Below are 143,275 nucleotides of genomic sequence, written 5' to 3' on the forward strand. Positions count from 1 at the left end.
GCGAGTGGCGAAGTCTACTACTACCAGAATGTATTTCTTCCCCGACTAGGTCGCCTTGCTGAGAGGTCCCACTATGTCCATGGCCACCTTCTGGAAAGGTTCTTCTATAATGGGTAAAGGCCTCAAAGCTGCTTTCCCCTTGACTCGGGCCTTCCCCACCCGCTGGCAGGGTCACAGGATCGGCAGTACTGTCGAACATGGGTAAAGACCCCAGGCCAGTAAAAGTTCTGTAGCAGCCTCTGCCTGGTGCGTCGGATTCCCTGGTGCCCTGCAAGAGGGATGTCATGGGCCAGGTACAGCAGCTTGTGGCGAAACTTCTGGGGAACCACCAGCTGCCTCCTGATCCCCCGTGACTCCACCTCCCCGGGGGGAGCCCATTCTCGGTACAGGAACCCCTTCTCCCACAGGAACCTCTCCTTGCAACCTCTCCTCATGGTCTGTACCGCACTGAGGTTAGCCTGTTCCCTGGGCTTCCGCAAGGAGGGATCCTTCTGCAACTCGGCCTGGAACTCAGCAGCTGGGACTGGGATGGGGACCTGTTCTCTCTCGCTGGCTGGGTCTGAGGCCGCAGCCCCTCTGAGCCGTGTCCCTGGTCGGTCCCTCCCCTCGGGCAGAGTACCTTCCCTGTTGTCAGGGTGCAGTGCCCTGCGCCGACTCTGACTACGGGTCACGACCAGGGCACCCCGGGCATTGCTGGGCCAGACCTCCAGGTCCCCCACCATTAACACCTCCGTGGGCAAATATGGGTGTACCCCCACGTCCTTGGGGCCCTCCTTGGCCCCCCACTTCAGGTGTACCCTCGCCATGGGCACTTTGAATGGGGTCCCGCCCATGCCCATCAGGGTCAGGTAGGTGTAAGGCAACATCCGATCTGAGGCCACCACCTCGGGTCGGGCCAGCGTCACCTCTGCGCCCGTGTCCCAGTACTCAGTGACCTTTCTCCCATTTACCTCCAGGGAAACAAGGCACTCGCTCCGCAGGGGCAGCCTCGCCCCCACCCTGTAAACCAAAAACTCGGAGCCTGGAGCATCCAGCCTCCCAGAGGAGCTGACCTGGGGCCCTCCTCCCTCTTTCAACGGTGGTACGCGGCCAGCCTTCCTTTCCTGGGAACACTGCCCCTCGTCCAGCTGGGTCTCTACCAAGTTAATCTGGTGTGAGGTCGGTCTGCTCAGTCTGTCCTTGAGCCTGGGGCACTGGGATCGTATGTGGCCCCTCTGGCCACATTGATAGCAGCTCATGTCCCCTTGGTCCCCTCGAACTGGTCGGTTGTCCCTGACGCTAGGCATTCCCCTTGGGAGGGGGTTCTCCCGATTCCCCCTTTGGGTGGTCCCAGGATGACTCTCTCTCTGCATCGCAGCGGGCCTGTTCCTTTGGGGCTCCTCCCTGCCACCCCCCGACCGGCTCTTCACAAAGTCATCGGCCAGCCGCCCTGCATGTTGCGGGTTCTCCGGCTTTTGGTCCCTCAACCACAGCCTCAGGTCGGATGGGCACCGCTCATACAGTTGCTCCAGTAGCAGCAGTTTAATCACGTCCCCCTTCGTCTGGGCCCCATCTGCCCACTTGCTGACGTATCCCTCCATGCGGACGGCTCGTTGCAGATAGGAGACCTCAGGGGTTTTATACTGACTCCGGAACCTCTCCCAGTACATCTCAGGAGTCAGCCCAAACTCGCGCAGCAGGGCCTGCTTGAATAGTTCGTAGTTCCCTTTCTCCGCCTCTTCCAGCTGGCCGTACAATGCCAAGGCCTTGGGGTCCGGTAAGGGGGTGAGAACTCGGAGCCTGTCCACAGGATCTAGCTGGTGCAGCTTGTAGGCCATCTCAAAGGCATCCAGGAAGTCATCCATGTCCTTCCCCTCCTTACGCTGGGGCAGGATGCACTTATCAAAGCTCTGCGCAGTCCTGGGCCCCCCCTCACTCACCGCAGCCGGGGGCTCACTGCTCCTCACCCTCACCAGTTCCAGCTCATGATGATGCTGTCTCTCTTTCTCCTCCCGGTCATGGTCTCTCTGTCGCTCCTCATGGTCTCTCTGTCTCTCTTTCTCCTCCCGGTCATGTTCTCTCTGTTTCTCACGATCCTCCAGCTCTCTCAGTTTTAGCTCCTTCTCCCATTCCAGCCGCTTCCGCTCCACGGATGCCGAGCGTCGCCGGGACGATCCCCTGCTGAGGGGTGAGCTTCGCTGGGAGGATCCCCTGCTGGCCGGAGGGGTCACAGTGCCCTCGGTATTCACTGGGCTCCTCCCCGCCCTTCCCCTAGGCATAGGGATGGGGGGTCTCGGGAAGCCCTCAGCTGCCGGCTGACCACTCCCAGCTGGGACAGACACTGGGGCCTGCGCTGCATCTGCCAGGCTGCTTCCCTCAGACACAGGGATCAGTTCATTCAAGCGGTCTCCCTCCTCCAGCTGGGCAATCAGCTGGTCCTTGGTGAGCCTCCCTCTGCGCAGCCCCCTCTGCTTGCACAGCTCCACCAGGTCGCACTTACGCCGCTTGGCATACATCTTCCTGCTGGCCACTCACAGGCTGGGGTGCTCACCGCTCCCCACGATTTCCAGGGAGACCCCTAGTGCACCAGCCCTTCTTGAGGTCACCACCTCTCTGCCAGGGTCGAGCCGCAGACTCCTCCGCCCCTGGGACCGCTCGCTGCAATCCCCCGGGGGACCCTGTTACTGCAAATTTTCTCTCTCTGGTCACACACTCCCAGGGGTTAATTACCCCTAAAATTGTCCCTTTCTTTTACTGCTCCCCAGTCACTTACTGCAGGAAGCGCCGTCCATGGGGGTGCAGTAAATCCCACCGCTACCACCAGTTGTCACGGAGTGTGGGAGAGTCTGGTCCTGCACCCCTCTTCCTAGGACTCACAGTGACTCTCAGCCAGCCAGTAAAACAGGTTTATTGGGCAACAGGAATGCAGGTTACAGCAGAGCTTGGAGGCACAGCCAGCACCCCTCAGTCAAGCCCCTCTGGGGTCCAGGAAGCTTAATCCCCTAAATTCCAACCACCCAGCCCAAAACCAAAACTAAACTCCCCTCCCTCCAGCCGGCCCCTTCCTTTGTCCACCTTCCCGGGCAAAGGCGTTGACACCGCTCCCTGGCTCAGGTTACAGGCTGAGCACTTGTCTCTCACCTAAAGTAATCCCTGGCTCTCCCATCCCCCACACAGACAGCCCCTACTCCATCACACCTTCTCACACTGCTTTGCTGGACATTCAGCCAGCCTCTTCAGGCCCTGTTATCACCCAACACGACAGCAGGTGGCGCCATACACCCAACTAAGCTACCTGAGTGCTTTACCTGAGCCACTCAAGGAGAGACAGACGACAACAGCCAATTTCCCAGTGATAAGTGTTAGCAAACAGATCAAAGCAGATGACTTAGCAAATAACCAAAAACTCAAAAAAGCCTAACATACTATCTGGATAGAATTTGAATTAGCAATTTCTCATCCTGACTGATGATAGAAGCAGTCCCCCAAGTTTCCATACACAAGCTAGAAATCCCTTTACCCTGGGACCAGCACATCCCCCAGTTCAGTCTTTGTTCCTCAGGTGTTTCCAGGAGTTCTTTTGTGTGCGGAATGAGGCCAAGAGATGCCATCACACCCCACCTTATGTAGCTTTTCCATATGGCGGGACCCCTTTGTTCCAAACTCAGTTCCCAGTCCAGTTTGTGGAAAAATACAGGTACCAAAATGGAGTTTAGTGTCAAATGGTCTGGTCACATGCTCTAGCATGTCCTGCTGAGTCATAGTAGCCATGACTCATAGGCTGGCTGAAACATTCACAGGAAGGCTAAGCTCTTCCATGGTCCATTGTCTTTGTTGATGAGCCATGAACACTGTCTGGCTTCTTTGTTGTACCTGAAAGGCTCGTTGTGGCTGTTACCCAGAGTAAGCACATTTGAAATACAGATACAGAGTCAATATCCATAACTTCAGATACAAACATGATACATGCACACAAATAGGATAATCATATTCAGCAAATCATAACTTTTCCAATGACACTGAACATGACGCATCTTGCTCAAAATGCCTCATAATTATGTCCTAATCATTTGATAATCATACCACTAGGCTGCATGTGGGGTGTAGTGTCAGGGCCTAATTTCAAGGCACAGGTGTTGGGAATGGAACTTCCCCTCTTTGTGGAACAGGAAATAACCCTCTAGCCATGGCTGTGAAAACTACCCAGACTCCCAGTGATGAAGCCTGAACCTACTGACACTTCATTAGTTACCACCAACCCCGATCTTTGTGGCAACTGCAAACGTTATCAGTGATGATTTTATATTCTCTTCCAGGTCATTGATAAGAATGTTAAATAACACAGGGCCAAGAACCAATCCCTGTGGGAACCCCCTAGAAAGAAATCTACTCAAGCATGGTTCCCCATTTACAATCATAGTTTTTAATCTATTTAATGTATGTTGTGTTTATTTTGTATCTTTCTAGTTTTCTAGTCAAAATGTTGTGCTGAACCAAGTCATATGTCTTACAGAAATTTAGGTATATTACATCAATACTATTAGTTGCAACCAAACTTTTTGATCTCATCCAATAAGGATATCCCGTTAGTTTGATTGGATCTGTTGTCTCTGAACCTTTGTTAATTGGTACTAATTATATTACCCTCCTTTCATTCTTTATTAATTAAATCCATATTCGCTGCTCCATTATCTTGCCCAGTATCAGACTAACACTCTCATAATTAGCTGGGTCATCTCTTTTACACTTTTAAAATATTGGCACAGCATTAGCTTTAGTCCAGTCTTCTGGAATTTCCCCAGTGTTCCAAGTCCTAATTATAATCACCATTAAAAGTCCACCACACTCCTCCACCAGGTCTTTCAAAACTCTTGGGATACAAGTTATCTGGACCTGCTTATTTAAACATGTCTAACTGTAATAGCTGCTGTTCAACATCCTCGTGAGTTATTGTTGGAATGGAAAGACTGTCGTCGTCAACGTCTTATATGACTTACATCATCCGTTTTTCTCCAAATCCAGGAGAGAAATATTTATTGAACACTTTTACCTCTTCTACATTATTTTTGATAATTCTGCCATTTCCATCTAGTAATTTGCCACTTCCATTGTTAGGATTAATTTTGTACTTAATATACTTTTTAAAAACTTCCTTCTTATTTTCACTAATTGGTCATTGATTTCTGATAGCTTCCCTTGCCAACTTTCTACAATTCTGACCTTCCATTCTTTACTATTGACTTCCCCTTTCTTCTATATATTTTATTTGGAGAGTGGTGGGATTCCTACCAGGGAGCCACCAGCAGGGTCCAGAGACAGCCCCATCTCCTATATTAAGCTCTGGCTAGTAGGTATGTGATAAACGTGAAGATCCTGCCTCCGTCTGTCAGCTGGGAGACACAGAGGTTCTCTCTTTCCACCCTCTGATGCCTCCTGGCTGCTCTAAGCAAGGTGGGGTGGGACTCTGTTAACATGTGCCTCCCGGAGCTTCCATTTCCCTGGTGCTGCTGTTCCGTGAATAGTGGGGTTGTGAGTGGGGCAGCAGGTACTGAGTGTTGGACTCTTGCTCTTTCAGGGGCCGGTGACCTTCGAGGAGGTGGCTGTGTATTTCACCAGGGAAGAGGGGGCTCTGCTGGACCCCACTCAGAGAGCCCTCTACAGGGGTGTCATGCAGGAGAACTATGAGAATGTGACCTCGCTGGGTAAGGAGTCCTGTCCCCTGGCTTATTAGAAGCTGTGGGGTCTCTGAAGAACCTGAGTAGTAATAACTTTATACCTTTATTTGTCATACAAGTTTCCTTGCTCCCCCTTTTTTTGCCTTATCTCCCACCCACTAGTATCATTTTTGGACATGTGCCTTTTTGGTGCCGTCAGTCATTTTAAAATTGCATTTAATGTATCCTTATTGGATACATTAATAACTGTAGCTTTCATGCCTATTCCTCATTTTAAGAGGAAAATATACCTCCTATAGAATTCTAAATTGAGTAAATAGGTGTATGACTCATGCATGGCTTGTGTGACAGTCAGATGAGCTCCTATTTTGATAGGAGAGCGTATAATGTTGCCATTCAGGACCCCACGGATGAAGGGAGAACAGAGCTGTGGGAAGGGAGGAGAAGAGGGGAGTAGATAATTCTGGGGTGTCAGGACATGGGGAGGGTGTGTGCAGGGTTAGAGCTAAGAAGCAGCAGGGAGGGATGAGGTTGTGAGAGACGAGGATGGAACACAAGAATCTCCCAAGGTGCCAGCAGGTGGTGCTGGCTGAGAGTAATGGGAAGAAGTGGAGAGGAGTGTGCAGGAAGGGCACCGAGGAAGTGGCTCAGTCTCAGGTGCTGAAGCTAAGTGGCCTGTCCTTGTGGAAGAGTGGGAGCCCTTGGGGGTCTAGTGCACTCAAGGGGCACTTCCCAAGGACTGTTTAAAAGCCAGGGCATTGCACAGATCCTATGGATCCATGACAGTGCCAGAGGTTCAGCCTTATGGGAAAAATATATAAAACAAGAAAAGGATCTAAATGCGTGTTTACCATCGCTCCCTCTCAGTCCTCATGGGAATCCCTGATCTGTTCCAAAGTGTATTAAAACCTTCCTTAAAGGCTTACCTCTTGGTTATCAGGTCATGTCCATTTGTTAGAGGGTTTTCCCTTCACCCTCCCACTTCCCTGGTTCTTGTCACGCAGACAGCAAGCAGCAAATGACCAGAAGTCTGAAGCACAGATAATGCGATATTTATTGGGGTTATTTCCAAGCAAGCATATTCCACTGCCCTAATGAACTTACACCTAGAAAAAATAATTATGCAGCAGACAGAAACAATTAGAGAACCAGACTGATTAACAAGGTTAAAGTGGTGGCCATAAAGATAAAACAGTACAGAAATGAGGGTTTCACAACCATTGATAAGTGATTTCTTGCCAGACAGGCTGCTATCAAACTAAGTTTTCTTTATCCATCTTAAGATCTGTATCTTTATCTGGTGGCGATGGGCACTATCAGGACAGGATCATCTTCCTAACAGCCCAATAGCACCTTATTTCCGTGTGACTGGTTAGGGATGTGAGGATGTGACCCTTCGCTTCCCAGCTTATGGCTGCCCCTGCTGCTTAACCAAAGGCCTTAGCCTAAGAACAAGGCCTCAGCCTATCCTAGTGAGAGAAGGCCCTTACACAGGCAGACTGAGATTTTGATAATTAGCTAGTTATAGGGGTATAAAGACAAAGTGATAAAAATACACCTACATTCTTAAAGTCTAGGCTTTACAGGCAGGCCTGAATATCTCTATTCTAACAGTGAGTTCTAGCCCTTCCCCCATTCTGTGTCTGTCCTGTCTATTTAGATCGGGGTCGGCAACCTTTCAGCAGAGCTGTGCTGAGTCTTCATTTATTCACTCTAATTTAAGGTTCCGTGTGCCAGTAACACATTTTAATGTTTTTAGACTGTCTCTTTCTATAAGTCTATAATATAGAACTAAACTCTTGTTGTATGTAAAGTAAATAAGGTTTTTAAAATATTTAAGAAGCTTAATTTAAAATGCAGAGCCCCCCCGACCAGGGGCCAGGACCCAGGCAGCGTGAGTGCCACTGAAAATCAGCTCACTGCCGCAGGTTGCCTACCCCTGATTTAGATGGTAAATTCTTCAGGGCATGGGCCATCTACTATTCTTTGTTTGCACTTTGCCTAGCACAATGGGGACCCACTGTTAGTTGGTCCTTAGGCACTAAGGTAATGAATATGATTTCTTATAATAGTAACTCTCCTGCCCCTTTGAGCCAAGGAAGATGGCCTTGGGATGCGTAGCCTTATTTGGGGTGTGTTAGTAATGTTGATTTTATTTATCAACTTAATTTAATTTGTATTGTAATTATTTTAATTAATTAATAATACTTAATCATTTATATTAATTAATATGGGTTTAGGCTTGCCAATTTGTTTGATCAGAAGATAAAAGTTCGTGTTTCGAATCGGGTTCCACAGAATTGATAAAGGGACCTTCGGGGGTATGACAGGGAGACAGATTTAGTCATAACGACTTTATTAAACTCAATGAAATAGTAAGTAAATTGTAAAACAGGTAGAATTACAGAGTTACAATTGTATTACTGTTATTCAGGAGATACATATGATGATACAATATTATGTGCTGCAAGCTTTGGTTAATATTCACACCCTGTTTTGATAAACTGCTGTTGGCCTCGCCTCTGGCGGTTCTGGTTTCACAGCTCTTGCAAGGGAAACTAATGCAAAGAGCTGTCAAATCTACTTTGGAATTTACTTTTTAGGTCAACTAAATAATCTAATACACAAATTAAAATAAAGTTTAGAGAGACCAAGCTTAGCCGAGTCCCTTTTGAACTTAAGGTTTGAAAAGAAAATAAGTGCAGCGTATTACTGGTTAATAGCTGTCGTAGATGGATAGCATGAATACGTAGTTGAAGATGGTGAAGTGTAGAGAAGAAGGAGGAGGTCGAGGTGGGGGTGGGGATACCATAGTGAGGTAGGTTACCTCTTTTTATAGAAATAAATGCCGGAAATCCTTCCTCTTATGCCCAACTTTCAGTCTTCCCCCATAGAAATGTTAGGGTACGCTTACTCCATAGGCTAGTATGTATGTGCGTATGGATGACAGGTATCTGCGCACTTGTGGGGTACTTGTTCAGTCTGTGAGTGCAACTTTGAAAAATCCCCTTTGCTATTCTTCATTGTCTGTTGGTCTAGGTAAAGGGTCTTAGACCTAAGCGTAGGCACTTTATTTGGGTATAGGAAAAACAGTTCCTTTTCTGGGTAAAAGGGCACAGGATGTAGCTATGCTAACTTTGCTTTAGCTTAAAATGCAGGTTTTTGGCCTGTAGGTTTCTTGCATTACAGCCAAATATATTTTTAATAGGAATTAATAAACCTATCACAATACTGTACTTATAAGAAAAAAGATATTGATGCAGGCAAGCAGATGAATCCTGAGAGCTACAGATGTTACTGTCTAAAAATGAGATGGGGTTAAAACTATGGACTATTCCTTGTGACAAGTATCCCACAAATTCCACTGACCTCCCTTGTTTTCTTTGCCTGCAGTAGGGTTTCCAGTTTCCAAACCTGATGTGATCTCGCAGCTGGAACGAGGGGAAGAGCCGTGGGTCCCGGACCTCCAGGGCTCTGAGAAAGAAGTGCTCCCGAGAGCTGCCTTCGCAGGTGAGGAATTGGTTCAACAACTCAACAACTGCTTAGGAATGCAGGAAACATTTGGGATGCCCTACAAAGACCCTGTGAGCTCTTCAAGTTCAGGATTGTTCCCTGCAGATGTGGAATCATTATGGCAGATGTCACTCATGCCTTCCCTCCTATTCTGACTGACAACTGGCAGCAGGTCCCTCCCTGATCTCACTTTCCCCGAGAGTTATGGTGCAATGAGGACCCAGAACTGATCCCTTCCTCTCTTCTCTGTGGAAGGGTTTGGGGAAAATCAGCACCTGATAGGTTTGATCTCTCCCAGATATATTTTGGTTTCCATTCCTCTCTCTGACATTTCCTTTTTCTCAGGCACAGGGAGTGACCTATGTCTGGATTCTCTCTGTCTCCCATCCGGCGATGGGCTGGTGAGTGAGAATGAGGAGGAGAAACCCCAGCAGGAAGACACTGTGCAAGTAGATCCACATTGGATGTTATCAGGAAGATCCAAAGGGAATGTTTCCAGGAGTTGTGCACTCCTAGAAAACACAAAAGCCTATGAGACTCAGCAGAGGCCAGAGGAAAACTACAGTAGCCACTCAGCCCTTATTCCACGCAACAGAATCAACTTGGAAGAGAGACGCTACATGTGCCACGAGTGCGGGAAAAGCTTCAATCAGCGCTCACACCTTATCACACATCAGAGAATCCACACTGGGGAGACGCCATTCACGTGCTCTGAGTGCGGGAAAAGCTTCGGGCAGAGCTCTCACCTTATCGCACATCAGAGAAGCCACACTGGGGAGACGCCCTACACGTGCTCTGAGTGCGGGAAAAGCTTCGGGCGGAGCTCTCACCTTATCGTACATCAGAGAAACCACACAGGGGAGAAGCCCTACACGTGCTCTGAGTGCGGGAAAAGCTTCGGGCGGAGCTCTCACCTTATCAGACATGAGAGAATCCACACAGGGGAGATACCCTACACGTGCTCTGAGTGCGGGAAAAGCTTCGGGGAGAGCGCTCACCTTATCAGACATGAGAGAATCCACACAGGGGAGACGCCCTACACGTGCTCTGAGTGCGGGAAAAGCTTCAATCGACGCTCAAACCTTATTACACATCAGAGAATCCACACAGGGGAGACATCCTACACGTGCTCTGAGTGCGGGAAAAGCTTCGGGGAGAGCGCTCACCTTATCAGACATGAGAGAATCCACACAGGGGAGACGCCCTACACGTGCTCTGAGTGCGGGAAAAGCTTCAGGGAGAGCTCTATCCTTATCAGACATCAGAGAATCCACACTGGGGAGACGCCCTACACGTGCTCTGAGTGCGGGAAAAGCTTCGGGCGGAGCTCTCACCTTATCGTACATCAGAGAAACCACACAGGGGAGAAGCCCTACACGTGCCCTGAGTGTGGGAAAAGCTTCAAACAGAGCTCACACGTTATTACACATCAGAAAATCCACGTGAGAGAGAACTGTTATAAATCCCTTGACTAGGGCTGGAGAAAGTTTTTTGTTTTTGTTTTTTAAATCACATTTGCTAATTCCCACACAGTGATTTTTGTACCATCTTCACCGTGGTGTCTCAGCTCCACCACATCAGTTGCCTGCTTCTGCCTTTTGCAGCTCATCCTTCTTTGGGGTCAGTCCTGTGATCTTTTCTATCAACTCCTTTCCTTTGAGTCAAATGAGTGTGTTTCCCTCCTGCCAGGAATGTTCGTCAGCTCCAGGTGGGAGAGAGGTTTGATCCCAACAAGCTACACTGAGGCTAAAGCTACCTGTGCCTGACATCCACTAGGACTGTATATGGTGTTGGCTGCTCACGTAACAAGACAATTATAGTTGTTGTGCAGATGCAGCCCAGGTGCAGGGGTTGCCATTAGCTTCCCCCTTGACCTGACCTAAACTCCATCACTTTCCCTAGTCTAAACAAACCCTGAGCATCACGGTTATACTGTTCCCCCATTTCAAAGCCATTGTTAGTCATCGAGTTCACTCTTGGGGAAGAAGTTGTTTCACTCCCAGTTGCTCTGATGTTGGTTCAGGTTGTGCTGCAGAGCAGATATTTTTACTACCATTTTTCTCACTTAAAATATATTGAACTATAACAAAGAGCAGGAACAGGGCAGGGATAGGGGAAAATGTCATTTCACCCTCTGGAACAACAGAAGAAGATGGGGTAAATAAGAGGGATTCCCTTATTCCCCATCACCATCCCAATCCCCCCCTGTTGTGCAGTTGCTTAGGTCAGTATTTTTTCTAAATGGCTGGGAAGAGGATTCCCTCGTAAATAACTTATAACTAAACAAAGTGCCCATGCATTGGGCTCCCAAAGCCGTTGTGGCCCAGGCCCTGCAGGAAGTGGCTCCTGAAGAGATCTCCTTCCTCATTAGCTGCATGTTGCCTATTATTTGGGAAATACAATCCCTATCTAGGCAGAGATGGAAAAAATGGAAGTGACTTTTCTCTTCAGCTCACCCCTGGGAGATGCTGCAAATGTGTAGAAAATGAAATCCGTGTTGAATGTGCTATAGCTGCAGAAAGATTCCTCTTTTTAATAGAGACATGACATTTGTTGTCTTACAGGGATTCTAAGTCGCACCTGAATTTAGTCCCTAATTTTAATCTGTGCCACCAGATTAAATAAATAAAAGGGCATATTTGGGGGAGTTGTACCTCACTGTCGCTACTGATCTGTTGTGCGGTTGGTGAAGAATTCTACGCCAGAGAAGTGTCAAATTAATCCAAGGAAAGTCAAAGATTTGACAAGAGCTCAGGTAGAAATTGCAGGTACTAGTGGTTGATTTTCACCCCTGAGATGGAAGCTATGGTGACCTGTGGCCCAGGTAAACTATTTTTAGAACTTGCTCCCTAGTTAAGTGGCATTGATCACACTCCTAAAGGACGCCATGATTAAATTGGGCACAACTGTCTTTTACCATTTGGATCCAAAGCACAGAGAGAAACTGCTGATTCCTTCAGAGCCATTCCGTGCTTACGGGTCCCAATCTGGCTGCCTTGTTGCACAAGAAGCACTTCCCTGCTGGCCAAACAATGGCAGCCAATGAGGGAATGTATCAGATGCAAAGTTCAGACTGCAGGATACTTGAATGCTGAGTCCAGAGTCTCTGGTTTAATCTAGGCCTGCACAACTCGTAAAGCGGCGAGGGCCATATTACTCCAAAGAAAACAGCTGAGGGATGAAACCCCCCCGGCCTCACTGAACACCACCCCCCAGCGCTGCCGAGCCCCTCCCCGAAAAAATCCCCCCCAAGGGCCACCCGCCCCATGGAAACAAACCCTCCTTCCCTAGCACCGTCCTGCCAAAACGGTGGCATTGAACCTTGGTAATATGTTATAGCGGGCCTCTAAGGTAGTATAATTAAGGTAAAAGGAAAATGTCTTTTTGCTAGAAGTAGAATAAGATCTTCCCCCCACTTTGTAATCAGTTGCTCTGTGGAGTGACTGAGGTGGGACTGAGGAAGGCAGCACCTCCAGACAGCTGCAACCCTTGGAGAGGGGCTGGGAGCCAGACCAGATCAGCAGAACAGGTCAGCCACCGACTCATAGCTCGTCTCCTCAGTCCCCTGCTGCCGGCTCACCAGCCCCTCCCACTCGCCTCCTCATCCCCCCCCCCTTCATGCTGCCGGCTCACCCACCCCTTTGCCACTGCCCGCCCACTCGCCCGGCTCACCCACCCCCTTGCCACTGCGCGCCACTCGCCTCCTCAGACCCCCTCCCTCACCTGCTGTTGTGTCATACAGGAGGCCTGTGATACGCAGGGGGTCAGATTAGATGGTCTAATGGTTTCTTCTGGCCGTAAAGTTGACTAATTTCTGAAAAACTGAGTGTACCATTGGGAGCAGCGTCTGATGTTTCCCTGTCTAGCCGGCTTGCTGCCTAGAACGAACGCTCCTTGAGTGGGGTGATCCCCAGGGAGTAGCTCAAACCTCCAAAGTGCCTGGCCAGGGGCAGGACATTGGCACAGCAAGGGAGGGGTGTGGCAGTGACATCACAAAGGCCTTTGGCAGGACCTCAGCCTATTGGTCCAAGGTGGTGGGGAGGTGGTGACCTCACAGAGAGATGCTGACATCAGCCAGGCAGGACAGGGGCGAGGGGCCAGGGAAACCTCAGAGACCCCTGTGGCTTTGCTTCAGCAAGTCTCCTTCTCCAGGTCTCTCTTTGAGGTCTGAGAGAGTATTCGGGTTCACGGACGTGAGTGCCAGGAGGAACCTCTTTTCAGTTTTCTCCTTCCCTTGTAGTGATTTTACTAGAAAGCAGCCGTCCCTGTTTAGAAGGTAAGAGCCTCCTGGAGGTTTGAAACCTGTTTAGTCTGATCCATCTGGTGACAGGTGAATTCTAGGCATGGAAAACACGAGCTTAAGGAGGCAGAGGTTTATTGCGCACCTGAGATTTTGTCCCTTAGAATCACTGGGGACATTAGGATTTGTTGTTTTTGTTTCATCTTTTCCTCCATCCATCCCTCCCTCCTTTCTCTTTGTCTTTTGCTTCTTTTGTCCTTTCTCCTGTTCTCCTCCCAACATTAGGAGAGGTGTGTGTGTGTGTGTGTGTGTTGCGGGGGAGTGCTCTGCAGTTCCCACTGTGGGAGGTCCATCCAAAAATGTGGGGCTGAAATAGTGCTCGGGCAGTGATCCCCACCAGTGACCTGGGCCATCCTTTGGGCTCTCTGGTGAGAACCCTCAGCCTCCCGTCCTCGGTCTCTACCCTGATTGGCTGAGCAGGGGGTTATTGGCAGGGAGGAGACTCAGGTCCTTGTTGTTCTCTTTTAAGACCAAGGAAATAAGTCAGAACCAGTTACATGTTTGATGAATTTTGCTGCTTCTCTGCATTAATGGTCTCTGAGCAGTTCATGATTCTCTCTAACATTGCAGTTCTCCTCAAATACTTGCTGAATAATTCCTATGCACTGTTGTTGGTCTGGAGTTCATCTGAGAGCACTTTATTCAGGTCATTCAATGTCTGAAATTCAAGATCTGATGGTTAGTTTGAAAATCAGGGCTCTTGGGTCCTATTCCCAACTCTGCCACTGACTGGCTGTGTGACCTAAGAGAAGTCAATTCTCCTTTCTCAGCCTCAGCTTCTCCCTCTTTCAAGTAGGGATAATAATGATCCGCTCCTACCTACTTCACAGTGCGTGGAGGCAGGGTCGGCTCTAGGTTTTTTGCCGTCCCAAGCAAAAGAAAATTTTGGCTGCCCCCTCCCCAGCCCTGGGCTCCCCCCTGCACCTCCCTGCCACCCCAGACCCGGGCTCTGCCCCCTCCACCCACAGCCCCTGCCACCCCAGCCCTGGGCTCTCCCCACACACACACACACACACACACACCCCTGCACCCTCCTTCTGCCCCAGCCCTGGGTCACTGGTAACTTGCTCCCAGGGTGGGTCATTCAGCAGGGATTTTGGATGTGCACAGAACACAGACAGGACTGGTTCCCGTAGAGTTACGGAACTGCAGTAAAGTGGAACAATTTTCAGCTTGTGTGATTGGAGGAGATCTGGATGCATATTATAAGACTGTCCTCCATAAATGAGGAAAAGTTGAGGTGCCTTTATTATTCTTTTGTTCCACTCCTCCTTTCTCTGGGGAATTTGCCAATGCAAATATAACTGTCTTCCTTTTAAACAAATAAAACAAAAACAAACAAAAAGGCAAATGGCTGTTGAAAATTGCAATTCCAGTCCTAATAACCCCTGGGAAGCATTTCTTGCTCAATTTTATCCTCCTTTTTCTACAGCAAATGACAATGGATCAGCATATTTGATATGGGAGAAATGAAGTAACAGCTGCCCAAACTGAGCTGGAGAGCACTCCTGAATGTTGAGGTGTTCCAATCTGGAAGGCAGGCGCTAGATTCCCTTTCTGAACATTAACTAAATCTGGAAAGGAAAAGTCAATTTCTGCTTCCATGGCTCAGGAGTGGAAATCCTGCTACGTGCCTGGTGCTGTATCTAGAGCTGTCCAGGTCCCGTAGAGCCTCCCCTCCCTCACTTTTCATTTTAAATTCTAGTGGGATCCATGTACCTCCCTTGCCAGGCTTCAGCTAGAGAGGGGCCCTGTCCACTTAGTCCCCCCAGTTCCTTCTTTGGGGGCTGCCAGGTGAGGTCACACCAGTATCCCTCAGCCCGTCTGGGGGTGTCTTCTGAAGGGAATGTCTGGGGCAAAGCTTTCTAGTCCAAAACGTCGGTGGCTGGAGGGGGGGCGCCATTTTCAGTAGTTTAATGTTTGGTACTGCAGTGATTGACTGCTCGGTGCAGTAATATAGTGACCCCTGGGTCTCTGAATGAGGCTTTATACTGGGGGGGGGGGGGGGGGAGTGAGGAGGTCAGCAGCGAGTCGGTGGGTGGAGAGGGGCAAATCTCCCAGATTCAAAATCTGGGACTGTGTCTGTTGGTCCTTTTTGCTGCTTTTCTCTGGGCTGGGGGTTGTCCCAGTGCTGCACAGAGGGGTCCCCACAGGAAGGTGCTTGCTCCTAACCCCCGAGGCCGTCAGTGTGTCGGCTCTTCTCTAGCCAGCCCACTTGCCAAGTCTGACTGGCCTTGGTCGGGCTCCCAGCCCCTCTCCAAGGGTTGCAGCTGTCTGGAGGTGCTGCCTTCCTCAGTCCCACCTCATTCACTCCACAGGGCGACTCGTTACCAAGTGGGGGGAAGATCTTATTCTACTTCTAGCAAAAAGACATTTTTCTGTTACCTTAATTACACTACCTTAGGGGCCCCCTATAACATATTACCAAGGTTCAATACAAAGTCATAGACAAGTTATATAAAAATGCGTAATGCAGAGATTTATCTACAACTGCAGTGAGTGACTGCTGGGTGCAGTGATATAGTGACCCCTGGGTCTGTGAATGAGGCTTTACACTTGGGGGGGGTGAGGGGCAAGTGGGGAGCAGGTGGGTGAGCGGGTAGACAAGTGGCAGGTGGGCACAGAGGTGAGCAGTGAGCCAGCAGGGGCTCTAGGGGCGGGCACGGGGGTTTCTGGCAGGGGAGGGAGGAGGTGAAAGGAGGTGAGTGGTGGGTGGGGGACTGACTAGCAGGAGATGCAGCAGGCCAGCGGGGGGCTAGGGGGTGAAGAGGGGTGTGATGGTGAGATCTGGTCACCCTATGGGGGCCGTTTCTTCTCCCTCCCCCAAACCTTCCTTTTCGGCCCACAGCTGTTTCGGGGGGGGCGGCGCTGGGGAAGGAGGGTTTGTTTCTGCGGGGTGGGCGGCGCTGGGGGGGGGTTGTTTCCACAGGGATGGGTGGCGCTGGGGGGGTGTTTCAAGGGGGCTGGATGGCACAGCGGGGGGGGCGCAATTTTGTATTCTTGGCTTGGGTGTAAAAATAGCTAGTTACGGCTCTGGGACCCCATATTGCGCTAGGTGCTGTACGATCCCTGGCTAACACTGGGACACCCAGGGGGTTCCCCTCAATTTCCCTGAGCCTCTGCTGCACAACTGCTTCTGACTCCATCTGGATCACCCCCCGCCCCCGCAAAAAAACCACCTTTCCAAACAGTCCTTCTTTTCCTGTCCCCTGGTTCTGCTTTCACACCCTGGGCCCATCTCCTCTCTTCATCCCTCCCCTCCCCCCAGGTGAGCAAAGATGGAGGCAACTTCAGCCACTGGAGCCAGCCCCAGCCACTGGAGCCAGCCCCAGCGAGCGCTGCAGCCCGTCCGGGGGGTGTTTGCAGACACAGGAAGGGAGCAGCTGGGAGCGGGGGGTGCTGGGAAGTAGGAGGCAGGAGCTGGAAGAAGAAAACCCAGAGATCAGGGGAGGGGCAGCTCCTGGGGGTGGGGCTCTGGCACAGCCCGGGGCGGGGCAGCTCCTGGGGGCAGGGATCTGGCACAGCCTGGGGGCGGGGCAGCTCCGGGGGGTGGGGATCTGGCACAGCCCGGAGGCGGGGCAGCTCCTGGGGGCGGGGCTCTGGCACAGCCTGGGGGCGGGGCAGCTCCTGGGGGCGGGGCTCTGGCACAGCCCGGGGGCGGGGCAGCTCCTGGGGGCGGGGCTCTGGCACAACCCGGGGGCGGGGCAGCTCCTGGGGGCGGGGCTCTGGCACAGCCCGGGGGCGGGGCAGCTCCTGGGGGCGGGGCTCTGGAACAGCCCGGGGGCGGGGTAGCTCCTGGGGGCGGGGCTCTGGCACAGCCCGGGGGCGGGGCAGCTCCTGGGGCGGGGCTCTGGCACAGCCCGGGGGCGGGGCAGCTCCTGGGGGCGGGGCTCAGGCTGGGGGCGGGGCTCTGGCACAGGCCGGGGGCGGGGCAGCTCCTGGGGGCGAGGCTCTGGCACATTGTGACGCAGGAGCCCGGGCTCAGCAGCTGCTCCCTGGTGGCCACCTGCTGCCAGCAGCGCTGGAGCCGCCCGGGCCGGAGCGGAGCCGCTGTTCTCAGCTGCAGCAGGAGCTGCCCCCGGCCCCGCTGGGCTCCAGGTGGGGACAGAGCCTGGGGCCCGGGGTTCCCCTGGGTGCGGCTGGTGGGGCGGGAGGGGAGAGGTCGGAGCTGCAGGCGGGGAAGGGCGGGGGGGCAGGCGGGGGGTTGATCGGTCTCTGGGCACCAGGGGAGCCCCGGGGCAGAGTGTGTGTGTGAGTGTCCCGGGCCCAGGCGTGCGCAGGGGGGGAGCCCCGGCACCCCAATGCCCTGAGCCCCGGCTGGGGAGGCTGCTCCCCCCCTCCCGTGGGGGCTCCGGGGGGGGGAGGCTGCGGCGGCTGCAGGCGGGTGCTCGGCCCCCCCAGGAATGTCCCGCTGCCGGGAGCTTGTGGCGCCTCCTCCGCGGAACTTTTCCCCGGGGGCGGCCTGGGCGCAGCTGCGATCAGCTGTTTGCTGGGCAGGCTCCGCTCCGCTGCTCCCCCCCCCCGCTCCTGGGGGGCTGAGTGAGCCCCCCCCAAACAGCCCCAGGGGTTGGTGGGGGGCGGGGCCAGCAGCAGCAGAGCCCCCCCCCCGCTCCCCTGGGGCTGCCCCGTCCCGCTCGGGCTGGGGGCTCTGCCAGGGCCCCCGCGTGAATCGCTGCTCCCTGCCCGCCAGGCTCGGCTCCGGCCACAGCAGCGGCGGGAGCCCCGGGGAGCCCGGCTGGGCTGGGGGAGGTTGGGGGGAGGAGAAGCTCCAGATACCGGTGGGGGGGGAGAGGAGCTGAGCTGGGGGAGGGAGGAGAAGCCCCGGGCCCCTGCAGGAGCTGAGCTGGGGGGATGGAGGGGGCGAGGAGCCACCCTGGGGCTGGGAGGAGAACCCCGGACCCTGGCAGAAGATGTGGGGCTGAAGTCCCCGGCTCGGGAGCCCCAGCCAACTTAGTGGCAGAAGTTGCAGGGCTGAAGCCCTGACCCCCCTCTGTGTGGAGCTGGCCTGAGCCCCTCTCGCTCCCATCCCCCCTGTGGAGCTGGCTCTCACTCTCCGGCTGTGGAGAAATTCAGCCCAAATCTCCCCATGTGAGTATCTCCATTCCCCTCCCCCCCATCACCCAGCCGTGGATGGATTTAGCCCAGGAGGCAGGGTCAGTGTTGGCCCCATTGGGCAGGTGGGATCTAGGGCACAACGAGGTGAAGTGACTTTCCCCAGGCTAAGCAGGGAGGCTGTGGCAGAGCAGAGACTCAAACCCAGAACACCTGAGCCTGAGTCCTGTGCCTTAACCACTAGGCCACCTTCCCACCGAAGGAGAGGGAACCTCCTCCGCCACTTTGAGTGGGTGGGTGGGAGCAGCCACTAGACAGAGCTGCCAGGAGGTGGGGAGGGGGGTTGGATAGTTGGGGGGGTGATTAGACGGTGGGGGGGTCTCTGGAGGGGGCGGTCAGGGGACAAGGAGCAGGAGGGTTGGATGGGTTGAGGGTTCGGGGCGTGCCTAGTGGGGGGTGGAGTGAGGTCGGGGCAGGCAGGGAGCAGAGGGAGTTGGATGGGTCGGGATTTCTGGGGGGCTGTTGGGGTGGGGAGTGGTTGGATGGGGCGTGGGAATCCCGGGGGTCTGTCTGGGGACAGGGGTGTGGATAATGGTTAGGGGGACACGTACGAGGTAGGGTCCTAGGGAGGCAGTTACAGTGGGGGAGGGTCTCAGGAGGGGACAGTCAGGGGACAAGGAGCAGGGAGGGTTGGGGGTTTTGAGGGGGGCAGCCAGGGGGCAGGAAGAGGGAGGCAGTGGATGGGGTGGGGCTAGGTCAGGGCTCCCTGGGTGCGCACCCTAATGAAATGTGCTGCGCACGCCTATGGTCACGGGGGTGAGCTACTCGCATCCTTTCCCTGTTTGTGCCATTTCTTTCCGTCTCAAAACCTGAGAACAATTCTCTCTGGTTCTTCCCCTTCTCTCTCCCCTCCCCACATGTGGCTAGAAAATCCAAGGAGTTTCCCTCGTTTTCCCTAAAATTATTGACTCTCTCATCTCTTATTTTCCCTATTTTCTCTGTAATTCTTAAATTCTCCTCAGCTTTGGGATGTGAACCCAGCCCGTTTATCTGCAGCAATTTGTCCTTGGGTAGGTGGAATTTGCTGTCCTGTGTCACTCCCCCAGCGTGGGTGGGGGTTAGTAGGTGCTGGCTGGGGGAGCCCGCAGACGTGGCTGCCTCTGGGGGGGAGATGGGGGGGCCGATATCTGCCAGCGACAGGACATGGCCGCACAGGAGGGGAAGGGAGGAGCCAGTGTCCCTATGGAGCCGGCCCAGCCCCTTTGGTTCTGCTCCTTTCCATCATTTTGTTCAGAGACTTTATTACTGGGGAGGCTGAAAAATCTCCCTGTGGGCTTAGCCTGGCAGGAGGGGCCAGGTCTCCCCTGCAATAAAGAGCTGGAGCATGTTCCCAGCATGGCAGAACCTAGGCTGTGTCCCTGCAGGGGAAGATCCTGGGGGAATCGTGATGTGACATGAACTAAAGCCTGTTCTGAAACCTCCGCAACTGCCCTTCTCGCCCTGCCAGGCTGCAGGATGACGTCCGTGTTTCGCTCCAGCTCATCCCATCCTCCCATGGGACAGGGAAGGGAAATGGCTGCAGTGGAGCCAGTTCAGGTAGGGGTTATTGGGGGGAGGTCCTGGTGGGTTCCTGCTGGAGAGAGAGGGACAGCAAATACAGAGGAGGTGGGAGGTTTGAGCAGTCTGATTTGGAGGTTGGAGCGGGGCAGGAAATTCCCAGGGTGGAGAATGGGAGGAGGCCAGGGTGCAGCAAACTTGTTTGGACTTGTTAAATTTGAGGCTTCCATTCTAGGAACAGAGGGTGGAAATGCTCTAATTTGTGGGACAGGAAACAACCCTCCTAGGTGGGGCTAGGAAAATGGGCCAGACTCCCAGGGCTGGAGCCCAACCTGATTAACCAGCGGCTGCTGTGAGATGTGCGAGGGCACCCACCAGGGAGGCTTAGGGGGGATTCTTAACCTTTTTTTTCCTAAGGACCCCAACGTGCTATAAAAACTCCACTGCCCTGCATGTGCCTGGTTCTCTGCATATAAAAGCCAGGGCTGGTGTTAGGGGGCAGCAACCAGGGCAATTGCCTGGGGCCCATGTGACAGGCCCCCCCTCAAAGCTAATTGCTCAAGCTTTGGCTTCAGCCCCTGCCACCAGGGGCTGATGGCCCCAGGCAGTGAGGTTTGGGCTTTCTGCCCTGGACCCCCTGAAACCTGCTCGCAGCCCCCCAGAGGCCCAGGGACCCCTAGTTGAGAACCATGGCCTTAGGGGATGTGCCCCTCCCCCATACCCAGCTCCAGGGCTGGCCTTAGAGAAAATGGTGCCTTGGGTGAACTTGTATTTTGGTGCCCCCCATCTCCCCTGGCCCCCATGGGTTCCTTGGGCTCCCCACCATCACTTCCAGGCTCTGGTGCCTCCCTCTAGTGCTTAATTTTATTGGAAGAGATGCCAGAGCTCAGCCGTGGCACAAATTCAGCACTGGCAGGGCGGCCTCACAGCAGCGGCTGCCGGCTGAGAGCCCAGCTCTGAAGGCCATGCCACCGCCAGCAGCAGCGCAGAAGTGAGGGTGGCCTGGTGTGTGGTGTATTGTGCAGCCTTTTATTTTATTTAAAGTGCAGTTTGTAATGTGGCATTACACCAATGTGGGGTTGGCTCTGGTGGAACACACAAAGACCAAGGGTAGTGACCACACAGACATTCACAAGCACAAGGTCTAGTCAGTTTTACAAGTTTTATTAAAGTTACAGTTAGGTTATGACGACCCAAGTGCACAGAAATTCTATAAAGACCTGTGCAAAAGTTACAACTCTAGTTCTACTCACATCCTGAACAATAGTAATAAGGTAATAATTGGAGATATACCAATCTCTTAGAACTGGAAGGGATGTTGAAAGGTCATCGAGTCCAGCCCCCTGCCTTCACTAGCAGGACCGATTTTTGTCCCAGAGTCCCTAAGTGGACCCCTCAAGGATTGAACTCACAACCCTGAGTTTAATAGGCCAATGCTCAAACCACTGAGCTATCCCTCCCCTATAGGGTCTGATGTGTCTCTCATTGATTGATCATCAGTAGAGGGATGGTTCCTGCAGGACTTTCCCACAAGGAGCTCAATTTTCCCACTCAGGGCACCCCCTTTTTATAATGTGATTCTGATTATACCTCATTAGCATTGACACACCACCTGTATCGTGTGGTTAAGGCACATTTGGAAACAGAGGTGCCTTTCCAGAATTTTTTTTATTTAAAATTAATCTTCTGGCTAATTTTTCACCCTGTTAGCCCTTGGTACCTCTTTTCCCATAATCTTAGGGCATCGGGTTATTCCTCGGCCATTTACTTCTGTCAGCATTTCCTAGCTCCAAGGCCTAAAATAGCGAAGCTAAAATTGTCCTATTTACTTAGATACCTAATACATGATTATTCTCGCTACAGACCAACCAATCAATTCTCTATTTAGCATACAGTGATTCTATGTGACATAACGTGTTAGTTATTTATAACACCACACAATAAATGAACAGTAAACTAAAATCACTGGCTGCCGTTCCCACCCTTACTCCTACATTGCTGCTGTGGCCTGTGGTGCCCGGCGCTCTGCCTGCAGCTCAAGCTGGGCTTTGCGCTCTCACACGGGGGCTGCATCTTGCTGGAGCCCCAGATACCCTGCAGCCCTGTGGCCGCTCCTGGCTCACCAGGGGCCATTTCAGATTTTGGGGCGGGGGCAACTTTAACTGTGATCCCAGGGGCTACTGAGGCACCTGAAAACTGGAGAGTTTTTTGCAGAAAATAACTTAGAAATTCGCTGACGAGCTCTGTATCTAATTGTTATATAAAAAAAGATAAATATATACTGACTCCAATTACAGCCACGTATTAAATTTAAATGTAAATTTAGAACAATCAGGAGATAATACAGCAAGATATTCCCTATCCCAAGCCTTGAGGTATCAGTTCTGGAGCTTTGATGCAGGTATCAGAAACACAAGTTGGATACTTTGCACCCTATTTTATTTAACAGACACACTCTGTGTTACTGCCATTATCTCCTTTATTTTAGTCAATTGTTTTTCACTCCACTGAAAACATATTTAATTAATTTACATACATGATTAAGGTTTTTTTCTCATTTTTATGAACGGGAATTTATTTCTCGTTATTTTGGCATTTATGTTTACTGATCACAATCATGTATGTGACTCACTAACGTTTGACTCCATCAGTGCTATTAGTATCATACTTGGAACTGCATTTATTTTCATAGAAATTTTAAGTCACTGGAAAAAAAACCCTCCAGCCGTCTCCTCCAGCCACACACCCCGGCTCCTCCTCCAGCCTTTGTCCAGTTTCCCGGGGTAGAAGGTGTCACCTGGCCTCATCCCTCTTCTGGGCTCAGGTTACATGCTCAGCTATCATCCCTCAAGTGAAGTCACACCCTGATATCCCATCCCAGACAGTCCCAGTAAAACTCCCCCGCAACATCCCCAGCTCAATCCTCCCCACTCCCTGCTTCGTCACAGACTAAAAATACAATCTGAAGATAAGCGACCTTCATCTGCACAGTGTCTGAAGTTTTGAGTTTAGCTAATTATTTTTTTAAACGAGCCCTGCTAAGGTAAGTGCATGCAAAATGTACATTCTATTATTCGATGCAAAATGTACAGTCTGTTATTTGCTAGTACCATTTTAAATAATGAATGACAAAGCACAATACGGCAATAACAGTAATAATGATAATTACTCCAGCCAGGCCAGGTGAGGTATTTTAGAGCTCGTTACTCAAAGAACTGAATTTAAGCATAACAGAAATAAAATGATGAAATGCACAGACCAGTTAAAAAGCTAAACTAACAGCACTGTCATCCTGACCGAATGTGAGAGAATAAAATTACAGAGACTACATGTACTTTGTGCATTTTGACAGGAAGTAAAAGGAAGTAACAACAGTAACTGAAGTGTCTGTGGTGGGGTGTGTGTGTGTGGGGGGGAGTGTGAGACACACCCGCTGTCACTTCCAGCCCTGCGGCACTCACTAGTCCGAAGGCTCGTTCCCACGGCAGCAGGGGCCAGCAGCTCCCACTCCTGACCCAGAGGCAGCAGCACAGAATCTTGTCCCCCCAACCTCAGCTCAGCAGAGACTGGGCACAGAGGCAGGAGGGTGGGGCCACCCCGACATCAGCAACCCCCCCCGCACAGCACAGGCATGCCTGCGGGAGGTCCAGCCGAGCCGCAGAACCAGCGAACCGTCCGCACTCATGCCTGCGGGAGGGCCACTGGAGCCGCGGGACGAGCGCCCCCTCCGCAGTCATGCCTGCGGCAGGTCCGGTCATCCCGGGGCTCCGGTGGACCTCCCGCAGGCATGACTGCGGCAGGTCCGCCGGCCCAGCCTGCCACCCCCCAGGAAAGGGCCGCCCCACGCGCGTGCTTGCCGCGCTGGGGTCTAGAGCCAGCTCTGTCCTGGGAGCAGCTTGGCCGGGGGCAACTCCAAGTGTGTGGGGGGGGGGCAGGGCTGCAGGAAGAGCTGCAGGGGCAGACAGCTGAAGAGAAGTGGGGGGAGGAGAGACAGGACACCCCTGCTGGAGGAACCCCCTCAGCAAGGCCCCCCTGGACCGTCATGTCATCTGCCCCCACTAAGTCTGGCCCCGTCCAGCTCTTCACCATGAGAACAGCGCTGGGCTCCCTGCCAGCGAGCTCTCCCTGCACCTGCCAGGGCCTCCATCTCCTGTGTGCGTCTGTGGCTAGTAGGGGGGGATGGATCTGCTGGGAGAGACAAGGGGCTCTCGCTTCGTCCCCTCACCCTGGCGTTTCCTGGATGCTCTGAGCGGGGTGGGGGTGGGGCTCTGCCTGTGAGCCACCCAGAGCTCCCATTTGATTGGCTCCTCTGCCCCATGAGTGTGGGGCTGTGAGTGGGGCAGCAGGTCCTGAGTGTTGGACTCTCGCTCTTTCAGGGGCCGGTGACCTTCGAGGAGGTGGCTGTGTATTTCACCAGGGAAGAGTGGGCTCTGCTGGACCCCACTCAGAGAGACCTCTGCAGAGATGTCATGCAGGAGAACTATGAGACGGTGACCTCGCTGGGTAAGGGTTCCTGTCCCCTGGGTTATTAGAAGCTGTGGGGTCTCTAAAGAACCTGAGTAGTAATAACTTTATACCTTTATTTGTCATAAAAGTTTTGACAAGTTTCCTTGCCCCCTGTTTTTTGCCTCATCTCCCACCCACTAGAATAATTTTTAGACATTTGTCATCAGTCATTTTAAAATTGCATTTAATGTGTCCTTATTGGCTACATTAATAACTGTAGGTTTCATGCCTTTTCCTCATTTTAAGAGGACAATATGCCTCCTCTAGAATTCTAAATTGAGTAAATAGGTGTGTGACCAATGCATGGCTTGTGTAACAGTCAGATGAGCTCCTCTTTTGATAGAAGAGAGTATAATGTTGTCATTCAGGAGCCCAAAGGTGAAAGGAGAACAGAGCCGTGTGAGAGGAGGAGAAGGGGGGAGTAGATAATTCTGTGGTGCCTGGACATTGGGAAGGTGTGTGCAGGGTTAGAGGTAAGATGGAGAAAGGAGGGATGAGGTTGTGAGAGATGAGGAGGGAACAGAAGATGCTCCCAAGGTGCCGGGAGGTGGTGCCAGCTGAGAGTAAAGGGAAGAAGGGGAGGGGAGTGTGGAGGAAGGGCACTCAGGAAGTGGGTTGGGTGGGTCAGTGGGAGAGAGGAGAGGTTTGGGGATCCAGAGCTGTGGGGGATCCCAGACCTTTAACCACAAATCCCTACCCAAACCTTGTTCTAGAGCCTCCACTCCAGTTTTCTTTCTGTTCAGTTTCACTTATATACATGTTTTCCCCAAATATTATTTTAACTCTTGACCTCCCTCTCCCACTCATTACGCCCTCCCCATCTCTATGCACAGAGACCCCGGCCACCGATCCTGAGTCCTTGCTGCATCCTCCCTCCCATAGCAGGGCTCCTACCCAGGCAGGGTAGGAGCCCTGCTATGGGATGATGTCACAGGGTGGTGATGATGTCACAGGGTGGTGGTGTAGCCTGTGCAATTTTTACACCTATAAGATGACGTGTTGGGGGCACAACTTGCCCTTATACATGGCTACTCACAGTTAATTGAGAAGATGAAATTTGGTGAAACACACAGAAACTTGATTTAATGGAGACAGTTATAATTGAAATCATAGGCAATGTCGGAGAAAAACTCAGTTCTCGCTTTTTCTTTGGGTGCAGCAAAATCAAATACTTTATTATTTCTCCAGTAATTACAATGGAGGGAGAGAGTGCCATAGGACATAGGGTCGCTCCAGCCCCGGACAGGTCTCTCAACTGGTAAACAATTACAGCAAGCCTTTATACTTTTGTTACAGACAATAACTAGCAATCAGAAAGACAATATAGAGCAACAACTGCATTTTGTTTATACATAAGCCATTCTGCTATCTTATTTGTCTCACCCCTAGAAGACACCAGCCTGCATATTTGGTTATCTATTGCAAGGTCGTAATAACTTTTCACACAGTTCGTTCTCTGCCTCACACTATCTTCGCTTCTACAAATCTCACGTCATTAGGGTCACAGCTAGCCTAACTCTTGCTAACTGACCGACATGCATTAAAATTCCCTTCAAATCCTTGTTAATTCTTTCCCTGCTTCCACAGCAAGGATCAATCTACATAATGTACCAATTGCCGCCGAATCCACGGGACCGGCGGACCTCCCGCAGGCAAGCCGCCGAAGGCAGCCTGACTGCCGCCCTCACAGGGACCTCCAGAGCGGCCCCCGCGGCTTGCCATCCCGGGCACGTGCATGGATAGGGACTCTCATGTTTCTCCTTTTTCACCAGGGTTTGAGGATTGCAGCTTGTCCTCCACTGTGTTCGCTGGACTAACGTCCAGTTCCTGTGCGTTGCTTTCTCTCCAGGGGCTGTGAGCAGTGTGTGTGTGTGTGTATGTGAGAGAGAGAGAGAGGTGGGAATTTTGGTGATGCTTGTATGATGCCAATACGCACCTCAGTTTCCCTCTGTGGTTGGTATTGCTGTGATTAGAACGAGCAGGAGACATGAGGTGTTTTGTCACGTAGCTGTCATTGGGTGATCTGAATGGGTCATTAAGGACTGGCTGGGACCAACCTACATCAGTGGAATACCCAACAGAGACAAGGGAATAATTGTCACCTGTCCATGGGAGGATCTCCGCTTGGCTGAGTGAAGCACACATGGACTCGTTACATTTTTGGGAGCAGGAAGAACTGGGCTCGCAGATGCAGGGAGCTCTACCAGAGCAAAGACAAATGGACAGGTGCAGTTAAAGGAAACCAAAGCGTTTTCTACAGCAGCCTGGCTCAAGGGCATTGGCCAGTATGGACTATATTGTCTTCTTTGCTTCCCTGTGCTAATCTAAGGACTTTCCAGTGCTGAGTTTCGGTTCACTAATGAACCCTGCTATGTTTTAACAGTCTGCCCAGTGCCACAGCAAAAACTTGCTCTGTGCATTGACTGAGGAACAGTCTCTGAAGAGGAGTGTCGTTCAGCTGGACCTGCTGGCAGAGCTCACAGGTTGAAGTAGGAGTGTTGAAGCCCGAGGCTTCCCAAGCACTGTTTAAAAGCCCAGGCATTGCACAGATCCCATGGATCCATGACAGTGTGCCTAATGGGGAAAGGATATAAAACAAGACAAGGATCTAAATGCATATTTTGCATGGTCCCCTCATCAGTGCTCGTGGGAATCCCTGATCATTTCCAACGTGTATTAAAATCTTCCTTAAAAGCTCACCTCTTAGTTATCAGGTCATGTCAGTTATGTTAGAGGCCTCCCGCTTCCCTGGTTCTTGTTACGCAGACAGCAAGCAGCAAAAGACCAGAAGTCCGAAGTGCAGACAATGCCACGTTTATTGGGGTTAGTTTCTAAGCAAGCATATTCCGAAGCCCTTCACACCAGTCGGGCTTATCTCTATACGCCCATAGAGTCTGTTCCCCAGTGTTTCCTTCCCAGCTCTGATGCCGCAGAGCCTTGCCTGTGTTCCTGTTCCACGTTCCCCCTGTTACCAAACATGATTCCAATTTCTCTTCCCCATCCTGTTTATATAGTAATATTCTCAGCTATACGTTAACCAATCATTGTACTGAAATTTAATGAACCAATTCTAACAGATTGAAACATAATTCTCTAACCAATTATATCCCACTACCCTAATTAACTTACACCTAGCAAAATTAATTATACAGCAGACAGAAACAATTAGAGAACCAGACAGATTAACAATGGAAAATTGTGAGACGTAAATATAAAGCAATACAGAAATGAGTTTCACAACCATTGATAAGTGATTTCTTGCCAGACCAGCTGCTGTCAAACTAAGTTTTCTTTAACCATCTTAAGATCTGTTTATCTGGTGGTGATGGGCACTATCAGGACAGGATCATCTTCCTAACAGCCCAATAGCACCTTATTTCAGTGTGACTGGTTTGGGATGTGAGGATGTGACCCTTCGCTTCCCAGCTTATGGCTGCCCCTGCTGCTTAGCCAAAGGCCTTAGCCTAAGAACAAGGCCTCGGACTGTCACAGTAAGAGAAGGCCCTTACAAATACAGACAGTGATTTTGATTCTTTGTTTTTATACCCCTGTAAGTAGCTAAGTGATAAAAATACACCTAAGTTCTTAAACTATAGGCTTTACAGGTAGGCCTGAATATCTCTCTTCTAATAGTGGGTTCTACCCCTTCCCCCGTTCTGTGTCTGTCTTGTCTATTTAGATTGTAAATTCTTCAGGGCATGGGCCATCTACTGTTCTCTGTTGCACTTTGCCGAGCACAATGGGGACCCACTGTTAGTTCGTTCTTAGGCACGAAGGTAATGCATATGATTAACAACTCTCCTGCCATTTTGAGCCAAGGAAGCTGGCCTTGGGATGTTACTGCTTAAAAATGAGCTGGGGGTAAAACCATGGACTATTCCTTGTGACAAGTATCCCACAAATTCCACTGACCTCCCTTGTTTTCTTTGCCTGCAGTAGGGCTTCCAGATTCCAAACCTGATGTGATCTCGCAGCTGGAACGAGAGGAAGAGCCGTGGGTCCCAGATCTCCAGGGCTCTGAGAAAGAAGTGCTCCCAAGAGCTGCCTTCACAGGTAGGGAATTGGTTAAACCAACTCAAAAACTGTCTCTGAATTCAGGAAACATTTGGGATGCCCTACAAAGACCCTGTGTGAGCTTTCCAAGTTCAGGATTGTTCCCTGCAGATGTGGAATCATTAGGCAGATGTGACTCATGGCTTCCCACCTATACTCTGACAAGTGGCAGCAGGTCCCTGCCCAATGTTGCTTTCCCCAGAGTGTTCTGGTGAGATGCGGACTAAAACTGATCCCTTCCTCTCTCTTCTGCGGAAGGGTTTGGGGAAAACCAGCTCCTGATCGGTTTGATCTCTCCCACACATTTTGGTTTCTTCATCCCTTTTTCCATTCCTCTCTCTGAGATTTCCTTTCTCTCCGGTGCAGGGAGTGACCTATGTCTGGATTCTCTCTGTCTCCCATCAGGTGTTGGGATGGTGAATGAGAATGAGGAGCAGAAACCCCATAAGGAAGATGCTGAACAAGTAGAACCACAGGGGACATTATCAGGAAGATCCAAAGGGAATGTTTCCGGGAGTTGTGCACTCCCAGAAAAAGAAACAGCCTGCGAGACCCAGCAGAGGTCAGAAGAAAACTTAAGTATCCACTCAGACCTTATTCCACACGAGAGAATCAACTTTGAAGAGACACGCTACACATGCCATGAGTGTGGGAAAAGCTTCAATGGGAGCTCAGACCTTGTCACTCATCAGAGAATGCACAGAGGAGAGAGACCCTACATGTGCTCCGAATGCGGGAAAAGCTTCAATCAAAGCTCTGCCCTTATCACACATCAGAGAATCCACACAGGTGAGAAACCTTATGGATGCTCTGAGTGTGGGAAAAGCTTCAGTCAGCACTCCCACCTTATCACACATTGTAGAATCCACACAGGAGAGAAACCCTACACGTGCTCTGAGTGTGGGAAAAGCTTCAGTTGGAGCTCACACCTTATCAGGCATCAGAAAATCCACGTAAGAGAGAACTGTAATAAATGCCTTGACTAGGGCTGAGCAAAGATTTTTTTTTTAAATCACATTTGCTAGTTCCCACATAGTGATCTTTGCACCATCTTCACCGTAGTAGCTCAGCTCCCCCAGATGAGTTGCCTGCTTCTGCCTTTTCCAGCTCACCCTTCTTTGGGGTCAGTCCTATGATCTTTTCTATTGAGTCGTAGGAGTGTATGTCATAGAACCATAGAATATCAGGGTTGGAAGGGACCTCAGGAGGTATCTAGTCCATTCCCCTGCTGAAAGCAGGACCAGCCCCAACTAAATCAACCCAGCCAGGTTTTGTCAAGCCAGGCCTTAAAAATCTCTCAGGATGGATATTCCACCATGTCCATAGGTAACCCATTCCAGTGCTTCACCACCACCTTAGCAAAATTAGTTTCCTAATATCCAACCTAGATGGCTCCCACTGCAACTTGAGACCATTGCTCCTTGTTCTGTCATCTGCTACCACTGAGAACAGCCAAGCTCCATCAGCTCTAGGTGGGAGAGAGGTTTGATTCCCAACAAGCTACACTGAGGCAAAAACTACCTGTGCCTGACATCCACTAGGGCTGTACATGGCGTTGGCTGCTCAAGTTAGTGATCTTGGTGTAAAAAGAGTTGTTGTGCAGATGCAGCCCAGGTGCAGTGGTTGGCATTAGCTTTCCCCTTGACCTGACCTAAACTCCATCACTTTTCCTAGTCTAAACAAACCCTGAGCATCACGGTTATACTGTTCCCCCATTTCAAAGCAATTGTTAGTCATCGGGTTCCCCCTTTGGGAACCAATTGTTTCATTCCCAGTTATTCTGATGTTGCTTCAGGTTGTTCTGCAGAGCAGATATTTTTACTTCCATTTTCCTCACTTAAAATATATTGAACTATAACAAAAAGCAGGGATAGGGGAAAATGTCATTTCACCCTCTGTAACAATAGAAGGAGATAGGGTAAGTCAGAGGGATTCCCTTATTCCCCATCACCATCCCAATCCCCCTGTTGTGCAGTTGGTTAGGTCAATCTGTTTTCTAAAGGGCTGGGAAGATGATACCCTAGTAAATGACTTGGAACTAAGCAAAATACCCATGCATTGAGCTCCCAAAGCCGTTGTGGCCCAGGCCCTGTCGCTCCTGAAGAGATCTCCTTCCTAATCAGGTGCATGTTGCCTATTATTTGGGAAATGCAATCCCTATCTAGGTAGAGATGGGGAAAAATGGAGGTGACATTTCTGTTTAGCTCACCCCTGGGAGATGCTGCAAATGTGTAGAAATTGAAACCCATGTTGAATGTGATATATCTGCAGAAAGATACCTCTTTTTAATAGAGACCTGACATTTGTTGTCTTACAGGGATTCTAAGTCACACCTGAATTTAGTCCCTAATTTAAATCTGTGCCACCAGATTAAAGAAATAAAAGGGCACAGTAGGGGGAGTTGTACCTCACTGTCGCTACTGATCTGTTGTGTGGTCGGTGAAGAATTCTACACCAGAGAAGTGTAAAATTACTCCAAGTAAGGTCAAAGATTTGACAAGAACTCAGGTAGAAACTGCAGGTAGTGGTGGTTATTTTCACCCCAGATATGGAAGCTATGGTGTTTTTAGAATCCTGCTCCCTAGTTAAGTGGCATTGATCACATTCCTAAAGGACGCCATGATTAAACTGGGCACAACTGTCTTTTACCATCTGGCTCCAAAGTTAGATGAAGTACAGAGAGAAACAGCTGATTCCTTCAGAGCCATTCCATGCCTATGGGTCCCAGTCTGGCTGCCTTGTTGGACAAGGAGCACTTCCTTGCTGGCCAAACAATGGTAGCCAATGAGGTATCAGATGCGAAGTTCAGACTGCAGGATACTTGAATGCTGAGTCCAGAGTCTATGGTTTGGTCTCTTAGGGCAGGTCTATGCTACCCACCAGATCAGCGGGTAGCGATCGATCTATTGGGGTGTTGATTTATCGCATCTAGTCTAGACATGATAAATCAATCCCTGAGCGCTCTCCCGTCGACTCTGGTACTCCAGCACCACGAGAGGCACAAGCGGAGTCGACAGGGGAGCAGCAGCAGTCGACTCAGCGCTGTGAAGATGCCGAGGTAAGTCGACCTACATACGTCGACTTCAGCTCTGCTATTCCCATAGCTGACGTTGTGTATCTTAGATCGATCCCCCCTCCTAGTGTAGACCTGTCGTTAGTTTTTCTCTTGAGTCTAATGCATTTGTATCACCTCTCTGCCTCCTGCTTCTTTGAAAAATTAGAAAGTGTGAAAATAGAGCACAGGTGGTTCTAATTCCTCAGCATCTTCCTGCTGGGGTTTCCCCTCCTCATTCTCACTCACTGTCCCATCACCTGATGGGAGACAGAGAGAATGAGACATAGGTCACGCCCTGCACTTGAGAGAGAGGAAATCTATGCCAGTACCTGGTTCCTAAACTGCAGCTACAGTTCCTACTCCGGGCGAATCCAAAGCCCAAGAGGTGCAGAGATCCAACCCCTTATTATCTTAGAAACGTTTTGTTCCCTTTTCTATTTTTTGTCTGTTTCTTTTTATGAAGTTGGAGAACTCCCGGTCTTTCTATTTGATTGGGGTGTAACAGTGTGGCTCGGTGAGGGTGTGAACACCTCTGAAATCTACAACAGGAAGATGCTAGGAAGAATAGTTCCCCAAATCTTAATAGCCTTAAAACCCTGCCCTATGGAATGACTGAACGCATGCGCCTCACCTGTGCAAGCATCGCAAGGAATTGAGTGGTCAGATGTGTATTGTTCAGCGAGAGCTGTCTGAACTTCTTTTACTAATGTGTCTCTTAAGGTCTGTATGTGTTTTGGGGTGAGAGGGTGAGGAGAAGTATTAGCTACAGAATAGTGAAATCTAAGGAGAAAACTGTAATTAGCGTTGAGGTTGTGGGCTAAATGTCAGCAATGATTAGGTTTCAGCATTGAAATATTCAGCTGGGTAAATCTGGGTTGCAAGGCCTGGGTGAAAAATCTCTATGTGCATTGCCTTGGGAGCAGGGGGATCTGGGAGACAGGGGGGGCTATTTACCCAGAGCTCAGGAGCAATCTGCTCAGGGGTGATGCAGCAGAAAAGAGCTGGGTGCTGCTTTCCTCACTTATTTCTCCTTATCCCCTTTCAGTCTCTCCTCTTTCCCTTTCTTCCCCCTCCACCACCCTCTGGCAGGGAGACGTGGTCACTTCCCTGCTCCCAGGGGCGCTCACTCGCCCGTAGCTGGATTGGCCCCTGTGAGCGCTAATAGGAGCGAGAGCCTGGGTGCGGGTCAGTCCCTGCAGCGGCTCTGGGACACACAGGGGCAGGAGGAGGAGCAGAGATGGGGCTAGTTCCCACCTCAGACAGTCCCTGGCCCGGTGAGTGCGGCAGCTGCAGCCTGGGTTGGGCTTGAAGGAGCCAGGAAGGGGCTGGAGCAGTGGGGGGCTGGTAGGAAGGAAGCAGGGAAAACAAGGAAAAGAGCCGTGGGGCAGCTCCTGGTGGCCGGGCTTTGTAAGGTACCAGACGCTGCTGGTGCTGCTGCCTCCAGTGTGCGCTGGGAGCCGGGGCTGAGCTCCGGGCTGCTGCAGCGGTGCCAGAGGGGCTGCTCCAGGGACAGACGTTCACTGAAGCACTTTCTGTGCCCATCCGAGGTGGGGACTTTCTCCAGCTGGACCCAGTCCCAGGCTCTGCTGCCCCCGGCCAGGGGCCGCAGGCACCAGGGGCCAGAGGGACCCCAGGGGCAGCCCTGGGTGGGCAGAAGAGAGACTCCACACACAGGTCCCAGAAGCTGAGGGTCTTGCAGCCCCTGGGGATCTGCTCTTGGGTGGGGTCTGGACAGCGATGGAGCCCCGGCCTCATGCTGCCTCAGGTGCAGTGTGAGAAACTGCTGTGTGTAGGAATTTGCTACTTATGGTGCACTGAGCATGTTCACATAAACTGAGCATGCTCAGTAAATCTGCTGAAGCCACTTCCCTTCACCCTGCCCTTTCTCAGGATCAGATTCTGCAGATTGCTATTTACAGGGTGTCATAAACGTATAGCTACAGATAGCATAACATACCCTGTAAAGGGTTAAAAAGCTCAGATAACCTGGTTGGCACATAACTAAAAGGACCAATAAGGGAAGAAAATACTTTCAAATCCGCGGGGGAAGGTTTTTGTTCTCGTGTTCCTTTGTTCTCTCTGGGTCAGCGAGGAACCAGGGCATGGAAAATACGTCTCCCTAAGCACATGGCATAGAAAAACCTTAGAGTTCTGTCCATAGGCAGGTCCTTGCATAGCTTGCTGAGTCACAAGGTGTATCTGCCTTTTCTCAGTGGGTCAATTGTAGAGCTGATGGTCCGTAATGGGCCACCAAGCAGGCTAGGCAGAACTGACACCAACTTGTCTGGCTGGGGTGTTCCCTGGAAGCAGAGCACAAGTTTGAAATAAGGGCAGCATAGAGCCAATATTCATTACATCAACTACAAAAATGATACACAGTTAGAGATAGCATCATTATAATCAGCCAGTCAGAACCTCTCCATAGACCCCTTACACAACAGCCTTTCTACAATATTGGCAGCGAATATAGAACAGTGGTCGCAATGGTGATCTATACAGTTACAGATTATGTCAGTAATGTCACAGGAGGTGACATGGCATCAATGAAATTGGAGCTGGGGCAGCAAAGAGCCACCAGATGTTCTGAGGGCTGGAGAAAAATGCCTTCTAGTGAGCTACTGTAAGAGCTCAACCTGTTTAGCTTATCAAAAGAAGATTGAAAGGTGACTTCATTGAAGTGCTGAAGTGCCTTAATGGAGAGAAAGGACTGGGTATTAAAGGGCTCTTGAATCGAGCAGAGAAAGGCCTAACAAGACCCAATGGCTGGAAGATGAAAAGAGACAAATTCATATTACAACTAAGGCACAAATAGTCAACAGCGATGATGATTCACCACAGGAACAAGCTACCAAGGAAAATGGTGGATTCTCCATCTCTTGATGTCATTTCATGAAGACTAGATGCCTTTCTGGAATGTGTTTGCCCCAAAAGTAGCTCTTGTGTCCTACAGGAGGCCTGTGATACGCAGGGGGTCAGATTAGATGCTCTAATGGTCTCTTCTGGCCATAAAGTCGACTCATTTCTGAAAAACTGAGTGTAGCACTGGGAGCAGCGTCTGATGTTTCCCTGTCTAGCCGGCTTGCTGCCTAGAATGAACGCTCCTTGAGTGGGGTGATCCACAGGGAGTAGCTCAACCCTCCAAAGTGCCTGGCCAGGGGCAGGACATTGGCACAGCAAGGGAGGGGTGTGGCAGTGACATCACAAAGGCCTTTTGCAGGACCTCAGCCTATTGGTCCAAGGTGGTGGGGAGGTGGTGACCTCACAGAGAGATGCTGACATCAGCCAGGCAGGACAGGGGCGAGGGGCCAGGGAAACCTCAGAGACCCTGTGGCTTTGCTGCAGCAAGTCTCCTTCTCCAGGTCTCTCTCTGAGGACTGAGAGAGTATTCGGGTTCACGGACGTGAGCGCCAGGAGGAACCTCTTTCGAGTTTTCTCCTTCCCTTTCAGTGATTTTACTGGTATTTGCTGGATACGCTGAGCGGGGTGGGGGTGGGACTCTGTTGAGTGGGATCCACCCAGAGCTTCCATTTGATTCGCTCCTCTCTGCCACAAATAGTGGGGCTGTGAGTGGGGAAAGAGGTCCTGAGTGTTGGACTCTTGCTCTTTCAGGGGCCGGTGACCTTCGAGGAGGTGGCTGTGCATTTCACCAGGGAAGAGTGGGCTCTGCTGGACCCCGCTCAGAGAGCCCTCTACTGGGATGTCATGCAGGAGAACTATGAGACTGTGACCTCGCTGGGTAAGGGTTCCTGTCCCCTCAGTTCTTGGAAGGGGAAATGAAGAGATAAGGTTCACGCCAGCCCCACAATGCCACCTCTACTCTGTCCTATTTCAGCATCACCCCAATATGCCAGTGACACACACACACTACCAGAGACCCTCCCCTGCTGCAGAACACTTTGGGAACAGAGCACAGGAGCCGTATAGCAAGAGAAGAAGAGAAAGGAGGGAGGGAGGGATGGATGGAGGAAAAGGTGAAACAAAAAGGACAAACCCTAATGTCCCCAGTGATTCTAAGGGACAAAATCCCAGGTGTGCAATAAAATTCTGCCTCCTTAAGCTCGTGTTTTCCATGCCTAGAATTCAGCTGTCACCAGATGGATCAGACTGAACAGGTTTCAAACCTCCAGGAGGCTCTTACCTTCTAAACAGGGACGGCTGTTTTCTAGTAAAATCACTAAAAGGGAAGGAGAAAACTCGAAAGAGGTTCCTCCTGGCGCTCACATCCGTGAACCCGAATACTCCCTCAGTCCTCAGAGAGAGACCTGGAGAAGGAGACTTGCTGAAGCAAAGCCACAGGGGTCTCTGAGGTTTCCCTGGCCCCTCGCCCCTGTCCTGCCTGGCTGATGACAGCATCTCTCTGTGAGGTCACCACCTCCCCACCACCTTGGACCAATAGGCTGAGGTCCTGCAAAAGGCCTTTGTGATGTCACTGCCACACCCCTCCCTTGCTGTGCCGATGTCCTGCCCCTGGCCAGGCACTTTGCAGGTTTGAGCTACTCCCTGTGGATCACCCCACTCAAGGAGCGTTCGTTCTAGGCAGCAAGCCGGCTAGGGAAACATCAGACGCTGCTCCCAGTGCTACACTCAGTTTTTCAGAAATTAGTCGACTTTATTGCCAGAAGAGACCATTAGAGCATCTAATGTGACCCCCTGCATATCACAGGCCTCCTGTATGAGACAAGAGCTACTTTTGGGGCAAACACATTCCAGAAAGGCATCTTGTCTTCATTAAATGACATCAGGAGATGGAGAATCCACCATTTTCCTTGGTAGCTTGTTCCTGTGGTGAATCATCCTCGCTGTTGAATTTTTGTGCCTTAGTTGTAATATGAATTTGTCTCTTTTCACCTTCCAGCCATTGGGTCTTCTTATGCCTTTCTCTGCTCTATTAAAGAGCCCTTTAATACCCAATCTTTTCTCTCCATTAAGGCACTTCAGCACTTCAATGAAGTCACCTTTCAATCTTTTGATAAGCTAATCAGGTTGAGCTCTTTGAATAGCTCACTAGAAGGCATTTTTCTCCAGCCCTCAGAACATTTGGTGGCTCTTTGCTGCCCCAGCTCCAATTTCACAACATCTTTTTCAAACGAGGACACCAAAACTGGAGGCAGTATTCCAGTATCAGTCTCTCTGATGCTGTGTCACCTCCTTTGACGTTATTGACATAATCTGTAACTGTAGAGATCACCATTGCGACCACTGTTCTATATTTGCAGCCAATATTACAGAGAAGTGGTCGTGTAAGGGGTCTGTGGAGAGGTTCTGATTGGCTGATTATAATGATGCTCTCTCTAGGTGTGTATCATTTTTTGTAGTTGACATTATGAATATTGGCTCTATGCTGCCTGTATTTCAAACTTGTGCTCTGCTTCAGGGAATGATACCTTTGTTTAATTGATGAAAACATAAACTAGACACTTAGAGGACTGGAACTGATTTCAGCTGATGGACAGGTTTGCTAGGTTTTTTTTGCATTTGGACAGCGAAATGTTGAGTGTTCACATTCATTTCAAGCATCCTCGTATGGTGGAGCTCCTGAACATAATGGAGAATGGAAATGAAATTTTTTTTCTTTAAGAGGGCACCTGGGTTTGAACAAAGGACCACTTGATCTGCAATCAAACACTTTACCCCTGAGCTGTACCCCCATTACAACAGGAGTATGGAATCGTGATCTCCAGGACTTTGAAGGACAGACCCTGCTTCATCGAGCTCCTTTGCCATTCCCAGACCACAGGTGGTTTTAAAAATGGGGTTTGATTAAACTTCTTAAATGTGGTCAACACCACAGCTTGCACCCCCACTGCTATAGCTTCTCCCCATGACAGAGCTGCCACCTCCTGGGGAAGTGGATTGACTACACCAACAGGAAAACTCTCCCCCCGCAGCATGGAGCAGTGGTTCTCAAGCTATGGGTCAGGACTGCAAAGTGGGTCGTGACCCTGTTTTAATGGGGTCACCAGGGCTGGCATTAGACTTGTTAAGTCCTGGGGCTGAAGCCAAAAGTCTGAGCCCCCCCACGGAAGAATCCCTCAGGTTTTGGTTTTGCCCTCCCCCCACTGGGGCTCAGTCTTTGGCACTCCCCCCCTCCCTGAGTGGAGGGGCTTGGTCCCTCTTTCCAGGGCTACGTATTAAGTTATTTTGGCAGAAGGAGGTTGCAGTGAAAGGACGTTTGAGAAACCCTGGCACAGAGCATCTCCATTACTGAGCTGCAGCAGCATAGACTCACTGTTTGAAACATTGACCTGGCCTTAGCCTCTGAATATGTCTAGGCTTGGCTCCCTATGGCACTGTTGTGATCGGACCCTGGAAGTGCAGCCATGGAGACACCACACACCAGCCTTGCCTAGCTGGCAAGGATCAAACTTTCACAGAAAGACACCCATGGTTTTCTAGCCCAGCTACCTAAGGCCTCAGCCACAACCAGTTAACAGAGGGGCCTTTCTACACTCTGGTTCTGTTCTCACTGAAGGGTCATTACAAATTGTTTGCTCAGACCAGCTTCCCCAGCACACTCACTGCTGTGCAGCTCTGTACGTGTGGCCATGGCTGAACAGCCAGAGTTCCTGCCCATTTCCCTACTGGCTGGAGCATGATTAGAGTGTGTTTGTGGTTAATGATGTTGCTGTAGATTGTTCATTCCCTGCCTTGGCAATTCAGACAGTCCCTTTTCCCATTGTATCGCCAGCACCTCTGGGAGTCCAATAACAGAGGCAGGTTTTCTCTGGGCACTGAGATTTTTGAGGGCATTGGTGGCTCCTTTCTTTCCTCACCCTGGAGTAAACTCAGCTTTTTATTCCACCCTTGCTGACTCATGGAATAACAACAGCAGCATGAAGAGGAGAGTGAATATCTCACTGCCAGGGGGAAGGTGGACGCATCCCCTCTGTCTGACCATTGCCATTGCAGGAGAGAAGGTTTCATTGGAATCGAATGCCCTGGCTCAGACAATAGACAGAGGGAGGTTTTGCTGTTCATGGATCTGTGCAAAGGAAATTGTGTGTCTGTGTGAAAATGAGGGATATGAAATGCCCACGTGGTGGTGCCTAAGGCAAAAGGGAACCCTAGAGGATTAGAATAGGATAAGTTCTCAAGTAACATGTTTCTTACTTTCACCATCTGTTAGTTTTGATGATTATCGATGGAAAGATTTTGCCATTGGGTTGTGTGTTTACACAAAAATTGTGCTCTCCAGAATGTCAACTTCCCACAGAGCTGGGATCCTTCCCTTGTTTCCCCCCCAGACCACTGCCCCACCCCCACTTCTGGGGTCCCCTTCCAACACTGTCCAACTCCCCTGCTGGCAGGATCCCTTCCCATTCCTTTCATTTCCTGCCTCCCCTCTGAGCAAAAGCTCTGCATTATTCCCACACTGGGAATTGAACCCAGGCCACCTGGGTGAAAACCAGGAATCCAGATCATGAGACCATATGGGACTTGTATAGTCAATAGCACATTTACACATTCACACCCAATAATTCAAAGTAGCCATTCAAAAAAACTTCAAAAACAGACTTCAAAGAGAAATTGCAGAGTTACAATTGATTTGCAAACGTAACACCATTAATTTGAGCTTGAATAAGGACTGGGAGTAGCTGACTCACGACAAAAACAATTTTCCCTCTCTTGGTATTGACACCTCCCCATCAATTATGGGGAGAGGACCACATCCACCCTGACTGAATTAGCCTTCAACACTGGTTCTCCCCTTGTACGGTAACTCCCGTCACTTCATGTTCCAATCTATATTTATGCCTCTATCTGCAATTTTCACTCCATGCATCTGAAGAAGTGGGCTTTTTACCCACGAACGCTTATGCACAAATAAATCTGTTAGTCCTTAAGGTGCCACCGGACTCCTCATTGCTTTTAATTCTAAGCTGATCTTAACCCTTTCAGTACCCTTACAAACTCAGATGCTTCTCACCACAGGCTGGCTGGTGGCTTCTCAGCCAGGCTCTCCCCTTTCATCAGCGCTTCAGGTGCTTGGTGTGGGGGTGTCTGTAGACGCAGGTGGCAGAGAGAGATAAAGCCTGGCGAATGTCTCTCCTTTTATCATGTCCTTTCTTCCCTCATGGCTTTGCCCCCCCTCCCCCCTTCAGAGTCAGGTGAGCATCACTGCGTCTCTCCAAGCAAGTCTGAGCAATTCCCCTGGGGTGTCCTCATGCAGGTGAGTCATTGCATTGTAGCTCCCTTGCTGGGCAATGGCTGTCGATGGGTTGTTTGACACCCTGTCCGGGTGTTGGTTACTTTCCTTGCTGTTGCCACTGGGGAGCTAATATTTGGCTGACTCCACCACCTTACAGCACAGTGACAACCACACTGCACAATTCTCATAACTTCATATGCATGAATGGTCTACATCTATGGGTAGAGAAATGACTTTCAGCAGATCATATCCTTTCCCTGATACCTTACAAGTCATGCTCTCTATGTAAGATCACGAAGACATGAAAATGAGGATTATGGGGGTTACAGCCGCTCCCCCAAAGGTATAGAATGTCACACTGAGATTCTGTGTTCATTTGTTCTGTAACAGCATTACAGAGATCCAATGACTGACCAATGGCATTTCCAAATGCTAAAATAGCAAGCGATGTCGGTCTCTCATTGGCCATCAGCGACTGAAGATGTGGTTTAACGAGCCGGAGCTTCAAGGCGAGGGTGGCTCTGTCCACTGCCTTCCGTTGCGCTGCTGGGCCCCAAGTCCCTGGTGGCCAATATGTGACGCTGGGAGAAGAGAGTGGGGTGGCAAGTGGCGGCAGGACTTTTGCCACCAAGGTCTAGCTGCCCAACTTCCTCCTGGTACTGCTGGCCCCCCGTCGCCTTCAGGTAACCCAGGAACTAAGGCAGGAATAGGGCGAGGAAGCAAGTAAAGCCGAGCAAGGAAGGCAAAAGTGAATCTTGTCTTCATGGGCCACTCGCAATGACGTCCTTTTTCTGTGCCACAGCTGACAACAACATCCCAGACAGAAAAGCAGGAGGTCAAAAAGAAACTGAGCAGCTGCTGAAGTAGTTCAGTTGGGAGCGTGCTAGACTAACAGGCTCTTCTGTCCCTCTGTGTGCACGGGTGGGATGTTTTCTGAAAGTGCAGCAGTTCCTTTAACTGCCACGAGTCCCTCATTTCAGGCTATGCAGCAGGAAAAGACAGCATGGGCTTCTGCACCGAGTTGGCCCACCTGACCTTTCATTCTTCTCTTGCTCTTTGTCAGCAAGGGGAAGAAAAAGAAGCTCTCCCTCAAGCTTGAGTCACAAGGGCGACGTAAGGACGACTTCCTGAGTGCCCGCTCCAGTCCTCTGCTCTGCCAGCTGACCTATTGAAGGGTTGTCACCACTTTCTCCAGGTTTGTCCATCGGTCTGTGCCAGGGTGAGCAACAGCCAAGTAGATGGAGTTTCTGTAGTGTAGTGGTTATCGCATTTGCCTAACACACAAAAGATCCCTGGTGCAGAAACATGCTGGCTTCCTTTTCCCAGATCCCCTTGCTGTTCAGGAAGGCCTCCTCCTTCTCCTGTTGGCCTGTCCCTGGGATAACTCCAACCCCCGCATGACAGAGGGTGCTTGTTGGGAATGGAATGTGAAATGCTGAGATTGTTTAGGCTTCTGGGACGAGCCGATTACGCTGGGAACTGTGTGTAAAGGGCTGGCCTTGAGCGGCCAGCTAATTGTAAATAGGATGATAAGTCAAACAGGTGTTAGGATGATAATTACCCTATGGGGTTACAGCTGCGGCTGTGTTAATTTTGTTAACCAATTAGCAACTGCTTGCTTGCCTGCTTCAAGAGTATAAAGATGTATGCTGGAGAGAAATAAATGACTCTGCTATCCAATCAAACTGACTGAAGAGCTTTGTTCATATACGCCTGCGATGCAACAGGTGCTGACAGCAGCGGAGAAAGCACCTTACATCAGGCTGGAGAACCTAGAGGAGTGCGGCGTGTCACCTTTTGGAGGCTTGTGGCTTGGCCTCCTCTGCTGTTGGAGGTTGGCCGGTGGAGGCCGGCTCTTCCTGCTGGCCTCCTCGGCGTGACTTGCCAAAGGAGGAAGTGAGGCAGGAATGGGGGAAAAGAGGAAAGTCGAGCTGAGGAAGGCAGGGCAGAAGCTAAGCGCCTCAGTGCGGCTAAATGGGGTTAGTAGAGCGTCACCATTCGTTCTGCAAAGCCGAGGGAGGTGCGGTTGGCTGCTGGGAGGCAGAATCCTGTGCCTGCCTGTTGGCTTCCCAGGGGTGGCTACTTGCAGCCCAGGAGAAGAAGGGGGGTTCTGGGTGAAAGGAAAACAAGCAAAGTTGAGTCCAAGTGGAGAATGGCTGCTCGTTTATGGCCAACCTGGGGGCATGACTGATGGTTTTAGAGGTGGAGGCTGGGCTGGCTGTGAGCAACTGGGATCCAGGAAACCCCCCGCCTGCCCTTCTGAGGGCCAAACCCATGGAGGTGCGGTTGGCTGCTGGGAGACAGACCCCTGTGCCTGCCTGTTGGCTTCCCAGGGATGGCTCCTTGCAGCCCAGGAGAAGGGGGGTTCTGGGGGGAAGGAAAAGCAGCAATGGCGAGGCTGAGTGGGCTCCTTTCTGGCCGAGATGGTGGGTCTGGGAGTTGCCTGTAAGCCATAAGTGGACTTGGTGGAGTGAAAACCGCTGCTCCATTCTGGCTGACCTGGGGGAGCCATTAATGACTTGGGAGTGGGGGCAGGGCACTGGCTGTGAGCAAATGGGATCCAGGAAGCCCCAGCCTGCGCCTCCAGGGGCCCAGTCGTCTTCTTCTCTCCTGCCACGGGGAGCCTGGCCTAGAGCCTGCCCAGCATGTGCTGCAGCTTGAGCATTAAGCCTTCCTGTGTGGCCTGTGCTGGAGCTGACCCTGGACCCCTGTGGGGCACTGTTGGGGGAAATCCCGACTGCAAATAATTCTGGCCACAAGATCAACCCATTGGGTCGAATGGGGCAAGCTGGAGGCCTGGTGCCTTAGTCCATGGGGCCAGCAGGTCAAGCCATTTTCCTGCATGTGGTGGGGGAGGCAGCCGCTGTGGTTCGCCCTTCCTGCTCCCTGCGCTGCTGCACCCTAAAATCCCTGTCGGCCGGCAAGATGGGCTGGGAGCCTGGAGAGAGGAGGCAAAGGGGTGGCCCGAGCCCCCTCGGCCACTGCCCCTGCCCCAGGCAGCCCACAGAGACCTGATGCCTCCCCAAGTGACACACGGAGATGTGCCAGCAGCGCTAAGGCGCCTCCCTGCCCACTCTGCCCCCTCCCTCCCTGCCACACTGCTCCTGGAAGTGGCCGGCATATTCCTGCAGCCCTGAGTGCAAACTCCACAGCTGACCCGCCCCCGTATCCCACTGCCTAGGAGCCACTGCCGGAGGGGAGTGTGTGCCAGTCACTTTGGGAGCTGTGCTGCCCGAGGTAAGCACCTCCACCCCCGACCACCTCCTGCACCCCTACCCCTGCCCCAGCACAGAGGCTCTCTGTGTCTTGAACAAGCACTTTCAAGGATTGGCCAAGAACTTCTGCTCTGTTTCTGCGAAACAGACACAAAAAAGGGAGCCCAACGGACAAGTTTAGTTCGCAAGCACAAACTGGCAGGGCCAAGCCTGGATCTCTCAGTTACTCAGAAGGCTCTTCAGCCAGCTCTTCCCAAAGGCCAGTCTCTAGAGGCTTTTGTGACATGATGTACTTCAAAATAGCTCCCTGTAGCTCACATAGTCATCATTCATATATGGCTGTGATATGTCCTACAAACCATTCCATGCAAGTTATCATATGAAAAGTCATGATCTGCTGAAATCGGTTATTCTGTCCAAATATGTATAGCATGAGGGTGTGTGAAGTTATGCATTTTGCTGTATGGTTGTTACTGAAATAGGCTATAATTTTGCTAGTGACCCCTGCCGAGGAGGGTGTTCAACAGCCATGAATCAGCAGAGGAATTGTAATTAAGGGATTTCCAATTCAGTGACAGATGCCCAAACACAACACTGTGGGGACCGCTCAAGTCTATGACTCAGTTGCACAAGACCACACCAGGAGGATTCCCCAACCTAGTGACTCACCCGGACACGTCTGGGCAAGTGTCTTCTAGACTCTTGAACTAAGGATATAAAATAGGAGACTGTGGCATCATGTTTTTGCCTTTCTCCTCCCCCACCTATGCTGGAAGCAGCAGGAATCCTGAGAAAATGAAGGTCATCTGGGGACAGTAATCCAGGTTTTAGGGGGAATTCTATGTATTAAGGAGGGTAACATCCAGTAGGATGAGAAAATTCTTGACCTAACTACTGCCTAGTGTAATAAGGTGTAATGATTAGATTTTGTTGTGGTCATACAGTGCTTAGTGCTCTGCGTTCTGGCCTCAAGAGCCATGGATGCAAGTTGAGTTACGATGACCTTTTCCTTGTCTCCACATTTCTTATGTGCCTCCTTCTGACACTTGTCAGAAAAAACAACTGGTTTCTTTTGCAAGCATTTGCATTGCAAGGCAGAGGCAGTCTTCTCTGTTTCTGCAAAAGATTCACCAAAAGGTGGGAAGAGCAGACACATTTGTTAAGGCACTACTGGGAGCTGCATCCCTAACTCCACTTTACCTGGCAGGTGAGTCACCCAGCTTAGCCACGGTGCGACTCTCTGGGACTTTTCTCCCAACCGCTCCATTTTTCATCAATGACAATCAAAAGGAAGGTGACATGACATCTGTGTGTGAACATCTCCAGGGAATCACAAGGATGTGTGGCGCAGGCTCTTGTGTTGCAGCAATTGCAGTCGAAGCAACCGCCATGCCAATGCCAGTCATAACAGCGTTTTCATCAACTCCAGGTTTGTGATTTGATTGTTTCCAATGCTTCTCTCCAAAGAAGCCCTTTCCTTAGCAAGCAATGACTTGGATACCAAGGGAGGCCTCTTCTGTTTCTTAGGAAGACCCAGGAAAATGTGAGCAGAGGAGACAAAAGCTATACACCAAGGCACCACTGGGAGTTGAACCCAGGATCTCCTGTTTACTAAACAGGTGCTTTAGCCAGCTAAGCCATGGTGCCTGCCCAAAGAAGGTATTTGCAACTGTTTCATTTGATGGTTCAAGTCAACACCTGCAAATTCTAAAGTACAGACATTCCCCATTTCCCTCAAGACTTGCAGACCTTGAGGTGTTTGGCTCTCTGTGCACAGAAAGTCACAGCTGAGTAGACAGAGGGCTTCTAACATGTGCCTCTCCCACCAGTCACTGTGATCATATAATGGTTAGTGATCTGTGTTTCAGTCGCAGCAACCTCGGCTCAGTTCTGAGTCATGGTAACCTTTCCTTCAGCTCCAGACTTCTCATTTGCCACTTTCCATGTGTGGTGGGCTGTCTGCCCCAAACAAGCAGAAGAAAGATTAAGGCAGCCTTGAAGAGGCTGTGCAGAACCCAGCCTATCAAGAAAGGGCTTATTGGGAGAGCCAATCAGGAGAAGGCTTGCTGGAGCAGCCCATATATAAAGAGCTGCTCAGCACAGCAACAGTTAGTCATTCCTTGGAGTTTGAAGAGGGAGGATTGGCTGCCAGGAAGGAAGGAGCCGGGAGGGTATCGTGATCAGAGTAGTGCTGGGGTAAGAGGTGCATGAGTGACCTCCTGGCTGACTACTGCCAGACTAAGGCCCTGATACAAAGGTGGAGGAAGGTTCTAGGTCTGTTGGGAAATGGTCCAGGGAAACAGATGGCAGGGTTGGAGGTTCACAACTTTTGCCTCAGTAGCCACTGACACAGGTGGCTACACCCTGGACTGCAGCTGGCCACTGAGGCAATTGTCTGGGTAGAGGACACCCCCCCCCCCCAGCAAGGGGGAGAGATCTGAGTGGGGCACAGCCAGAGGGCTGTGTCCATAAGAGGACACTGAAGTCCTGAGAGCAACATGGGTCCTAATGATCATAGAATCTCAGGGTTGGAAGGGACCTCAGGAGGTATCTAGTCCAACCCCCTGCTCAAAGCAGGACCAAACCCAACTAAATCATCCCAGCCAGGGCTTTGTCAAGCCTGACCTTAAAAACCTCTAAGGAAGGAGATTCCACCCCCTCCCTAGGTAACCCATTCCAGTTCTTCACCACCCTATTAGTGAAAAAGTTTTTTCTAATGTCCAACCTAAACCTTCCTCTCTGCAACTTGAGACCATTACTCCTTGTTCTGTCATCTTCTACCACTGAGAACAGTCTAGATCCATCCTCCTTCAAACCCCCTTTCAGGTAGTTGAAAGCAGCTATCAAATCCCCCCCTCATTCTTCTCTTCTGCAGGCTAAACAATCCCAGTTCCCTCAGCCTCTCCTCAGAAGTCATGTGTTCCAGCCCCCTAATCATTTTTGTTGCCCTCTGCTGGACTCTCTCCAATTTATCCACATCCTTCTTGTAGTGTGGGGCCCAAAACTGGACACAGTACTCCAGATGAGGCCTCACCAGTGCTGAATAGAGGGGAATGATCACATCCCTCGATCTGCTGGAAATGCCCCTACTTATACAACCCAAAATGCCATTAGCCTTCTTGGCAACAAGGGCACACTGTTGACTCATATTCAGCTTTTCGTCCACCATAACCCCTAGGTCCTTTTCTGCAGAACTGCTGCCCAGCCATTCGGTCCCTAGTCTGTAGCAGTGCATGGGATTCTTCCGTCCTAAGTGCAGGACTCTGCACTTGTCCTTGTTGAACCTCATCATATTTCTTTTGGCCCAATCCTCTAATTTGTCTAGGTCCCTCTGTATCCTATCCCTACCCTCCAGCGTATCAACCACTCCTCCCAGTTTAGTGTCATCTGCAAACTTGCTAAGGGTGCAGTCCACACCATCCTCCAGATCGTTAATGAAGATATTGAATAAAACCGGCCCCAGCACCAACCCTTGGGGCACCCCACTTCGCCAATGGCCAGTTCAGATCTCAGGTTTGGGGGGTTTCCTCCATTTCCACCTGCAGGGATTTGTCCTTGTGCGGGTGGGAAATGGTTCCCCCGAGTGATTCCTGAGCTGGGCAGAGGGTGAATGGGCAGAGGCTGGGGGGGCCCTGAGACAGGGACACCTCTGGGCTGGGCTGGGGGGGCCACTCTCTGCTGGCAACGGGGCCTGGGAAGGGCCAGGAAGGGGAGGGAGGAGCAAGTGCCCCCCATGGAGACGGCCCAGCCCCAGGTTTCCCAGTCCCAGCTACTCCCCAGCACCTGCTGGCCCAGGAAATTTCCACCACTTGCATCCGAAGAAGTGGGTATTCACCCACGAAAGCTCATGCTGCAAAACGTCTGTTAGTCTATAAGGTGCCACAGGATTCTTTGCTGCTTCTACAGAACCAGACTAACACGGCTACCCCTCTGATACTTGACACCATGCAAGGCACTGCATTTAGCCGTATGGAGTGGAAATCCATCAACCTCATGAAGAAACTTGCACAAATACAGACAGACATCATCTTCCTTTCCAAATGCAAACGGATGGACATCATACCTAATGGACTAAAGGTAAAAAATCCACTACTATCTACATACTACACAGACCACAGTGAGAGATTATGTCATACTCTATCGAAGAAACTGAGGAACCACCTGATCAGCATCCTATACAGCAAACAGGAAAACATCAAAAAAGAGCTCTCCAACCTGGAGACTCTCATCAATAACCAAACTTCCATACAAATGGACTTCACTAAAATAAGACAGGAGATCTACATTACTCACTTCACCTCTCTACAAAGGAAAAAGGACTGTAAGCTGTCTAAACTCCTACCTGCCACATGGGGCCACAACCGTGGTACCCCTAACCCATCCAGCAATATCGTCAATCTATCCAACCACACACTCAGCCCAGAAGAACAGTCTGTCCTATCTCGGGGACTCTCTTTCTGCCCTGCCACCCCCACCAATATGATACAGTTCTGCGGTGATCTGGAAGCCTACTTTTGCCGTCTCCGACTCAAAGAATTCTTTCAGGACAACACTGAACAGCGCACGGATACACAGTTACCCTCCCACCAACAGCACAAGAAGAAGAACTCCACATGGACTCCTCCTGAGGGTCGAAATGACAGTCTGGACCTATACATTGAATGCTTCCGCCGACGTGCACAGGCAGAAATTGTGGAAAAACAACATCGCTTGCCTCACAACCTAAGTCGTGCAGAACGCAATGCCATCCACAGCCTCAGAAACCATCCTGACATTATAATCAAAGAGGCTGATAAAGGAGGTGCTGTTGTCATCATGAACAGGTCTGACTACCAAAAGGAGGCCGCCAGACAACTCTCCAATACTAAATTTTACAGGCTACTTCCCTCAGATCCCACTGAGGAATACACTAAGAAACTGCACCATCTACTCAGGACACTCCCTACACTAACACCAGAACTAATCAACATACCCTTAGAGCCCCGACCAGGGTTATTCTATCTACTACCCAAGATCCGCAAACCCGGAAATCCTGGACGCCCCATCATCTCGGGCATTGGAACTCTCACTGAAGGACTGTCTGGATATGTAGACTCTCTACTCAGACCCTATGCTACCAGCACTCCCAGCTATCTCCGTGACACCACTGATTTCCTGAGGAAACTACAATGCATTGGTGACCTTCCAGAAAACACCATCCTGGCCACCATGGATGTAGAGGCTCTCTACACAAACATCCCACATACTGATGGAATACAAGCTGTCAGGAACAGTATCCCTGATGATGCCACAGCACACCTGGTTGCTGAGCTCTGTGGCTTTATCCTCACACACAACTATTTCAAATTTGCTGACAATATATATCTCCAGATCAGTGGCACCGCTATGGGCACTCGTATGGCCCCACAATATGCCAATATTTTTGTGGCCGACCTGGAACAACGCTTCCTCAGCTCCCGTCCACTCACGCCCCTTCTCTACCTATGCTACATTGATGACATCTTCATCATCTGGACCCATGGGAAGGAGACTCTGGAAAAATTCCACCACGATTTCAACAGCTTCCACCCCTCCATCAACCTCAGCCTGGACCAATCTACACAGGAGGTCCACTTCCTAGACACCACGGTGCAGATAAGTGATGGTCACATCAACACCACCCTATACTGAAAACCTACCGACCGCTATGCCTACCTTCATGCCTCCAGCTTCCATCCCGGACACACCACAAGATCCATTGTCTACAGCCAAGCACTGAGGTACAACCGTATCTGCTCTAACCCCGCAGACAGAGACCAACACCTAGAAAATCTCCACCAAGCATTCTCAAGACTACAGTACCCACACGAGGAAATAAGGAAACAGATCAACAGAGCCAGACGTGTACCCAGAAGCCTCCTACTGGAAGACAAACCCAAGAAAGAAACCAACAGGACTCCACTGGCCATCACATACAGTCCCCAGCTAAAACCCCTACAACGCATCATCAGGGATCTACAACCCATCCTGGACAATGATCCCACACTTTCACAGGCCTTGGGTGGCAGACCAGTTCTCGCCCACAGACAACCTGCCAACCTGAAGCATATTCTCACCAGCAACTGCACACCGCACCATAGTAACTCTAACTCAGGAACCAATCCATGCAACAAACCTCGATGCCAACTCTGCCCACATATCTACACCAGCAACACCATCACAGGACCAAACCAGATCAGCCACAACATCACCGGTTCATTCACCTGCACTTCCACCAATGTAATATATGCCATCATATGCCAGCAATGCCCCTCTGCTATGTACATCGGCCAAACTGGACAGTCTCTAAGGAAAAGGATAAATGGACACAAATCAGACATTAGGAATGGCAATATACAAAAACCTGTAGGAGAACACTTCAACCTCCCTGGCCACACAATAGCAGATCTTAAGGTGGCCATCCTACAGCAAAAAAACTTTAGGACCAGACTTCAAAGAGAAACTGCTGAGCTCCAGTTCATCTGCAAATTTGACACCATCAGCTCAGGACTAAACAAAGACTGTGAATGGCTTGCCAATTACAGAACCAGTTTCTCCTCCCTTGGTTTTCACACCTCAACTGCTAGAACAGGGCCTCATCCACCCTGATTGATCTAACCTCGTTATCTCTAGCTTGCTTCTTGCTTGCTTATATATACCTGCCCCAGGAAATTTCCACCACTTGCATCCGAAGAAGTGGGTATTCACCCACGAAAGCTCATGCTGCAAAATGTCTGTTAGTCTATAAGGTGCCACAGGATTCTTTGCAGTGTCTGATAAGTGGACAGAAAGTTATCACAGTGACAGGGCCGGTGACTGGGGAATGCCGGGCAGTGCTTGGAGCCAGGACTCTGACACGAGTTGATCAGACAGAAGGATCATGGTTAGTAGAAGTTCCCACAGCCAGGGGCCCAGCAGCTATTCCCTGGGACGCAGCCCCCAGAGTCCCCAGCCAGGGACCCCAGATACCCCTCAAAGCCCCACCGGCCAGGGAAGCCCCACCAGACCATGACTGTCAGGTTGGGAATCCCAAAGGGTTCCCCCCACCAAGAGCCCCCAGCAGCCAGAGACTCGCCTACTGGGAACTCAGTTCCTCACTGCCTGCCTAGGACCCGCCCCGCACACCACCACCAGCAGGATCTGCCCTGCCATTTGTCTGGGACCCCCTCCTCCACCCAGCGGGACCCCCTGATGCTTTTCAGTGGGACCCCTCACTCTGCTTCCCTGGCATCCCCTGACCTAGTGCCAGAGATCCCCTCCCCCAGCTCTGTGCACTGGGCAGGGCAGCGATGCCAGGAGCCAGCCGGGGAAGCCCAGACAGAGCCCCTGGCACAGCACCAGGCTCCCTCTAACCCCCTGTCCCGCCTCCCCAAGAGACGCCCACCCCGGCTGTTCTGCAGCCACCAGGCCCCCAGCGATACCCACCTCCAGGACCCACAGCCTCAGGGCTGGGCACATCACACCCACCCCCTGAAACCCCAAATCTCCAGAACCCACCAACCTGACTAGGGTACCCCCTGCAATCTCCCCCCACAGACACCTCTCCCCACCCCGCACAACACTGTTACCTCACAGCGCCTGAGAAGTGGATAGAAAGTGACCACCGCCCCCTGCTGGCCAGTCACACAGGCAGAGGGAGCCCTGGGGGATGTCTCTTGAACTGGAGTATGGAAGGCTTGGAGGGACAAAATAGGTAAGAAAAGTCCATGGCCTGTCACTAGCAAATAATGGCCACCATGGATCCACCCCAGAAGTGGCTGCATCTTAGCACAGGGGGAATCAACCCCTCACAGAGGCCATTTGCCATGGGGTTTGGGATACTTCTGGACCCACACTGCACTCAGAGAGACCTCCTCATCCCGTGCCATCTGGAGAAAAAAAAAGGGTCCAGCCAACTCTCCCGTTACCAGCTGGGGACCACTGATCCCGAAACAGGGGGAGGCCTCTGGCTTTGATGTGTATTAAAGATGTGGCTGGTCTCTTTCATCGGCAAACATTTTAACACAGATAAAGGGGGGAAGAAATGGTTCTCAAAGGAGAGGGGAAAGATCAACACTGGGAAATTTAACCCCCTGCAACCTCCAGGATGGAGAATGATTCAGGGCAACAGGTTTCCTCCAAGAAAGGAGAAGTTGCTGGGATTGAGAGACAGGGGGAACAGCCCCAAACATGAAAGGAATTTTAACTGATATTTGATAATAACGTAGAAGGGAAAGAGAAAGGGGGGAAATCTGAGAGATTTTGGCTCTATTTTTGCAAATAATAGAGAGGAAAGTGGAAAATCAAAGGGATTTTATATCAGTTTATAACTGATGTGTAGTAAAATGTCTGTGTTTCACATCAGTATTTGTTAAATGAAGAGAGAGGAAATGGGCAACATTTGCAAACATTTTATATCTATGTTCAAGAAGCTGAGAAAAGGTGTAAATCTGAGATTTTCTTGGTAATTTATAATTAGAGAGAGGGGGGGAATCTCAGGGCATATTCAATTAGAAACAAACAACTAGAGAGAAGTGAGGCAAATGTTTAGGGTATTTTATATCAACCTTTGAGATTTGCAGAAAAAACGTGTCACAAACTATGCAACCGAAGGTGGAGAATCAGACTCCTGGAGAGACCAGGGAGAAATGGGGGAGGCGGGAGAGCGGCTCGTTGGCGGGGAAAGGGGCGAATCTCCCCGGATTTTACAGCCCGGGTGAGACACTGAGCGAGAAAAGGGGCAGAACTGGAGAGAATTTGTATCGGGGGCGAGAGGCGAGTGGCACCAACAGGGACAGGATCCAATTAACCCCCCGCCCCCCTTCGCCCGCCCGCTCCCCCCGCGTCCCACCGACCTTCTCCCCCCCCCCGCCCGACACCCCCTCCCCCCAGGGACCCCCCGCCGGGCCCCGCCCCATCCCAGCGGGGGGGGGGGCGGATGCTGCTGCGGCTCCGCTGGGGCCGAGGCGGCTCCGAGGCTTCTCCCGGGTTCCCCGGGGCAGAGTCACGTGCCCGCCCCCCCCGGGGGTCTCTCACTCACCGGGGCTGGGGCGGGCAGAGAGGCTCCAACGGCCCCGCGCGAGCCAGGCAGAGCCGCAGGGGCCCGCGCGCGTTTGCAACTCGGCTTGTTCTCTCCACCCAACGTCACTTCCGCTCCGGGGAGAGTCAGGAACTACATCTCCCAGCCTGCCCCGGGGCCGCTTCCGCCTTCTCCGGCCCAGGGAAAGGAGGGTTCCAGCAGCTGTTACTGCGCATGCTCCGTGCGAGCCCCGCTGCGGGCGGGAGAACAAAGCTGCTGCGTGAGCCGGCCCTGGGCTGAGCCGCTGCTGCTCCCCGGGGGGGTGGGGGTTCTCCAGCTGGGTCCCGCTCTGCCCGCCCCAGCCCGCTCCGCCCGGAGCCCCCGGGCACGTGACTCTGCCCCGGGGAACCCGGGAGAAGCCTCGGAGCCGCAGCAGCATCCGCCCCCGCAGCAGGACCCGGCGGGGGGGGGCGGAGCTTTCTCCAGCTGGGCCCCGCCCCGGGCTCTGCCGAGGCTCCCGGTGACGGAGCCCGGGGGGCGGGGCAGGTCCCGGCTCTGCGCGGTGCCCCCCGCCCATCGCTGCCCCCCCGGGGGCCCGGAGCTGCTGCCGCGCTGAGGCCGGGAGGATCCTTCCCGCAGCGAGTCTGAGCCGCCCCCCCCCCGGCTCTGCTGTGCCCGGTAACGGGGGGGGGTGAAGCGGGTCCCCCCGCCTGGTGCCCCCTTCCCCGCACGGGCGGAGCGGGGCAGCCGCGGGGAGACAGAGCCCCCGGGAACGGGGCGGTGACCCCGGCTCCCAGCCCGGGGCAGGGCGCTAGGGAAGGGGGGGAGGAGAAATTAGAGGGGGGGGCAGGTTCCCAGATCTCTGCCCCCCCCCCCCCCCCCCCCCCCCCCCCCCCCCCCCCCCCCCCCCCCCCCCCCCCCCCCCCCCCGGCACACTCACTGCAGCCTCCCTGCCCAGGGTCACTTCCCTGTGACCGAGGTGAGGGGCAGAGAGAGGAAGAACCAGCCCCGGACTCTCCCTGTTCCCCCTGCGGCAGGAGTGCGCTGCCCTGGGGGCAGGGCCCCCCCCCCCCAAGGGGGCTCCTTTGGGTCTGGCCTGGTCCAGGGTTTGGTTCACACCCTGTTGCTGGGAGGGCTTCAAAATGTCTTGGTTGGTTACTGCTGCTGGGGGGAGCACAAGGGGGAAAGGAGGGGCCGGGGGCCAGGTCTGTGCTGCACTGTGGGGACTGAGCATGTTCCCAGCCTGGCAGAATCTACAATCTCTGTCTGCAGGGAAAGGGCCTGGGGGAATCGTGATGTGAAATGAACTGAAGCCTGTTCTGAAACCTCCACAACTGCCCTTCTCGCCCTGCCAGGCTGCAGAATGATGCCCACCTCTCGCTCCAGCTCGTCCCAGCCTCCCATTGGACAGGGAAGAGAAATGGCTGTAGTGGCGCCAGCTCAGGTAGGGGTTATTGGGGGGGTTGCTGGTGGGTTCCTGCTGGAGGGGGAGGGGCAGGAAATACTGAAGAGGTGGCAACTTCTGGGGAGTTAGGGCTCGAGGGGGCAGGGAATACCCTGGGTGAGGATAGGGAGGGGGACAGAGTGTGACAAACCTGCTGGGACTTGTTAACATGGGCCTAGATCCTTGGAACAAACACTTGGGTGTTGGGGGAGAAAATTCCCTAATTTGTGAAACAGGAAACAGACAAAGCAACTCCCTGGGCAGGGCTGGGAAAACTGACCAGACTTCCAGGGCTGACCCCTCAGCCTGCTAGCCAGGGGCTGGTGTGACGTGGAAAGGGGGCACCCAGCAGGGAGGTGTAGGGAAGATGTCCCAGCCCCTCACATCCAGCTGCTGGCAGTGGGGAGGGTGTTGGGTTCTCTACCATGGGGCTGTGCCTGGACCCTACTGGGGGCTCCATCTCCTGTATCAGCCTCTGGCTAGTAGGTCTGTGGTGGATCTGCTGGGAGAGACAAGGGGCTCTCACTTCGTCCCCTCACCCAGATGTCTCCTGGCTGCTCTCAGCAGTGTGGGGATAGGACTCTGCTGACTCTCTCAGAGCTTCCATTTGATTGGCTCCTTTCCTCCATGAATAGTGGGGCTGTGAGTGGGGCAGCAGGTACTGAGTGTTGGGCTCTTGCTCTTTCAGGGGCCGGTGACCTTCGAGGAGGTGGCTGTGCATTTCACCAGGGAAGAGTGGGCTCTGCTGGACCCCGCTCAGAGAGCCCTCTACTGGGATGTCATGCAGGAGAACTGTGAGAATGTGACCTCGCTGGGTAAGGGTTCCTGTCCCCTCGGTTTTTAGAAGGAGAAATGCAGAGTTAAGGTTCTTGCCACTCCCCCAATGCCACCTCTGCTCTGCCCTGTTTCAGCATCACCCCGACATGCCAGAGACTACCCACACTAAAAAATGGAGGCTTTTGCCACTATAGCTGTGTCTGTAATTGAGCTTTGGCCAGCAGAGCCATGTTGGATGGGGTGCGTGTGTGCGCATGCGTGTGGCCACTTTTTCACAGCCTTAAACAATAGAGCTGGACTGGCAAAGCTTGTAAGAGCTACCTAAGACCTACCTAACTAGTTCCTCGACAGACACCTGACACGGCACCTTTGGGTGAACGAATATGCGTGTACCTGGTCTGTGGGATCCCAGTAAAACATTAGGCACCCTGTGCCCTCTACCGGGTGGCATCAAGAGGTCCATGATGAGTCACATCCTCCTCCTCCTCCAGTCACTGCATTAGAGTGTCTTTAGAATGAGCCGGCTGACCCCCGTTCCAGCCTTCTGTTTGGGTTCCACGGGGCTCTGTCCTTGGGCCTCTTCTTTTCTTCCTCTGCACCTTATTTTTGGGTAATCTCATCAGCACACACACACATTCAGCGACCATCTCTGTGCTCCTAACTCCCAGTTCTGCCTCTCTGCTCCTGGCCTGTCTCCTTCTGTCGCAACTGAAATCTCAGCCCCTCTCTCTCTCTCTCTCTCATCTCCTCACTGATGTCCAGCCATCAGCTAACGATCAATAGCTGAAGCAAAGCTCTTAATATTTCCCCCAAGCCCTCCCCCCACCTTCTTTCTCTACTGCCGCAGACAGCACCATTGTGCTGCCTGTCACTCAGGCCCATAACTGTGCAATACCTTTGTTACGGAGCTCCCTCTGGGGCCTCCTATCCAGGCTGTGCCTACATCTTGCATTTTCTCTTTGCGTAACATCCTTAACAATTGGCCTTTCATATCCATCCACACAGCTACAGCTCTTAGTCATCCTCTCCTGTCTCAGTTACTCCAACATCCTTTTCTCTGACCTCACCTTGCGCATCTCCATTCAGAAGGAAAAAGCGCCCCCCTGGTCCTCGAACATGACTTATGAGGGAAGGTTGAAAGAACTGGGCATGTTTAATTTTGAGAAAAGAGTGAGTGGGGAACTGAGAACAGTCTTCAAATATGTCAAGGGTTGTTATAAGAGAGCAGTGATTAACTGTTCGTCACATCCACTGAAGGTAGGAGGAGAAGTAATTGGCTTGATCTGCTGCAAGGGAGGTTGAGGGTGGGTAATACAAAAACCTTTCCAGCGATAAGGATAGGGAAGTGCTGGAATGGATTACAAAGAGAGGTTGTGGAATTCTTGTCCCAGGAGAGTTTTAAGAACAGGTCAGACAAACTTCTGGCATATTTACACCTGATCCTGCCGCAGGGCGATGGAAATGGAGTAGATAACTTTTTGAGGTCCCTTCCAGCCTATATTAGAAGATTTTAGGATTCATTGCCTTAGCCCTTTGCTTTGATCATGTCTCCTGGTGGAGAATTCGGACCTCTTTTGTGGATCGGCTGCAGGTACAAATTTTGTTCCTAGAACCCTGAAAATCTGCAGATATCCATGGGCCATTTTTGCAGATCGCAGATCGGATGCGGATATAAATTTTGTATCCATGCAGGGCTCTACCTGTCTTACTTCTGTCTATACCTACAACTTAAATCTATTGCGTACACAGTGACTACATCTGAAATAACATATGAGATCAACATAACAATGATCAATGAATGATAAAACAAACTAATTGGCTCCATGAACCACGGAGACTCTTCCTTTTCCATCCCCACCTGCAAGAGCCGCCATCTCTCTTCTCTGCATGTTCTTTGGATCTTCGAATTTGTCCCTCCTGAAGTCACATGGCCTGATTCTTATTTTTCACATTCTCCTTTGGCAGAAGAATTGGTCTGTGGCTCTTGAACTACACCATCTAATTTGCCAGCTTTCTCCACACACAGTGTTTTTTATGCTCCCTCCCTTTATACCTGACTCGCTAGGTTCCCTAATGCCGCAGGATGTGCTTTCCTGACATCTAATGCTGCTGAGATCCTGCCTTCAGTGATATCCCTGCCCTTCCTAGTCCTTACTCCACTGAACCCCCCAGCCCATGCTTCCTGTTCCCAGCTTCCCCTGGACTCTCTCTTTGGCTCTGGACCTGTCTGTCAGCAAGAAGCAGTGCCAGGGACACTTGCCCTCTGTCTGGAGTCTTCACTTTCTGGGAAATGCAGTTCCAGTCTCTGTTTTTTAGGAGCCTCTTTGATAATGAGTGTCTGGCTGTGTGTGTTTCCCGCGAAGAAGGGGATAGTTAAATCCCTCCTAAGCAGAGTGTTCTGCACCTTTGAGCACCTGGGGAGCTGGCCCTGCGATTTTATTGTTTAAAATGGACTGGGGTTAAACTAATAGAATGTTTTTTATGATGATAGATGGCCTATGAATTCCCCTGATCTCCTTTGTTTTCTTTCCCTTGAGCAGGGTTTCCAGTTTCCCAACCCTCTGTGATCTTCCAGCTGGAAGGAGGGGAAGAGCCGTGGGTCCTGGATCTCCCTGGTTCAGTGGAAAGCGAGATCCTGGGAAGTCCCTGCACAGGTGAGGAAACATTAAACCAACCCAGAAACTGTAAGTGCCTGAGAGAACCCGCTGGGATTCCCCACACAGACTCTGTGAGCTCAGGACAGTCCCCAGCAGATCTCACTCCTGGCTTCCTACAGATGATGACAGACACCTTGGCTGGAGCTCCCTCCCTTCCTACTGAGTGTTTGGATGGGATGTGGGCAGGGCCGGCCTTGGGGAAATGGCACCCTGGGCAAACTTGCATTTTGGTGCCCCTGGCTCCCATGGGCTCCCTAGGCAACCCACGTTCCCCTCCCCCCAACCTCTGCACTGTGTCCCTTTGCCCCAAATGCCTGCACCCCCTCCTGCACTCCTAATCCCTACAACCCCTTCAATCCTAACCTCTGCCCCCCTCATTCACCCCAACACCTGCCCCCTCCTGAGCCCCTAACCCCTGCACTGTGCCCCCTTCACCCCAGCCCTTGCACTCCACTCCTGTGCCGCAATCATTAATGATCTGGAGGATGGCGTGGACTGCACTCTCAGCAAGTTTGCAGATGACGCTAAACTGGGAGGAGTGGTTGATACACTGGAGGGTAGGGATAGGATACAGAGGGACCTAGACAAATTAGAGGATTGGGCCAAAAGAAACCTGATGAGGTTCAACAAGGACAAGTGCAGAGTCCAGCACTTAGGACAGAAGAATCCCATTCACTGTTACAGACTACGGACCGAATGGCTAGGAAGCAGTTCTGCAGAAAAGGACCTAGGGGTTACAGTGGATGAGAAGCTGGCTATGAGTTAACAGTGTGCCCTTGTTTCCAAGAAGGCTAACGGCATTTTGGGCTGTATAAATAGGGGCATTGCCAGCGGATCGAGAGACATGATCGTTCCCCTCTATTCAACATTGGTGAGGCCTCATTTGGAGTACTGTGTCCAGTTTTGGGCCCCACACTACAAGAAGGATGTGGAAAAATTGGAAAGAGTCCAGCAGAGGGCAACAAAAATGATTAGGGGGTGGAGCACATGACTTATGAGGAGAGGCTGAGGGAACTGGGATTGTTTAGTCTGCAGAAGAGAAGACTGAGGGGGGATTTGATCGCTGCTTTCAACTGCCTGAAGGAGGGTTCCAAAGAGGATGGATCTAGACTGTTCTCAGTGGTAGCAGATGACAGAACAAGGAGTAATGACCTCAAGTTGCAGTGGGGGAGGTCTAGGTTGGATACTAGGAAAAACTATTTCACTAGGAGGGTGGTGAAGCACTGGAATGGGTTCCCTAGGGAGGTGGAGTCTCCTTCCTTAGAGGTTTTTAAGGCCCGGCTTGACGAAGCCCTGGCTGGGATGATTTAGTTGGGAATTGGTCCTGCTTTGAGCAGGAGGGTGGACTAGATGCATCCTGAGGTCCCTTCCAGCCCTGATATTTTATGGTTCTATGCAGCCCTTCACTGCTACCCCCTGCACCACTCTCCTGAGCCCCCAGCCCCTGCACTGTGCCCCCTTTGCCTCTAACCCCGGCATCCCCCTCCTGCACCCACGTGGGGAACCTGACCTGGATGCACAAAGCAGCTGGCATTGCTGCTCGCTCCCCCACTGGACTGCTGCTCCCCCGCCCCACACAGCCCTGGGGGGCTGGGAGAGGGGAGCAAGGAGCGACGTCAGGGCTTCCTGCACCCAGGTCACTTTCCCTGCAGGCTGTGTAAGGGGAGGGCAGGAGAGCAGCTGCTCCTGATGTCTCAGCACCGCCCAGGTGGGGAAGTGACCTGGATGCAGGGAGCCCTGGGGTGTGTGTGTTGAGGGGAGGATATGAAGGAGTGTGAGTGTGGCTGAGTGAGTGAGCGCGCTGTCTCTTTAAGAAAGTTCTCAGGGTCAGGAGCCTGAACTAGGCTTGTTGAGACACTAGCAGCTGCCGGCAGCTCCGGCCCCAGAGAGGCAGCAGCACACGCAGATTCCCCCGTCCCGTCACCCCAGCTCAGTGGAAATCGGGTACCCGGGTGGGGGGGAGGGGGACACACCACCATCAATCAGCACCTCCCCCCTGCAGAGCAGTCAGGAGGATGCTCCCAGTCGGGGGTGGACGGGGCGACTCCGGGGGTGAACGGGGGGTGGGGGGTTGGGGGGACAGGAACAGCAGCAGCTGCACACGTGGAGCAGAGTGGAGAGGGGCCCCTCTGCTCTGGAGCAGTCACCTGGCTCTGACGGCTGGTCGTCCAATTTCCCCCTGCAGCTCAGGTCTATCCCACTCCCCCACGCAGCTGCTTATCTGCTCCCTGTGCCGCTTTCATCAGCCCAGCGAGCCTCTCGGCAGCAGGTCAGGTGGGAATCCAAACCCTGCACCCAGCACCCCCTTGGGTGGGGCACCCGTACGGCCCCCCCTAAAGGCCGGTCCTGGGTGGGGAGCAGAATTGATCCCCTCCACTGTCCCCTGTGGGGAAGAGTTTGGGGGAGTTCAGTCCCTGATTTTTATTTTCTGTCTCTCCAGCACTTACTTGGGTTTGTTCTCTGCCTTTCCATCCCCAATTCTGAGATTTCTCCTCTCTTCTAGCAGGTGATGGGGTGGTGAGGGAGAGCGAGGAGCAGAATCCTCACCAGGAAGATGCTGAGCTCGCCGAAGCGCATGGGGAATTACTGCGAAGAGCAAAAGGGAGCGTGTCCAGCCCCCGTGAGCAGGGAAAAGCTGGTGAAAATTACCCCAGACCAGAGAGAGAGCAGGGAAACCACTCAGAGGAGAGAGTAGATGAACCCATTAATTGTCAGGGAACTCACAGGGACCTCAAGGAAACTACATCCCAGGAGAAAATCCTCACGGAAAAGCGAGAGACTACGTGTAGTGAGTGTGGGAAAAACTTCCATTACCGCTCAACCCTTATTCAACATGAGATAATCCACACGAAAGAGAGACCCTACGAATGCTGTGAGTGTGGGAAAAGCTTCAATCGTACCTCAGCCCTTAGTAGGCATCAGCGAATACACAGAGGAGACAAAACCTATGAATGCTGTGAGTGCGGGAAAAGCTTCATTCAGAGATATACCCTTAACTCTCATCAGAGAATCCACACAGAAGAGCGACCCTACGAATGCTGCAAGTGCAGGAAAAGCTTCACTCAGAGATCAGCCCTTATCTCTCATCAGACAACGCACACGGGAGAGCGACCCTACGAATGCTGTGAGTGCGGGAAAAACTTCACCCGAAGCTCAAACCTTACTAGGCATCAGAGGATCCACACAGGAGCGAGACCTTATGAATGCCCTGAGTGCGGGAAAAGTTTCAGTCACTTCTCCTCCCTTATCTCTCACCAGAGAGTCTACACAGGAGAGAAACCCTACAAATGTTGCGAGTGTGGAAAAAGCTTCTCTCGGAGCTCAACCCTTGTTACACATTACAGAGTCCACACCGGAGAGAGACCATATGAATGCTGCGAGTGTGGGAAAAGCTTCACTCATAGTTCAGGCCTTTCTAAACATCAGAGAATCCGTAAAGGAGATAAACTTCATAAAAACCTTCTCTAGAGCTGTCGGAAGATTTTTTTCTTTAATTCTTTTGACAGTTCCCAGGTAATGAGTGTTAAGGCTGTTTGCATCTTTTGCACACTGTAGTTCCTCAGCTCCCACACATGAGTTGCCCACTTTTGAAGCTCGCCCGTCTTTGGGGTGGATCCTGTGGTCTTTTGTATCAACTCCATTGTCCTGCGACTCATTGGAGTGTGTGTCCTTTCTACCAGGAATGTCATCACCCCAGGTGGGGGAGATGAGGGGTGTCTTCAACCAGCTACGTTGAGATAAAATCTACCTGGGTCTCATCACTGTGGTTGTCATGGAGTTAGCTAGCTTGAGTTCACTTTCCTGATGTAAAAAGAGAGCTATTCTTGCACTAAAGACATGGGCCATGGATAGTCAGTGGAGTTATCTTGCACATTTCCTCCTGTCTGAGCTAACCATCATCACATTTCCTTTTCTAAATAAACCTACAGATTCACATTTATACTCCTCCTGCCAGTGCAAAGTTATTGTTAGAGACGTCAAGTTCCTCTTTGAGGAGAGATTTCCTCATTCCCAGTTGTTCTCACATTACCCTGGATTGTGCAGAACAGCAGTTATTTTGTTGACTTTTTTTTCTCATTTAAAATGTATTTAAATATGATGAAAAGCTGGAGCAGTGTCAGGGAAATATGGGTCATTTTAGGCTCTGTGACACTGGAAGGAGATGGGGCGACTCAGACATTCCATCCTTCCCCATCACCCCAGAACTGTTACCTTGTGCCTGAGCCATGCACAGTTCACCCCTTCGTATTCCTTCGCTTCCCAACGTGTCTGGTGGGGTCATGTTCTTGGCTGTCCATGCTTGGGAATAGTGCTTGTACGTTTTTGATCCTAAATCAGAATCAGTCTGGCAGGCGATGAAAGTGTCAGACTTGGAAGGGGATTTCAAATGGATCCCAAGCACCGTTCAAATCCCCTTTTCCCTCAATGGCAAAGCCGCTTCTGGGAAGATCGGCTGTTTTTTCTCCCATTATGAAGGTGCTAAAACTCCTGTAAATAACACTAATGAGAGAGGTATCAGAGGGGTAGCCATGTTAGTCTGGATCTGTAAAAGCAGCAAATAATCCTGTGGCACCTTATAGACTATCAGACTTTTGGAGCATGAGCTTTCGTGGGTGAATACCCGCTTCGTCGGATGCATGAGAAAGCGCTGGGTGAAGCAGGTTTCAGTGGATCATGGGAGAATCTCACATCCTGATTCTGAGACATCAGATGTAACCTAGTCTGGAATTTCACTTTAAATTAAAATGAAAGTGTTTTCTACCTCTCTGTGAGATGGGTTTTCTATCTTTCATGAAGGCTCCTTGGTCATATAACTGCATGTTAGTTTTGTTTGACAGAATGTAGCTCAGATTTTTTGGGAAATTTCAGACAAATTACCATTTTTGTACTTCAGGTTTGTTTTTCCCCCTATTCCTGCATCATGACATGGAGAAAATTCAAATGCAGTTCAGTCAACAGGAGAGAATACTCCAAGCCGTTGGACATATTATCAAAGAAACAGTCGTATGTTTAAATCTCCACTCTGAAAAGGTGAACAGCAGCAGACCCCAAATGGGTGCAACTGACCGAAGTAAGTGCACATGGTCACAGGGTAGTTCAGTTGTTTAAGTCAATATTGTCTCAGATGATCCAGGGATAGAATTCCACAGCAAGTGATTCGGAACTAGGAAAACGCCCAGGTATTTGGTTCCCAAGGTGTTTGTGACCCAGTCCCTACAGGAGGTTACTCCTGAAGAGATCTCCTAGCTAATCCCCAAATTTGGGAAATGCTGTCTGGGATGAGGTGTATCAACCCTGCACTGGCACTGCTAGGGTTAACTGCGCCATGTGGGCTGAAGAGGCCACGCCCCCTCACCCTCTCTGGGCATGCTCCAACTGGAGACGGAGTATAAACAGGAGCAGCTCAGCCTGGGCGGACTGGGGAGAACAAACCTATGTTGTTGGCACGGGGTGGGGGGGGGGGGAGAGCCCAGGGCTGGGGTGGCAGGGGGCTGCGGGTGGGGGGAAGCCCAGGGCTGGGGTGGCAGGGGGCTGCGGGTGGGGGGAAGCCCAGGGCTTAGTCAGCAGGAGCATGTGCTGGGGGACCCCAGGGCTGAGGTAGGAGCAGCCAAAATTTTTTTTGCTTGGGGCAGCAAAAATCCTAGAGCCGACCCTGCCTCCACGTACTGTGAGGTAGGTAGGAGCGGATCATTATTATCCCTACTCGAAAGAGGGAGAAGCTAAGGCTGAGAAAGGAGAATTGACTTGTCTTAGGTCACACACCCAGCCAGTGGCGGAGTTGGGAATAGGACCCAAGAGCCCTGATTTTCAAACTAATCATCGGATCTTGAATTTCAGACATTGAATGACCTGAATAAAGTGCTCTCAGATGAGCTCCAGCCCAACAACAGTGACAGTAATTATTCAGCAAGTATTTGAAGAGAACTGCAATGTTAGAGAGAATCATGAACTGCTCAGCGACCATTAATGCAGAGAAGCAGCAAAATTCATCAAACATAGAACTGGTTCTGACTTATTTCCTTGGTCTTAAAAGAGAACAAGGACCTGAGTATCCTCCCTGTCAATAACCCCCTCCTCAGCCAATCAGGGATAGAGACTGAGGACGGGAGGCTGAGGGTTTTCACCAGAGAGCCCAAAGGATGGCCCAGGTCACTGATGGGATCACTGCCCGAGCACTATTTCAGCCCCACATTTGTGAGTGGAGCTCCCACAGTGGGAGCTGCAGAGCACTCACCCGCAACACACACACACACCCCTCTCCTGGTGTTGGGAGGGGAACAGGAGAAAAGACAAAAGAAGCAAGAGACGAAGAGAAAGGACGGAGGGATGGATGGAGGAAAAGGTGAAACAAAAAGCACAAACCCCAATGTCTCCAGTGATTCTAAGGGACAAAATCCCAGGTGTGCAATAAAATTCTGCCTTCTTAAGCTTGTGTTTTCCATGCCTAGAATTCAACTGTCACCAGATGGATCAGACTGAACAGGTTTCAAACCTCGAGGAGGCTCTTACCTTCTAAACAGGGACGGCTGTTTTCTAGTAAAATCACGAAAAGGGAAAGAGAAAACTCGAAAGAGGTTCCTCCTGGCGCTCACGTCCATTCACCTGAATACTCTCTCAGTCCTCAAAGAGAGACCTGAGAAGGAGACTTGCTGGAGCAAAGCCACAGGGGTCTCTGAGGTCTCCCTGGCCCCTGTCCTGCCTGGCTGATGTCAGCATCTTTCTGTGAGGTCACCACCTCCCCACCAATAGGCTGAGGTCCTGCAAAAGGCCTTTGTGATGTCACTGCCACACCCCTCCCTTGCTGTGCCAATGTCCTGCCCCTGGCCAGGCACTTTGGAGGTTTGAGCTACTCCCTGTGGATCACCCCACTCAAGGAGCGTTCGTTCTAGGCAGCAAGCCGGCTAGACAGGGAAACATCAGACGCTGCTCCCAATGCTACACTCAGTTTTTCAGAAATTAGTCGACTTTATGGCCAGAAGAGACCATTAGAGCATCTAATGTGACCCCCTGCATATCACAGGCCTCCTGTATGACACAATAGTGAGTTTATTACGCAGGGTCCACCCCTCCCTCACTGTGAATAGTACATGAACCAGCCTTGTAATGGAGCTGAGATTTCCCAAGAACTTCAAGCAAAATACACCAGTTTCATAAAACAGATTTATTAACTACAGAAAGATGGAGTTTTAAGGATTATAAGTGGTAGGCATAAAAGATCAAAGTAAGTTACCATGGAAATTAAAGATAAATTCACATTCTAACCTTTACACCTTATTACACTAGGCCGTAGTTAGGTTATACACACAGGAAGGCTTAATGCTTGAGCTGCAGCACATGCTGGGCAGGCTCTAGGCCGGGCTCCCCATGGCAGGAGAGAAGAAGAAGACTGGGCCCCTGGAGGGGCAGGCTGGGGCTTCCTGGATCCCATTTGCTCACAGCCAGCGCCCTGCCCCCACTCCCATGTCATCAATGGCTCCCCCAGGTCAGCCAGAATGGAGCAGCGGTTTTCACTGCACCAAGTCCACTTATGGCTTACAGGCAACTCCCAGACCCACCATGTCGGCCAGAAAGGAGCCCACTCAGCCTCGCCATTGCTGCTTTTCCTTCCCCCCAGAACCCCGCTTCTCCTGGGCTGCAAGGAGCCACCCCTGGGAAGCCAAGAGGCAGGCACAGGATTCTGCCTCCCAGCAGCCAACCGCACCTCCCCCGGCTTTGCAGAACGAATGGTGATGCTCTACTAACCCCACTTAGCCGCACTGAGGCGCTTAGCTTCTGCCCTGCCTTCCTCAGCTCGACTTTCCTCTTTTGCCCCATTCCTGCCTCACTTCCTCCTTTGGCAAGTCACGCAGAGGAGGCCAGCAGGAAGAGCCGGCCTCCACCGGCCAACCTCCAACAGCAGAGGAGGCCAAGCCACAAGCCTCCAAATGGTAACATGCTGCACTCCTCTAGGTTCTCCAGCCTGATGCCAAGGTGCTTTCTCCACTGCTGTCAGCACCCTCTGTCATGCAGGGGTTGGAGTTATCCCACGGACAGGCCAATAGGAGAAGGAGGAGGCCTTCCTGAACAGCAAGGGGGATCTGGCAAAAGGAAGCCAGCATGTTTCTGCCTGGTTTTGAACCAGGGACCTTTTGCGTGTTAGGCTAACGTGATAACCACTACACTACAGAAACTCCATCTGCTTGGCTGTTGCTCACCCTAGCACAGACCGATGGACAAACCTGGAGAAAGTGGTGACAGCCCTTCAATAGGTCAGCTGGCAGAGCAGAGGACTGGAGCGGGCACTCAGGAAGTCGTCCTTATGTCGCCCTTGTGACTCCAGCTTGAGGGAGAGCTTCTTTTTCTTCCCCTTGCTGACAAAGAGCAAGAGAAGAATGAAAGGTCAGGTGGGCCAACTCGGTGCAGAAGCCCATGCTGCCTTTTCCTGCTGCATAGCCTGAAATGAGGGACTCGTGGCAGTTAAAGGAACTGCTGCACTTTCAGAAAACATCCCACCCATGCACAAAGGGGGACAGAAGAGCCTGTTAGTCTAGCACGCTCCCAGCTGAACTACTTCAGCAGCTGCTCGGTTTCTTTTTGGCCTCCTGCTTTTCTGTCTGGGATGTTGTTGTCAGCTGTGGCACAGAAAAAGGACGTCATTGCGAGCGGCCCATGAAGACAAGATTCACTTTTGCCTTCCTTGCTCGGCTTTACTCGCTTCTTCGCCCTATTCCTGCCTTAGTTCCTGGGTTTCCTGAAGGCGACGGGGGGCCAGCAGTACCAGGAGGAAGTTGAGCAGCTAGACCCTGGTGGCAGGAGTCCTGCTGCCACTTGCCACCCCACTCTCTTCTCCCAGCGTCACATATTGGCCACCAGGGACTTGGGGCCCAGCAGCGCAACGGAAGGCAGTGGACAGAGCCACCCTCGCCTTGAAGCTCCGGCTCATTAAACCACATCTTCAGTCGCTGATGGCCAATGAGAGACCGACATCGCTTGCTATTTTAGCACTTGGAAATGCCATTGGCCAATCTTTGGATCTCTTTAATGCTGCGCTTCAGTTCATGGGGGAAAGGAGAGAGAAGCGACCTTTCAACTAAAGGCCTGGGGTTAACATCCAACGCTGTCTCCGACTGTAACACTATTTAATACCGGCCCACCCTGTGCTGGTGAGTGCTCCATTGCTAGATGTTAGTACATTTCAGTTACTGTCAAAATTAAAAAGTTTCTATATGCTTAAAGAAAATGCATTTGTTTTATTTGCTTATATATGGCATGAATAAATACAGGTTTACAGAACCTAGCCTGCAAATTTATCATCTTATATGACAGAGAAAATCATGCATCGAAATTGTGCGTCAAAATCATGAGCTGAGCTACAAATGCAATGAAAAATAAGATATTCAAAATTTTAACATATGGGGGGGGCACTGAAGACACATCTTGCCTGGGAGAGGCACTTGGTCTAGGGGAGGCCCTGTCAGGGAGAACAGGAGTTAGTCTCACACGCCTATTTCCAGGCTGTAATCTGTGGGCGCCCTGCTCTGGGGGAGGGATCACGGCAGCCCAGACTCAGGGCTGGAATAGGCCCCTGATTGAGGGGGTGGCTGCAGGGTTTGCAGCGCTCTGATGTCTCAGACAATGTGTCTCTCCCAAAGCCTCAGATCTGCGTTCCCAGAAGGCTCCTGCGCTGCCTCCGCTCCTTTCACAGTCTATAGCAAGGAGCAGCAGCAAGGGTCAGGGATGAGCCATAGGCACTAGGTGGGTGGCCGAGGCTTCAGGAGCCCAGAGTGTGTGTCTGTCTGGGGCATTTTGGCTGAGACCTCAGGGACACATTGTGAGGCAGAATCCCAGGCATCTTATGAAAGGAGCATAAGGACGTAAGGACATACGAACGGCCAGACTGGGTCAGACTGGGTCCATCTAGCCCAGTATCCTGTCTTCCCATAGCGGCCAAAGCCAGGTGCCCCAGAGGGAATGAACAGAACAGGGAATCGCCACGTGACCCATCCCCTGTCACCTATTCCCAGCTCCTGGCAAACAGAGACTAGGGACACCATCCCTGCCCATCCTGGCTCAGAGCATGTCCTCCATGAATTGATTTAGCTCTTTTTTTGAAGCCTGTTATAGTCTTGGCCTTCACAACCTCCTCTGGCAAGGAGTTCTGCAGGCTGACTGTGCGTTGTGTGAAAAAATACTTCCTTGTGTTTGTTTTAAATGGGCTGCCTATTAATTTCATGTGGTGACCCCTAGTTCTTGTGTTATGAGAAGGAATAAGTAACACTCCTTATTTACTTTCCCCACACCAGTCATGATTTTATAGACCTCTAGCATATTTCCCCTTAGTCAGCTTTTCTCCAAGTTGAAAAGCCCCAGTCTTATTATTCTCTCCTCATATGGCAGACACTCCATACCCGTTTCTGAACCTTTTCCAATTCCAATACATATTTTTTAAGATGGAGCGACCATATCTGCATGCAATATTCAAGATATGGGCGTACCATGGATTTATACAGTGGCAATAAGATTTTCTCTCTTATTCTCTATCCCTTTCTTCATGATTCCCAACATTCTGTTCACTTTTTGCCTGCCACTGCGCATTGAATGGATGTTTGCAGAGAACTATCCACAGTGACTCCAAGATCTCTCACTTGAGTTGGAACAACTATTTTACATCCCATCGTTTTCTATGTGTAGTTGGGATTATGTTTGCCAATGTGCATCACTTTGCATTGATCAACACTGAATTTCATCTGCCATTTTGTTGCCCTTTCACCTAGTTTTGTGAAATCTCTTTTTAGCTCCTCACAGTCTGCTTTGGACTTAACTATCCTAGTTTTAGAGCATCCGCACATTTTGTCACCTCGCTGTTCAGCAGATCGTTTATGAAGATGTTGACTAGTCCCAGTACAGGCACCACTAGTTACCTGTTTCCATCCTGAAAACTGTCCATTTATTCCTACCCTTTGTTTCCTGGCTTTTAACCAGTTATTGATCCACGTGAGGACCTTCCAGAGGTGAACGTAAGCTGGTACATTCCGGTATGGGGTACTGGCAAGAGCGGGTACGCTGTGCCAGCCCGGCCCGGCTTCCCCAGGCTGGTGATTTAAAGGGCCCAGGGCTCCCTGCAGCCTCCCAAGCCCCCCTGGCAGAGCCCCGGGGAGCAAATCCCTGCCCTGGAACGCTGCTCTCTCCCGCGCTACCAACACAGAGCAGGGGCGGCGGGAGCTTCCTTACAGTGGGGGGGTCACTATTGTCTGAACTGTGGCACTCCCATGAAAACCCTTCCCCAAGGATCCACACTCACACCACCTCTCCCCCCGAGGCCACACCCACAGAATGCCTCTCCCCCCCCAAGACTCCCCCTTTCCCCCCTCCATCATTTGTCCTAACAGCCAGTTAAGAGTGGTGGAGCCAAGGCCCTCTAAACCCCCTGTTCCTGCACCCCTGACACAGAGCTAAGCAGCAGCAGTGGTGTGTGTGTGCGTGTGACAGAGGCTGCTGTGCTGAGCTGAGCCAGTGAGAGAAGCGGGGGCTGATGTTGGGGCTGCCCCCTCCCCCTGCCTCAGGCCTGGTTGCTTGCAGCAGCTGTCTGAACATAGAGACAGTGTGCCGACACACTCCCTCTCCCCACACACACACTCCCTCTCCCCACACACACACACACTCTCTACCCCGCCACGCACACTGCAGTTGAAAAGCAGCTGGCAATCTAGTAAGCAGCCCATGGAACGGTGGGATAGAGAAACCGGCATCATGTGATGCTGTACCAACTCATGAGGCATTGCAAACCCTTCCCAAAGCACCCTGAAGCCAGTTGCACAGCTACCCACAGTGCACTGCTCTCTGTGGCCATCCAAGATTCTAGCGTGGATGTGCTCTGGTGACACAAGGGGCATAGTGTGGACATGCAACAGCTGTTTAATTAAAACACTTTAAAGCTGCATTACCCAATAGTGTAGACACAGCTTGAGAGTGAGACAAGACCCAGCTCCTTTGAAACTAAAGAGCCACAACTTTCTCCATAGTTGGCAGGATTTGAACCTGCACAGGGAGACCCCAATGGATTTTTAGCCCACTGCCTTAACCACTCAGCCACAACTACTTGGTTGAGATGTGTCTCTCACTGCACTCTAGTTCTGTTCTCACTGAGTGATCAATTCCAGTTGTTTCCTCAGACCAGCTCCCCCAGCACACACACTGCTGTGCCATTGTGTAAGTGTGTCCATGGCTGAACTGCAAGAATTCCTGCTCATTTCCCTTCTGGCTGGAGCATGAGGAGAGTGTGTTTGTGGTCAATGACGTTGCTGTAGATTGTTGTCCATTTCCTGCCTTGATCATTCAGACAGTCCCTTTCCTGGCATATCCCCAGCACATCAGTGATTGCAATAGCAAGGGGGCAGGTTTTCTCTGGGGCACTGAGATTTGTCAGGAGGTTGGTGGCTCCTTTCTTTCCTCACCCTGGAGTAAACTCAGCTTTTAATTCCATCCTTGGTGTTTCAAGGAATAACAACAGACGACCGAGGAAAGAGGTGGACAAGTGGGTCTCAGGGGAGGGGCAAAGAGGTGGGGGTGGTGGACAGGGCAGGTCAGGGGAGGGGGTAGAGAGGTGTGAGCGCTGGGCAGGGTGGGTCTTGGGAGAGGCAGAGAGGTGCAAGTGGTGGGCAGGGCTGGTCTTAGGGGAGGGGCAGAGAGGTTTGGGCAGGGTGGGTCTCAGGGGAGGGGCAGAGAGGTGGGGGCGATGGGCAGGGAGGGTCTCAGGGGAGGGGCAGAGAGGTGGGGGCGGTGGGCAGGGCGGGTCTCAGGGGAGGGGCAGAGAGGTGGGGGCGGTGGGCAGGGCGGGTCTCAGAGGAGGGGGCAGAGAGGTGGGGGCGGGGGGCAGGGTGGGTCTCAGGGGAGGGGCAGAGAGGTGGGGGCGGGGGGGCAGGGCGGGTCTCAGGGGAGGGGCAGAGAGGTGGGGGCGGGGGGCAGGGCAGGTCTCAGGGGAGGGGGCAGAGTGGTGGGGGCGATGGGCAGGGAGGGTCTCAGGGGAGGGGCAGAGAGGTGGGGGCGGTGGGCAGGGCGGGTCTCAGGGGAGGGGCAGAGAGGTGGGGGCAGCAGGCAGGCCTTGGGGTACGGGGTGGAGAGGCACAAGGAGGCCTTGGGGGAGGAGAGGAGCGAGCGGAAGGTGGACCAGCAGGCCTCAGCCACAGTGGAAGAGCGGGGGTGGGAAGTGGCCAATGGGAGTGAGGGCGGAGCACAGGTGGGGCCTCGGAGGGAGGAGAACGAGGGAAGGGGGTGGAGTGGGCAGGGCCGCCCAGAGGATTCAGGGGGCCTGGGGCAAAACAATTTTGGGGGCCCCTTCCATAAAAAAAAAGTTGCAATACTCTAGAATCCTGTATTCTCGTGGGGGCCCTGCAGGGCCTGGGGCAAATTGCCCCCCTTGCCCCCCCTCTGGGTGGCCCTGCCCTCAGCCTCTCCTCGTAAGTCCCCTGCCCCCTAATCATTTTTGTTGCCCTCCCCTAGACTCTCTCCAATTTGTTTCTGTAGTGGGGGGGCGAAAACTGGACGCAATGCTCCAGATGTGGCCTCCCCAGTGCCGAATAGAAGGGAATAATCACTTCCCCCGATCTGCCGGCAATGCTCCTACTGACCCAGCCAATACGACCAGGTACCGACAGTGAATGCAGACCCAGCAATATTTGATAAATTGGTTACTGTCCATTCAGGAGGTTATTTCCCAGCTATTCATAAATAATGAAGATGCTCTAAGCGGAGGGGAGAGAGCTGTCCCGTCCATGTAGTTAATCCATCTCCCCGAGAGGTGGTAGCTATGTCACTGGGGGAAGCTATGTGGGTGGGTGTGCAAGCTGTGGTGTTTACATGGATCTATAAGTTTAATCAAACCCCATTTTTAAAAGCACTGTGGTCTGGGAACAGAACAGGAGATCCCTGAGGCAGGGCCTGTCCTTCAAAATCTTTAAGATCTCTGACTTACCTACACAGCAGTCATGGGGGTATAGCTCAGTGGTCGAGTGTTTGACTGCAGTTCAAATGGTCCTTGGTTCAAATCCAAGTGCCCCCTTACAAACCTCTTCCTTCAACGAAAATAATGTCATTTCCATTATGTTCAGGAGTTCCACTGAATAGGGATCCCTGAAATGAATAGAAACACTCAATGTTTCCCTGTGCAAATGCATAAAAACCTAGCAAACGTGCCTTCACTGAAATCAGTTCCAATCCTCTAAAGGATTAAAGAATCCTTATTGAGGTTGCAGGAAAAAAAATCCCCATGTGTAGAAAGAATAGTAAATATGGCAGGCGACAAGCTTGGCTTAACAGTGAAATCCTTGCTGATCTTAAACACAAAAAAGAAGCTTACAAGAAGTGGAAGACTGGACAAATGACCAGGGAGGAGTATAAAAATATTGCTCAGGCATGAAGGAGTGAAATCAGGAAGGCCAAATCACACTTGGAGTTCCATCTAGCAAGAGATGTTAAGAGTAACAAGAAGGGTTTCTTCAGGTATGTTAGCAACATGAAGAAAGTCAAGGAATGAGGGAGGTAACTTAGTGGACAGAGGATGTGGAAAAAACTAATGTACTCAATGCTTTTTTTTGCCTCTGTCTTCATAAACAAGGTCAGCTCCCAGACTGCTGCACTGGGCAGCACAGTATGGGGAGAAGGTGACCAGCCCTCTGTGGAGAAAGAAGTGGTTCAGGACTGTTTAGAAAAACTGGATGAGCACAAGTCCATGGGGCCAGATGCGCTGCATCCAAGGGTGCTAAAGGAGTTGGCGGATGTGATTGCAGAGCCATTGGCCATTATCTTTGAAAACTCATGGCGATCGGGGGAGGTCCTGGATGACTGGAAAAAGGCTACTGTAGTGCCCATCTTTAAAAAAGGGAAGAAGGAGGATCCGGGGAACTACAGGTCAGTCAGCCTCACCTCAGTCCCTGGAAAAATCATGGAACAGGTCCTCAAGGAATCAATTCTGAACCACTTAAAGGAGGGGCAAGTGATCAGGAACAGTCAGCATGGATTCACCAAGGGCAAGTCATGCCTGACTAACCTAATTGCCTTCTATGAGGAGATAACTGGGGCTGTGGATGAGGGGAAAGCAGTGGATGTGTTATCCCTTGACTTTAGTAAAGCTTTTGATACAGTCTCCCACAGTATTCTTGCCAGCAAGTTAAAGAAGTATGGGCTGGATGAATGGACTATAAGGTGGATAGAAACATGGCTAGATCGTCGGGCTCAATGGGTAGTGATCAACGGCTCCATGTCTAGTTGGCAGCCAATTTCAAGTGGAGTGCCCCAAGGGTCGGTCCTGGGGCCGGTTTTGTTCAATATCTTCATTAATGATTAGGAGGATGGCGTGGACTGCACCCTCAGCAAGTTTGCAGATGACACTAAATTGGGATGAGTGATAGATACGCTGGAGTGTAGGGATAGGATACAGAGGGAACTAGACAAATTAGAGGACTGGGCCAAAAGAAACCTGATGAGGTTCAACAAGGACAAATGCAGAGTCCTGCACTTAGGACGGAAGAATCCCATTCACTGCTACAGACTAGGGACCGAATGGCTAGGAAGCAGTTCTGCAGAAAAGGACCAAGAGGTTACAGTGGTCGAGAAGCTGAATATGAGTCAACAGTGTGCCCTTGTTGCCAAGAAGGCTAACGGCATTTTGGGCTGTATAATTAGGGGCATTGTCGGCAGATCGAGGGATGTGATCATTCCCCTCTATTAGACATTGGTGAAGCCTCATCTGGAGTACTGTGTCTAGTTTTGGGCCCCACACTACAAGAAGGATGTGGAAAAAGTGGAAAGAGTCCAGCAGAGGGCAACAAAAAATGATTACGGGATTGAAGCACATGACTTATGAGGAGAGGCTGAGGGAACTGGGCTTGTTTAGTCTGCAGAAGAGAAGACTGAGGGGGGATTTGATAGCTGCTTTCAACTACCTGACAGGGGGTTCCAAAGAGGATGGATCTAGACTGTTCTCAGTGGTAGAAGATGACAGAACAAGGAGCAATGGTCTCAAGTTGCAGTGGGGGAGGTTTAGGCTGGATATTAGGAAAAACTTTTTCATTCAGAGAGTGGTGAAGCACTGCAATGGGTTACCTAGGGAGGTGGTGGAATCTCCTTCCTTAGAGGTTTTTAAGGTCAGGCTTGACAAAGCCCTGGCTGGGATGATTTAGTTGGGGATTGGTCCTGCTTTGAGCAGTAGGTTGGAGTAGATGACCTCCTGAAGTCCCTTCCAACCCTGATATTCTATGATTCTATGATTAGATTTTCTAATGGTCTCTTCTGGCCATAATTTCTGAAAAACTGAGTGTAGCATTGGGAGCAGCGTCTGCTGTTTCCCTGTCTAGCCGGCTTGCTGCCTAGAACGAACGCTCCTTGAGTGGGGTGACCACAGGGAGTAGCTCAAACCTCCAAAGTGCCTGGCCAGGGGCAGGACATTAGCCCAGCAAGGGAGGGGTGTGGCAGTGACATCACAAAGGCCTTTTGCAGGACCTCAGCCTATTGGTCCAAGGCGGTGGGGAGGTGGTGACCTCACAGAGAGATGCTGACATGAGCAAGGCAGGACAGGGGCCAGGGGCCAGGGAAACCTCAGAGATCCCTGTGGCTTTGTTTCAGCAAGTCTCCTTCTCCAGGTCTCTCTCTGAGGACTGAGAGAGTATTCGGGTTCACGGACGTGAGCGCCAGGAGGAACCTCTTTTGAGTTTTCTCCTTCCCTTTTAGTGATTTTATTAGAAAACAGCCGTCCCTGTTTAGAAGGTGAGAGCCTCCTGGAGGTTTGAAACCTGTTCAGTCTGATCCATCTGGTGACAGTTAACATAAGAACATAAGAAAGGCCGTACCGGGTCAGACCAAAGGTCCATCTAGCCCAGTATCTGTCTACCGACAGTGGCCAATGCCAGGTGCCCCTGAGGGAGTGAACCTGACAGGCAATGATCAAATGATCTCTCTCCTGCCATCCATCTCCATCCTCTGACGAACAGAGGCTAGGGACACCATTCTTACCCATCCTGGCTAATAGCCATTTATGGACTTAGCCACCATGAATTTATCCAGTCCCCTTTTAAACATTGTTATAGTCCTAGCCTTCACAACCTCCTCAGGTAAGGAGTTCCACAAGTTGACTGTGCGCTGCGTGAAGAAGAACTTCCTTTTATTTGTTTTAAACCTGCTGCCTATTAATTTCATTTGGTGACCCCTAGTTCTTGTATTATGGGAATAAGTAAATAACTTTTCCTTATCCACTTTCTCAACATCACTCATGATTTTATATACCTCTATCATGTCCCCCCTTAGTCTTCTCTTTTCCAAACTGAAGAGTCCTAGCCTCTTTAATCTTTCCTCATATGGGACCTTCTCTAAACCCCTAATCATTTTAGTTGCTCTTTTCTGAACCTTTTCTAGTGCTAGAATATCTTTTTTGAGGTGAGGAGACCACATCTGTACACAGTATTCGAGATGTGGGCGTACCATGCATTTATATAAGGGCAATAATATATTCTCAGTCTTATTCTCTATCCCCTTTTTAATGATTCCTAACATCCTGTTTGCTTTTTTGACCGCCTCTGCACACTGCGTGGACATCTTCAGAGAACTATCCACGATAACTCCAAGATCTTTTTCCTGACTCGTTGTAGCTAAATTAGCCCCCATCATGTTGTATGTATAGTTGGGGTTATTTTTTTCCAATGTGCATTACTTTACATTTATCCACATTAAATTTCATTTGCCATTTTGTTGCCCAATCACTTAGTTTTGTGAGATCTTTTTGAAGTTCTTCACAATCTGCTTTGGTCTTAACTATCTTGAGTAGTTTAGTATCATCTGCAAACTTTGCCACCTCACTGTTTACCCCTTTCTCCAGATCATTTATGAATAAATTGAATAGGATTGGTCCTAGGACTGACCCTTGGGGAACACCACTAGTTACCCCTCTCTATTCTGAGAATTTACCATTAATTCCTACCCTTTGTTCCCTGTCCTTTAACCAGTTCTCAATCCATGAAAGGACCTTTCCTTTTATCCCATGACAGCTTAATTTACGTAAGAGCCTTTGGTGGGGGACCTTGTCAAAGGCTTTCTGGAAATCTAAGTACACTATGTCCACCGGATCCCCCTTGTCCACATGTTTGTTGACCCCTTCAAAGAATTCTAATAGATTAGTAAGACACGATTTCCCTTTACAGAAACCATGTTGACTATTGCTCAAGAGTTTATGTTTTTCTATGTGTCTGACAATTTTATTCTTTACTATTGTTTCAACTAATTTGCCCGGTACCGACGTTAGACTTACCGGTCTGTAATTGCCGGGATCACCCCTAGAGCCCTTTTTAAATATTGGCGTTACATTAGCTAACTTCCAGTCATTGGGTACCGAAGCCGATTTAAAGTTGAATTCTAGGCATGGAAAACACGAGCTTAAGGAGAGAGAATTTTATTCCACACCTGGGATTTTGTCCCTTAGAATCACTGGGGACATTGGGGTTTGTCCTTTTTGTTTCACCGTTTCCTCCATCCCTCCTTTCTCTTCGTCTCTTGCTTCTTTTGTCCTTTCTCCTGTTCTCCTCCCAACACCAGGAGGGGTGTGCGTGAGTGTCTGTGTGTGTGTTGCGGGGGAGTGCTCTGCAGCTCCCATTGTGGGAGCTCCACTCAAAAATGTGGGGCTGAAATAGAGCTCAGGCAGTGATCCCCACCAGTGACCTGGGCCATCTTTTGGGCTCTCTGGTGAGAACCCTCAGCCTCAGTCTCTACCCTGATTGGCTGAGCAGGGGGTTATTGACAGGGAGGAGAGTCAGCTCCTTGTTGGTCTCTTTTAAGACCAAGGAAATAAGTCAGAACCAGTTCTATGTTTGATGAATTTTGCTGCTTCTCTGCATTAATGGTCTCTGAGCAGTTCATGATTCTCTCTAACATTGCAGTTCTCCTCAGATACTTGCTGAATAATTCCTGTGCACAGTTGTTGGTCTGGAGCTCATCTGAGAGCACTTTATTCAGGTCATTCAATGTCTGAAATTCAAGATCCGATGGTTAGTTTGAAAATCAGGGCTCTTGGGTCCTATTCCCAACTCTGACACTGACTGGCCGTGTGACCTCAGACAAGTCAATTCTCCTTTCTCAGCCTTAGCTTCTCCCTCTTTCAAGTAGGGATAATAATGATCTGCTCCTACCGAGCTCAACACACTCACTCTTCCCCAAGACACACACTGTCTCTCCCCACACACACACACACAGTCTCCACACTGCAGTTGAAAAGCAGCTGGCAATCTAGTAGGATGCCCAGGGAACAACGGGAGAGAGAAACCTGCATCACTGAAAGTGCAGCCATGGAGACACCACACAGCAGCCTTGCCTAGCAGGGGGAGGGGGGCGAGAAGGGACGTCATCCGAGCTCCCTGCATCCAGGTCACGTTCCTCAGCCGGGCTGCGTCAGGGGAGGGCAGAGAGCAGCAGCTTCTGATGCTCCCCTCACAGCCCAGCCCAGGTGGGGAAAGTGACCAGGACGCAAGGAGCACATAGTGTTGCTCCTCGCTCCCCCCAGCCTCTGTGGGGCCACGGAGGAGCATTGGGGCAGGGGAGAGCAGTGAGCACCTTTGCACGGCCACACGGTGCCCTTTGACCCCCTGGAGCCCTGGGCGGCTGCCGGGGGCCCCACCCCTAAGGCCGGCCGGGCTCCCCAGCACGAACAGCAGAGACACAGGGAGACTGGCCACCCACTGAGCAGAGGTAGCCTGGGCGGCTCGTAATGGAGGCTCGGGGGGGCTCAGCCTCCCCAAACCTTGCGTCACCAAGGGGGCAGTGGGGCCCATGACTAGGGGCCCTGGCCAAATTGGGACCCGCTGGGAAAGTCTCCCCCATGTCAGCCCCAGGGCTGGAGGAGCTCCCACTCCCTGCTACGGCCCGGGGGCTGCAGCAGGGGCACAGAGCTTCTCTGGTCTCGGGGCCGCAGCGGGGCCGGGGTAAAGGAGTGACAGGGTGGGGCCAGTGGGGGAAGGGGTGGAACAGAGGTGACAGTGGGTGGGGCCGTGGGTTGAAGGGGTGGAAGGGGGGCCACACACAGAAGTGGGGGGGGTCATGGTTCCGGTGCTGGGGCCCCCACACTTGTTCTCCCTTTCCCTGGACTTTGGCATCACCAGCCCCTGCTTAGCGAGTAGGGGTCAGTGGTCCCCAAAATGTGGGGCGTGACTCCTAGGGGGACACAGAGGAAGATTGATGGGGGCACCTCAGGGCCTGAGCCAGCCCCCATGGAGGGCAGGGAGGGAGCCCCACTCAGCCCCACTCTGTCCCAGCTCTTCCCCAACCGCACCCTCAGCCTGGGCCCCTGGCTCCCAGCCCGGCCTCGACCTCCTGACCCCTGTCCGCACCCCTCTCCCCAGCAAGCACCGGCCCCACTCCCAGCCCCGGTTCTCGACCGCGGCTTCCGAGGGGCCACAGCCATGGGTACGAGGGCGCAGTGTGAAATGTTTGGGGACCACTGGGTTAGGGTGACGTCCTCAATCACTTCTCTGCCGTCCAATGAAAGCGATTCCTCACCCACCCACCCCTCCGTCAGGACGGCCTAGGTACGTTCCGCTCCCCTTCACTCGTACAGGAAGGAGAATAACATTTCATTCCACTCAATGCTAAAGTGATTTGTTACCCACCACCATCCCAAACTGGTCATTTTGGGGAAGCGGCCCCACCATGCTGCATAGCTAGGCAGAGTAGGGGTGTCTATGCAAACACGGCCTGTTCCTGAAGTCTTCCCCCAGCTCCTCACTAGATGTGACGGGGGAGCTCATTCAGCCCCTGCTTACGCTTAATATTTAAAAACTCCTTAGTGTCCCTCTCTCTGCCGGCCTTAGATTTCTCCTCCTGTGCCTATTTTAGCAGCTCAGATGAGGTGGCTGAGTGGTAAAGGTGATGGACTACTAATCCATTGTGCTCTGCATGCATGGGTTCAAATCCCATGGTCACTGGATGCATTTAATCTTCACTCTCCTTTACAGACAACCATCTCCCCCCTTGGTACAATGACAGATCCAACAATGTTGCTTCTTGCAAACAAAAACCTTCTCAGAATCTCAGCTGCCTCCCCCCTTGCTTCAAATAAAATGTCTAAATCCCAGATTTCTAAAACAATTCTCTAGTCCGGCATTTCTTAGTTTTTATCTCAAAAGGGAACAGCCTCATAATCTCCCCCAAACACCCTGGGACCTCCCCAAATAATTAAAATACCCCCAACCTGAGCAAGGCCACAACAGTGAACCAGAGCTAGTGCCTAGGCCAAGCTGTTCTGAAGGAGGCAACTCAACCATTTTCTCTCTGCTTTCCTTGGCAAAGTCTGACTGAGAAAACAGAATTCCCCAAACTGAAAATTTTCTGCTGAAAAACCACTACTAGTCTGTTTGGGGACTTTGGTTTGAATGTACTATTATTATTCTCTTCTGATTTCTGAATCAGTTTTGTCATCCAGGTGTATTTCCAGCGGTTGAGTTGTGGGGGAGAGAGGCCAATTCATAATGTCTCTACCCACCCCCTTTCATAGTTTCTTCCAACTTGCTAGGAAGTCCCTTTGCTATGATATGAGCCAAGCAGTGTCCATTGTCGCTGTGCTATCTCGGAGAAGTCTGCATTGTACACGGTTCCTGGGATAGTCCTTGGGAGTGTGGAGCCCTTTAATGGGCCAGCAGCGAGTCTGGTGCCTCCCTTGTCACACCTGAAAGGCTGGTGGTGGGCATTTCTCAACCTCATCTCAGTAACACACACAAAGCAAAACTTCCCAGCCAATGCTACACACACAATCCAACACAATATTAATGTTCAACAGACCAAGACTTTTGAAATGATACCTCACCAGGCAGACTTTGTACAAACCGTATCATCATCATATGAGACTGGTGAATATGGGGCTTCCAGGGTGCTGCTCTGAGCACAGCGAGCCACACCTGGGCTGACATTGCAGTGGAGACGTACCCTTAGAGTCCATCTCTCCTGGGATAAAGATGGCAGCATGGCTGGCCTGGGCCATCTGACGTGGGCTCATGAAGCTAAAGCTGAGAGGCTAAAAACTGTGGTGCAGATATTTGTGTTCACACTGAAGCCTGGGTTCGGAAACCCTCACCCCTCGTGGGGTCTCAGAGACTGGGCTCAAGCCCATCTGTCTGCACTGTAATTTTATAGTCTTGCAGCCCAAGCCCCATAACCCTGAGTCAGCTGACCGGGCTTTGCGACAGGTGCCCTGGGTGTGTTAATCGCAGTGCAGACATAACATTAGGCTACATCTCCAGTGCAATGAAACACCCACGACTGGCCCGTGTCACATTAATCAGGGTCATGCGGCTTGGGCTGTAAAGTTGCAGTGTCCGTGTCTTGGCTCAGGCTCAGTCCCCTGCTCTAGGAGCCCAGAAGGTTGGGAGGGGGTTTAGCAAGTGGAAATGGTAAAACCGCAGGGGAGTATTACCCTGGACTCATGGCATTTCTCCTTCGGTCTGTCTGCTCTGGGGCAGGGACAGAAACACGTCCTGCTGCTTTTGTTATTTCAAAGGGCGGTTTAGGATTTTCATTCTCATACTCGGTGCACAAAACAGGACTCAACCCTCGGCATAAACTAAACGAGCTGCCCACAGATTCTGGCAGCCACAATGAGCATTTGGTGTGAGAGCTCAGACCTGCCCCTGTCCCAGAGGGACGGGGTCGTCTGTGAGGGGACTGGACCACTGACCTATCAGCTCCTAACTCCCAAACTTTCAGTAACTCTATCATCAGTGCCTGTGAGTGTAATTTAAACCATAAGAAAAACCACACTAGGCTAGACCGAAGGTCCATCTATCTCTGAATCTCGTCTTCTGACAGTAGCCAGTACCAGGTGCCCCAAAAGCAACTCAGTAAGGTACCACTGGAACTTGAACCCAGGATCTCCTGTATACAAAACAGTGGTTTTAGCCAGCTAAGCCATCGTGCCTACAGCTGCTGAAGGGATCATGTCTGCACATACCTGACTATCTGCCAACCTCCATCTGGGCCTGACAAGCTTTGCTGGTGTTTGGATTCAGTAAAGCAGAGGAGCAGGTGAAGTTTTACTCCCAAGGTTCTTTGGACAGGTCTACACTACAAAATTAGATCGGTGTAACTACATTACTCAGGGGTGTAAAAAATTTACCTCCCTAAGCAATGCAGTTATATCAGCCTAACCCCGGTGCAGATAGCGCTGTGCCAACAGGAGGGCTTCTCCCATCAACATAGCTTGGGGAGGGGCTTGGTTAGTGAAGATGAAGATAATAGGTGGCCCATGGCTCTTGCATTTGGGGAGGCTGGGTGTGAGCGCTGGAAGCTCCCTAGAAGTGGGGGGCCCATTGGTGCCCAGACCATGGCACTGCCCCCCCACCCTTCTCCTCTCTCTGAGGCCCCACCTGTGCTCCCCCCTTGCTCCTGTTTGGCCACTTCCCACCCCAGCTCTTCCTCTTTGGCTGAGGACGGCTGAGCCACCTTTCGCTCGCTCCTCTCCTCCCCCAAGGCCTTCCTGCCTCCTGCTCGTGCCTCTCCACCCCCTACCACAAGGTCTGCCCACCAGCTGCCACCGCTCTGACCCATCCCTGCAACCCACCCTGCCCACCACCCACACCTCTCTGCCTCTCCCCTGAGACCTGCCCTGCCCACTTCCCCCAACCTCCGAGACCTGCTCTGCCCACTGCTCGAACCTCTCTGCTCCTCCCCTGAGACCCACCATGTCCATGTCTTTCTTCGGTCATCTGTTGTTATTCCATGAAACATCAAGAATGGAATAAAAAACAAAAAGAATGGAATTACTCCAGAGTGAGGAAAGAAAGGAGTCACCAACCCCCTGGCATTGCTGCTTTAGTTAAAGTGTTTTAACTAAACAGCTATTGAATGTCCTCCCTATGCCCCTTGTGTCACCGGAGCACATCCATGCTAGCAGTTCTTAGATGGCAACAGAGAGCAGTGCACTGTGGGTAACTATCCCACTGTGCAACTGGCTGCAGGGTGTTTTGGGAAGGGTTTGCAATGCCTCACGGGCTGGTACAGCATTACATGATGCAGGTTTCTCTATCCCAGCATTCCATGGGCATCTTACTAGATTACCAGCTGCTTTTCAACTGCAGTGTGCATGGCGGGGTAGAGACTGTTTGTATGTGGGGAGAAACAGTGTGTGTGTTGGGGAAGAGTAAGTGTGTTGAGCTAGGTAGGAGCAGATCATTATTATCCCTACTTGAAAGAGGAAGCTAAGGCTGAGAAAGGAGAATTGACTTGTCTTAGGTCACACAGCCAGTCAGTGGCAGAGTTGGGAATAGGACCCAAGAGCCCTGATTTTCAAACTAACCATTGGATCTTGAATTTCAGACATTGAATGATCTGAATAAAGTGCTCTCACATGAGCTACAGACCAACAACAGTGCACAGGAATTATTCAGCAAGTATTTGAGAACTGCAATGTTAGAGAGAATCATGAACTGCACAGAGACCATTAATGCAGAGAAGCAGCAAAATCCATCAAACATAGAACTGGTTCTGACTTATTTCCTTGGTCTTAAAAGAGAACAACAAGGATCTGAGTCTCCTCCCTGTCAATAACCCCCTGCTCAGCCAATCAGGGTAGAGACTGAGGACAGGAGGCCGAGGGTTCTCACAAGAGAGCCCAAAGGATGGCCCAGGTCACTGGTGGGGATCACTGCCCGAGCACTATTTCAGCCCCACATTTTTGGGTGGACCTCCCACAGTGGGAGCTGCAGAGCACTCCCCCGCAACAGACACACACACGCGCACACACACACACCCCTCCTGGTGTTGGGAGGGGAACAGGAGAAAGGACAAAAGAAGCAAGAAATGAAGAGAAAGGAGGAAGGGATGGATGGAGAAAAAGGGGAAACAAAAAGGACAAACCCCAATGTCCCCAGTGATTCTGAGGGACAAAATGCCAGGTGCGCAATAAACTTCTGCCTCCTTAAGCTCGTGTTTTCCAGCCTAGAATTCAACTGTCACCAGATGGATCAGACTGAACAGGTTTCAAACCTCAAGGAGGCTCTTGCCTTCTAAACTGGGACGGCTGTTTTCTAGTAAAATCACTAAAAGGGAAGGAGAAAACTTGAAAGAGGTTCCTCCTGGCGCTCACGTCCGTGAACCCGAATACTCTCTCAGTCCTAAAAGAGAGACCTGGAGAAGGAGACTTGTTGCAGCAAAGCCACAGGGGTCTCTGAGGTTCCCCTGGTCCCTCGCCCCTGTCCTGCCTGGCTGATGTCAGCATCTCTCTGTGAGGTCACCACCTCCCCACCACCTTGGACCAATAGTCTGAGGTCCTGCAAAAGGCCTTTGTGATGTCACTGCCGCACCCCTCCCTTGCTGTGCCAATGTCCTGCCCCTGGCCAGGCACTTTGGAGGTTTGAGCTACTCCCTGTGGATCACCCCACTCAAGGAGCGTTCGTTCTAGGCAGCAAGCCGGCTAGACAGGAAAACATCAGATGCTGCTCTCAATGCTACACTCAGTTTTTCAGAAATTAGTCGACTTTATGGCCAGAAGAGACCATTAGAGCATCTAATCTGACCCCTGCATATCACAGGCCTCCTGTATGACACAAGAGCTACTTTGGGGGCAAACACATTCCAGAAAGGCATCTAGTCTTCATGAAATGACATCAGGAGATGGAGAATCCATCACTTTCCTTGGTAGCTTGTTCCTGTGGTCAATCATCCTCGCTGTTGAATCTTTGTGCCTTAGTTGTAATATGAATTTGTCTCTTTTCACCTTCCAGACATTGGGTCTTGTTAGGCCTTTCTCTGCTCAATTGAAGGGCCCTCTAATACCCAATCTTTTCTCTCCATTAAGGCACTTCAACACTTCAATGAAGTCACCTTTCAATCTTCTTTTGATAAGCTGGACAGGTTGAGCTCTTTCAATAGCTCACTAGAAGGCATTTTTCTCCAGCCCTCAGGACATTTGGTGGCTCTTTGCTGCCCCAGCTCCAGTTTCACAACATCTTTTTCAAATGAGGACACCAAAACTGGAGGCTATTCCAGTATCAGTCTCACTGATGCCATGTCACCTCCTGTGACGTTACTGACATAATCTGTAACTGTATAGATCACCATTGCGACCGCTGTTCTATATTTGCAGACAATATTGTAGAAAGGTTGTCGTGTAAGGGGTCTATGGAGAGGTTCTGATTGGCTGATTATAATGATGCCATCTCTAGATGTGTATCATTTTTGTAGTTGACGTTATAAGTATTGGCTCTATTCTGTCCAGATTTCAAACTTGTGCTCTGCTTCCAGGAAACACCCCAGACAAGTTGGTGTCAGTTCTGCCTAGCCTGTTTTATCATCATAGAATCATAGAATCATAGAACCTAAGATCAGAAGGGATCATCATGATCATCTAGTCTGACCTCCCGCAAGATGCAGGCCACAAAAGCTGACCCACCCACTCCTGAAATAATTCTCTCCCTTGACTCAGCTGTTGAAGTCCCCAAATCCTGATTTAAAGACTTCAAGTAGCAGATAATCCTTCAGCAAGCGACCCCTGCCCCATGCTGCGGAGGAAGGCGAAAAACCTCCAGGGCCACTGCCAATCTACCCTGGAGGAAAATTCCTTCCCGACCCCAAATATGGCGATCAGCTGAACCCCGAGCATGCGGGCAAGACTCTCCAGCCAGACACTCAGGAAAAAGACTTTCAATATCCCAACATTGACCCTCGGTACTAATTACCAGTGGTGGCACGTTATTGACCTATTGACTAAATCACGTTATCCTATCAAACCATTCCCTCCATAAACTTATCAAGCTTAATCTTAAAGCCAGAGAGGTCCTTCGCCCCCACTGTTTCCCTTGGTAGGCTGTTCCAGAATTTCACTCCCCTGATGGTTAGAAACCTTCATCTAATTTCAAGCCTAAACTTCCCGACTGCCAATTTATATCCATTTGTTCTCGTGTCCACATTAGTACTGAGCTGAAATAATTCCTCTCCCTCCCTGGTATTTATCCCTCTGATATATTTAAAGAGAGCAATCATATCTCCTCTCAACCTTCTTTTGGTTAAGGAAAACAAACCGAGCTCCTCAAGTCTCCTTTCATACGACAGGCTTTCCATTCCTCGGATCATTCTAGTGGCCCTTCTTTGTACCCGTTCCAGCTTGAATTCATCCTTCTTAAACATGGGAGACCAAAACTGCACACAGTACTCCAAATGAGGTCTCACCAATGCCTTGTATAACGGGACTAGCACCTCCTTATCTCTACTAGAAATACCTCGCCTAATGCATCCCAAGACCACATTAGCTTTTTTAACGGCCACATCACATTGCCGACTCATAGTCATCCTGCGATCAACCAGGACTCCGAGGTCCTTCTCCTCTTCCGTTACTTCCAACTGGTGCGTCCCCAGCTTATAACTAAAATTCCTGTTAGTCATCCCTAAATGCATGACCTTACACTTCTCACTATTGAATTTCATGTTATTACTAATACTCCAGTTTACAAGGTCATCCAAATCTCCCTGGAGGATATCCCGATCCTTCTCCGAATTTGCAATACCTCCCAACTTCGTGTCATCCGCAAACTTTATCAGCCCACTCCTACTTTTGGTTCCAAGGTCAGTGATAAATAGATTGAATAAGATCAGACCCAACACCGAACCTTGAGGAACTTCACTGGTAACCTCCCTCCAACCCAACAGATCACCTTTCAATACGACCCGCTGCAGACTCCCCTTTAACCAGTTCCTTATCCATCTCTGGATTTTCATTTCGATCCCCATCTTTTCCAATTTAACCAGTAATTCTTCATGTGGTACCATATCAAACGCCTTACTGAAATCAAGATATATTAGATCCACCGCATTTCCCTTGTCTAAAAAGTCTGTTACTGTCTCAAAGAAGGAGATCAGGTTGGTTTGGCACGATCTACTTTTCGTAAAACCATGTTGTAATTTGTCCCAATCGCCATTGACCTCAAGGTCCGTAACTACTCTCTCCTTTAATATTTTTCCATGACTTTACATACTACAGATGTTAAACTAACAGGCCTGTAGTTACCCGGGTCACTTTTTTTCCCCTTCTTGAAAATAGGAACTATATTAGCTAATCTCCAGTCAAACGGTACAACCCCCGAGTTTAGAGATTCATTAAAAATTATCGCTAACGGGCTTGCAATTTCACTCGCCAATTCCTTTAATATTCTAGGATGAAGATTATCCGGGCCGCCTGATTTACTACCGTTAAGCTATTCAAGTTTGGCTTCTACCTCGGATACTGTAATTTCCAACCCCGCACCCTCATTCCCATCAGTCACTCTGCCACTATTCCTAAACCCTTCATTAGCCTCATTAAAGACCGAGGCAAAATATTTGTTTAGATATTGTGCCATGCCTAGCTTATCCTTAATCTCCACCCCGTTTACAGTTTTAAGCGGTCCCACTTCTTCTTTCTTGGTTTTCTTCCTATTTATATGGCTAAAAAACCTTTTACTATTGGTTTTAATTCCCTTCGCAAGGTCCATCTCTACCCGGCTTTTGGCCTTTCTCACTGCATCCCTACACCCTCTGACCTCAATAAGGTAGGTTTCCTTGCTGATCCCTCCCATCTTCCACTCCTTGTACGCTTTCTGTTTTTTCTTAATCACCCCTCTGAGACGCTTTCTCATCCAGCTCGGTCTAAAACTGCTACTTACGAACCGTTTTCCCTTTCTCGGGATACAGGCCTCTGACAGCTCCTGCAACTTCAACCTGAAATAATCCCAGGCGTCTTCCGCCTTTAGATCTCTAAATATGTTAGTCCAATCCACTTCCCTAACTAGTCGCCTTAATTTAGTAAAGTTAGCCCTTTTGAAATCGTAAACCTTAGTCTCAGATGCAATTTTGTTTATCCTTCCATTTATTTTGAACCGAATTAGCTCATGATCACTCGAGCCAAGGTTGTCCCCTACAACCATTTCCTCAACAAGGTCCTCACTACTCACCAAAACCAAATCTAAAATGGCATCCCCCCTCGTCGGTTCAGCAACTACTTGATGAAGGAATTCATCAGCTATCACGTCTAGGAAAAGCTGAGCCCTATTATTATTACTAGCATTTGTTCCCCAATCTATATCCGGGAAGTTAAAGTCTCCCATGATCATACAGTTCCTATTAGTATTAACCTCCTTAAAAACATTAAAGAGTTCTCTATCCATATCCAGGCTAGATCCCGGCGGTCTATAGCACACCCCAATCACTATCCCAGGGGAGGCTCTAGTAGTTTTCTTCCCCAATGTGACCATTGCCCAAACAGACTCCGTATTATCCATTCCATTACTAGTTATTTCATTACAGTTCACCTCATTGTTGACATACAATGCTACTCCCCCACCTTTACCTTTGTTTCGGTCTTTCCTAAACAGCACATACCCTTCCATACCTGTACTCCAGTCATGACTAGCGTTCCACCATGTTTCGGTTATTCCTACGATATCCGGTTTCAATTCTCGGACCAGGAGCTCCAATTCCTCCATTTTGTTACCTAAGCTTCTCGCATTGGTGAACAAACATCCTAATTTTTGCTGTTTGGCCTCTCTTACCTTTGTTACCCAGTTTGGTAGGGACACAGTACCACCAGTATGACCTATTGGTCTAGTATCCATCCCCCCTCCCTTCCTTATGTCCAAACCCCTCCCTCTGGCTATATCCGTTCTTATCCTGTTGTCCTCCCTCTCAATGTTTAAATTTGGTGTGGAGAGTGCCTGGACATCTCCCAACCGTCTCCCCCCAATTCCTAGTTTAAAGCTCTTTTGATCAGATGAGCCAGCCTCCCTTCTAGAAGTCTATTTCCTTCCCTACTCAGGTGGAGCCCATCCCGTGAGAACAGTTCTCTGTCCCCGAAAGCCTCCCAGTGCCCATACATCCCAAAGCCCTCCTTATAGCACCACTCCCTGAGCCAACTATTTATCATCACAATCCTGTCACCCCTTTGTCGCCCTTCCCTAGGGACAGGTAGAATCCCACTGAAGATCACCTGAGCCTCAATTTCCTTGAGCATCTTACCCAGCCTGGCATAGTCTCCCTTGATTCTCTCCAGCGAGAATCTAGCCGTGTCATTCGTTCCTACATGAAGGATGATCAACGGGTTCTTACCTGCTCCTTTTAGGATCCTTTTCAACTGCAGGTCCACATCCCGTATTTTAGCGCCCGGTAGACAGCACACCCTTCTGTTCTCCGGATCGGCCCTGGTCACAGGCCTGTCCAACCTTCTCAGTATGGAATCCCCAATCACGTAGACCTGCCTTTGCCTGGTGACAGTGCGGTCTGCTAACCTATCCCCCGTTCCCCCTGGTGGCAAGCTCCTTCCATTCCTATCATCCCTTGTAGTCCCCCTTAAGCCATCCTGCATCCTCCCGGGGCCCAAAGTTGGTGCTGTTTCCATCGACTCCTCCCCTCTTTCTATCGAACTAGCCGCTATTCTCTTCTTCCTTGCCCTCCCACCGTCAGCTACCACCTGCTGTACCCCTTCCTCATTCTCCAAACCTTCAGACCTGTTCCTTAGCTCTATTTCTCCTTCACTGGCCCTCCTTTTCCCCTGCCTGCTTCTCACTGTCACATGCTTCCACTGCCCATGTTCCCCATCCAGCATTCCCCCCCTCACAGGCCTTAGTCCCTGCTTCCCCCTGTACCTCTGAGCATTCCCCTTCAGCCACAGCTTGCCTTTGCTTCATCAGCTGCTCAAACCCCCTTCTAATCTCTACCAGGGTTTCTACCTGCATCTCTAGACCTACGATCTTTTCTTCCATTAGCTCTATTAGGCGGCACGTCATGCATACATACCTCTGTTCCGGTGCCTCCACTAGGACCATGTATATACCACAGCTGCTGCATGCGATCATCCTCATTGACTCCTCTGCTGCTTGGCTCATGGCTGCTGTTGCCTCTGCCTCTATCAGCCTTCTCACCTGGGGAACACAGCACACGCAGCACCGCGCCCCCTGCCCCTTCCACCTCCCCCTGTAAACTCCCACTCAAACTCCCCTGTTGGCAGCCCTGTTCGCCGGCTCCTGGGCCGCTGCGAGCCCATTAAGGACCATCAGCTATACAATCGACCCACTGAGAGAAGGCAGATATGCCTTGTGAGTCAGCAAGGTCTGCAGGAACCTGCCTATGGACAGAACTCTAAGGTTTTTCTATGCCACATGCTGGATAGAGTGTCCTTGGGACAAAGAAAGCAAAGACCACATGGCAAGAGACTATAAAAGGCTGATGCCTCGTCTCCAATCCTGCTTCATACCTCTGGAGCAACTTTGCTACAAACTGAACCGCTAGACAAGGGACTGAATGACCCATCCCAGCTGTTTATTGAACCTGCAGTTTATTCCATCACTGCTACAAGCCTGAACCAAGAACTTTCCCATTACTGTATGTGAAGGGTTAAAATCCATGTGCATGTTATATAACAACCTGGTCTATGGATTGTGGCAGCTCTTTTCCAGACCCGAAGTCCAGACTATGGTCTAGCCCACTATGACTGTTTTGATGGTTTAAATTACACTCACAGGCACTGATGATAGAGTTACTGAAAGTTTGGGAGTCAGGAGCTGGTAGGTCAGTGGTCCAGTCCCCTCAGAGATGACCCCGTCCCTGTGGGACAGGGGCAGGTCTGAGCTCTCACACCAAATGCTCATTGTGGCTGCCAGAATCTGTGAGCAGCTTGTTTAGTTTATGCCGAGGGTTGAGTCCTGCTTCGTGCACCATGTGTGAGAATGAAAATCCTAAACCGCCCTTTGAAATAACGAATGCAGCAGGACGTGTTATTGTCCTTGCCCCAAAGCAGACAGACCAATGGAGAAATGCCATTGAGACTAGGGTAATACTCCACTGCCGTTCTACCTTTTTTTACTTGCTACACTCCCTCCCAGCCTTGTGGGGTCTCAGAGCCCGGTACTGAGCCTGAGCCGAGATGTCTACACTGCAAATTTACCACCCCACAGCCCAAGCCCCGGGAGCCTGAGCTGGTATGGGGCAGCCCTGGGTGTTACATTGCAGTGTGGACATAAGCCTATTGTGTTTAATTTCTTAAGTTCTGCTGCCATCGTGTGGCCATTTCCTTCCCCTCCTTTCTGTCCAAAGCGCAGAGCCCGGTTCCTCCAGGGAGAGGACGTCTTCCTTCTTCCCTTCCTCAACAGCCCCCTTCCTTGGAGAGCCCTTTGCTGGGGTCTGGGTGGGGAACAGCCGTTTCTGAGGATTAATTTCATATTAATAGTGTTGATCTATAGATTTTACAGCCAGACTAGATCACTAAGTACCTCTGCTCTGACCTGATTCAGAACAGAGTCCAGAGAATTTTACCCAGTGACTCCTACATCCACCCCAAGATCTTCTGGCTGAACGAGGAGGGTTCATTCAGAAAGTCATCGTGTTTGGGTGTAAAAGTGTGAAATGATGGGGAAATTGGCCCCTCTTTCAAGTTTAAATGTTGTCACTTCTACACCTAGACCGGGGTGGCCAACCTGAGCCTGAGGAGCGAGAATTTCCCAGTGTAACTGCCAAACCTGCACCTTTGTTTGCAACTACTGAGTCAATTGTGAACCTTCCCATCATTGTCCTTTGCTCTTAATCCTGAGGCTATTGCCCCATCATGGGGGCATTTCCCGCCTCTCTTTCATACAGAAACACAATTTTCCTTGCACAGACACAGGAACAGCAAGATCTTTCTCTGTCCCTTGTGCAAAGCAGGGGGCCAAATTCCATGGAAACAATGGACAAGCAGGGGGCTCTGGGCACATCCAGCCCTGGCCGTGAGATGTTCCCTCCCCTCTTTCTTTATGCTGCTGCTGTTATTTCATGGATTGTCTGGGATGGGGAAAAAGCTGAGTTCACTCCAGGTGGAGGAGAAAAGAACCCTGAAAATCTCAGGACCCAACCCCTGCTACCAGGATCACTGAGGTGCTGGAAATGGGACTGTGTGAATTGTCAAGGTGGGGAATGAATAACAATCTACAACTAGATCCACCTCATTAACCACCGACACAGGCTAATCCTGCTGCCGATAGAAGGGAAACTGGGAGTGATTCTTTGCTGTTCAGCCATGGAAACAGTGACCCAATTGCTCTGCAGTGAATGTGCTGGGGAAAGCTGGAGTTTACAGGCAGGTGGAAATAGCAGATACTAGAAACAGCTGGAGCTCCCCACACCACTTCTGCCACTAGGGTGAGGTGTTGAGCTGCTCACAGCATCCCCCACCATGACCTTGCAGCAGGGGATTGCCGCACCCCCAACCCAATGCAGGGGAGATGGCTGAGTGTATCTCTGCACCCTGAGACCAGGGCACCCACACTCTGTGCCCCACACATAGAATCTGGCCCTGCTGAAAAGTGACCCCTATGAACAAGTCACCTCCAGGAGAGCAGGATTGGTCCTCAGAGAGGGGAATGGGCTTCTTGTGAAGCTTATAGGTCACTGGATGCTCTGGAAACAGGAGGGCTCTGAGTGTAACCCATAGCAAACACAGCCTGCTAGGGGATGTAGCTCAGTGGTTGAGCACATGCTTTGCATATATGAGGCCCTGGGTTCAATCCCCAACAGCTCCATGATCATTTTTTCACCCTGCTGCTTTGCTCATGCCCAGAGGGGATACGGCCCACCAGTCTCCCTGCATCAGTTTCAGTCCTGCTCAGTGAGGGGCAAGTGACAATTGCATGGAAGGTCTGGGGGGATTCTGCTCCTAAGTCACCTCGGTACGTTTAAGATTCCCACCCGCTGTGCTGCTTGCGACAATGGTAGATTAGAAGGGCGAATCCTCCAGCACTGGAGGGAAAGGTCCCATCTGCACAGACTGAGAGGCAAGGAAACAGAGGGGCAGGGTTGAGAGAGGTCAGTGATTTACTCCCAGCAGGGGACACTGTCTTTTTGAGTATCAGAGGGGTGGCCGTGTTAGTCTGGATCTGTAAAAGGCGACAGAATCCTGTGGCGCCTTCTAGACTAACAAACGTATTGGCGCATGAGCTTTCGTGGGTGAATCCCCACTTCATCAGATGAATGGAGAGGGAATTCTGTGACTGGCTTGCCAACTACAAAAGCAGTTTCTCCTCCCTTGGTGATCACATCTCAACTGCTAGAAGAGGGTCTCATCCTCCCTGATTGAACTAACCTCGTTATCTCTAGACTGGTTCTTGCCTGCATACTTATACCTGCCCCTGCAAATTTCTACTACATTCATCTGACGACGTGGGATTCACCCACGGAAGCTTATGCTCCAATACGTCTGTTAGTCTGTAAGGTGCCACGGGACTCTGTCTTTTTGAGGCGAGTGCAGCTTGCTTGGGATGGTGCTGACGATGGATAGAAAAAAGGCTGGAGTCAATGGCAGATGGGACCACAGAAAGGGAAGGGGAATGGCAGCCCCACAGAAGGTCCTGGGTGCTCAGATGCCCCCAGTTATTGCACCCTGGCCTGTCCTAGAGCGAGAAAAGACACAGAGGGATCCAGCCCCCCTACAGTGATCCCATGGACAAGAACCTGGTTAGGAGTGGGGTGAAGGTTCCCTCTGGGCAAAGGGGAACTGAAATCCCTCTGTGTCCTGGAATTTAAGCAATGAAAGCTTCAAACACTGCACGGGTGTGGGCTGAGGTGCATCAGCAGAAGATTGGGCTGGACAGGGGTGGCAGGTTTGTATAATTTTTGGTGGTGCCCAGAATGGGACCAAGTCCTGCCCCACCTACCTGTGTAAGGCTCTGTGGAGTTTGGTTGTGGGAGGGAGAGGGGTTGGGCTCTGGGAGAGTTTGGGTGCAGGGTCTGGGCTCAGTCAGGGGGTTGGGGTGCAGGAGGCAGTGTGGGGGCAGGCTCTTGGAGAGAGTTTGGGTGCAGGTGTGGGGTCTGGGCTGGGGCAGGGGGTTGGGGTTGCAGGAGAGGGTGAGGGGTGCAGCATTTATCTCGGGCATCTCCCAAAAGCAACCCGCAGTCCCTAAGCTGAAGGGCCGGGGGCGTCTCTGCGCACTGCTGCCCGCAGACTCCACCCCCGCAGCTCCCATTGCCACAGTTGGCAGAGTTGGCAATTGGGGCGGGGGCAGCATGTGGAGACCCCACCACCCCCACAGTTGTTCTTCTCACAGCTGGCTGATGGGGGGCAGCAGGGGATCTCCCAAATCTGGGGGAAACTCTCTGTGCCCCACTGTTAGTTCTCCATCCTGTCTCCCCCTAACAACACGCACCACTCCCCTCCCCATTATCAGTGTTTTAGAGAGACCCCTCCCTCCCTTTATGGGATACAGACTCTCTGTGACAGAGACTGACTGGGGCTCCTCTCTGCATGGCCCCAGTGGGGAAGGAAAGAGACTGGGGGAGGGGGAGAAGATGGGCAGAAGGAGTCTAATGGGGCAAAGCCAGAATAGAGGAGATTTTCTTCCTGTTAAAATGTACTGGAGTCTCATCGCTGAAAAGCCGCATCTTGAGTTAAGTTTGAACCAGCAGCCTTTCAATTACCAGGCAAAGGTGTGAACCACAGAGACTGATAACTGCCTGCTTCCCAAATGTGTTTAAAAAACATCTTCAGGGGTGCAACTGGTTAGTGCAGAGGGGCCATCTGTTGGGGTTATGAGTTCAAGCTTTCTCTCAAGCCCTTGTTTCTCTTACCTGTGTAGTTTGTTTTGCCAGTTCATATAGAAAGTGCTATACTAGAAAAAGGAGAGTAAGTTCTAAAATGTAGAGGTGGGTGCATACTTTAGAAACATCCCCCCTGTGCTGCCATTAGTTCCAGCAGATTGTTCACTGGAAGGGCAAATTGATTTCTTTGCTGCTGAGAAAGATGCCAGGACAGGTCTGTGGGCACCAGATCTCTCTGCTTCTTCCAGCTCCTTCCCTGCTCCAGTCACTGCTGTAGGAGGATCCTATATGCACTGAGCCTAAACATTTTCCTGGGCCTTCTTAGCATAGTTGGCAGCATGTCAGTCTCATACTCAGTAGGTCCTGAGCTCACACCTCAGAAAAGACAATGGTTTTCTGCTCCCTGCTTCAGATTTTCTAAAGGAAATCAGAGAAAAGAAGCTATAGGAGAGTGGTTCCTAGACACTCTAACACACACAGATTTTTCTAAGGCATTAACTTTTCCTTCTCTGTGGAGTTTGTATTCTCCATAGAGCAAAATAAAACAAAAACATGCAAGTCTAAGACTAATACAGTATGAAACTCAATACAGATAAAATCTCACCCTCAGAGATCTTCCAATAAGCTTCTTTTGCAGACTAGACTTATTTCTTGTCTGGGCCCAATCTTTTCACCTGGTATAGTCCTTGTTCCAGCTCAGGTGGTAGCTAGGGGATTTCTCATGACTGCAGCCACCTTTCTTCTGTTCCACCCCCTTATACAGCTTTGGTACAAGGCAGGAATCTTTTGTCTCTCTCCTGGGGAAAAGCCCCAGGTTTAAGATGGATTCCTGTACCAGGTGACATGGTCACATGCCCTGTGAGACCCCAAGCCTTCATTGTTCCTGGCCTGACTCACAGATGGTGCAGGACAGAGCCATCTCCAGTCAATTGTCCTGGTTAATGGGAGCCATCAGGAGTCCAAACCACTATTAATGGCCCACACTTTGCATCATTACAACAGGACCTCAGAGTTATAGCTCATATTTCTAGCTTCAGATACAGGAATGATCGGTTCATACAAATAGGCTGAACACACACAGTAGATAATAAGCTTTGTAATGATACTGCACAAGAGACCTTTTGCATGAAGCATGTTCCAGTTACATTATATTCACACTCATTAGCATATTTTCATAAAATCATCAACATCACAGCAGGGAAGGGTTTTACTGCGGCACCTGGGAGCAGTTGAGTTTCATGTTCAGGCTCTGCTATGAGTTCCTCCAGGTTTCCCATAAGCACACAGGGCCCTTAGCGGGTACTCTCGATACAGGAATGGCCCAGATACAATGAAGTGATGGGAATTGCATTTTCCTTTTTCATTTTTGAATTTCCAATGACATTTCTATTTGTGATTTCGTTTTGCTTCGTATAACTGTGTTTTCTCAGGGACTTGATATTTACCAGGCTAACTAACAGCTAATAACGGGAGACTTCCAAGCAGGGTGTGGGCGAGCGGAAAAGAACTGTAAGAGACGCTGTTTTTTGACCTTGTGTTAGATAAGAATAGAATGCAGACTGTAGCAGAAATTGCTGAGAGAAGTAAGCTATCAGAAAGGAATATGTACAAACAAAATGCAGTTGTTGCTCCTTACTGTATGTCACAAAAGGTATAAATGCTTGCCTTAATTGTTTATCTAACCGAGACCTACCTCGGGAGGGGAAACTCTGCCTGTCTGTACTCTCCCGAATAACTGCAGTTGCTCGAAATAAACGGCATAATATAATAACATTTAACATCTCTGTGGTGGGAAGAACATCTCAACAGCCCAACACTGTGGCATTTGATTTCAAAAAGGAGAACTATACAAAAATGAGGGGGTTAGTTAAACAGAATTTAAAAGGTACAGTGACTAAAGTGAAATTCCTGTAAGCTGCATGGACACTTTAACGACACCATAATAGAGGCCCAACTTAAATATATACCCCAATTTAAGAAACACAGTAAAAGAACTAAAAAAAAGCCACCGGGGCTTAACCACCATGTAAAAGAAGCAGTGAGAGACAAAAAGACTTCCTTTAAAAAGTGGAAGTCAAATCCTAGAAAGGAGCATAAACATTGCCAAATTGTAGGTGACAAATCTGAGGAACTGTCACAGACTGAAGTGTCACTAGAGGAGGTTTTGGAATTAATTGATAAACTCAACATTAACAAGTCACCAGGACTAGATGGCATTCACCCAAGAGTTCTGAAAGAACTCAAATGTGAAGTTGCGGAACTATTAACTATGGTTTGTAACCTGTCCTTTGAATCGGCTTCGGTACCCAATGACTGGAAGTTAGCTAATGTAATGCCAATATTTAAAAAGGGCTCTAGAGGTGATCCCGGCAATTACAGACCAGTAAGTCTAACATCGGTACCGGGCAAATTAGTTGAAACAATAGTAAAGAATAAAATTGTCAGACACATAGAAGAACATAAATTGTTGGGCAAAAGTCAACACAGTTTCCGTAAAGGGAAATCATGTCTTACTAATCTATTAGAGTTCTTTGAGGGGGTCAACAAACATGTGGACAAGGGGGATCCAGTGGACATAGTGTACTTAGATTTCCAGAAAGCCTTTGACAAGGTCCCTCGCCAAAGGCTCTTACATACATTAAGCTGTCATGGGATAAAAGGGAAGGTCCTTTCAAGGATTGAGAACTGGTTAAAAGACAGGGAACAAAGGGTAGGAATTAATGGTAAATTCTCAGAATGGAGAGGGGTAACTAGTGGTGTTCCCCAAGGGTCAGTCCTAGGACCAATCCTATTCACCTTATTCATAAACGATCTGGAGAAAGGGGTAAAAAGTGAGGTGGCAAAGTTTGCAGATGATACTAAACTGCTCAAGATATTTAAGACCAAAGCAGACTGTGAAGAACTTAATAAAGATCTCACAAAACTAAGTGATTGGGCAACAAAATGGCACATGAAATTTAATGTGGATAAATGTAAAGTAATGCATATTGGAAAAAATAACTCCAATTATACATAAAATATGATCGGGACTAATTTAGTTACAACAAATCAGGAAAAAGATTTTGGAGTCATCATGGATAGTTCTCTGAAGATGCCCACGCAGTGTGCAGAGGCGGTCAAAAAAGCAAACAGGGTGTTAGGAATCATTAAAAAGGGGATAGAGAATAAGACTGACTATATTATTACCCTTATATAACTCCATGGTATGCCCACATCTTGAATTCTATGTACAGATGTGGTCTCCTCATCTCAAAAAAGATATACTGGCATTAGAAAAGGTTCAGAGAAGGGCAATTAAAATGATTAGGGGTTTGGAACGGGTCCCATATGAGGAGAGATTAAAGAGGCTAGGGCTTTTCAGCTTGGAAAAGAGGAGACTAAGAGGGAATATGATAGAGGTATATAAAATCATGAGTGATGTGGAGAAAGTAGATAAGGAAAAGTTATTTACTTACTCCCATAATACAAGAACTAGGGGCCACCAAATGAAATTAATAGGCAGCTGGTTTAAAACAAATAAAAGGAAGTTCTTCTTCACACAGCGCACAGTCAACTTGTGGAACTCCTTGCCTGAAGAGGTTGTGAAGGCTAGGACTATAACAGGGTTTAAAAGAAAACTGGATAAATTCATGGAGGTTAAGTCCATTAATGGCTATTAGCCAGGATGGGTAAGGAATGGTGTCCCTAGCCTCTGTTTGTCAGAGGATGGAGATGGATGGCAGGAGAGAGATCACTTGATCATTGTCTGTTAGGTTCACTCCCTGGGCTGCTTCTGCTCTACAACTATAATTGTCTTTTTACACCAAAATCACTAACTTGAGCACCCAATTCCATGTACAGTCCTAGTGGATGTAAGGCACAGGTAACTTTTGCCTCAGGGTAGCTTGTTGGCATCAACCCTCTCTCCCCCACCTGGAGCTGATGAAATTCCTGGCTGGAGGGACACACGCTCCTACAAGTCAAAAGGAAAGGAGCTGATAGAAAAGATCACAGGACTGACCCCAAAGAAGGGTGAGCTGCAAAAGGCAGAAGCAGGCAACTCATCTGGCAGAGCTGAGAGACCACAGTGAAGATGGTGCAAAGATCACTATATTGGAATTAGCAAATTTGATTTTTTTTAAAACAAATCCTTGGGAAGCCCTAATAAAGGCATTTCTTACAGTTCTCTCCGATTTGGATTTTCTGATCTCTAATAGGGAATGACATCTGACTGAAGCTTTTCCCAAATGCAGAGCATGTGTAGGGTCTCTCTCCACTGTGGATTCTACGATGTCTGACAAAGTCTGAGTGCTCAATGAAACTTTTCCCGCACTCAGAGCATGTGTAGGGCGTCTCTCATGTGTGGATTCTCTGATGTGTGACAAGGCTTGAGCGCCGACTGAAGCATTTCCCGCACTCAGCGCACGTGTAAGGCTTCTCTCCTGTGTGGATTCTCTGATGTGTGATAAGGATTGAGAGCTGATTGAAGCTTTTCCCGCACTCAGCGCATGTGTAGGGCTTCTCTCCTGTGTGGATTCTCTGATGTGTGATAAGGTGTGAGCGCCGACTGAAGCTTTTCCCGCACTCAGCGCACGTGTAGGGCGTCTCCCCTGTGTGGATTCTCTGATGTCTGATAAGATTTGAGTGCCAAGTGAAGCTTTTCCCGCACTCAGCGCACGTGTAGGGCGTCTCCCCTATGTGGATTCTCTGATGTGTGATAAGGTGTGAGCGCCGACTGAAGCTTTTCCCGCACTCAGCGCACCTGTAGGGCGTCTCCCCTGTGTGGATTCTCCGATGTGTGATAAGGTTTGAGCTCCGCCCGAAACTTTCCCCGCACTCAGAGCACGTGTAGGGCGTCTCCCCTGTGTGGATTCTCTGATGTCTGATAAGGTGTGAGAGCCGGCTGAAGCTTTTCCCGCACTCAGCGCACGTGTAGGGCGTCTCCCCTGTGTGGATTCTCTGATGTGTGATAAGGCTTGAGCGCCGAGTGAAGCTTTTCCCGCACTCAGAGCACATGTAGGGCAGCTCCCCTGTGTGGATTCTCTGATGTGTGATAAGGTGTGAGCGCCGACTGAAGCTTTTCCCACACTCATGGCATGTGTAGTTTGTCTTTTCCAAGTTGATTCTCTCATGTGTAATAAGGTCTGAGAGGCTACTGAAGTTCTCCTCTGGCCTCTGCTGAGACTCTGAGGCTTTTACTGTTTCTTGGAGTGCACAACTCCTGGAAACATTCCCTTTGGGTCTTCCTGATAACGTCCCATGTGGTGCTCCTTGCTCAGCATCTTCCTGCTGGGGTTTCTGCATCTCATTCTCACGCACCATCCTATCACCTGATGGGAGACAGAGAGAATCCAGACATAGGTCACTCTCTGTGCCTGAGAGAAAGGAAATCTCAGAGACAGGAATTTTAAAAGGGATGAACAAACCAAAATATGTGCAGGAGAGATCAAACCTATCAGGAACTGATTTTCCCCAGAGGAGAGAGGAAGGGATCAGTTTTGGTCTGCATTTCACCAGAACATGCAGGGGAAAGTGGGATCAGGTAGGGATCTGCTGCCAGTTGTTAGTCAGGATAGGTGGGAAGCCATGAGTGACATCTGCCTAATTATTCCACATCTGCAGGGAACAATCCTGAACTTGGAGAGCTCACAAGGTCTTTGTAGGGGATCCCGAATGTTTCCTGTATTCACGGACAGTTTTTGACTTGCTTTAACCAAGTCCTCACCTGTGCAGGCAGCTCTTGGAAGCACTTCTTTCTCAGAACCCTGGAGGTCCAGGACCCACGGCTCTTCCCCTCGTTCCAGCTGTGAGACCACATCAGGTTTGGAATTTAGAAACCCTACGCCAGGCAAAGAAAACAAGGGAGGTCAGTGGAATTTGTGGGATACTTGTCACAAAGAATATTCCATGGTTTTAAGCTCAGATCATTTTTAAGCAGTAACATCCCAAGACCAGCTTCCTTGGCTCCAAGTGGCAGGAGAGTTATTATTATTATTAATCATACGCATTACCTTAGTGCCTAAGGACCAACTAACAGTGTGTCTCCCCGTTGTGCTAGGCACAGTACAAATGCAGAATAGTAGATGGCCCATGCTCTGAAGAATTTACAGTCTAAATAGACAAGACAGACACAGCATGGGGGAAGGGGTAGAACCCTCTGTTAGAATGGTGATATTCAGGCCTGCCTGCAAAGCCTATATTTTAAGAACTTAGGTGTATTTTTATCACTTAGCTAGTTACAGGAGTATGAAAACAAAGAATCAAAATCACAGTCTGCCTGTGTCTGGGCCTTCTCTCACTAGGATAGTCTGAGGCCTTGTTCTTAGGCTAAGGCCTTTGGCTAAGCAGCAGGGGCAGCCATAAGCTGGGAAGCGAAGGGTCACATCCTCACATCCCAAACCAGTCACACTGAAATAAGGTGCTATTGGGCTGTTAAGAAGACAATCCTGTCCGGATCTTAAGATGGTTAAAGAATCCTTAATTTGATAGCAGCCTGTCTGGCAAGAAATCACTTATCAATGGTTGTGGTTGTGAAACCCTCATTTCTGTATTGCTTTATCTTTATAGCTACCACTTTTACATTGTTAATCAGTCTGGTTCTCTAATTGTTTCTCTCTCCTGTATAATTAATGTTGCCAGGTGTAAGTTAATTAGGGTAGTGGTTTATAATTGGTTAGAGCAGGAGTAGGCAACCTATGGCGGCACACGAGCTGATTTTCAGTGGCACTCACACTGCCCAGGTCCTGGCCACCGGTCCAGAAGGCTCTGCATTTTAATTTAATTTTAAATGAAGTTTCTTAAAAATTTTAAAAACCTTACTGACTTTACATACAATAGTTCAATTATGTATTATAGACTTATAGAAAGAGACTTTCTAAAAACGTTAAAATGTATTATTGGCACATGAAATCTTAAATTAGAGTGAATAAATGAAGACTCAGCACACCACTTCTGAAAGGTGGCCGACGCCTGGGTTAGAGAATTATGTCACAATATGTTAGAATTGGTTAGTTAAATTTCAGCACAATGATTGGTTAAGATATAGCTGAGAATATTGCTCTATAAATGGGGTCAAACAGGAGGTGGGAAGGAAATTGGAATAATAGAATATCAGGGTTGGAAGGGACCTCAGGAGGTATCTAGTCCCACCCCTGCTCAAAGCAGGACCAATCCCCAATTAATCATCCCAGCCAGGGCTTTGTCAAGCCTGATCTTAAAAACCTCTAAGGAAGGAGATTCCACCACCTCCGTGGGGAACCCATCCCAGGGCTTCACCACCCTCCTAGTGAAATAGTGTTTCCTAATAGCCAACCTAAACCTCCCCCATTGCAACTTGAAATCATTACTCTTTGTTGTGTCATCTGCTACCACTGAGAACAGTCTAGATCAGGGGTGGGCAAACTTTTTGGCCCAAGGGCCACATTGGGGTTGCAAAACAGTATGGAGGGCCAGGTAGGGAAGACTGTGCCCCCTCCCAAACAGCCTGCCCCCCACCCCTTATCCACCCCCTCCCACTTCCTGCCCCCTGACTGCCCCCCAAGAACCTCCAAACCCATCCAACCCCTCTGCTCCTTGTCCCCAACCGACCCCCCTCCATCCACCCCCCACCCACCCCCTTCCAGGACCCCCTGCCCCTGACCGCCCCCTTCCAGGACCCTACCCCTTATCCATCTTCCCCCCCCCCAGCCCCTTTCGGAATGTGGCCCCGCAAACATGGGCGGAGGACTCAACAGGAGCAGGGGCAGCCGCACAGCCAGAGAGAAGCGGCGGTTTCCCCTTCAAAGGGCCGCTTCTCTCTGGCCGGCTGCGTGGCCTCCCAGTGCTCCCCGAGTCCTCCGCCTGCGTTCCCTGCGCTCCCGCCATCTGCACCGCCCGCCTGCATATGATTTTAGTGCAGCCAGTGTTGAGTTGCCCGAGTGCCCGGCCCTGGGTCCCCCTGTTGTTGGGGGGCCTTTGCCAGGGCACCCTGTGTTCACTTGTAAATCTGCCCCTGCACCGCGCCGCCCAGCCCCGGAGCCAGCCAGGATGCCGCGCTGCCAGCACAGCAAGCTGAGGCTGCGGGGGAGGAAGGACAGCCGGGGAGGGGCCGGGGCCAGCTGGGAGCTCAGGGGCTGGGCAGGATGGCCCCGCAGGCCAGATGTGGCTCGCGGTCCGTAATTTGCCCACCTCTGCCCTATCCACACCCCCGCCCTCTGACCACCACCCCGAACTCCTCTGCCCTCTATCCAACCCCCCCGTCCCCTGCCCCCTTACCACACTGCCTGGAGCACCGCTGGCTGGCGGCGCTACAGCCACGCAGCCGCCGCCACCGTGCAGCACAGAGACTGGGTCAGGCCGGGCTCCGCAGCTCGCTGCCCCAGGAGCTCGCAGCCCCGCCACCCAGAGCATTGCGCCAGCGGCGGAGCGAGCGAGCTGAGGCTGCGGGGGATGGGGGATAGCAAGGGAGGGGCCAAGGGTGAGCCTCCTGGGTCAGGAGCTCGGGGGCCGGGCAGGACAGTCCCGCGGGCCAGATGTGGCCCGCGGGCCGTAGTTTGCCCACCCCTGGTCTAGATCCATCCTCTTTGGAACCCCCCTTCAGGTAGTTGAAAGCAGCTATCAAATCCCCCCTCATTCTTCTCTTCTGCAGACTAAACAATCCCAGTTCCCTCAGCCTCTCCTCAGAAGTCATGTGTTCCAGTCCCCTAACCATTTTTGTTGCCCCCCGCTGGATGCTTTCCAATTTTTCCACATCCTTCTTATAGTGTTGGGACCAAAACTGGACACAGTGCTCCAGATGAGGCCCCATGAATGTCGAATGTTGGTTGGGGGAGAACGGGAACAGGGACACAGGCCAGGCTCTGCGGCATCAGAGCTGGGAAGGGAACACTGGGGAACAGACTGTATCGGCGTATAGTGATAAGCCCGACTGGTGTGAAGGGCTTCGGAATATGTAATCTTATAGGTGTAAAAATTGTACAGACTATACCACCCTGTGACATCATCAACGAAGTGCCCATTTGTGCCTGGGTAGGGGCCCTGCTCTGGGAGGGAGGATGCAGCAAGGACTCAGGATCGGTGGCCGGGGTCGCTGTGCATAGGAGATGGGGAGGTTATGTGAGGAGGGGTGTAATGAGTGGGAGAGGGAGGTCAAGAGTTAAAATAATAATATTTGAGGAAAAAACTGTATAATAAAGTGAAAGTGAACAGAAATAAAACTGGAGTGGAGGCTCTAAAGCAACAAGGCTTGGGTAGGGATTCGGGGTTAAAGGTCTGGGATCCCCCACAGCTCCAGACCCCCAAACCTCTCCTCCCTCCCACTGACCCACCCACCCCACTTCCTGGGTGCCCTTCCTCCACACTCCCCTCCCCTTCTTCCCATTACTCTCAGCCAGCACCACCTCCCGGCACCTTGAGAACTTCTTGTATTTTCTCCTCGTCTCTCACAGCCTCCTACCTCCCTGCTGCTTCTTAGCTCTAACCCTGCACACACCCGCCCCATGTCCTGGCATATCTACTACCCCCCGTCTCCGTCCCTCCCACGGCTCGCTTATCCCTTCACCCATGGGATCCTGAACGGTAACATTACACGCTCTCCTAAAAGAGCTCATCTGACTGTCACACAAGCCATGCATGAGTCACACACCTATTTACTCAATTTAGAATTCTACAGGCAGCATATTTTCCTCTTAAAATGAGGAAAAGGCATGAAAGCGACAGTGATTAATGTAGTTATGAATGTAGCCAATAAGGATACATTCAATGCAATTTTAAAATGACTGACAGCACCAAAAAGGCACATATCCAAAAATGATACTAGTGGGTGGGAGATGAGGCAAAAAAAGGGGGGCAAGGAAACTTGTCAAAACTTGTATGACGAATAAAGGTATAAAGTTATTACTGCTCAGGTTCTTCAGAGACCCCACAGCTTCTAATAACCCAGAGGACAGGATTCCTTACCCAGCGAGGTCACCGTCTCATAGTTCTCCTGCATGACATCCCTGTAGAGGGCTCTCTGAACAGGGTCCAGTAGTGCCCATTCCCCCTTGGTGAAATACACAGCCACCTCCTCGAAGGTCACCGGACCCTGAAAGAGCAAGAGTCCAACACTCAGTACCTGCTGCCCCACTCACAACCCCACTATTCATGGAACAGCAGCACCAGGTAAATGGAAGCTCTGGGAGGCACATGTTAACAGAGTCCCACCCCACCTTGCCTAGAACAGACAGGCGGCATCAGAGGGTAGAAAGAGAGAACCTTTGTGTCTCCCAGCTGACAGACGGAGGCAGGGTCTTCACATTTATCACATACCTACTAGCCAGAGCTTGATATAGGAGATGGGGCTGGCTCTGGACCCTACTAATGGCTCCCTGGTAGGAAACACTCTCCAAATAAAATATAAGAAAGAAAAGGGAAGTCAGTAGTAAAGAATATTAGTTAGAACAGGGGTAGGCAACCTATGGCACGGGTGCTGAAGGCAGCATGCAAGCTGATTTTCAGTGGCACTCACAATGCCCGGGTCCTGGTCACCAGTCCGGGGGGCTCTGCATTTTAATTTAATTTTAAATGAAGTTTCTTAAACATTTTAAAAGCCTTATTTACTTTACATATAACAATAGTTTAGTTATATATTATAGACAGAGAAAGATCTTCTAAAAATGTTAAAATGTATTACTGGCACTCAAAACCTTAAATTAGAGTGAATAAATGAAGACTTCTGAAAGGTTGCTCACCCCTGAGTTAGAAGGTCAGAATTGTAGAAAATTGGTAAGGGAAGTGTGACGTTATTGATATAAACTGGGACCATATAGAACATGGGTTGCAACCAAGGTCCTGTAGTGGCAACAAATCTGATGTAAAGGGGGTCAATATGAGATGTCTAAGACCAGGTTATGGGTTGCTGGTTATGATTATGCTGTCTGTATGTATGTATCATTTTGTAGTTGAAGTTATGAATATTGGCTCTATACTGTCTGTATTTCAAGCTGGTGCTGTGCTTCTGGGAGACATCGCAGACAAGTTGGTGTTAGCTCTGCCTAGCCTGCTTGATGGCCCATTAAGGACCATCAGCTACACAACTGACCCATGGAGAGAAGGCAGATACGCCTTGTGACTCAGCAAAGTATGCAGGGACTGGCCCATGTGACCCCAGACTCCATTTTGCTGTAATTTTCCACAGTAAGGACAAAGAGGTTCTTACACCTGGAAAAGCCTATATAAGGCTGATGCCTCATCTCCATCTTATCTTCAATCCTGCTTCTACCTCTGGAGGGACTTTGCTACATGCTGAAGCTCTACACAAGGGACTGATGACCCATCCCAGCGGGGGATGTTCTCCAGAGACTTGATTTGAACCGGCAGTTTATGCCATCACTGCTACAAGCCTGAATTAAGAACTTTGCCATTACTGTATGTAACTGATTCCATTTAACCAATGCTACCTCTCATCTCTACCTTTTTCCTTTTATGAATAAACCTTTAGATTTTAAAGGATTGGCAACAGCGTGATTTGTGGGTAAGATCTGATGTGTATATTGACCTGGGTCTGGGGCTTGTTTCTTTGGAATCAAGAGAACCTTTTTCTTTTATTGGGGTGTTGGTTTTCATAACCATTCCTCCCCGGGATGGGTGGCACTGGTGGTGATACTGGGAGACTGGAGTGTCTAAGGAAATTGCTCGTGTGACTTGTGGTTAGCCAGTGGGGTGAAACCGAAGTCCTTTTTGTCTGGCTGGTTTGGTTTGCCTTAGAGGTGGAAAAACCCCAGCCTAGGGTTGTGACTGCCCTGTTTGAGCAAGTGGTCCTGAATTGGCACTCTCAGTTGGGTCCTGCCAGAACCGCCTCGTCACAGGAAGCTATCAGAAATCAATGACCAATCAATGAAAATAAGGAAGTTTTGAAAAGTATATTAATCCTAACAATGGTAGTGATAAATTAGACGGAAATGGCAGAATTATCAAAAATAATGCAGAAGAGGTAAAAGTGTTCAATAAGTGTTCTCTCCTGGATTTGGAGAAAAACAGATACTGTACTTGTATCATAAGATGTTGACGACGACACTCCTTCCATTCCAACAAGAACTCACAAGGACATTAAACAGCAGTTATTACAGTTAGACATGTTTAAATAAGCAGGTCCAGATAACTTGTATCCAAGAGTTTTTAAAGACCTGGTGGAGGAGCGTGGTGGACTATTAATGTTGATTGTAATTAGGACTTGGAACACTGGGAAAATTCCAGAAGACTGGAATTAAGCTAATGCTGTGCCAATACTAAAAAGTGTAAAAGAGATGACCCAGCTAATTACAAGAGTGTCAGTCTGATATCAATACTGAGCAAAATAATGGAGCAGTCGATACTGGATTTCATTAATAAAGAATTAAAGGAAGGTAATAATTAATTAGTACCTATTAACAAAGGTTTAGAGAAAATAGATCCTATCAAACTAACTGGATATCCTTATTAGATGAGATCCAAATTTTGGTTGCAGCTAATATTATTGATGTAATATATCTAGACTTCTGTAAGGCATATGACTTGATTCGGCACAATATTTTGACTAAAAAACTAGAATGATACAAAATAAACACGGCATACATTAAATAGATTAAAAACTGGGATTGTAAATGGGGAACCATGGTCAAGTGGATTTATTTCTAGCGGGTTCCCACAAGGATTGCTTTTTGCCCGTGTGCTATTTAACATTCTTATCAATGACCTAGAACAGAATATAAAATCATTACGGATGAAGTTTGCAGTACCACAAAGATTGCGGGTGGTGGTAACTAATGAAGTGGCAGTAGATTCAGGCTCCAGCACTGGGAGTCAGAAGTTTTCCCAGCCCTGTCTGGAGGGTTATTTCCTGTTCCACAAAGAGAAGTTCCATTCCCAAATCCCTTGAAATTAGGCCCTATCTGACACTACACCCCTGTAGTGAGGCGGCCTGGCTCCCGACGGCCCCTGAGAGGGAGGAACCGGAACAGCCACCTCAGTGGGCGGAGCCACCGCCGCCTGTTCCCGCCCCCCGGAAGTCAAGGGGCGGGACAGGAAGTATAAAAGCCCGGCCTCAGCGCTCAGTTGCAGCCCAGCGGCCGGAGAGGACGGACGCTCCTGATCAGGCTCCTGCCGGACCGAGCCTGCCCCGAGCCAGGTACCCTGACACGGACAGACCGAGCCTCCCTCGAGCCAGGTACCCTGACGCGGACCGACCGAGCCTCCCTCGAGCCAGGTACCCCGAGGTGGACTGGCCGAGCCTGCCCCGAGCCCGGTACCCTGAGGAGCGGCTCGAGCGTCCCCCTGACCCGAGTCCGGAGGAGCAGCCCGACTTAGACCGCCTTCAGCACGCCGAGGAGCCCATGGTGTGGGACCCCGCTGCCGAGCCCAGCGACGAGCAGGTACCCGAGGAGGGGGAGATGGAGTGCAGCCCGGGGGTAGCCGAACCCTGTCCGGCTGAGGGCACTGAAGTGCCCATGTCAGTGTGTTGCGGCCAGGATCCCCACTGACGGCAGCGGATCCACGCTGCTGCTAGGGCCCTGGGCTGGGACACAGTGGAGTGGGTGGGCCTGTGTCCCCCCTGCCACCCCACTCACGGGTGGCAGACTCCCCCTCCTACCAGCACTCAGGCAGAGAAGCCTGCACTTACCTGGGCTTTCTGAGACCATTGCTGCAGCTCAGCTCCTGCTACAAGGACCTGGGCCTTGAACTATTGTTTATTGCCCCGCCCTGACTAAGGGCCTGGGCCTCCTGACTTATTGCTGTGGTTCAGCTCCTGCAACAAGGACCTGCGCTCTGAGACTATTATTACTGCCCAGCTCCTGCTATAGGGACCTGAGCCTGGAACTCTTGTTCCTTGCCCCGCCCTGATTGAGGGCCTGGGCTTCCTGAGACTGATGCCGCTGCTCTGCTCGTGAAATAAGGACCCGAGCCCTGAGACTGGTGCTACTGCTCAGTTCCTGAGGCAAGGACCTGAGCCCTGAACTATTATTGCTGTTCAGCTCCTGCTATAGGGACCTGAGCCTGGAACTCTTGTTTGTTGCCCCGCCCTGATTGAGGGCCTGGGCTTCCTGAGACTAATGCCACTGCTCAGCTCCTGATTCAAGGGCCTGAGCCCTGAACTATTATTGCTGTTCAGCTCCTGCTGCAAGGAGCTGAGCCTAGAACTGCTCTGTTGCTGCCCCGCCCTGACTGAGGGGCCTGGGCTTGCTATTTACTCTCTGTGCTCAGCCCTGCTGCAAGGAGCTGAGCCTAGAACTGCTGTGTTGTTGCCCCGCCCTGACTGAGGGCCTGGGCTTAGCCTATTAACTGTGTTGTTGCTCAGCATGCAGGAAGGACCTGAGCCCCTTGGACCCTTGTGTGCTGCCCCGCCCTGAGCTAGGGCTCAGGTTTCCTGACTTGGGGATTGCTCAGCTCTGGCTGCAAGGACCGGAGCTTAGAACTGGTTTGCCGCCCGCCCTGACTCAGGGCCGGGGCGTATTGGCTTTATTGGTGCTCAGCCTGTAGGAAGGATCTGAGCCTAGAACTAGTGGTTGCTGCCCCGCCCTGACTGAGGGCTGGGGCTCATTGCAGTAACCGAGTGCCTTCTGTTCAGTCCCTGCCCAAGGGGCAGACCCCGAGAACTTCAGAACCCGGAGACTGATTTGGGCCGTTTAGTGAGGCGGCCTGGTTCCCGACGGCCCCTGAGAGGGCGCGGCCCCGACACCGGACTATTACAACCCCATATTCAGCATAGTGGTATGGTTATAATATGATTAGGACATAATTCTGATGCATTTTGTGCAAGATGCATCATGTGCTGAATATGATTATCCTATTTGTGTGCATGGATCATGTTTGTATTTGAAGTTATGGATATTGACTCTGTATCTGTATTTCAAATGTGCTTACTCTGAGTAACACTCACAACGAGCCTTTCAGGTACAACAATGAAGAAGCCAGACAGAGCTGATGGCTTATCAACAAAGACAATGGACCGTGGAAGAGCTTAGCCTTCCTGTGAATGTTTCAGCCAGCCTATGAGTCATGGCTACTATGACTCAGCAGGACATGCTAGGACATGTGACTAGACAACATGACAACGAACTCCATTTTGGTACCTGTATTTTTCCACAAACTGGACTGGGAACTGAGTTTGGAACAAATGGTTCCTGCCATATGGAAAAGCTACATAAGGTGGGTGTGACATCATCTCTTGGCCTCATTCCCCACACAAGAGAACTCCTGGAAACACTTGAGGAACAAAGACTGAATTGGGGGAACTGCTGGTCCCAGGGTAAAGGGATTTCTAGCTTGTGTATGGAAACTTGGGGGACTGCTTGTAGCATCAGTCAGGGTGAGAAACTGCTAATTCAAATTCTATCCATCTAGTATGTTAGGCTTAGTTTGAGTTTTTGGTTATCTGCTAAGTAATTTGCTTTAATCTGTTTGCTACCACTTAGAATTGTTGGGATACGTTAGGGTTCAGTAAAAGAGCTGGGAAGCTGCTAATGTGCTGCCATGCATTGGGGACAAAGGCATAAGCAGGCAGGAATTCTTTGCTTAACAAATAAGTTGCCATATTTTTCCTTTCCCTGTTGCTTGTAAGAATTGACATTGATGCAGCTGCATGAGAAATGTAGTTGTCGGAATGAATGTCCTTTGTGTGAAAGAAAGTAAAAGAAATGTTACCTCCCCCTCCCTTCCTTTCTCAGTTACATAAACAAGCCCTGGCTTATGGCCCCTTCCTCCCTCCCCGAGAACTGCTCATTGACCCTTCCTCCATACCCTGAGAACTGCTGTTTAGGGAAATTTGTGGCAACACGTTATTGCAAAGAACGGTATTTTCAAGGTAAAAACGCCTCTATGATATGTGTAATACTGTGATAGTGGATAGGGGTGGGTATACTAATTGTATGAGTGTTTCTACTACTTAATAAGGAGTTTTGGGGTGTTGTAACGGATGTAGATGTTTACATACAAACTTAGATAAAAGGCATGTGATGTAAGTAATTCAGTGCTTACTCGATAGTTGGGTCAAGGGGAACAAGTAACGCAATAAAGAAGCCTGTATTCATATCCGAATCTGGATCAACCGGCTCCTTTTTTGTTCTAACAATAATTACTTAAAATCTACCTTTCTGCCATTAATAAACTTGTTTTATGTTTTATCTTAATCAGTGCATTTTGAGTGAAGTGTTTGGGGGAAAGCTGAGCTTGGTTAGCACAGGCTTGTTGTGCACATCTTTCCCATATCGAGGGGAAGGCGAACTATATTAATGAGCTGACATTACAGAGATCCCTGTGCACTATAAGAGGGTATAATTCTGAATTTATACTACAGCAAGTGTGCAAGGTTGGGGAGCTGGGAAATTGGCTGTCGTCGTCTATCTTTCCTTGAGTGGCTCAGGTAAAGCACTCAGGTAGCTTAGTTGGGTGTATGGCGCCACCTGCTGTCGTGCTGGGTGATGACAGGCCCTGGAGAGGCTGGTGGAATCTCCAGCAAAGCCGTGTGAGAAGGGCCAGCCCAGCTTGAGGGTTAGAGGGCACAGCGGTTCCCAGAAGCCCCCCAGACTGCACCCCGGGGTGACAACCCATCACACCCTAGAGTACACAAGTCTCAGCAGGTTTGTCACATCCTGTCCCCGCCCTTTCTCCACCCAAGATATTTCCTGCCTCCCACCACCTCCAGCAGCTCCTACCCTCCTATGCATTTACTGCTCCTCTCCCTCCAAGCAGAACCCACCACCAGCTCCCTGGTAATCCCTTACCTGAGCCAGCTCCAGTGCAGCCATTTCCTTCCCTTTGGGAGGATGAAATGATCTGAAGCAAAACGTGGACGTTAATCTGTAGCCTGCCAGGACGAGAAGGGCAATGTGAGAGAATGCAGAGGGGGCTTTTGTCCATTCCACATGCTGATTCCCCCCTGATTTTTCCCTGTTAATGGACACTCTAGGTTCTGCCACACTGTGAAGCACAGAGTGACCTTATTCCAGTACAGGCCTAGCCCCCTCCCACCAGGGTGTAATCCTCTGAGACACGGTGAAACCCTCCCAGTAACATCCTCTGTTATACTTACCAAGTTTGCAGACAATACCAAGCTGGGAGGGGTTTGCAAGTGCTTTAGAGCAGGGGTCCCCAACCCCCGGGCCGCGGACCGGTACCGGTCCATGGCCTGTTAGGAACCGGGCCACGAACCGAGCGCACAGCAGGACATGAGCGGTGAGTGCACAGCAAGACATGAGCGGCTAGGACATGAGCGGTGAGTGAGCTAGCAAAGCTTCATCTGTGTTTAGAGCCGCTCCCCGTCGCTCGCATTACTGCCTGAGCTCCGCCTTCTGTCAGATGTTAGATTCTCATAGGAGCGCGAACCCTATTGTAAACTGCGCATGCGATGGAGGGAATTTTGCACTCCTTATGAGAATCTAATGCCTGATGATCTGAGGTGGAGCTGAGGCCATGATGCTAGCGCTAGGGAGCGGCTGCAAAAACAGATTACGTTAGCAGAGGTTTCACTGCACAGAGACCATAATAAATCAATCGCTTGCAGACTAATATCAGAACCCTATCAGTGAGTGGCAAGTGACAATTAAGCTGCATCTGGTGGCAGGCTTTATAGTGGCAAGTGAATTGATGTACTTCAATTGTACAGCTGCATCTGGTGGCAGGCTTTAAGTCAGAATCCGACACTTATATTAGTCCGCACGTGGCCCGCCCATTATTTTATTTACCACTTCCGTCCGTGCCTCTTTCCCGCACAGTTTTGGTAAGCCCACAAGCTAACCCTGGCCAAAATGAGTAAAAAACAAACGTCGCTGCAAAGCTTCTTTGAAAAGGGGGAAAGACCCAATGATGAGACAGCAGAAGACTCTAAGACGGCCAACAAAAAGAAAGCTGCATTTAAAAGAAAATACCAAGAGTCCTACTTAAATTACGGGTTCATTGCAACAGGTGACTCACATTCTCCACGCCCGCTTTGTATAATATGTGGCGACCGGCTATCCAACGAAGCCATGAAACCTTCAAAACTGCTTCGCCACATGGAGACCAAGCACCCAGCATTAAAAGACAACCCTTTGGAGTTTTTCAAAAGAAAAAAATGTGAACACGAAGAACAGAAGCAATTACTGAAGGCCACCACTTCATCAAATGTGTCTGCACTGAAAGCATCATTCTTAGTGGCTAACCGCATTGTTAAAGCTAAGAAGCCCTTTACTATTGGTGAAGAGTTGATCCTGCCTGCTGCTAAGGACATTTGTCGTGAACTTTTAGGAGAGGCTGTAGTTCAAAAGGTGGCACGTGTTCCTCTTTCGGCTAGCACCATAACTAGACGAATTGATGAAATAGCAGAGGATATTGAGGCACAATTGTTAGAGAGGATGAATGAGTCACCGTGGTACGCAATCCAGGTTGACGAGTCTACTGATGTTGACAACAAGGCAAAAATGCTTGTTTTTGTGCAATATATTTTTCAGGAGGATGTGCATGAGGATATGTTATGTGCACTTTTGTTGCCAACCAACACCACAGCTGCAGAACTATTCAAGTCTTTGAATGATTACATGTCAGGAAAACTGAATTGGTCATTTTGTGTCTCTATATGCACGGATGGAGCAGCTGCCATGACTGGACGGCTTTCTGGTTTCACTACTCGGGTCAAGGAGGTCGCTTCTGAATGTGAGTCTATGCACTGTGTCATCCATAGAGAAATGCTAGCTAGCCGAAAAATGTCATCTGAACTTAGTTTTGCAGGATGTGATTAAAATTATCAACCACATTAAAGTACATGCCCTTAACTCACGTCTGTTCGCGCAGCTCTGTGAGGAGATGGACACAGAGCACACACGTCTTCTCTTATACACAGAAGTGAGATGGCTTTCTAAAGGTAGATCACTGGCCAGAATTTTTGAATTACGAGAGCCGTTCCAGAGATTTCTTTTAGAAAAACAGTCACCACGGGCAGCACATTTCAGTGACACAGAATGGGTCAAAAACTTGCTTACTTGTGTGACATATTCAACCTGCTCAACGAACTCAATCTGTCACTTCAGGGGAGAACGACAACTGTGTTCAAGTCGGCAGACAAAGTGGCTGCATTCAAAGCCAAACTAGAATTATGGGGGCGACGAGTGAACATTGGGATTTTTGACATGTTTCAAACATTAGCAGAGATTTTGAAAGAGACTGAGCCAGGGTCTTCTTTTTCCCAGCTGGTGCATGATCACCTATCTCAGCTTTCAAAAGAGTTTGAGCATTACTTCCCAACCACAAAAGACCCCCGAACTGGGAAGGAATGGATCCGCGACCCATTTGTGAATAAGCCAGGTGAATTGACTTTATCCGTGCTAGAAGAGGATCAACTGCTTGAGATCACAAATGATGGTGGCCTTAAAAGTATATTTGAGACAACTTCAAATCTCCATACGTTCTGGATTAAAATCAAGGCAGAATATCCTGAGATTTCCACAAAAGCACTGAAAAGCTTACTTCCATTTTCAACATCCTATCTTTGTGAAGCAGGGTTTTCTGCAGTGACAGCAACCAAAACGAGATTACGGAGTAGACTGGACATAAGCAACACACTTCGGGTGTCACTGTCTCCCATCACCCCCAGATGGGACCGTCTAGTTGCAGGAAAACAAGCTCAGGGCTCCCACTAATTCTGCATTATGGTCAGTTGTATAATTATTTCATTATATATTACAATAATAATAGAAATAAAAGTACAAAAATAAATGTAAAGCGCTTGAATCGTCCCAAAACCATCCCATAGGTCCGCGGAAATTTTTTTTTCTACGAAACCGGTCCCTGGTGCCAAAAAGGTTGGGGACCACTGCTTTAGAGGATAGGCCAGGGAGGGAGAGCTCAGTGGTTTGAGCATTAGCCTGCTAAACCCAAGGCTGAGAGTTCAATCCTTGAGGGGGCCATTTAGGGATCTGGGGCAAAAATCTGTCTGGGGATTTGTCCTGCTTTGAGCAGGGGATTGGACTAGATACCTCCTATGGTCCCTTCCAACCCTGATATTCTATGATTAAAATTCAAAATGATCTGGAGAAAAGGCCTGAAGTAAATAGGATGGAATTCAATTAGGACAAATGCAAAGTGCTTCATTTAGGAAGGAACAATCAGGTGCACACGTACAAAATGGGAAATTCCTGCCCAGGAAGGAGCACTGCGGAAAGGGAGCTGGGGGCCATAGTAGATCACAAGCTAAGTATAAGTCAACAGTGCAAAAGGCAAACATCATTCTGGGATGTATTTGAGGGAGTACTGTAAGCAAGACACAAGTAGTAATTCTTCCACTCCACTCTGTGCGGATTAGGCCACAACTGGAGTACTGTGTCCATTTGTGGGTGCCACATATGAGGAAAGATGTGGACAAATTGGAGAAAGTCCAGAGAAGAGCAACAAAAATGATTAAAGGTCCAGAAAACATGACCTATGAGGGAAGATTGAAAAAATTGGGTTTGTTTAGTCTGGAGTAGAGAGGACATGATAATAGTTTTCAAGTACATAAAAGGTTGTTACAGGGATGTGGAAGAAAAAATTGTTCTTAACCTCTGAGGACAGGACAAGAAGTAATGGCCTTAAATTGCAGCAAGGGCAATTTAGGATGGAGATTAGGAAAAAACTTCCTAACTGTCAGAGTGGTTAAACTCCAGAACAAATAGCGTAGGGAAGTTGTGGAATCTCCATCATTGGGGATTTTTAGGAGGAGGCTGGACAAACACCTCAGGGATGGTCTAGATAATACTGAGTCCTGCCTTGAGTGCAGGGGACTGGCCTAGATGACCTTCCAAAGCCCCTTCCAGTTCTATGATTCTATGAACCAAAGGCCAGAGAAGAGCAGAATCAAAGGAGTCACTCGGGGGATTCTCCCTGTCACTGTCCCCAAGGCAGCTCTCTCAGGTTAACTAAGTTGTTTGATGCTTTAGCCTTTGTAGAGTCTCTCCTGGCAGTGCCCCTTTCATGGGCTGGGCCTAGTTTTAGCCTTTGGCAAGCGTGACCCCGGGGGCTCTGAGACTGGGCCTTCTTGCCTCAGCACATCTTGTTCCTTTCTGTGGCTCCCCAGTGAGTCCCAATGAGTAGATACTCCTCATACAGACTGTGAACATAAGAGCTGCCCACTGCATCAGAGCAATGGTCCATCTAGCTCAGTGGCCAATGCCAGGTGCTTCAGAGGGAATGAACAGAACAGGTAACCATCAAATGATCCCCCCCGTCACCCATTCCCAGCTTCTGGCAAACAGAGGCTAGAGACACCATCCCTGCTCAGCCTGCCTGTGACACTGGCAGATGAGGTGTTAGCTCTTGCAAAAGCCCCCATGTCTTCACGGAACAGGGACAAACGCATCGCTGGAATCAGTCTGACTCACCTGTGTTAGTATTAGGATTATAAAAATGCGTTTACACTTTATTGAATGCTTGTGAGTTTCTGCCTGGGTTAATATCTGACTAGTTGCATTGGGAGCCTCTGTGGCTCTGTAAATCACCAGACAGGAGAGAGACTTTACCTAGGTGAAGTGCTGGTTGACAACCGAATGCATTACATCCTGCCTGGCAGGAAAGGTTCATCAACACCAGATAGACTATTATGGGATGTTAAAGACGACAAAAGACTGTTGTTGTGCTCTTGACTTCCCAGTAGCTGACTTTGCAGCTCAGAGCACATGGCAGGAAGAGAATAAAAAACCCCATACAGAAGGAACTGATTATCTGCATGCTGCTTGGACTCGGGGGGGTGGGAGGAGTTTCTAGGCATAAGCACGAGATCCCCAGCTGATTAGCCGGGGTTAGCCCTAAAAAATATGCAGAGCTTGCTTATTATAGAAGCTTCTATTACCTTTGAAATTTAAGACTGTAACTCATCTGCATCTATAGGATTACCTGCTTTAACTTCATCAACAACTCTCCTTTCCTTTTAAATAAGTCTTAATACAGGTTATGACAGGACTGGCTACAAGTGTTGTCTCTGTTGGAAGATCTAAGATTCAATTGACCTAGGAAGTCACTGGTCCTTTGGGCCTGGCAGTAACCTGAACATTGCTGTGATTCGTGGGGTAAGGCAGGGGTTCTCAGCCATGAGTCTGGGGCCCCCTGGGGGGCCGTGAGCAGCTTTCAGGGGGCTGCCAAGCAAGGCCGGCATTAGACTCACTGAGGCCCAGGGCAGAAAGCTGAAGTCCCAGCGCATGGGGCTGAAGTCCAGGGCCCTGAGCCCTACCACCCGGGCTGAAACCGAAGCCTGAGCAATGTAGCTTTGTGGGGGCCCCTGTGGGATGGGGCCGCAGGCAGTTGTCCTGCTTGCTGCCCCCTAACGCCAGCCCTGGCTTTTATATGCAGAAAACCAGTTATTGCGGCCCACGTGGGCAGTGGAGTTTTTATAGCATGTGTGTATGGGGGAGGGAGGGGGAGCTCAGAAAGATATATGGGATCACCCAAGGGGACTGTCTGTGATTCCATGTTAATGCTGTTACAGAGCCTGAAGCGTTTACACTGGATACTTGGTTGGTGAAATCTCCATACAGACCTCACATCCAATTTGGGGTTTGTTCCCTGCTTCTTACCAGTCTGCCCGAGGCTGCTGCTCGTGCTCTCGAGTCACTGGAGACAGCGTTACATAGAGACGGGCTGTGACTTCCCCATGGTCACTGAACAGGTCTGTGACAGAGCCAGGAACAGACCCTGTTAACTCCAGAGCCCCGTCACCCGCAGCTTGGGAAGGCCCCAGAGCACACTGTATTAGGCTGCAGGAAGAGGTGTGCAGGGACTGCAGCTGAGCTGCCCTGCCAAGACAGCCTGTGCATCCACGGGCAAACCACCTCACTGGGGGGGTGTCCCCTGGGTCAGGAGAAGTCAGTGTCCAGCCCTGTGGGGCTGTGCTCCTGGCTCATACCTCCAGCACTCACTGCTGCCCCTCCCTTCCCAGCTGCACTGTTCAGCCAATCCCAGGCCTCTGTGAGGTCACTTCCCCCCCACCCCCACCTCAAACCTTCAAACTAGGACATGGTGCACTAGTACCAATCAGAGTGCACTAGTGTAAACTCTGTCTACACTAAGGGTTTGCACCAGTGCCTAAAACATCAGTGTGGCAGAGACCTTCAGAAACAGCAGTACGGTGGCACTAGAACCTATTTCTAGCTCGGTCACGGACAGCTTGGGTGACCGTGGACACGTCAATGTTTCTCCTCCCAACTTCAGTCTCTTTACCCAGCTGCCCACTCACTGGGGTCTCCTCTCTCTCCAGAGCTGCTCACCACTACAGTCTGTATGGGTGTCCCCAGAGCTAAGGCAGGTGAGCTCTGGAATAGTCTTACAAGGCGGGCTGGGGAGTCTCTGTCCCTGGTAGTTTTTAAGGACAGGTAGGACAACGCTCTGCCAGAGATAATCTACATATACTTGACCTGCCTCGGCAGAGAGAGCTGGACTTGATGACATCTTGAGGTCCTATCTAGCCCTACATGTCTAGGATGCGATGCAATATATACATATAAAAACCCAACATACAGAATAAAACCAACCACAACATAACGTCAGGCAATTCAGGGGGAAAAAAAACCACAACCTACACTCCACAGCATAGAATGACAATACAAAGGAAAAGAAGGCAATACGATGCAAACGACAACATCCTAGGGCAAAAGCAGACAATGGAAAATAGCTCAAACCGACACAGCACAGGCACCAAACAAGCTGAGGCAAAACAATTCACCATAAAACTGCTACACAACATGGTGCGATCACAGTTCCAAATGGCCCCATGCAAAACAGCTCAGCGTAGAACAGGACACAGCACAAAAGAGAATTATTTCAGTGTAGGCCTGGAAGGGATCTTGAGAGGGCGTCTACTCCAGCCCCCTGTGCTGAGGCAGGACCAAGTATCCCTAGACATTCCCAGACTGGTGTATCTCTAACCTGGTCTTAAATCCCTCCAGTGAAGGAAATTCCACAGCCTCCCTTGGAAGCCAATGCAAGGCAAACACTGACCAAAACAATGCTGCACACACACACGCTGGGCTTGGGGTTAAGGGGAGAGGCAAGAATTCAAACAATCTGGGTTCAGTTCCCAGTTTTGCCCCAAATTCTCCATGCAAACTTGTTCGACACCGGCGGCTGGTCCGTGCCCACTGACTTAGGCTCACACGGCTCAGGCTGTGGGGCTGTTTAATTGTGGTGTCCATGTTCCAGCTGGGGCTGCAGCCCAAGGTCTGGCACCCTCCCACCTCGCAGGGTCCTACAGCCTGGCCCCAGCCTGAGCCCAGACATCTACACTGCAATTAAACAGCCCCTTCGCCCGAGCCCTGTGAGCCTGAGTCACCTGGCATGGGCCAGCTGGGGGGTTTTAATGGCAGGGTAGAGATACCCTTGGTGTCTGTTCAGCACCTGTCACAATGGGGACACTGATCTTGGTCAGTGTCTGTGCAGAGCCCTGCACAACAGGAAGCCTGATCTCAGTCGGGGACTCTGCAACTCCCGGCATTACAGGATCCCGGATTTTGTTTGGGGTCCCTGCAGCAACTGGTAAAATGTGGGGGCAGGATCTCTGTCAGGGTCTGTGCAGTGCCCAGTATAGTGGTGGGGCGTGATCTGGGTCAGGGTCAGTGCAGTGTCAGGCCCAACAGGGACACAGATCTCAGTCGAGGTCTCTGAAGTGCCCAGCACAACGGAGGCAGCAGTTTGGGTCGCAGCCGTTTGCTGCCTGGCACAAGGGGGGCCGTGATCTCGGTCCAGGTCTCAGTTTTACCTGGCACAACAGTGGGGTCTGATCTCACCTGGGGTCTCTTCAGCGCCTGGCAGAACAGGGCCCAGATCTCAGTTGGGGTCTCTGCAGCAGCTGTCAGAACAGGGCCATGCTCAGTACGATAAGAGCCCTGATCTCAGTCACACACCTGGGGAGAAAAGCGGGAAGATTTTTGAGCATTAGATATCAGTATTTCAGAACTGAGGAGAAAATGGGGCACAAACTAAATATTTGCCAATATAAGGGACAAGCATCACGTGGGGAGATTTTGTGTCACCATTTAACAGTTCAAGAGAAAAGATGGGAAATTGGAGGAGATTATACAGGGATATTCAATCAACAACAGAATGGGACGGATTCTTCTTGCCTCACACTCACATGGCCGCCAGGGATCCCTGGGTGATGTCTTTTCACAGGGGAAAGGAGGGGGCTGGAGTCAGAAAGTCACTATCAGTGGGGAGGGGCTGGCAGTGGGGTCTGGGAATGTGACTAGCAAGTGGGGGGAGCTGCTGGGTTGGGCAGGGTGGGGGAGGGGAAGTAGCTGGGACTGGGAAACGTGGGGCTGGGCAGTGGGGGGGGGAACACTTGCTCCTCCCTCCCTGGCCCTTCCCAGGCCCCGTTGCCAGCAGAGAGTGGCCCCCCCAGCCGAGCCCAGAGGTGTCCCTGTCTCAGGGCTCCCCCAGCCTCTGCCCATCACCCTCTGCCCAGCTCATAAATCACTCGCGGGAACCATTTCCCACCCGCACAAGGACAAATCCCTGCAGGTGGAAATGTGGGAAACCCCCCAAACCTGAGACCTGAACTGGCCACTGGCGAAGGGGAGAGAAAATGGGGCACAATCGGGGGGGGGGAACAGGGAACTTCTCAGGGGTTGGGGGGAGGGGGGTCACCCTGGGTGCTGCTCGTGGCTCTCTAGGGAGAAAGGGGGCAGGACGGGAGAGGAGGGGGGGTCCCCATAGGAGGGGGCAGGGGTAAATCCGAGGGGATCTCAGCCCCCCCCTTTCTCTCCCCGCTCCTCGGGGGTCACCTGCCCCCCCCGGCCATGTCCGGGCTGCACAGACATTTCCCGCCCGCCCCTCCCCCCCAGCCCGGTCTCACCCCGCCAGCCCCACGCAGGGACCCCAGGGCAGAGCCTGGCCGGGCCCGGGGGGCGCTGGGCTTCTGCGGGGGCAGCAGACCCGAGCCCTCCGCAGGCGCTGCCCCCCCCCCCCCAGGGAGCAGATCCCGGCGCTGCGAGATGCCGGGTCCCCCCCGGACACTGGGGCAGAGTCACCGCCCGGCCCCGGCCCCGCCCCCGGGGCTCGCTCCGGGACCTGGAGGCTGCAGCTCCGCAGCGGGGCGGGCGGAGCCCGGGGCGGCACCAGGGCGGCCCCAGCGGGGCAGGCCCGGGGGGGTTAATGAAGGGCTCTCCCGCCGCGATCTGCGCATGCCCAGAGCTCCAACGGCACCAACCCTTCTCCGGCCGGGAGAGGCTCCAACGGCCCCGCGCAAGCCAGGAAGAGCCGCAGGGGCCCGCGCGCCTTTGCAGCTCGGCTTGGTCTCTCCCCCCAACGTCACTTCCGGTCCAGGGAGAGTCAGGAACTACATCTCCCAGCCTGCCCCGGGGCGCTTCCGCTCTCTCCAGCCCAGGAAAGGGAGGCCCCCGGGGCCAGCCTGACCCTCCCCCCACCGCTCATCTTTTCCCCCGGGGAAGGGAGGGTTCCAGCAGCTGTTACTGCGCATGCTCCGTGCGAGCCCCGCTGGGGCCGGGAGAACAAAGCTGCTGCTGCCGCCTCCGCATGAGCCGGGTCTGGGCTGAGCCGCTGCTGCTCCCCAGGGGGGGCCGGCCGGGTGGGGGGGTTCTCCAGCTGGGCCCCGCCCCCCGGGCAGCCCCAGGCTCTGCCCGCCCCAGCCCCGCCCGGAGCCCCCGGGGAGTGAGAGACCCCGGGGGGGGGGGGCGGGAACGTGACTCTGCCCCAGGAGAAGCCTCGGAGCCGTCTCGGCCCCAGTGGAGCTGCAGCAGGATCCGCCCCCCGCTGGGTTGGGAGGGGGGGGAAGGGTCAGTGGGACACGGGGGGGAGGGGGCGCGTTAATTGGATCCTGTCCTCGTTTGTGCCACTTGCCTCTCATCCCTGATACAAATTCTCTCTAGTTCTGCCCCTTTTCTCGCTCAGTGTCGCACCCGGGCTGTAAAATCCAGGGAGATTCGCCCCTTTCCCCTCCAATGAGCCGCTCTCCCGTCTCCCCCATTTCCCCCTGGTCACTCCATGAGTCTGATTTTCCACCTTCAGTTGCATAGTTGGTGACACGTTTTCTCTGCAAATCTCAAAGGTTGATATAAAATACCCTAAACATTTGCTCCACTTCTCTTTAATTGTCTATTTCTAATTGAATATGCCCTGAGATTTTCCCCCTCTCTCTAATTAAAAAATACCAAGAAAATCACAGATTTACACCTTTTCTCAGCTTCTTGAACATAGATATAAAATGTATTCAAATGTTGCCCATTTCCTCTCTATTCATTTAACAAATACTGATGTGAAACACTGACATTTTACTGCATATCAGATATAAACTGATATAAAATCCCTTTGATTTTCCACTTTCCTCTCTATTATTTGCAAAAATAGGGCCAAAATCTTTCAGATTTCCCCCCTTTCTTTCATTTCTATGTAATTATCAAATGTCAATTAAAAATCCTTTCATGTTTGGGGCTGTTCCCCATGTTTCTCAATCACAGCAACTTCTCCTTTCTTGGGGGAAACCTGTTGCCCTGAATCATTCTCCAACCTGGAGTTTGCAGGGGGTTAAATTTCCCAGTGTTGATCTTTCCCCTCTCCTTTGAGAACCATTTCTTCCCCCCTTTATCTGTGTTAAAATGTTTGCTGAAGAAAGAGACCAGCCACATCTTTAATACACATCAAAGCCAGAGGCCTCCCCCTGTTTCAGGATCAGTGGTCCCCAGCTGGTAGCAGGAGAGTTGGCTGGACCTTTTTATTTTCTCCAGCTGGCACGGGATGAGGAGGTCACTCTGAGTGCAGTGTGAGTTGAGAAGTATCCCAAACCCCATAGCAAATGGCCTCTGTGAGGGGTTGATTCCCCCTGTGCTAAGATGCAGCCACCTCTGGGGTGGATCCATGGTGGCCATTATTTGCTAGTAACAGGCCATGGACTTTTCTTACCCTCCAGGCCTTCCATATTCCAGTTCAAGAGACATCCCCCAGGGCTCCCTCTGCCTGTGTGACTGGCCAGCAGGGGGCAGTGATAACTCTCTATCCACTTAGCAGACACTGTGAGGTAACAGTGTTGTGCGGGGTGGGGGGAGGTGTCTGTGGGGGGAGATTGCAGGGGGTACCCTAGTGAGGTTGGTGGGTTCTGGAGGTTTGGTTGTTCAGGGGGTGGTTGTGATGTGCCCATCCCTGAGGCTGTGGGTCCTGGAGGTGGGTATTGCTGAGCGCCGTTGGCTGCAGAACAGTGGGGCTGAGTGTCTCTTGGGGAGGCGGGACAGGGGGTTAGAGGGAGCCTGGTGCTGTGCCAGGGGCTCCATCTGGCCTTCTCCGGCTGGCTCCTGGGATCGCTGCCATGCCCAGAGCTGGGGGAGGGGATCCCTGGCACTAGGTCAGGGGATACCAGGGAAGCAGAGTGAGGGGTCCCACTGTAAAGCATCAAGGGGTCCTGCTGGGTGGAGGAGGGGGTCCCAGACAAATGGCAGGGCAGATCCTGCTGGTGGTGGTGGTGTGCGGGGCGGGTCCTAGGCAGGCAGTGAGGAACTGAGTTCCCAGTAGGCGGGTCCCTGGCTGCTGGGGGCTCTTGGTGGGGGAAACCCTCTGGGATTCCCAACCTGACAGTCATGGTCTGGTGGGGCTTACCTGGCCGGTGGGGCTTTGAGGGGTATCTGGGGTACCTGGCTGGGGACTCTGGGGGCTGTGTCCCAGGGAATATCTGGTGGGCCCCTATCTGGGGGAACTTCTACTAACCATGATCCTTCTCTCTGATCAACTCGTGCCAGAGTCCTGGCTCCAAGCACTGCCCGGCATTCCCCAGTCACCGGCCCTGTCACTGTGATAACTTTCTGTCCACTTATCAGACACTGTTCATGTGAAATCACAGATTTTGCTTTTCTCCTCTTTTGACAACTGCAGGAACTTTTGGTTCAGTTTAGAAAATTTGTGCCCCCCAGTCCTGAGAGCAGCTAAGGGGCATCACGGTGAGAGAACAGAGAGAGACCCCTTGTCTCTCCCAGCAGATCCATCACACACCTACTAGCCAGAGGCTAATATAACCCCATGGTAGGGAACCCAACACCCTCCTCACTGCCAGCAGCTGGATGTGAGGGGCCGGGACATCTTCCCTACACCTCCCTGTGGGTACCGCCTTTCCATGTCACACCAGCCCCTGGATTCAGCACTGGAAGTCTGGTCAGTTTTCCCCGCCCTGCCCAGGGGGTTGGTGTCTCTATTTCCTGTTTCACAAATTAGGGAATTTTCTCCCCCAACACCCAAATGTTTGTTCTGAGGATCTAGGCCCACGTTAAACAAGTCCCAGCAGGTTTGTCACACTCTGTCCCCCTCCCCTTCCTCACCCAGGCTATTCCCTGCCCCCTCCAGCCCTAACTCCCCAGAAGTTGCCACCTCTTCAGTATTTCCTGCCCCTCCCCCTCCAGCAGGAACCCACCAGCAACCCCCCAATTACCCCTACCTGAGCTGGCGCCACTGCAGCTGGAGAAACCCCCCCGGCCAGGCCCAGAGGGGTTAATGCCGGGCTCCCCGCCCCCGCACAGACCCCGCTGGGGAAGCAGCAGCTGCTCAGCTCCCAGCTCCCGATGGAGGCAGCAGCGTCTGGTCTCTCCGGAGCTGCCCGGGGCTGATGGTCCCGGTTCTTTGTTCTCCCTCCCGGCGCCTCCCCCGCTTCCAGCAGCTCCAGCCCCTTCCCGTGCCCTGCAACTCCCACCCCGGGCTGCAGCGGCTGGATCCAGCTGACACCCTCTGCTGAGCCGGGCACTGCACGGGCGGGGGGAGCTGCTGCTCCACCGGCTTCCCCGCGTGTCCCAACCCCCAGGAGCGGGGCCAGGCCCGGGGAGGAGCCGCCCCTGGTGCGGCAGCGGGGCCATGGCCGGGGCCGGGGACACGCGTGGGGCGGACACGCTCCTGCCGGGGGCGGGGTCAGGGCTGGGGGTTGGGCTGCGGGGGGGCCGGTTATGACGTGGGGGTCACAAGCCCCCCCCAGCTCTGCCGCTCGCCGGGGCAGGTGCGAGACGCGGAGACACACTCACCTCCCTCCCCACGGGGGGTTCCCGGCCCCCGCCCACCGCTACGGAGGCCGCACCGGGACCCCAGGACCCGCCCCAGCTCAGGGCGGGGGTCGCGGGCCCCGCTCGGCTCTTACCGGTTCTGCCGCGCGCCAGGAGCCTCCCGCCGCCGCGGCCGGAAGTGACGTACCCAGCGGGGGAGGGGGGAATGAGTCACGTGACTGCTCAGGTGTAACGACAGGAACAGCTCCCGCTCCGGATTCGCTACTTTGGGTGCATTGAGCATGCGCAGCCGCAAGGAGCATGCGCAGTAACCGCCGTTGTCGCCGCTGCCCGCTCTCTGCCCTCACTGCTACCGGCGCTTTGCTGCCCGCTCCTGGGGGGGGGGTTAAAAGCACCGGGGGGCAAATCGCAGCGGGGGCTGCCAGGGGCTGAGCGGGGCAGAAATTCACTGGCCGGGGGGGGTCGAGCTGCTGCAGGGGGCGGCGGGGGAGGGGCTGGGGGGAAATGGGGGGGGCGGAGCCGCTGCCAGACCCTGTGCAGGGACAAACCCCCGTTTGGGGGGAGGGGGGAACAGGGGCCCCTCGGGCCGAGCCCCCCGCTGCGCGCGCAGATCTGGGGGGGTCGGGCGGGGCGGCACCGGCTGTCTCGGTTCTGCCGCGTGTCAGCCCGGGGGGGGGGGCGGGTTCCCGGGGCTCCAGGCACCGCCCCCCCCCGCCTGTCCGAGCTCCGACCCCGCAGCGCCGCTCGGGCTGTACCACTCCCTACGCCCAGCGCCGCACCACCCAGAGACCCCCACAAACCCCCCTGCCCAGCACCCCTCCGACTCCCTATGCCCAGCGCCGCACCACCCAGAGACCCCCACAAACCCCCTGCCCGGCACCCCTCCGACTCCCTACGCCCAGCGCTGCACCACCCAGAGACCCCCACAAACCCCCTGCCCGGCACCCCTCTGGCTCCCTATGCCCAGCGCCGCACCACCCAGAGACCCCCACAAACCCCCTGCCCAGTGCCCTCCCAGATCACTCCCCCACCCACTCAGAACCCCCCACAGATCCTCTCACTGCCCAGTGCCCCCCAGCTGAAGACCCCCCACAGCCCTTCCACAACTGCACAGGGCCCCACACCTTCCCACCCAGAGCCCCCCCTACAGATCCCCTCACTGCCCAGTGCCCCCCACCACCACAACTGCACAGTGCCCCGCACAGACCCCCCACACTTCCCAGCGCCCACACACACACAGATCTCCCCCACTGACAGCCCCCCAACACACACAGATCTCCCCACCCCCCAGTGCCCAGCACCCCCCCAGACCCACTAGAGACCTACTCTCCCACACCGTAACTCCCAGCCACAGTAGCCGGCCCTGATGGGAGGTGACTGTGTCTGCCAGGCTGAGCTGGCAGCGCAGCCAGAGCTGGTCCTGGGGCAGGAGAACTCCAGCCCCTTGGGAGTGGTGGAAGCAGCCAGGCTGGAGCAGGAGCAGAGCCTACCCGGGCCAGGCTCCCTCAGGACCCAGCTCAGCCTCCCCCCTCCCCGACTGTCCTCTGTGACTGGCTGAGACTGGCCCAGCCTCTGCACCAGTCCCAGGTGGCTCTTCCCCCGGGGAGGCAGGTGGGGCCACACAGGTCCCGGGCAGTGGAGACAGCTCAGAGCTGGAGCAGTGCTGGGCAGTGGGCAGATCCCTGAGACATGACTCCCGAGATCCTATCCAGCCCCCCCACACCCATTGGCCCCGTGGCCAGCAGCCCTGCAGAGCACACACCTCTCTCTCTCCCTGCTTTCCTATCACCAGTTATGTTACTACAGGAATGAAATTGAGACATCCCGTAAAACAGCTAGTTCCACATTGTTCTTCAAACCTCAGATCATTGAAATGCAGCTTTGCATTTGAGATACTATATGACTGTAGTACACTTTGCACTGCCTGCATCTACGCTGACATCAGGAGAGGAGAAGAGGACAAGACTGTCCCTAGCATATGTGATTTTAAAGAAAGGTGAGACACACCCACCCACTATCAATACAACAAGAAGGGAGAACAGTAGCTGGTGCCAAGAGAGAAGGTGCAATGAAACCCTTCTGTACCCACAACTGATGTCTGAAAAGCATCAGTCATTCTGCAGATCAAAGAAAGAAAGAGCAGCCAGTTTCAGACAGATAGGATCCTTATGACCTATATAGGAGAAGTGCACTTCCCTATAGCAGTTTCCCAACATAGTTTTCTTATGGATTTATTTATTAAGCAAAAATTAAGATTAGGAGTCTGATCTAAATTATGTACATTTTCAGTGTTAGTTAAGTATGAAACTATTGCAGCTACTTTTATTTTACTCCTGCCTTCATAAAAAGCTACTGAGTTATAACAGATAATTACAAAGACTAAAGTACATGCTTTAATATAATTAGGACCGGGCAACCCAAGATGAAAACTACACCGTGGAAGAGTCCTACAACCAGGTATTTGAGGCCAATCCCTTTATCAATGGAATCCTAACCAAAATATGAGGAAGGAGAAGAGTCACCCTCAAACTTTTGACAATAGCTCAAGGTCAGACACCAAGAAGTTCAGCACCTTTCGTATTCTGGTTTTGGATAAAATACTTGATCTTGCCTACATGATAGAAACCTTCCTCTCTCCAAGTCTACACCCCACTACACCCTTTAGCAAGAAAGTAACCATTAAACAAGTTCTGAATCAGTCGTCTTTCTTCCCAATTTAGTTTTAACAATAAAGCTGCAACGTAAGTAGCTATGGGAGAAGACAGTGCAACTACTAGGTATTGGTGGGGGAAAAGTGTGCTAGTAATGTCCTGGATATACTGGCAGGGCCGGCTTTAGGCCAATTCAACCAATTCCCCTGAATCGGGCCCTGCCCCTAAGAGGGTCCCGCGCCCAAGCCCCGGTTCGGTGTATTGGCAAGAGTCAGTGCACTGTACCAGGGTGGCCCGGCTTCTCCAGGGGACAATTTAAAGGGCCTGGGGGCCCTTTAAATTGCCACCACAGCCACACTGCTGGAGCCCTGGGGTAGGGCTGTGGGGATCTGTGGGCTACTTAAAAAGTCCGTGGCTCCCGTTGCTTCTATCACCCCAGCCCTTTAAATAGCCACTGGAGCCCCACCGCTTCCCCAGGTCTCCAGCAGCTGTGTACATGGCCAGGGCTGTGGAAGCAGGCATGGGCGCCAGCTTATATGGGCTCGTGGAGCTAAAGCCCCAGGAATATTCATAATCAGGGGCTCTGCTCCACCAATATTTTCTCCCCCTCCCAGGAGCTTCCCTGCCTGAATGTAAAGAGAGCAGGCAGCGCGTGTCTCTCTCCCTTCTGCTGCCGCAGCCTAAGGGCTAAAGCTGCAGCATTAGCATAAGAAAGAGCAATGCTAGCTACTGCTGTAGCACCTTGGGAGGGGGAGGGGGAGTGGAGTGGAGGGGGCCGTGCTGTGCTGTTCTCCCCTCCCCTGCCCCTACCTGGAGGAGACCAAAGGGGACTTCTGGCCAGGAGACGGACATCACTCACCTTAGCAGCTGCTTCCGTGAGTGTTTGACCCTATGATTTATTATGTTTGAGTGTTTGACCCTATGATTCTGCCCCAGCCACAGCTCCTACCCCCAGTGAGGCACAGCAGGCTGCACAGGGGAGGCAGGAAGCCACATGTGAAGGCAATGCCCCCTCCCCTAGCACCCACCAACCCACCCGCCACAGGAGGGATGGGAGAGGGAGGCTTCCTAGACCTGAGCAGCTGGGGCTTGGGTGAATTTTATGACACCCTGCTCCCCCGCCCCATAGCCACCACCACCCTGCCTACCCCACTTCTGCCCCATGCTGGGCAAGGGGCAGCCCCATCCCCCATCCACAGTGAAGTTATGGTGAGGGGCAGCAACATGGAAGGCCACCTGTGGCCCCCCCCCGTACCCATCATAGGGGAGGTGAGTGAGCTTTCTGGACCTGAGAGGGGCCCTAGGAGCATGTGCAGTGACTGTGGTGCAGAGTGAGTGTGCCGTGGGGGGCAGGGGAGGAGAGGAGGGGTCCCTCCCCTGGAGCTTGCTGCTGCCAGTGGTGGTGATGGGGAGTCCTCTCTGGCCCTAGCCCTGGGGCAGCCTGTCTGCATCCCAAGTTCCTTATCCCCAGCCCTGTGCCCCCAGCACCCCAACCCTGAGCACCCTCCTGCACTGTGAACCCCTCATCCCCAGCCCCACCCCAGAGCCCTCACCTGAGGGGAAAAACGTGCAACTTAAATTTGGTGGTCAGTTTGGAGGTCAGTTTGGAGTATCATTGTGTTTAGCACAATACTTGATTATTTTACACCCCTTTAAAGTATATAACTAGTCGTATACAGGTGTTCCAAAGTGGGAATGTTCTTCTCTGAATACTGTCTGTGTGCCTCAGTTTCCCCTATGCATTTCTTAAGGCTCTAGATGGTGGGATAAGGGGGTGTGATTGTTGTAGAGCCCTAGAGGGCCAGTGTGATGCTGTCTGCACAGAGAATGGCTGCAACCCTACCTCCAGGCAACTGATGGCCTGGGCCACTCTCCTGCCAGGTGCCAACTGAAGGTGTTGGAGCACAAAGAGATCAGGTGGCCTCCTAAGGCTTGGAAAAGAGACAAAGGCCAGAGGAGAGAGTGTCAGTGCCTGTGCAGACTTCCGGGAAGCGCATGGTGTGGAAGGGGATGCTGTGATGCTTTGGAACAACTCCATACAAAGCCAGTCAGGACTCTGGGGGAGCCTCCTCTCTGAGCATACTGTCTCCAGGGCAAGAAGCTTGCACCTTCCTGGGTCTGACCTCGGAGCATTCAGCCCTTCCACACCATGCACTTTCCGCAGCGAGTCTGCCCAGGCAGGTCCTGGGGCAACCAGGGGTCCCTGCACCCCAACTCCGCAGTCAGATGTGACTCTCAGCCAGACAGTAAAACAGAAGGTTTATTAGATGACAGGGATACAGTCTAAAACAGAGCTTGTAGGTACAGAAAACAGGACCCCTCAGTCAGGTCCATCTTGGGGGGTGGGGAGCCCAGACCCAAGTTCTGGGCCTCTCCCGATTTCCCCAGCCAGCTCCAAACTGACACTCCCTCATCTGGCCTTTGTGTCTCTTCCGGACAAGGAGGCCACCTGATCTCTTTGTCCCCAACACCGTCAGTTGGCACTTTGCAGGGGAAACTGAGGCACCCACACAGTATTCAGAGAAAACATTAAGAACATTCCCACTTTGTCACAACAGGTGCAACAAAATTTAATACCATATATTAGGTATTAATAGGCAAGTGCTGCTTCTGACTTTCCACTTTTAATTGACCATTGTAATCTTGTGGTGCTGACGCATTGTAGCTTCATTTTATATCGGCTTACAGGGCGGGAGCGGGTGGGGGAGACCACCATTTTGGGCCCCACCAAAAATTATACGAACCTGCCGCCTATGGGAGGCGGGGGCTTCTCCGGCTGCAGTGGAACCAGCTCAGGTAGGGGTTATTGGGGGGTTGCTGGTGGGTTCCTGCTGGAGGGGGAGGGGCAGGAAATACTGAAGAGGTGGCAACTTCTGGGGAGTTAGGGCTGGAGGGGGGCAGGGAATACCCTGGGTGAGGAAAGGGAGGGGGACAGAGTGTGACAAACCTGCTGGGACTTGTTAACGTGGGCCTAGATCCTCAGAACAAACACTTGGGTGTTGGGGGAGAAAATTCCCTAATTTGTGAAACAGGAAATAGAGAAACCAACCCCCTGGGCAGGGCGGGGAAAACTGACCAGACTCCCAGTGCTGAATCCAGGGGCTGGTGTGACATGGAAAGGGGGCACCCAGCAGGGAGGTGTAGGGAAGATGTCCCACCCCTCACATCCAGCTGCTGGCAGTGGGGAGGGTGTTGGGTTCCCTGCCATGGGGCTGTCTCAGCCTCTGGCTAGTAGGGGTGTGATGGGTCTGCTGGGAGAGACAAGGGGTCCCTCTTTGTTCTCTCACCGTGATGCCCCCTAGCTGCTCTCAGGACTAGGGGCACAAATTTTCTAAACTGAACCAAAAGTTCCTGCAGTTTTCAAAAGAGGAGAAAAGCAAAATCTGTGATTTCACACTCACAGTGTCTGATAAGTGGATAGAAAGTTATCACAGTGACAGGGCCTGTGACTGGGGAATGCCCGGCAGTGCTTGGACAAGAGTTGATCAGAGAGAAGGATCATGGTTAGTAGAAGTTCCCACAGCCAGGGGCCCAACAGCTATTCCCTGGGACACAGCCCCCAGAGTCCCCAGCCAGGGACCCCAGATACCCCTCAAAGCCCCACTGGCCAGGGAAGCCCCACCAGACCATGACTGTCAGGTTGGGAATCCCAAAGGGTTCCCCCCACCAAGAGCCCCTAGCAGCCAGAGACTTGCCTACTGGGAACTCAGTTCCTCACTGCCTGCCTAGGACCCGCCCCGCACACCCCCACCAGCAGGATCTGCCCTGCCATTTGTCTGGGACCCCCTCCTCGACCCAGCGGGACCCCCTGATGCTTTACAGTGGGACCCGTCACTCTGCTTCCCTGGCATCCCCTGACCTAGTGCCAGGGATCCCCTCCCCCAGCTCTGGGCACGGCAGCGATGCCAGGAGACAGCCGGGGAAGCCCAGACGGAGCTCCTGGCACAGCACCAGGCTCCCTCTAACCCCCTGTCCCGCCTCCCCAAGAGACGCCCACCCCGGCTGTTCTGCAGCCAACAGTCCCCCAGCGATACCCACCTCCAGGACCCACAGCCTCAGGGCTGGGCACATCAGAACCACCCCCTGAAACCCCAAATCTCCAGAACCCACCAACCTCACTAGGGTACCCCCTGCAATCTCCCCCCACAGACACCTCCCCCCACCCCGCACAACACTGTTACCTCACAGTGCCTGAGAAGTGGATAGAGAGTTATCACTGCCCCCTGCTGGCCAGTCACACGGGCAGAGGGAGCCCTGGGGGATGTCTCTTGAACAGGAGAATGGAAGATCTGCAGGGCAAGAAAGGTAAGAAAAGTCCATGGCCTGTCACTAGCAAATAATGGCCACCATGGATCCACCCCAGAAGTGGCTGCATCTTAGCACAGGGGGAATCAACCCCTCACAGAGGCCATTTGCTATGGGGTTTGGGATACTTCTGGACCCACACTGCACTCACAGAGACCTCCTCATCCCATGCCAGCTGGAGAAAAAAAAAAGGGTCCAGCGAACTCTCCCGTTACCAGCTGGGAACCACTGATCCCCAAACAGGGGGAGGCCTCTGGCTTTGATGTGTATTAAAGATGTGGCTAGTCTCTTTCATCCGCAAACATTTTAACACAGATAAAGGGGGGAAGAAATGGCTCTCAAAGGGTTAGGGTTAGGGAAATTTAACCCCCTGCAACCTCCAAGATGGAGAATGATTCAGGGCAACAGGTTTCCTCTAAGAAAAGAGAAGTTGCTGGGATTGAGAAACATGGGGAACAGCCCCAAACATGAAAGGATTTTTAATTGATATTTGATAATAACGTAGACGTGAAAGAGAAAGGGGGGAAATCTGAGAGATTTTGGCTCTATTTTTGCAAATAATAGAGAGGAAAGTGGAAAATCAAAGGGATTTTATATCAGTTTATATCTGATGTGCAGTAAAATGTCAGTGTTTCACATCAGTATTTGTTAAATGAATAGAGAGGAAATGGGCAACATTTGCAAACATTTTATATCTATGTTCAAGAAGCTGAGAAAAGGGGTAAATCTGAGATTTTCTTGGTATTTTATAATTAGAGAGACGGGGGGAAATCTCAGGGCAAACGTTTAGGGTATTTTATATCAACCTTTGAGATGTGCAGAGAAAACGTGTCACCAACTATGCAACCGGAGGTGGAGAATCAGACTCCTGGAGAGACCAGGGGGAAATGGGGGAGGCGGGAGAGCGGCTCGTTGGCGGGGAAAGGGGCGAATCTCCCCGGATTTTAGAGCCCGGGTGAGACACTGAGCGAGAAAAGGGGCAGAACTGGAGAGAATTTGTATCGGGGGCGAGAGGCAAGTGGCACCAACAGGGACAGGAGCCAATTAACCCCCCGCCCCCCTTCGCCCGCCCGCTCCCCCCGCGTCCCACCGACCTTCTCCCCCCCCAGGGACCCCCCGCCGGGCCCCGCCCCCAGCCCAGCGGGGGGGGGGGGCGGATCCTGCTGCGGCTCCGCTGGGGCCGAGGCGGCTCCGAGGCTTCTCCCGGGTTCCCCGGGGCAGAGTCACGTGCCCCCCCCGGGGTCTCTCACTCACCGGGGCTGGGGCGGGCAGAGAGGCTCCAACGGCCCCGCGCGAGCCAGGCAAAGCCACAGGGGCCCGCGCGCGTTTGCAACTCGGCTTGGTCTCTCCCCCCAATGTCACTTCCGGTCCAGGGAGAGTCAAGAACTACATCTCCCAGCCTGCCCCGGGGCCGCTTCCGCTTTCTCCAGCCCAGGTAAGGGAAGGTTTCAGCAGGTAAAATCGCGCATGCTCCGTGCGAGCCCCGCTGGGGGCGGGAGAAGAAAGCTGCTGCTGCCGCCTCCGCGTGAGCCGGGCCCGGGCTGAGCCGCTGCTGCTCCCCGGGGGGGGGTCTGTGCGGGGGGGCCCGGCCGGGGGGGGCGGAGCTTTCTCCAGCTGGGCCCCGCCCCCCGGGCAGCCCCGGGCTCTGCCCGCCCCAGCCCCGCCCGGAGCCCCCGGGGGGTGAGAGACCCCGGGGGGGGGGCGCTGGGGGGGCGGGCACGTGACTCTGCCCCGGGGAACCCGGGAGAAGCCTCGGAGCCGCCTCGGCCCCAGCGGAGCCGCAGCAGGATCCGCCCCCCGCTGGGCTGGCGGGGGGTCCCTGGGGGGAGGGGGGTGTCGGGCGGGGGGGGGAGAAGCTGGAGCTGGGGGGGGGAAGGTCAGTGGGACGCGGGGGGAGCGGGCGGGCGAAGGGGGGAGGGGGGTTAATTGGATCCTGTCCCTGTTGGTGCCACTTGCCTCTCGCCCCCGATACAAATTCTCTCCAGTTCTGCCCCTTTTCTCGCTCAGTGTCTCACCCGGGCTGTAAAATCCGGGGAGATTCGCCCCTTTCCCCTCCAATGAGCCGCTCTCCCGTCTCCCCCATTTCCCCCTGGTCTCTCCAGGATTCTGATTTTCCACCTCCAGTTGCATAGTTGGTGACATGTTTTTTCTGCACATCTCAAAGGTTGATATAAAATACCCTAAACATTTGCTCCACTTCTCTCTAGTTGTTTGTTTCTAATTGAATATGCCCTGAGATTTCCCCGTCTCTCTAATTATAAAATACCAAGAAAATCTCAGATTTACCCCTTTTCTCAGCTTCTTGAACATAGATATAAAATGTTTGCAAATGTTGCCCATTTCCTCTCTATTCATTTAACAAATACTGATGTGAAACACTGACATTTTACTGCACATCAGATATAAACTGATATAAAATCCCTTTGATTTTCCACTTTCCTCTCTATTATTTGCAAAAATAGAGCCAAAATCTCTCAGATTCCCCCCCTTTCTCTTTCACGTCTACGTTATTATCAAATATCAATTAAAAATCCTTTCATGTTTGGGGCTGTTCCCCATGTTTCTCAATCCCAGCAACTTCTCTTTTCTTAGAGGAAACCTGTTGCCCTGAATCATTCTCCATCTTGGAGGTTGCAGGGGGTTAAATTTCCCAGTGTTGATCTTTCCCCTCTCCTTTGAGAACCATTTCTTTCCCCCCTTTACCTCTGTTAAAATGTTTGCCGAAGAAAGAGACCAGCCACATCTTTAATACACATCAAAGCTCGAGGCCTCCCCCTCTTTCGGGATCAGTGGTCCCCAGCTGGTAACGGGAGAGTTGGCTGGACCCTTTTCTTTTCTCCAGCTGGTATGGGATGAGGAGGTCACTCTGAGTGCAGTGTGGGTCCAGAAGTATCCCAAACCCCATGACAAATGGTCTCTGTGAGAGGTTGATTCCCACAGTGCTAAGATGTAGCCACCTCTGGGGTGGATCCATGGTGGCCATTATTTGCTAGTGACAGGCATGAACATTTCTTACCTATTTTGTCCCTCCAGGCCTTCCATTCTCCTGTTCAAGAGGCATCCCCCAGGGCTCCCTCTGCCTGTGTGACTGGCCAGCAGGGGGCGGTGGTCACTTTCTATCCACTTCTCAGGCACTGCCAGGTAACACTGTTGCACTGGGGGAAGGGGTGTCTGTGTGGGGAGATTTCAGCTGGAGCTGAAGGGGTGTTGTGGTAGTGGGAGTTGTTTAGGTGACTGGGCAGGTGGGACCCTAATCAAATTGGTGGGTTCTGGAGGTTTGGGGGGGTTGGTTCTGATGTGCCCAGCCCTGAGGCTTTGGGTCCTGGAGGTGGGTGTCGCTGTTGGCTGCAGAACAGCCGGGGTTGGGCATCTCTTGAGGGTGGGGCAGGGGGTTAGAGGGAGCCTGGTGCTGTGCCAGGGGCTCTGTCTGGGCTTCCCCCGCAGACTCCTGGGATCGCTGCCGTGCCCAGGGGTGGGGGTGGAGGGGAGCGGAGCTCTGGCACTAGCTCAGGGGATGCCAGGCAAGCAAAGTGAAGGGTCCCTCTGAAAAGCATTAGGGCAGAGGAGGGGGTCCCAGACAAACGACATGGCAGATCCTGCTGGAAATCAGGGGGGTGTCCTAGGCAGGCAGTGAGGGACTGAGTTCCTGGCGGGGTGTCCCTGGCTGCTGGGGGCACTTGGTGGGGGGAACCCTTTGGGATTCCCAACCTGACAGTCATGGTCTGGTGGGGATTCCCTGGCCAGTGGGGCTTTGAGGGGTATCTGGGGCCCCTGGCCAGGGATTCTGGGAGCTGTGTCCCAGGGAATATCTGGTGGGACCCTGGCTAGGGGGTGTCTGTTGCCCCTGGCTGTGGGGTCTGGGCTCTGGGTACTGGGGAGTGTCTGGGGGCTACTACTAACCATGATCCTTCTCTCTGATCAACTTGTGTCAGAGTCCTGGCTCCAAGCACTGCCCGGCATTCCCCAGTCACATGCCCTGTCACTGTGATAACTTTCTATCCATGTATCAGTCACTGTTAGTGTGAAATCACAGATTTTGCTTTTCTCCTCTTTTGAAAACTGCAGGAACTTTCAGTTCCATTTGGAAAATTGTGCCTCCCAGTCCTTGTCCTAGATCTGGGGTATGAGGGAGGTAGGAAGGGGGTCAGCACTGCCACACGATGGTCTCTTCCACAGCATTCTGGACTCATTCTTTCTGAAATCTGGTTTCATTGAGACCAATGTTAATCCAGAGTCACTGTATGGAAGGACAAGGAGTGACTCCAGATGGACAGTGGGGCAAATGAGATCAGCAATTCTTCCTGTGAGGAGGGGTTCTCATTAGATGCTCTCCCCAGACAGCTAAAGGAGGGAAGCTGCTCAAACACTCTGTCCCTCTCTGCTCAGGATACTGGGGTTCAGCTTCCTGGGTCAGACGCTGCAGCCTCCATTGTGATCTGGGAGACCAGGCTTAGCAGCTGCTGCTCCCCCAGCGGGGTTCTGTGCTGGGAAGTGACCTTAATTAAAGCTGCTTCTCTGCCCGGCCCAGGGGATGACTTTCTCCAGCTGGTCCTAGCCCCCTAGGGCAGCCCTGGGCCCTGTTAATACTAAATTCTGAGCCAGAGTCTCCAGGTAACTGAAAGAAACGAAGGGAAAATGCTGGGGTCTGGCCTTAAAATGACTCCACACAAACAGACCCCCCCCCTCTTTTCTTATCCAATTAACAACTGCAGGAGCAAATCCAGCCATGGGGGAGCAAACTACCCAGGAATGGGACTTTCCTACCAGACGGGCAGGGAGAGGGGAAAAGGAGATAGAAGGAGAAAGAGAGACTGAAAGGGGCTGTGGGAGAGAAGAGTTTGCAGAGAGATTTCCAGATCTCTGATCTACCCAGACAGATGTATTGCTGCACCCTGGGTAGAGTCACTTTCCTGTGGAAAAGATGAGAATCAGACAGAGGAAAATCCAGTTCCTGCCTCCATATCCCTCCTGCCTCCATATCCCTCCTGCTGGGTGTGGCTCCCATGGGGTCAGTGTCCGAGGGAATCCCCCACAGTGACTCCTTTGGTTCTGCTTTTTTCTAGCCTTGTGTTCAGAGACTTTGTTAGGGGGTGAGGTGGGGAGGGAGAAGGGAGGTTAAAAATGTCTCTGTGGGCTTAGCCTGGCAGGAGAGGCCAGGTCTACACTGTACAAAGAGATCAAGCCTTTCTCAGCATGGCAGACTCCAGGGTGCCTGTCTGCAGGGAAAGGGCCTGGGGGAATCATGCTGTGAAATGAATTAAAGCCTGTTCTGAAACCTTCACAACTGCCCTTCTCGCCCTGCCAGGCTGCGGAATAACGTCCATGTTTCGCTCCAGTTCATCCCGTCCTCTCGTTGGACAGGGGAGAGAAATGGCTGCAGAGGAGCCAGTTCAGGTAGGTATTATCAGGGGGTTGCTGGTGGGTTCCTCCAGTGGGGGAGAGGGACAGCAAATACGTGGGAGATGGGAAGGTTTGCACAGGCTGGTTTGGAGGTTGCAGTCTGGTTTGCAGGAATGCACAGGGTGGAGAAAGGGAGGAGGACAGGGGTGTGCTAACCCTGCTGGGATTTATTTAATATGTGGCCTAGATGTAGGAACAGACCCAGGAGGTTCGGCGGTGGAAATGCTCTAGTTTGTGGAGCAGAAAATAACCCCGCTGCGTGGGGCTGGGAAAACTGATCAGACTCATAGTGCTGGAGCCCGACCTGACTAACCAGCGGCTGCTGTGAGATATGAAGGGGGCACCCACCAGTGAGGCTTAGGGGAGATTCCCCTCCCTTCCCATCCAGCTCTTCAGAATGGGGAGGGTGTTGGGCTTCCTACCAGGGAGCTGTCCCTGGACCCTGCTAGGGGCTCCATCTCCTGAATCAGTCTGTGGCTAGTAGGTGTGTGATGGCTCTGCTAGGAGAGAGGAGGGGCTCTCGCTTCGCCCCCTCCCCCTGGTGTTTCCTGGATGCTCTGAGCAGGGTGGGGGTGGGACTCTGACTGCAATCCACCCAGAGTTTCTGTTTGGCTCCTGTCCTCCATGTATAGGGGGGCTGTGAGTGGGGCAGCAGTTACTGATTGTTAGACTCTTGCTCTTTCAGGGGCCGGTGACCTTCGAGGAGGTGGCTGTGTACTTCACCAGGGAAGAGTGGGCTCTGCTGGACCCCACTCAGAGAGCCCTCTACAGGGATGTCATGCAGGAGAACTATGAGAATGTGACCTCGCTGGGTAAGGGTTCCTGTCCCCTCTGTTCTTGGAAGGGGAAAAGAAGGGACATGGTTCACGCCAGCCCCACAATGCCACCTCTACTCTGCCCTGTTTCAGCATCACCCCAATATGCCAGTGACACACACACGCTACCAGAGACCCTCCCCTGCTGCAGAACACTTTGGGAACAGAGCACGGGAGCCGTATCGCACAGTGTCAAATATCTCCTGTTTCCTCAAGTAAAACTGAGGGTTAGGAGCGGCTGTTGAGGAGGATGAAAGGCCCAGGGAAGGAGAGCTGTCAATGGGAGCAGAGGGAAACCTTCCCATAGTTGGGACCGTCCTCCCAGATGGTGTTGGGGTAACCTCTTGTACTGAGGTTACCCCAGGCATTAAGAAAAGGCAGCCGTTAGTAATGGGAGATTTGATCATTAGAAACAAGGATAGCTGGGTTTGTGATGACTGGGAGAACTGTATGGTGACTTGCCTGCTTGGTACAAAGGTTGCTGATTTCTCAAGGCATCTAGATAGATTTATGTGAAGTGCTGGGGAGGAGCCGGTGGTCGTGGTACATGTAGGCACCAATGACATATGGAACGGTAGGTGAGACGTCCTGGAGGCCAAATTGAGTCTGCGAGGAAAGAGGCTGAAATCTGGGACCTCTATGGTGGCATTCTCAGAAAAGCTTCCAGTTCCACGCACAGGGCCAGGTAGGCAGGCAGAGCTTCAGAGTCTCAGTGGGTGGATGAGATGATGGTGTAGAGAGGAGGCGTTTAGATTGATTAGGAACTGGGGAAACTTTGGGGATGGGGGAACCTATACAGGAAGGATGAGCTCCACCTAAACCAACGTGGAACCAGACTGCTGGCACTTAACATTAAAAAAGTTGCGGAGAAGTTTTTAAACTAAGAGATGGGGGAAAGCCAATGGCTGCAGAGGAGCTCCTGGATCGGACAGAGACTTGTCTTAGAGGAGAGACTAGTGATAGAGTTTCTAGTTCTAGTCCAGCAGAGAGGCTGGAAGAGGATAAAGTAGGGGCCAGATCAGACGAGAAGCATTCACACACACAAGAATCTGACTCATCAGAAAAGGGCAGACAAATAAACAGTGACAAGTTTTTCAAGTGCTTGTACACAAATGCTAGAAGTCTAAATAATAGGATGGGTGAATTAGAGTGCCTCGTGTTAAAGGAGAATATTGACATAATAGGCATCACAGAAACCTGGTGGAGTGAGGACAATCAATGGGACACAATCATTTCAGGGTACAAAATATATCGGAAGGACAGAGCAGGTCATAAGAACGGCCATACCGGGTCAGACCAAAGGTCCATCCAGCCCAGTATCTCTCTACCGATAGTGGCCAATGCCAGGTTTCCCAGAGGGAGTGAACCTAACAGGCAATGATCAAGTGATCTCTCTCCTACCATCCATCTCCATCCTCTGACAAACAGAGGCTAGGGACACCATTCTTTACCCATCCTGGCTAATAGCCATTTATGGACTTAGCCACCATCAATTTATCCAGTTCCCTTTTAAACATTGTTATAGTCCTAGCCTTCACAACCTCCTCAGGTAAGGAGTTCCACAAGTTGACTGTGCGCTGTGTGAAGAAGAACTTTCTTTTATTTGTTTTAAACCTGCTGCCTATTAATTTCATATGGTGACCCCTAGTTCTTGTATTATGGGAATAAGTAAATAACTTTTCCTTATCCACTTTCTCAACATGACTCATGATTTTATATACCTCTATCATATCCCCCCTTAGTCTTCTCTTTTCCAAGCTGAAGAGACCTAGTCTCTTTAAACTTTCCTCATATGGGACCCTCTCTAAACTCCTAATCATTTTAGTTGCCCTTTTCTGAACCTTTTCTAGTGCTAGAATATCTTTTTTGAGGTGAGACCACCACATCTGTAAACAGTATTCGAGATGTGGGTGTACCATGGATTTATATAAGGGCAATAATATATTCTCAGTCTTATTCTCTATCCCCTTTTAATGATTCCTAACATCCTGTTTGCTTTTTTGACCGCCTCTGCACACTGCGTGGACATCTTCAGAGAACTATCCACGATGACTCCAAGCTCTTTTTTCCTGACTCGTTGTAGCTAAATTAGCCCCCATCATATTGTATGTATAGTTGGTTATTTTTTCCAAGGCTCTTACATAAATTATATTATTATGGGATAAGAGGGAAGATATTTTCATGGATTGAGAACTGGTTAAAAGACAAGGAACAAAGGGTAGGAATAAATGGTAAATTTTCACAATGGAGAGGAGTAACTAGTGATGTTCCCCAAGGGTCAGTCCTATGACCAATCGTATTCAACATATTCATAAATGATCTGGAGAAAGGGGTAAACTGTGAGGTGGCAAAGTTTGCAGATGATACTTGTGACGATGCAGTTCTGGTGGGACCCAACTGAGAGTGACAAATCGCTTAAAACAGGGCAGTTACAGCCCAAGGCTGGGATTTTTCCACCTCTAAGGCAAACCAAACCAAACCAGCCAGACAAAGAGGGCTTTGGTTTCACCCCACTGGTTAACCACAAGTCACACAAGCAATTTCCTTAGACACTCCAGTCTTCCAGTATCACCACCCGTGCACTCGTCCTGGGGATGAATGGTTATGAAAACCAACACCCCAATAAAAGACAAAGGTTCTCTCGATCCCAAAGAATCAAGCCCCAGACCCAGGTCAATATACACATCAGATCTTACCCACAAATCATGCTGTTGCCAATCCTTTAGAATCTAAAATCTAAAGGTTTATTCATAAATGGAAAAAGATAAAGATGAGAGCTAGAATTGGTTAAATGGAATCAATTACATGCAGTAATGGCAAAGTTCTTAGTTCAGGCTTGTAGCAGTGATGGAGTAAACTGCAGGTTCAAATCAAGACTCTGGAGTACATCCTCCTCTGGGATGGGTCAGTCAGTCCTTTGTTGAGAGCTTCAGTTTGTAGCAAAGTTCCTCCAGAGGTAAAAAGCAGGATTGAAAACAAGATGGAGATGAGGCATCAGCCTTTTATAGGCTTTTCCAGGTGTAAGAACACTTCTTTGTTCTTACTGTGGAAAATGACAGCAAAATGGAGTCTGGAGTCACATGGGCGAGTCCCTGCATACTTTGCTGAGTTACAAGGCGTATCTGCCTTCTCTCAATGGGTCAGTTGAATAGCTGATGGACCTTAATGGGCCATCAAGCAGGCTAAGCAGAGCTAACACCAAGTTGTCTGGGATGTCTCCCAGAAGCACAGCATAAGTTTGAAATACACACAGGATAGAGCCAATACTCATAACTTCAACTACAAAATGATACATACATATAGACACCATAATTATAACCAGCAACCCATAAACTGGTCTTGGACACCTTAGATGACACCCTGTACATAAGATTTGGTGCCACTACAGGACCTTGGTTGCAACCATGTTCTATATGGTCCCAGATTATATCAATAACGTCACAATACTAAACTGCTCAAGATAGTTAAGACCAAAGCAAATTGTGAAGAACTTCAAAAAGATCTCACAAAACTAAGTGACTGGGCAACAAAATGGCAAATGTGTATAAATGTCAAGTGATGCAGATTGGAAAAAATAACCCCAACTATACATACAATGTGATGGGGGCAAAATTAGGCTAATCAGGAAAAAGATCTTTTTGTCATTGTGGATAGTTCTCTGAAGACATCCAGCAGTGTGCAGCGGAAGTCAAAAAAGCAAACAGGATGTTAGGAATTATTTAGAAAGGGATAGACAGTAATACAGAGAATATCTTATTGCCCTTGTATAAATCAATGGAAATAACTAATTTAGACCCCATCATTTTATATGTATATTTAGGATTATGTTTGCCAATGGGCTGCAATATGTGTTATCCTGACATCTAGCACTGCTGAGATCCTGCATTCAATAATATCCCTGCCCTTCCTGTTCCCGTTCTCCACTGAGCCCCACGCTTATGTTTCCAGCTTCCCCAGGACTCTGTCTCTGGACCCATCTGTCAGCAAGAAGCAGTGCCAGGGAGACTTCGATTTCTGGGACGTGGATTTACTTTCTGTGTGTTTTAGGAGACTCTTCGAAATTGAGTGTCTGTGACATTAAGCACAGTACAATCTGGACTGTTAACAGCTGTGTCCTTTCAGTTCCCCAAGCTGGGGTGCCTTTTACACTGCTCTACTGTGAGAGCAGCCACTCCTGGGCAGTTCACACGCAGTCTCCAGCATGTAACTCACCCCCAGCTATACAGTATTGAGTGCTGCTAGTCAGTGACTCACAAATTACAGTACCCACAGGAGAACCCCAGAAAATTCTCTGGTCCCAGACTTCCCCCAGAAATGTGCATCTTGCACTGTCCAGCACACTCCTGAACAATGGGAGCTCATATGAAATCTGTTGTTTCAACAGTGGAAAATGACATGCACCAGCCTTCCAAATGGAGTTTCCAACACACTTTAATCCAAACACACTGGTTAGATAAAAAAAGGAAACAAAATTATTAACTACTGAAAAAAAAGATTTGAAGTGACTACAAGTAATGAGGCATAAAAGTCAGAATTGTTTATGAAAGAAATGCAAAGATAAAACACAAACTAATGTTTAACCTAACAAGCTAAAAGGGATTTAAAACAAATGTTTCTCTCACCATGTGCTGAGACAGGCTGGTTTTCCTTTCAGCCAGGACTCCCCCTAACCTGCCCCTGCTGCCCACATTCAGTTCTTCAGGAGTTGTCATGAGCAGAGGGAAAGGGGGAGAGCGAGAGAGAGTCTCATGCATTTTCCTCACCTCTTTTTATAATTCAGTCCTTTGTACTAGAAACCACTTCAGTTCTCAGCTGAGTCATGTTGACAGGCTCTCATAGGAACGAGCTTCAAGTGTCCCTGTGATGGAATGTAAATGTCATCTTGTAAGCTGGCGCGTCGGGGCTCAACCCTCCTGCTGGGCCGGAGGGGAGCCACACCGACTCGCTCCTTGTCCCCTCTACGTGGGAAGTCCAGTCCCTCTGGAGCAGGGGGGCTGGATAACGGCAATCAGTCTCAATATGAGTCCAGGTCCCGACCCTCAGGCAGGGGCCGCACAAGGCACACAGTCACTAAGTATACGCCCCGGCCCTCAGTTAGGGCGGGCAACCGGACAGCAGTCCTTGGGCTCAGACCTCTGGAGCAGGGGCTGAGCAACAGCAAAGTCAATATAGGCTCAGGCCTCTGGATCAGGGGCTGAGCAACAGCAAAGGCAATATAGGCTCAGGCCTCTGGAGCAGGGGCTGAGCAACAGCAGAGTCAATATAGGCTCAGGCCTCTGGAGCAGGGGCTGAGCAACAGCAGAGTCAATATAGGCTCAGGCCTCTGGAGCAGGGGCTGAGCAACAGCAGAGTCAATATAGGCTCAGGCCTCTGGAGCAGGGGCTGAGCAACAGCAGAGTCAATATAGGCTCAGGCCTCTGGAGCAGGGGCTGAGCAACAGCAGAGTCAATATAGGCTCAGGCCTCTGGAGCAGGGGCTGAGCAACAGCAGAGTCAATATAGGCTCAGGCCTCGGGAGCAGGGGCTGAGCAACAGCAGAGTCAATATAGGCTCAGGCCTCGGGAGCAGGGGCTGAGCAACAGCAGAGTCAATATAGGCTCAGGCCTCTGGATCAGGGGCTGAGCAACAGCAAAGGCAATATAGGCTCAGGCCTCTGGAGCAGGGGCTGAGCAACAGCAGAGTCAATATAGGCTCAGGCCTCTGGAGCAGGGGCTGAGCAACAGCAGAGTCAATATAGGCTCAGGCCTCTGGAGCAGGGGCTGAGCAACAGCAGAGTCAATATAGGCTCAGGCCTCTGGAGCAGGGGCTGAGCAACAGCAGAGTCAATATAGGCTCAGGCCTCTGGAGCAGGGGCTGAGCAACAGCAGAGTCAATATAGGCTCAGGCCTTTGGAGCAGGGGCTGAGCAACAGCAGAGTCAATATAGGCTCAGTTGCCTGAGCGCTGAGGTGAGGGGGAAACTGCCACCCGCGAGTGGGGTGGCAGGGGGAACACAGGCCCTCCCACTCCACTGTGTTCCAGCCCGGGGCCCTATTAGCGGCTCTCACAGCCGCTGGTCAGTGGGGTCCTGACCGCAACACACTGACATGGGGACCTCAGTGTCCGTAGCCTGACAGGGGTCGGCTATCCCCGGGCTACACTCCATATCCCCCTCGGGGCCTACCTGCACACTTGGATCAGGTTCGGGCCAGTCAAAGGTCCTCGGCTCCTCCGGGTCCGGGCTTGGGGGGAGGTCGGGTAGTGCCTCCGGAAAGTCCGGCCAGGCTTGCTCCGGCGGTTCTTCTGGGAAGCAGGGCCGGGAAAGCCCCGGCGGCTCCTCTTCGGGGGGGGCGCAGGGGCAGTCCGGCGGGTGGTCCCAGTACCTGTCACGGGGCGGCTCGGGCGGCTCCTCCTCCTCGTAGTGGGCGCGGGGAAGCGGAGGCCAGTCTGGGCAGCTGCCTTGGTTCCTAGAAGGCTCCCGGTCAGGAGCTCCCGCCGGCACGTCTGCTCCCGGCGGCTGCTGGCTCCTGACTGAGCTCTGGCGTCTTCCTTTTATACTTCCTGTCCCGCCCCTTGACTTCCGGGGGGCGGGGACAGGAAGTGGTGTCTCAGCCCACTTGGGCGTCTGGCAAGGAGCTCCCTCTGCTGGGCCGGAGGGGAGCCACACCGACTCGCTACACACACCCCCCCTCAAGTCTGGCTCCCGCCGATCGGGGCCAGACCCTTCCATTCCCCCAATACGGGACATAAAGTCGGCGTTCGCATGGTCCTTGCCAGCCCGGTGCAGAATAGTGAACGCATACGGCTGCAAGGCCAAGTACCACCTCATGATGCGGGCATTCTTGTCTTTCATCCGCGTTAGCCAGGTGAGAGGGGCATGGTCCGTGACCAGAGTAAACGGCGCCCCCAAGAGGTAGAAACGGAGGGCTTCACAGGCCCACTTTATGGCCAGCGCCTCCTTTTCCACCACCGCGTAATTTCGCTCACGGGGGAACAGCTTACGACTTAAGTACAGCACGGGGTGGTCCTGCCCCTCCACCTCCTGGGACAGGACGGCCCCCAGTCCTACCTCGGAGGCGTCGGTCTGTAGGATGAACCGTCGATCGAAGTCCGGGCTATACAGGACCGGTTCCCGACAGAGGCAGTCCTGGAGGCGTCGGAAGGCTGACTCGCATTCTGGGGTCCACTTCAGTTGCCGGGGGCTGTCCTTTGTTAGCAGGCCGGTGAGGGGTGCTGCTATGGAGGCAAACTGTGGGACAAACCTCCTGTAATATCCGACCAGGCCTAAGAACTGCCGGACCTGCCGTTTGGTGGTCGGGGTCGGGCATTCCATTAGGGCCTGGACCTTCCCCACCAGGGGTTTTACCTGCCCCCTGCCAACAGTGTACCCCAGGTATGTAGTCTCCTGCCAGGCGATCCGGCACTTCTTGGGGTTAGCCGTCAACCCTGCCTGTCTTAGGGACCTCAGGACGGCCGCGACCCGGGGTAGATGGTCTTCCCACCGACGACTATAGACGACCACATCGTCCAGATACGCGGCCGCATAGTCGTGATGTGTTCGAAGTAGGTGGTCCATCAGCCTCTGGAAGGTCGCTGGGGCCCCGTGAAGACCGAAGGGCATCCGGGTGAACTGGTACAGTCCCGTCGGGGTGGCAAAGGCGGTCTTCTCTTTAGAGGTCTCCTCAAGGGGGATTTGCCAATACCCCTTGCTGAGGTCCAGGGTGGTAATAAAGCGGGCTTCTCCCAATCGGTCCAATAG

General features: G+C 51.3%; 5 non-coding genes across 5 annotated transcripts; 2 read left to right on the top strand and 3 right to left on the bottom strand.

The window, feature by feature from the left end:
* Positions 1–44,627: 44,627 nt before the first annotated feature.
* TRNAT-AGU lies at positions 44,628–44,701 on the bottom strand. The gene has a single exon. It is a non-coding gene; the product is annotated as a tRNA-Thr (tRNA).
* A 20,345-nt stretch (positions 44,702–65,046) lies between these two features.
* Positions 65,047–65,119, bottom strand: TRNAV-AAC. Its single transcript has one exon. It is a non-coding gene; the product is annotated as a tRNA-Val (tRNA).
* Positions 65,120–68,945: 3,826 nt separating this feature from the next.
* On the bottom strand, positions 68,946–69,027 carry TRNAF-AAA. Its single transcript has one exon. It is a non-coding gene; the product is annotated as a tRNA-Phe (tRNA).
* Positions 69,028–70,914: 1,887 nt separating this feature from the next.
* Positions 70,915–70,986, top strand: TRNAC-GCA. The gene has a single exon. It is a non-coding gene; the product is annotated as a tRNA-Cys (tRNA).
* A 6,820-nt stretch (positions 70,987–77,806) lies between these two features.
* TRNAS-ACU lies at positions 77,807–77,884 on the top strand. The gene has a single exon. It is a non-coding gene; the product is annotated as a tRNA-Ser (tRNA).
* Positions 77,885–143,275: the final 65,391 nt, after the last annotated feature.

Source organism: Mauremys mutica, unplaced genomic scaffold, assembly GCF_020497125.1.
Source record: "Mauremys mutica isolate MM-2020 ecotype Southern unplaced genomic scaffold, ASM2049712v1 Super-Scaffold_100090, whole genome shotgun sequence".
NCBI classification, from domain to species: domain Eukaryota; kingdom Metazoa; phylum Chordata; order Testudines; family Geoemydidae; genus Mauremys; species Mauremys mutica.